General features: G+C 43.9%; 3 protein-coding genes across 3 annotated transcripts in view; 2 read left to right on the top strand and 1 right to left on the bottom strand.

The window, feature by feature from the left end:
• Positions 1–6,925: 6,925 nt before the first annotated feature.
• On the top strand, positions 6,926–58,206 carry lcp1 (lymphocyte cytosolic protein 1 (L-plastin)). Its single transcript, XM_084314907.1, has 16 exons — positions 6,926–7,051; positions 16,921–17,014; positions 17,464–17,612; positions 21,158–21,281; positions 28,844–28,976; positions 30,767–30,848; positions 32,088–32,253; positions 32,718–32,860; positions 34,390–34,485; positions 38,212–38,407; positions 42,226–42,304; positions 46,614–46,728; positions 48,068–48,201; positions 48,630–48,753; positions 51,684–51,808; positions 56,476–58,206. Exons 2-16 carry the CDS (start codon positions 16,948–16,950, stop codon positions 56,606–56,608), a joined length of 1,866 nt encoding a protein of 621 aa, XP_084171033.1. The 5' UTR covers positions 6,926–7,051; positions 16,921–16,947; the 3' UTR covers positions 56,609–58,206.
• Positions 58,207–101,820: 43,614 nt separating this feature from the next.
• Positions 101,821–119,946, top strand: LOC311228947 (GDP-Man:Man(3)GlcNAc(2)-PP-Dol alpha-1,2-mannosyltransferase-like). Its single transcript, XM_084314908.1, has 6 exons — positions 101,821–101,913; positions 104,697–104,918; positions 106,893–107,095; positions 114,574–114,742; positions 115,614–116,248; positions 117,566–119,946. Exons 1-6 carry the CDS (start codon positions 101,849–101,851, stop codon positions 117,847–117,849), a joined length of 1,578 nt encoding a protein of 525 aa, XP_084171034.1. The 5' UTR covers positions 101,821–101,848; the 3' UTR covers positions 117,850–119,946.
• Positions 119,947–120,099: 153 nt separating this feature from the next.
• The window catches only part of LOC311229250 (serine/threonine-protein kinase Nek5), a gene marked incomplete at its 5' end in the record, with an annotated part of 74,843 nt that continues 73,046 nt past the window's right edge, over positions 120,100–121,896 (bottom strand). Inside the window, 2 exons of the mRNA XM_084315317.1 lie at positions 120,100–120,805; positions 121,057–121,531. Coding sequence (XP_084171443.1) covers positions 120,613–120,805; positions 121,057–121,531 — 668 coding nt within the window. The 3' untranslated portion in view covers positions 120,100–120,612. The remainder of the gene's footprint in view (positions 120,806–121,056; positions 121,532–121,896) is intronic.

The following is a 121,896-nucleotide window of genomic DNA, read 5'->3' as shown; positions in this document are numbered from 1 at the left end:
GACGAAAGTCTTTCTCTGGTCTGCATCCGCTTAACAATTGTGTGTATTGAGCCATACTGTATTGTACCTATTCTGCAATCTGTTAAATAAAGTTTTCATTCATTCATTCATTCATTCATTCATTCATTCATTCATTCATTGTCCTTGTGTTACATAAAACCCACCTGTGGCCTCGCAGAGGAAGGTGGTAAATACATGTTGGATATTCCAATGTACAGTTTTGCATACCATTGACTGTTTTATTGAAATCGTCACAGCAGTATAGTTTGTTTATACTTCAGAAGTATGATATTTAAACATGGTCCCCAAAATGAATGGAAGCGAATGAGGAGCCTGACACCTGGGAGGAATGGGGGTGTTGCAGCGTTGGGGATGTTTAAAAAATATAATTTAATATATAATATAATAATTTGTGCTTCACCTAAAAATTTGGTCAGCAGCCTCCACTGCCCTATACCCACAGCATTTTTAAGCGAATATTGGAGAGTATTGCAAGTCATGTCCTAAATATTATAAATACATCACTTCTGACAGGCATTTTTCCAGACACATTCGAAACAGCCGTCGTCTAAAGAAACCCAAACTAGACAGTAATGTACTAACAAACTATATGTTGATATCCAACCTCCCATTCATCAGCAAGATACTTGAAAAAATTGTCAAATAAACTCCTTTCTCAAAGAAAACAACATCAATTTAGGAATTTCAATCAGGCTTCAGAATGCACCATAGCACTGAAACTGCTCGTACTAAAATAATTAGTGACCTCAGAATGAACTCGGATGCAAACAAAGTCTCAATTCTCGTCCTATTAGATCTAAGCGCGTGTTTGACACGATCGACCATGATATCCTAATAGATAGTCTAGAAAAGTTAGTTGGTCTTTCTGACAATTTTTTTAACTGGTTCAGAACATAATATCAAAGGGAGAAAATATTACGTCAGGCTTGGAGATCATTCTTCTGAGAAACATGACACCTACTTCGGAGTTCCACAGGGGAGCTGCCTTGGTCCATTATTATTCTCATACATGCTGCCACTTGGAGACATCATTAGAAAACACAATGTATGTTTCCATAGTTACGCAGATGACACACAATTGTACATCTCCGCTGAAACAAATGATCACACAGCTATAAACTCCATTTCCGCCTGTCTCTTAGCAATAAACAAATGGATGACGAACAACTTCCTAAAATTAAATGAGGATAAAACTGAAATCCTACTAGTCGGTCCTATAATAAAAATAAATATTACAGAGCAATATGGGGCAACTTACTCCTTGGAACAAACCCGAAGTTACAAGTCTTGGTGTTATAATAGACTCAGACCTAAGCTTTAAATCACACATCAACAAGGTGACAAAAACATCATTCTTCCACCTTAGTAACATAGCTAAGGTACGGCTGTTTATAAATCAAAAAGATGCTAAAAAACTAATCCATGCCTTTATCTCAAGTCGACTTGACTACTGTAATGCACTCCTCACAGCCTCCCAAAAAAAAAACACAGAACGACTAACTCATTAAAAACTCAGCAGCTAGGCTACTAACTAGATCCAAGAGGAGAGACCACATCAGTCCAGTATTAGCTAACCTACACTGGCTTCCGGTAACATTTAGAATCTATTTCAAGGTCCTCCTCCTTATATACAAAGCACTAAATGGAACAAGACCAAGGTACATTGCAAATTCTCTAGTCAACTACCGGTATGTGCCTTCTAGATTATTGCGATCATCTATACTGGTCTATTGGAGGTTCCAAACCACAGCCTAAAGAGAATCGGGGACGCAGCCTTTGCAAACTATGCACCAACGTTATGGAACACACTACCTATGGACATTAGGGAAGCTACATACCGGTATATATATATTTTTAAATAAGCTAAAAACGTACCTCTTCACCATAGCCTTTTAATACACTCCACTGCTGATTGTACTGTAGATTGCACAATTTTACTCTGTCCATTCTATTTGACTCTTTTATTACAGGTTCTAAACTGTCAGGTATAGGGAGGTGTAGTCTGACGTCACTGGTTGTTCCACCCGTATAGGGATTTATCATTGGGAAAGTGGATTATCGGCTATTGTAACAATTCTGTCGCATTTTTGCACAGAATGAGTTTCCTTTTATCACTAACATTATTGTTTAAGCATTTTTGGTTGAAATAAAATGTAGCGTTTTTTTTTTTATGATTAATTACGAATATTTTCATGTTGAGCTATAGATTGTGGATGAATAAGCACAGAACACCATGCAAATGTTAATGCTTTATTTGTTTTAAACGAGATGATTTAGAAATGGGCAATGGGGAAATACATTGCGTTGGACAGAGGGTGGAACACGAAAAACAGCAATGATGTAACCACTACACCTCCCTATTGAACTGTGTGGGTATCAAGCAGGAAGAAAGACTGTCAGGTTTTAAAACTGTGGGGGACCCAGGCCTGAACTGCACCCTGAGAGAGGGAACTGAGCCCTGAGAAGGAGGTTTGCCCTGAGAGGGAGGTTTTAAGGGTCAACGTGGGTGTCAAACAGGAAGGAAGACTGTCAGGTTTTAAACTGTGGATACCAAACAGGGAAGGTAAAGACGACTGTTAAACTGTTAAACAGTAATCTAGAACTATTTTATTGCACTGCACTGTTGCATAATTTTACTGTCTATTCTATTTTACTCTTTTTATTAGTGTCTATTTTAAAAACTGAATCAAACCATAAACAAGGTGGCCTATTGGGATGTTAGTTAACTATTTTATATGTCTGCACTTGATGTGCTCATTTTATGCCTGTCTTTTTTCTGTTGTGAAGCACTTCATTCATTTGGTCGTCCTCAGAGACGAGCTTGACAACAGAGTCTCCTGTTTTCTCAGTCATCCATACATACAGCAGAATTCTCCACTCCTGCATCTCTCCTCGGCACGTCCACGTATGTCGGCGTGGGACGTCCTCGTGATCGACGCCCGTGTGATGGATCCCACAGCACCATCCTGCTGGCTGGAAGCTCTCTATGTCTGTGGCAATGGCCGGCAAGTTTCATCCTCCTGGCCGCCACCCTCTCACTCAGCCTTGGCAGCCCCAAGATACAGCTGCTTGTTGGTAACATGCTTTGAGCTGCAATTTTTGTATGAAAGGTGCTATACAAATAACGTTTATTATTATTATTATTATTATTATTATTATTATTATTATTATTATTATTATCCATCTGACTCAGTTATCCATCTGACTCAGTTATCCCTCTGACTCAGTTGTCTCTCTGACTCAGTTATCCATCTGACCCAGTTATCCCTCTGACTCAGTTATCCCTCTGACTCAGTTATCCATCTGACTCGGTTATCCATCTGACTCGGTTATCCATCTGACTCAGTTGTCTCTCTGACTCAGTTATCCATCTGACTCAGTTGTCCATCTGACTCAGTTATCCATCTAACTCAGTTATCCATCTGACTCAGTTATCCATCTGACTCAGTTATCCATCTGACTCAGTTATCCATGTGACTCAGTTATCCATCTAACTCAGTTATCCATCTGACTCAGTTATCCCTCTGACTCAGTTATCCATCTGACTCAGTTATCCATCTGACTCAGTTATCCATGTGACTCAGTTATCCATCTGACTCAGTTATCCATCTGACTCAGTTATCCATGTGACTCAGTTATCCATCTAACTCAGTTATCCATCTGACTCAGTTATCCCTCTAACTCAGTTATCCATCTGACTCAGTTATCCATCTGACTCAGTTATCCATGTGACTCAGTTATCCATGTGACTCAGTTATCCATCTGACTCAGTTATCCATCTGACTCAGTTATCCATCTGACTCAGTTGTCTCTCTGACTCAGTTATCCATCTGACTCAGTTGTCCATCTGACTCAGTTATCCATCTAACTCAGTTATCCATCTGACTCAGTTATCCATCTGACTCAGTTATCCATGTGACTCAGTTATCCATCTAACTCAGTTATCCATCTAACTCAGTTATCCATCTGACTCAGTTATCCATCTGACTCAGTTGTCCATCTGACTCAGTTATCCATCTAACTCAGTTATCCATCTGACTCAGTTATCCATGTGACTCAGTTATCCATCTGACTCAGTTATCCATCTGACTCAGTTATCCATCTGACTCAGTTATCCATGTGACTCAGTTATCCATCTGACTCAGTTGTCCATCTGACTCAGTTATCCATCTAACTCAGTTATCCATCTGACTCAGTTATCCATCTGACTCAGTTATCCCTGTGACTCAGTTATCCATCTGACTCAGTTGTCCATCTGACTCAGTTATCCATCTAACTCAGTTATCCATCTAACTCAGTTATCCATCTGACTCAGTTATCCATCTAACTCAGTTATCCATCTGACTCAGTTATCCATCTGACTCAGTTATCCATCTAACTCAGTTATCCATCTGACTCAGTTATCCATGTGACTCAGTTATCCATCTGACTCAGTTATCCATCTGACTCAGTTATCCATCTAACTCAGCTGACAGGAAGGAAAGACCCCAACGGGGCTGTCATGGACTAGCTATCCATGATGGCAGGCTCCGTCGCTTAATTAAGTGCACAAAAGCCACCCCTCATTGCTACGAAAAGTCTAAAGAGAAAAACACCCCTAGAGTCTGCGAGAGCGGGGGCGGAAGATGACTCATCGGCTGACCACCCGGTAACTGACCCTGGAACGACGACGAACCAGATAATCGGCACATCAACTGAAGGACAGGACCACAGAGTATGTAGCTGTGGCTGGTCCAAGGTAACATCCATCAGAGGCCTACGAATACATCAAGGCCGAATGAAGTGCTTGAAGAAAGTGAGGCCGGGATCTCGCATTGACCATTATCTTCTGAGAGAAAGGTCAAGTCAGGCGAGTGAAGCTCAGCGGCAGGATTTAACCCACAGTCCACCGAGCATCAGTACCCTGGCTGAAAGTAATTCAAGCACATCAGAGAACTTGGAACCAAGTCACTTGCAACCTTCTTTGGAGCTGCAAAATGACCATCGAGGGGTAAAAGCAGAGGGGGGCACACCTGGGACGCCAGGTGTTGCCGTTGAGCCCTTCGGAGGTGTCGTGGGCCTGTCAACGAAACACCAATGAAGGAGGGTGCCCACCTGAAGACCCCAGTGAAGCTTTTACCACTACCCCATTCAAAAAAGTGCTGATTATCTAAGGGATTGTAATATCTAGTCCTATAAGCTCAACAGTTATCCATCTGACTCAGTTATCCATCTGACTCAGTTATCCATCTAACTCAGTTATCCATGTGACTCAGTTATCCATCTGACTCAGTTATCCCTCTGACTCAGTTATCCATCTGACTCAGTTATCCATCTAACTCAGTTATCCATCTGACTCAGTTATCCATCTGACTCAGTTATCCATGTGACTCAGTTATCCATCTGACTCAGTTATCCATCTGACTCAGTTATCCATGTGACTCAGTTATCCATCTGACTCAGTTATCCATCTGACTCAGTTATCCATGTGACTCAGTTATCCATCTGACTCAGTTATCCATCTGACTCAGTTATCCATCTGACTCAGTTATCCATGTGACTCAGTTATCCATCTGACTCAGTTATCCATCTGACTCAGTTATCCATCTGACTCAGTTATCCATCTGACTCAGTTATCCATGTGACTCAGTTATCCATCTGACTCAGTTATCCCTGTGACTCAGTTATCCATCTGACTCAGTTATCCATCTGACTCAGTTATCCATCTAACTCAGTTATCCATCTGACTCAGTTATCCATCTAACTCAGTTATCCATCTGACTCAGTTATCCATCTAACTCAGTTATCCATCTGACTCAGTTATCCATCTGACTCAGTTGTCCCTCTGACTCAGTTGTCCAGCTCAGTTTGTACAGTGTTAGTGTGTATTTTCCTAGCTGCTGTTCTGTATCCTTGTATCTGTCCCATCAGCATGTTTTCTGCTGCGCCACAGAAGATCATCCTGCCTGCCTCAACCCTGAGGTAGACCTGGCTTCTAATTTGAGACTGGTCTTTATTTGTCAAAATGTGTAGCCAACACCCGGCCAGGGTTTAAAAGTAGTGCAATCATAATGTAATGTTAATAATGTAATGTAATCCAAATATATGGACAGAAATGACCCCCTGCCACACAACTGATACAAACATGACTCATAGGTATTCAAAATACTTTCAGCAGAGTCCTTGGCAACAGCCATAGCAACAAGTCAAGTCTGTGTGTGTGTGCGTGTGTGTGTGTGTGTGTGCGTGCGCGCGTGTGTAGGATAGAGATTAGAATGCTTCTGTGTGTAGACTGATCACTTTGTGATAGCATTGCATGAATGAAGTTTAATGTCATGATCTAGATTTTACATAGTAGAAACTAAATAGTAGTATAGACATAGTACTACAATCTATACTACTATTTACGATGTACTATGTTGCTATGTCTATATACTATCTACTACGTACTATGCTACTATGTCTATACTACTTCCTACTATGCTACTACCTAATATGCTAATATGTCTATACTACTATGCTACTATGTCTATACTACTACCTACTATTCTAATGTCTATACTACTATGTCGTACTCTGCTAATATGTCTATACTTTTCGATAAATTGCTACAACCAAGTTGCTTTCAAATTTGAGCATCACATCACATGTGAACGTGTCATATATATTTAGATGCCATAAATAAGCACTAGGTCTATCTGATTATCTTCAATCTATTGACAAATAAGGTTCATTTTATTCACAAAACAGCATTGAAACCAGTGAATGACACTCCCGTCCATCTGCTTGTCTGATTCACCTTGCTACAGTGTGCATGGCCATATAAAGACAAAACGTGGTCCGTTCCTGTTTTTGAAGTGTAACATGTCACTTCCTTCCTTGTAGATTTGAATAAATGCGTTGTCGCCCTGCTTTTGGTGAGAGCTTTTTGCTGAGTGAGTGAGTGCACTGCCTGTCAAGCAGTGATAGACAGACAGAGGAGGAAAGAGTGAGTTGGAGCCAGACAGACGACACACGCCCAGAGCTCAGCCATCTCCTCAGCTCCCCTCAGGTAAGGAATGACTGTGGATAGTTAACGAGACCAGGTCTGATCTGTGCACTGGATGCCAGAGACATCACTGCTGGATGGAAAAAGTCCAGCAGATTTTGTCCAGCTTGTGAGTTTGAGAGCCTATGAGAGAAAATCTTGAGTGTATGTAAATCTGCCCATGAAGAAAAAAAAAAGTACACTCAAGTTGTGTTCAAATGTAAACCACTTAAGTTGTACTTAATAATAATAATAATAATAATAATAATAATAATAATAATAATAATAATAATGATAATGATAATGATAATGATAATGATAATGATAATGATAATAATAATATCTTAAATTTATATAGCGCCTTAAAGGAGACCCAAGGCGCTTAACAGCTAAGGGAGGGGGACAGGGAACAACGTAACAACAAAATAATAATCAAAAGGAAAGAAAGAAAGAAAACGAGAAAAAAAGGGGGGAAATCAGGCAGATTAATTTACAAATTCGGTGAAAAGGTGGGTTTTGAGTTGGGATTTGAAGGAGTGCAGGGATGTGTGTTAAATGTTGTACTTCAGATGTACATGTTAGTTGTGTGTACCAAAATAATTCACTTTGAATATGTTACTAAAGTGTTTTATTTTAAAATTACAGCATATTAATGTTGTAACACACTTAATATACTAAAAATATACTTTCAGTATGGAAGAAATATACTCATTCTTGCCTTTGGTGTGATTGCACTGATGGTTGACAGTGCAGGAGGGCAGGCAGTGTCTTTTTTTCTTTCTAAACCAGTGGAGGTGGATGTTGATAATGGTGCTCGTTGCAGCCTAGCAGCTGTTCGTTAGCTGTTAGCTAGCTATGTGTTCTTGAAAGTTACAAACTCATACAGTGCACACAGAATGGCACACAGTCACCAAAGCTTCAAAGTCTCGATCTCCATCGATGGTAAGTTTGAGGGATCTCACTGGTCCTCTTGTATGTGGACTACAGCAGTCTGTTGCACCAGCTGTGTGTTAAGCTCAAACTTAGCCTAGTTATAATATAACATCAATTCTTGTGATTATTACTAAAAATAGAAGTGGTCGCATCACGGATATAAGTTACAACATAACTCTAAGCGAGTTACTTAAGGGGCACAAATGCTGATTTATTTTGCACGTGATCTCACATACATCCAAAAACTCTAAAGTTGTGCACACATTAATTTAGTTTGACAGTTATTGAGTAAACAAGTTTGAATAAGGCCACCGCCAGTGATGTCATCAGGGACATTGAATCCTTGTGTTGTGTTAACAACTCAATGAAATGATGTAGATGAAAAGATAGCAACAACTTATCTTATAGGGACTGATACCTTATAATTGAATTGAGCCGTAATTAACACAACACAAGGATCCAATGTCCGCAATGACATGGCCACTCATTTACCCTCAATAACTGTCAAACTGAATGAATGTGTGCGAAACCATTTAGAGTGTTTGGATGTACATGAGATCATGTGCAAAATAAATCAGCATTGTTTTTTGGTGAAGTTTCCCTTTCACTAAATAGTTATACATGCCCTAGAGTTAGTCTGGGTGGGTGTAAATCATACAGTGTCAGAGAATTATTCTCACTAACGGTGAAACAGCCTTTTCTCTGCCACATTCTGTTCTCATTAATTACACGCCATTTTGTAACATAGTAATCTGGTAGAGACCTCAAATTTTACCGATATTTTGATATTCATATATTGGTATTTCGATATTGATCTTATCTTATTACAATGTGCTACGATGTCAAGTTCTCATTAATTACACGCCATTTTGTAACATAGTAATCCAGTAGAGACCTCAAATTTGACCGATATTTTGATATTCATATATTGGTATTTCGATATTGATCTTATCTTATTACAATGTGCTACGATGCCAAGTGGCTCATGTTGGCCAGCAAGCTAATGTGCATGGCGTGCACACACGGTAACCATGACTATGGCAATTTATCTCTGATGATTGATTGGCCATTCATCTCAGAAATTACTTTACGTCCAAACTAGGCATGTTGGTCATGGTGCACCCATTAGTAGCTGGTTTAGTTACAAACGAACTAGTAGTTACTGAGCTTGTCGACTTCACACCCTAACTTGTCGACTTCACAGCCTAACCTAGATGAGCACTTACTCACAGCGTGGGCAGCCCAGTGCAGGATGCATGCCAACTGTAAGCAGAACAGGGCCTTGCAGAGCAGAAGTTTAAAAGCCGCCACAAGCTGAAACAGGAAGCTTGTGGGCAGCTCCAGTTCAACCGCTTTCTGAGTGGTAACTGAAACTCGTAGACATAAGCATTTTACACAGTTTGTGACATGTATGCGTTTGTCATCCACACACGCTGTTCTTCAATGTGAGGACTGAGAGCGCTTGTGATTGTACGAATGATAAAAGCACGCTGCGAGATCAGCATGCTGATTAGGACGACACATGCAAACTGAAATCATGACCTCATTTTGGTCTCAAAGTAAAGCGGCAGCCATCTTGATTATCTAGGACAATGCTGCTCTGTTCACACAGCTCAACATCAGAAGCAACGAAACCAGATAAATATCTCACCTATTGATGTGCAGTGAACTGCAAAATTATCTACATTATGTATCATCCTCATTTTATAATTACACAGTTATGTCATTTAGTTGTAATTTGTCAATTATATTAGATTAGATTCAAGTGATTAAATGTGATATACCGTATATAATAAGCTACTGAGTAATATGCCAAACTGATGTACTATGTAATTATGTACAGTGATACAGGTATAAATATAATATGGTAGTACTAGTAAGCCATACAGGCCAGTGGTGTAATTATTAGGAGTAGGTATGGAATTAATACAGATATATATAATATATACAGGTATGTGAACAGCAATATATGCAGATATATCCAACAGTTGTAGATACATATATATGTTATCTACAGTATAATAGTATCATTGTACATGGCTATCATACAGGTATGTAAACCGTAATATATGGGTAGACTATGGGTTGATGTAGGTAGTTATGATTACAGTGTAGGATAGTTGTAGACAGTGAAGGCAGTAGATATGAATAAATAGAGTATAGGCAACAGAGTTCAGAGTTTGTACGGTATGGGCAACAGTCCTGTTCCACCCCACGGGGTCGGTACCAACCCAAAAAATGACATCTGGTCATAAATCCATATATTTTTTAATATTGCATATAAGTTGCGATTTTTTTGTCAAACGTTTTCAAGTATTAACATCACTAACGTGTCACAAAAGCATGTAGAATGTATATTATCATCAATACGTTAGTTTAGCAATAGGTTAAAAGTGCCATTAGATAGTTTTAAGTTTTCGATTTTATGAAGTCTATTCCAAGACGGAAACGGAAATGGACATTTTTAACCATGGGAATTGTAGTCTTTTTGCGGCCATTTTGTAGAGGACATGCATAGCTGTCGACCAGCGTTGGAATTTCTCCGAACTACACTTCCTGTCAGATACTGTGGGGGTTCAAAGTTCAGCGTTCTGAATGAATCATATCAATAACTTATGATTTGCGATAATAAGCCACAAAAGGTAACGTTTTTGACAAATATTGAAATACAGTTAGTTTCTCCTCCCTATTGTTAGCATGTAGGAACAATTCGATCTGAAATTAGTTTCAAAACGGTTGCACTGTGGGGAAAATTTTAAAGTACACTAGATTACAGTAGATTTCATTATCTGTTCTTATGCACGCCTGGTGATACTAAATCCAAATTGAACTCGGTCATTTGAAAGATAATATATGTATATATATATATATAAATGTGCGAATTGGCTATAATAAGGTAATGTATAAGCATCATATTCTATATTCTATAATAATATTTCAAATTGCATTGGTCCGGATAGGAGAATTCAGTACTATATCTACAGAACCTTCGGTTTAATCATCTTCCCTTTATTAATTTCCTTCGGTTTTTTGTACACATGATCTCAAGAGGGTACTGAACAGTTTTTTTTAAGTTTGGTCATTATTATCATGGTGTTATTCACTGTCAAAGATGCAAAAAAAAATCATAATTCATATTCTCCTTTGTTTCATCACAATTTAAGCAAGCCTAGTAATAGACACAATATTTCTGACACTGTGAATACATTCCCTGAGGTCCATAGATGTACCTAGATACCAAGAATATGCAAATAGCCCTTGTAGAAGTGGAGCAATATTCCATTTACCTAGGTATATATTTTAGGCGGATTTTCACATTGTGTGGAACAGGTTAATAATAATGAAATGACTGATGCTGAAGTTGATAATATTCTGGTTCATTCTTGTTCATGATCCCTATCAATCATATCATTCTGAAAATCAAATCAAAGCGTGAATATCTGGTTTGATTTCCCGCTGCGAATAAGCCATCTGTTGTTGTTTTTGACCATGGCCATTCATAAAGTTTCCATAAAGGTTTTTGTTTTAGTGGCTCAACAGTTAATCCTTGACCACCTGGACCAACAGATAACCATTGTTCAAACAAACTTGGGCTGTAGGTAACCGATTTGGTTTGTAAAAGACAAAAAAAGAAGATTAATGTTCTCAAAAATGTAATGCCGTCAGGAATTTCTTAGGCTCATTGCTTTGTCATTCATTTTGTGATGTTGAACACTGGAATGACTCAAATGGTTAAAAGGGTGATTTTAGGTGGTGCTGGTGCTGGAGGTGGTGTTAAAGGAGCACTTCACCAAAAAACAATGCTGATTTATTTTGCACATAATCTCACACGCATCCAAAAATTCCAAACAGTTTTGCACACATTCATTTAGTTTGACAGTTTGACAAATGTATTTGAATATGGCCACCAGTGATGTCATCTGGGACATTGAATCCTTGTGTTGTGTTAACAGCTCAATGAAATGATGTAGATGAAAAACAGCAATACCTTGTCTTATAGGGACTGCTGCGTTATCATTTCACACAACACAAGGATTCAATCCCCAATGACATCACTGGTGGCCATATTCAAACTCATTTACTCTCAATAACTGTCAAACTAAATGAACTAAAGGGCTGATCCTTAAATGGCCATGTTTCACTTCTGCTTCTGACCATAATCTGGCAGTGAGAGAAAGATGGCAGAATGTATTTGTTCTAATTTTGACCACTCACGGGTAACTATAGGAAAATTACTGGACTATTATTAATAGCCTACATAGCTCCTAGCCTCGTCTGTGGTTCATGCAGCTATGGTCTTGTGAACAAAGCCTCCTAATATGATAAGATAAGTTAAGATGAGATTAAATGAGATACGGTATTCCTTTATTGATCTCCATGGGGAAATTTGGGTGTCATAGCACCACAGGGGGCGGGGGGGGGTACAGGTATGGGCAGGGTAATAGTAGAAAAGTATAGTAAATTATAGTAAAACTAGACTTCAAAAGGAAAAGATAAGGCAGGGGATTTAGAATTTTAAGCGGCAGTTTAAAAGCCAATCATCAGCCAAAACTAGCTCAGCATTGCAGATCAGGTCACTTGACGTCACCAGTGTCAGTGAATTCTCTGCAACATCCAGTCATTTAGGATTAGTTACTGTAGCAATTTAGCTTTTAAACATTAACAAAACATAAAATATTTTGGTGACACAAGAAAGGAAAATACTTTTAAGGATTCAATTCAGAATTCTTTTTTGCGGTCGTCACTATAAATTGACTGACATGTTCTTTTCATGTTATTAGCTGGTCTCAAATCAAGTTACGTCTTTGTTTTTAAGTCTAGTTTTGCAACAAACTAAAAAACAGAATGAAGAAGTTGCTGTACTCTTTTTCAAACGTCACACCTTGGGCTTACAAGACACATAAACAATAAGTATATAATAGTATACTTGACAAATTACTTGACAAATTATGACATATAGACCAAGATGGCCACAAAAAAATAAAATACAATAAAACGTAATATAACACAAGCTGTAAGCAATGTATGTAAACAAAGAAACAAGAGGAATTCATATACAATTATATAGGATATAGTGTGTTTTGTCTCAAGTGCCATGCTTTCTCCAAAAATCCTGCAAAACTGAAGATGTCCTCCACAAAAAAACAACTCAACATACAACTCTCAGACTGCCGAAACAAATCCGGATTTACAATTTGAATTTTCTCAAATAAAGCCTAAAGCTTGTCACCATGCCTTCACTTTTAGCTCAGAGGGTGTAGTGGTTACGTCATTGCTGTTTCCGGCCAGTCCACCTCGCAAAATTGCAACATTTTTCCCATTGCCCATTTCTAAATTGTTTAGTTTAAAACAAATAAAGCATGAACATTTGCATGGTGTACCTTTCTGTGCTTATTCATCCACAATCTATAGCTCAACATGAAAATATTCGCAATTAATCGTTAAAAATAATTGCCGAATTTTATTTCAACCAAAAATACTTAAACAATAATGTTAGTGATAGAAGGGAACTCATTTTGTGCAAAAATGGAAAGCTTTCCCATGTTCATGCGGCAGAATTGTTACAATAGCCGATAATCCATTTTCCCAATGATAAATCCCTATACGGGTGGACCTCGCGGGCGGTCCAAAGTGATGTCAGACTACACCTCCCTATAGCGATCTCTGAGGGCAGACACACACACACGCACATGCACACACACACACACACACACACACACACACACACACACACACACACACACACACACACACACACACACACACACTCACTCACTGACTCACCACGTCATTTGACTTCACCTTCTCTGAAGTGTTGCTTCATGTATTTTGTCACTGCAGCCTTTTCCCCTCAAACTTCCTTCACACTGTATTTCATCGCTTGGTGACATTCTATGAAAAAAGATCACTAATTTAAACTAAGACTGATGCCTGATGTATATACACTCCTTTTCTGGACACTTTTGTATCACAAACAGTACTGTATTTGCAAATCTGATATGTCATAAATGTATAGATGTAGCAGTACTGTCTATCTGTATGTCATGTATGTCATATATGTTATGATGAATTGAAAATGGGGGACCCTGGTGGAAACAAGACGAAAGTCTTTCTCTGGTCTGCATCCCCTTAACAATTGTATGTATTGAGATGTACTGTACTGTACCCATTCTGCAATCTGTTAATAAACTTTTCAATCAATCAATCAAAGCCTTGTTTACATGTAGACAGTAGACTGCAAACCTGATATCAGTATTGGCACCTTGCATGGTGAGTGAATGTGTGAGTGAATGAGTGAGTGAATCTGTGAGTGAATGTGTGAGTGAATGTGTGACTGTGTGAGTGACTGTGTGAGTGAATGTGTGAGTGACTGTGTGAGTGACTGTGTGAGTGACTGTGTGAGTGACTGTGTGAGTGAATGTGTGAGTGACTGTGTGAGTGAATGTGTGACTGTGTGAGTGACTGTGTGAGTGACTGTGTGAGTGAATGTGTGAGTGAATGTGTGAGTGACTGTGTGAGTGAATGTGTGAGTGAATGTGTGAGTGACTGTGTGAGTGACTGTGTGAGTGAATGTGTGAGTGAATGTGTGAGTGACTGTTTGAGTGAATGTGTGAGTGAATGTGTGAGTGACTGTGTGAGTGAATGTGTGAGTGACTGTGTGAGTGACTGTGTGAGTGACTGTGTGAGTGACTGTGTGAGTGACTGTGTGAGTGACTGTGTGAGTGACTGTGTGAGTGAATGTGTGAGTGAATGTGTGAGTGAATGTGTGAGTGACTGTTTGAGTGACTGTGTGAGTGAATGTGTGAGTGAATGTGTGAGTGACTGTTTGAGTGAATGTGTGAGTGAATGTGTGAGTGACTGTGTGAGTGACTGTGTGAGTGACTGTGTGAGTGAATGTGTGAGTGACTGTGTGAGTGAATGTGTGAGTGACTGTTTGAGTGACTGTGTGAGTGACTGTGTGAGTGACTGTTTGAGTGACTGTTTGAGTGACTGTGTGAGTGAATGTTTGAGTGACTGTGTGAGTGACTGTGTGAGTGACTGTGTGAGTGACTGTGTGAGTGACTGTGTGAGTGACTGTGTGAGTGACTGTGTGAGTGAATGTGTGAGTGAATGTTTGAGTGACTGTTTGAGTGACTGTTTGAGTGACTGTGTGAGTGACTGTGTGAGTGACTGTTTGAGTGACTGTTTGAGTGACTGTGTGAGTGACTGTTTGAGTGAATGTGTGAGTGACTGTTTGAGTGACTGTGTGAGTGAATGTGTGAGTGACTGTTTGAGTGACTGTTTGAGTGACTGTTTGAGTGACTGTGTGAGTGACTGTGTGAGTGACTGTGTGAGTGACTGTTTGAGTGACTGTGTGAGTGAATGTGTGAGTGACTGTGTGAGTGAATGTGTGAGTGACTGTTTGAGTGACTGTTTGAGTGACTGTTTGAGTGAATGTTTGAGTGACTGTTTGAGTGTACAACAAAGTAAGAGCTTTTTCTGAGATGCTATTTGCTGGAATATGTTTATTATTAGCAACAACAAGCGTAAGGACTGCAAACCCCTCATCTTTTAATGTAGAAAATACAATGTGAAGCAGCATGTTTCTGACTGATACCAGAAACATCTCCACTCTTAATTAGAGTCTCAATCGTCACCATCTAAACACAGCACACCGTAGAGTCTAAAAGCCCCACTAGTGCCCTAGAGCAGGGGTTCCCAAAGTTTTCAGGCCGCGACCCCCGAAATAACAGTGTCAGAGAGCCGCCACCCCCACTATTATAGGAGGCATAAATTTTTTTTTTAAATGTTTAATGTAAATTATTTATATTTCTTATTTTTTTTATAAATGGAAATGTGTGGTTGAAACATGCAAACGTTCAAACGCACATACACTAATACGCATTGGAGGCTTTTAACCAGGTCCGGACTGGGGAAATCATTCAGGCCAGGAAATATAGTGCGAAATATAGCCCCAATCAGGCCACTTTTTAAGCGGGGGGTCTGTGGGTCCCCCACCAGGACATTTTGTGTTACAAAGACTTCATTTCCTGCATTCTGGTGCAGGAATTGTTTTATTTGTACCCTTTAAATGCCAGTGTTTGTGATGACATGACTGCATATATATAAAAAATATATAAAAAATTATTTGGAAATCTTTAAAAAAATAAAATAAAAAAATTGGGAAATCATCTGTTTCAAAATAGGGCCTTTTTCTTCCTGTCAATGTCACCTTGTAGGCAAAGGATTGTCCCTGGAAAACTTCCAAAACATCATCATTGTTTACAAACGCTAAAAGAGTTAATAGTATTTTAGAATTAAACTATATTCAACAGCATACCGTCTGATTGCGGTCACCAGGTTTGTGATGAAACCATCTTATTCCAGAGAGCTCACAAGACATCTGCATAATTACAACATCAAAACCCAAACTACGACTAACCCAAACAAGGAAGCAACTCTGTCACAGGCAGGAAGTGAGCCGGACGTTCACAGGCAGGACGTTCTAGAATGATACAACTCAGGAGCCATGCTGTTGCACAGTTTGAGTAATTAGCATTATGACACTAAGAATTAAGCTTTTAAAGTTCCCAGTCACTGCAATACTGTCACTCCATCCATCCACCCATCCGTCCATCCATCCGTTATTCCATCCATCAATTATTCCATCCATCCATCCATCCAACCATCAATTATTCCATCCATCCAACCATCAATTATTCCTTCCATCCATCCATCAATTCCTCCATCAATTATTCCATCCATCCATCCAACCATCAACTATTCCATCCATCCATCCATCCAGCCCTCTAACATACATCTTTTAGTTATTCAATCAATCAATCAATCAATCAATCAATCAATCAGTGTTCCATTAAAACGTATCCTTACATGTGTTTTTTGATGTGTCTTATTATTGCCATGGTTACTGTCTTCTCTGCAGTCATGTGTTGACAATTGTCATGTTGTGCTTCCAACAGGTTCCACTGCTGTTTCAGTTTGACAAGATGGCCGCTCCCGCACAGATCTCCCCAGAGGAGTTGGAGGAACTGAAAGAGGCCTTTGCTAAGATCGGTGAGCGACACTGACCTATAAGATACATAAGAAGAACCGATTACTACAGAGTCCACATTTAAAGGGGACATTATTGTTTATTTTCTCAACAACTTCCTTGAATCTGTGGAACGTGTTTGTTGCAAAGAAACTAGTCTAAATCTAATTGTAATTATCTATTGTCCAGCACCTCTTTATGCCCTTGTATTGAACACAGTGTTTTTGGTGGTTGTAGCAACACAATACATTTAAATGTATTATTTAATTCCCTGCCTGGCTACACCACACCCAAGAGTAAAAAAAAAAAAAAAAAAAAAAAAAATTACAAACTGGGCAGTACATTAGGTAGGCAGTGTTCCTAGTTTGTGATTCATCCTCCTATGACATCACAAACTGCGTTGAAAAGTAAAACAACACAAGTCAGACCTGCCCTTCTCTCTCACATATGACCTCCTTCCATCCCACTCCAGATATAGACAACACCGGTTTCATCAGCAAAGATGAACTCAATGAACTCTTCAAAGCCGCCAGCCTGCCGTTGCCAGGATACCGCGTCCGAGAGATCACCAAGGAGCTCACCAAGACAGGAGGCCAGCTCACGTTCCAGGAATTTACTAGCGTAAATATACAGCTCAATATTACAGTCACTCACACTGGTTACATCAAACACCTCTCCCTGTTATGTCACTGTAGCTTGTGGGCTCAAATGCTCAACAACACGGGAGGCAGAATACTGTTTAATCCCATAGGGCGTTTATTACTGTGTAGAGTGGGGGGGGGGGGGGGGGAACGGGTACGGTGAGCCTGGCTGTTTTAGCCTGGCGGGCTGGCGGTAGTGGCTGGCGGGGGTCGCTGGAGGTAGTGGGCTGTGGAGGACACGGGTCTTCACGATAAAAACGTACACGGGGAAATACAACGTAAAAAAAATCATGAGAGAATTGTATACGGGAAAATACTTTGTCAAGAATCATGAGAGAATTGTATACGGGAAAATACTTTGTCAAGAATCATGAGAGAATTGTATACGATGTCAAGAATCATGAGAGAATTGTATACGGGAAAATACGATGTCAAATGATATGAACACACATCTGACAGACAGCATATTGTGTAAAACGTAGAGGATACTTGCCGGGCCATTCTTAGGGAAGATCTGACGCTGAATGAATGGAGAACCGTGCTTCTTGTAGGCAGAGGGGCAGAGGGGCAGAGTGGCAGAGGGGCAGAGTGGGAGCAGGTGTGGAGTCTCCCTCCATCGGCACAACTCGTTTCAGCTGTGCCTAGTATGGGCACATAGTGCAGGGGGTGTGTGAGACAGGTGTGGAGGGTTGATCTGAAGTGCAGGGGGGTGTGAGACAGGTGTGGAGGGTTGATCTGAAGTGCAGGGGGGTGTGAGACAGGTGTGGAGGGTTGATCTGAAGTGCAGGGGGGTGTGAGACAGGTGTGGAGGGTTGATCTGAAGTGCAGGGGGGTGTGAGACAGGTGTGGAGGGTTGATCTGAAGTGCAGGGGGTGTGAGACAGGTGTGGAGGGTTGATCTGAAGTGCAGGGGGTGTGAGACAGGTGTGGAGGGTTGATCTGAAGTGCAGGGGGTGTGAGACAGGTGTGGAGGGTTGATCTGAAGTGCAGGGGGTGTGAGACAGGTGTGGAGGGTTGATCTGAAGTGCAGGGGGGTGTGAGACAGGTGTGGAGGGTTGATCTGAAGTGCAGGGGGGTGTGAGACAGGTGTGGAGGGTTGATCTGAAGTGCAGGGGGTGTGAGACAGGTGTGGAGGGTTGATCTGAAGTGCAGGGGGGTGTGAGACAGGTGTGGAGGGTTGATCTGAAGTGCAGGGGGGTGTGAGACAGGTGTGGAGGGTTGATCTGAAGTGCAGGGGGGGTGTGAGACAGGTGTGGAGGGTTGATCTGAAGTGCAGGGGGTGTGAGACAGGTGTGGAGGGTTGATCTGAAGTGCAGGGGGGGTGTGAGACAGGTGTGGAGGGTTGAGCTGAAGTGCAGGGGGGGTGTGAGACAGGTATGGAGGGTTGATCTGAAGTGCAGGGGGGGTGAGACAGGTATGGAGGGTTGATCTGAAGTGCAGGGGGGGTGAGACAGGTGTGGAGGGTTGATCTGAAGTGCAGGGGGGGTGTGAGACAGGTGTGGAGGGTTGGGGAGGTGAAGCCGTATCACTCCCAGAGTTTTAAGCTATAGGCTAGTGGTCCGTACCCGCTTCCATTCATTTGTGCTAAGCTAAGCTTGCAGCCGGATTGCTTTCTACCAAACACACAGAGAGGATATCTGCGCGAGCGCCCTCTAGGTGGTGCGTGACATGAAATGGTTAATGGTATCTGCGCGAGCGCCCTCTAGGTGGTGCGTGACATGAAATGGTTAATGGTGGTAAATAAAATTAAATTTTATATTTTTTTTTTACAATAAAATGTCATACAAATCTTAGTCAAACCTTTAGTATTATGGATATTAAACATGCTGGCAGAGTACATGCATCCATGTTGTCGTGAACATTTTAATTAAATCAAGAAATTCCCTATCCATAGTCGCCGTGGGAAGAGATAAAATAAAAAATAAAATCTGTGCACGGAGACCAGCAACAATTTTTTCTAACAGAAACCCATTGGGGGGTGCGTGAGCTAGGTCGGGAGGTGACAGGGGGTGCACGGCCAAAACAGTTTGGGAACCGCTGAACTAGAGAATGACAGCATGTTGTCTAGTGTTAGTCCTTGTATCCAGAGCTCAGTCAGTCAACTAGAGAATGACAACATGTTGTCTAGTGTTAGTCCTTGTATCTAGAGCTCAGTCAACTAGAGAATGACAACATGTTGTCTTGTGTTAGTCCTTGTATCTAGAGCTCAGTCAGTCAACTAGAGAATGACAACATGTTGTCTAGTGTTAGTCCTTGTATCTAGAGCTCAGTCAGTCAACTAGAGAATGACAGCATGTTGTCTAGTGTTAGTCCTTGTATCTAGAGCTCAGTCAGTCAACTAGAGAATGACAGCATGTTGTCTAGTGTTAGTCCTTGTATCTAGAGCTCAGTCAGTCAACTAGAGAATGACAGCATGTTGTCAAGTGTTAGTCCTTGTATCTAGAGCTCAGTCAACTAGAGAATGACAACATGTTGTCTAGTGTTAGTCCTTGTATCTAGAGCTCAGTCAACTAGAGAATGACAGCATGTTGTCTAGTGTTAGTCCTTGTATCTAGAGCTCAGTCAACTAGAGAATGACAACATGTTGTCTAGTGTTAGTCCTTGTATCAAGAGCTCAGTCAACTAGAGAATGACAACATGTTGTCTAGTGTTAGTCCTTGTATCTAGAGCTCAGTCAACTAGAGAATGACAGCATGTTGTCTAGTGTTAGTCCTTGTATCTAGAGCTCAGTCAACTAGAGAATGACAACATGTTGTCTAGTGTTAGTCCTTGTATCAAGAGCTCAGTCAACTAGAGAATGACAACATGTTGTCTAGTGTTAGTCCTTGTATCTAGAGCTCAGTCAACTAGAGAATGACAGCATGTTGTCTAGTGTTAGTCCTTGTATCTAGAGCTCAGTCAACTAGAGAATGACAACATGTTGTCTAGTGTTAGTCCTTGTATCAAGAGCTCAGTCAACTAGAGAATGACAGCATGTTATCTAGTGTTAGTCCTTGTATCTAGAGCTCAGTCAGTCAACTAGAGAATGACAACATGTTGTCTAGTGTTAGTCCTTGTATCTAGAGCTCAGTCAATCAACTAGAGAATTATGTATATGTATAATTATTATTATGATGAATTGAAAATGGGGGACCCTGATGTAAACAAGACGAAAGTCTTTCTCTGGTCTGCATCCCCTTAACGATTGTATGTATTGAGCCGTACTGTATTGTACCCATTCTGCAATCTGTTAATAAAGTGTTCATTCAATCAATCAAAGAATGACAGCATGTTGTCTGTCTAGTGTTAGTCCTTGTATCTAGAGCTCAGTCAGTCAACCAGATAATTAAAACATGTCTCCACTGCTACTCATTTGTTTACATTTGGATCACCGATTGGGCTTTTAAGATCAATGGAGAATTGATTGAAATTAGAATGAAGAGAAACTCACTGAAAGTCACAATGCCCATTTGAACTGGGGCCTAATAGAGATGGCAGCAGACCTTTTATCTGTTGCTTCAACCCCTTCTCCTGCCCTCCTCTCCAGATCGCCCACGGACTGAAGAGCACGGAGACGGCCAAGACCTTCAGGAAGGCCATCAACAAGAAGGAGGGGATCTGTGCCGTGGCAGGGACCTCCGAGCAGTCTGGGACACAGCACTCCTACTCAGGTCAGAGCTCCGAGCAGTCTGGGACACAGCACTCCTACTCAGGTCAGAGCTCCGAGCAGTCTGGGACACAGCACTCCTACTCAGGTCAGAGCTCCGAGCAGTCTGGGACACAGCACTCCTACTCAGGTCAGAGCTCCGAGCAGTCTGGGACACAGCACTCCTACTCAGGTCAGAGCTCAGGTTAAAGTGAAACAACGCTCCTACTCAGGTCAGAGGGGTTTTCGTTAAAGAGAATTGAAGAATTCACACCTTATTTCTACGGTCTAAGACAGTGGTACTTTCATGATACATTCATTCTTATACATTCTCTCAATATCACTGAGAGAAAGATGGTAAAGATGACACTGTCTTCGTCAAGGACGCCACAGCGTTAGCGATCTGTTGTGCATGTTTTTCCATTGGGTTTATCTTATCGGGGGGGAAACCCTTGCGAGCACGGGGAGAACATGCAAACTCCACACAGAAAAGCCTGGGAGATCCCCCACCTGGGTACCTGGCATCACAGGAATCGAACCCTGGACCTTCTTGCTGTTAGGCGACAGTGTTAACCACTACACCACCGTGCCGCCTAGATAGTATAGATGACACTGAGAGAAAGATGGTATAGATGACACTGAGAGAAAGATGGTATCGATGAGAGAAAGATGGTATAGATGACACTGAGAGAAAGATGGTATAGATGACACTGAGATAAAAATGGTATAGATGACACAGAGAAAAAGATGGTATAGATCAGTGTTTCTCAACTGTTGGGTCGCGACCCAAAAGTGGGCCGCAGGGCCATTTTGAGTGTGTAAAAAAAAAAAAAAAAAAAAAAAGTAAAAATTTATTTTCTTTTTTTTTAACTACCTATCTTTGTGAAAGTGGCTTCTCAGCTCTGGTCCAGCTGAAGACAAAGCAGAAGAACAGATTGGACATTGAGCATGACCTCAGAGTTGCTTTGTCTACCATCACCCCAGACTTTGAGACTCTTGTCAGGAGCAAACAACATCCCCAGTTATCCCATTAGTTCCCTGGGATGTTAAGCTAAGGTCGCTTTCACATATACCGTACTTCTCGGACTATAAGCCGCGGCTTTTTTCCCCATTTTTCGACCCTGCGGCTTATATAACGGTGCGGCTTATATGTGGACCAAACCCGAAAATATTGTTTTTTTTACTGCATTGAAATGTTATTTATCTGTTCCCTTATTTGCTAAACTTAATACAACTTGTAAATGAGTTGATTCTTGTTATTTGTCTGACAGTTTTGTGACAATCCCCTCTGTGCACGAACCCTTACATATGGTAATTAAACATTAAAACACCTGCGGCTTATAGTCCAGTGCGGCTTATATATGTACACATCATTCAATTTAGCTGCTGCGGCTTATAGTCAGGTGCGGCTTATAGTGCGAAAAGTACGGTAGTTTTGGTGGACTCGGTGCGGTTCTGGTGGTGAAGTTGCAACATTGTTGCATTCTTCATTTGGTTTGCCTGCGTTCACATAGCAATCTGTCAGGCGCACCAAACTATCTGAACAATGTCACGCGGTCGAAAAGGGCGCTCGTCTATTGGACAGTGGAAATGTGTGTGTGGCTGCGAGCCTGTGTGTGCGCGCGCGCGCGTGTGTGTGTGTGTGTCTGTGTGTGGACTGCGAGCCCTCCAGATCAGCGGAGGGAGGCGAGTTGTTCTATTGAAGCCGATTACCACCATCCTCTCGCTAAACAACTTGTACACCACGTTGTTATATATATATAATAATAACAATATAATAAGCTGCGTTTTTTCTTCCTTCTTCCCAATATGCACAGTTAGATATATAGATAGATAGATAGATAGATAGAGAGATAGATGCAGTGTGCTTGTTTTGCATTGAATGCTGCGAGCAGTGGTAATAATAGCACTTCCTATATTTGGTTCGTGTTTGGTCCGCTGAAGCGAACCGAGACCTACGCTTTCAGGCGGACCAGAGTTCGCCTGTTTGGTCCGCGAACCGAGTTCGACGCGCATTCACACAAACCCGAAAAACCGGACTATCGAATTCTGGTCCGAAAGTCCGGACCAAACAGCCCCTGTGTGAAAGCGACCTAAGAGGTCTGCTAAGAAGGATATATTATTTATTATTATAATTATTTTATTTCATTGTGTTTTTAGCCCTAGTTCTACTTTTGTTGCAACCCCACTAGTTATCCCATTAGTTCACCCAAACTTACTGTAGGTCTGTTATGTTAAGCTAAGAAGTCTGCTAAGAAGCATAATTATTTATTATTATTATTATTATTATTATTATTATTATTTATTATTATTATTATTATTATTATTATTATTATTATTATTATTATTATTATTATTATTATTATTATTATTATTATTATTATTATTATTATTATTATTATTATTATTATTATTATTATTTTATTTCATTGGGTTTTTAGCCCTAGTTGCACTTTTGTTGCAACCCCAGTTATCCCATTAGTTCCCCCAAATTTAGGTATGTTATGTTAAGCTAAGAAATCTGCTAAGAAGCATATATTATTTATTATTATTTTATTTAATTGGGTTTTTAGCCGTAGTTGCACTTTTGTTGGACTTTTTTGTGTTTATTTCATGTTTTTAACAGTGCATGAAAGATTGTGTATTACTGCAATTTTTTTTTTTTATAAATCATAGTGGTTCAAAAATTTGGGTCGCGACTTAATGACTAAGGAAAATGTTGGGTCCCGAGGCTAGACCAGTTGAGAACCACTGGTATAGATGACACTGAGAGAAAGATGGTATAGATGACACTGAGAGAAAGATGGTATAGATGACACTGAGAGAAAGATGGTAAAGATGACACTGAGAGAAAGATGGTATAGATGACACTGAGAGAAAGATGGTATAGATGACACTGAGAGAAAGATGGTATAGATGACACTGAGAGAAAGATGGTATAGATGACACTGAGAGAAAGATGGTATAGATGACACTGAGAGAAAGATGGTATAGATGACACTGAGAGAAAGATGGTATAGATGACACTGAGATAAAGATAGTATTCAGCGGTTCTCAACAGGGGTGCCCTAGGGTGCCTCAAGAGAGCTGCCAGGGGTGCCTTGAGATTAAAAAAAAATTTAAAAAAATTATTATTCTTTTTGGATTACAGAAAATCATCACTAAAGTGCTATATGTTGCAGCTGCACTGTTTTCCATGAAAATACCATATTTGGATAAGTTTGACCATTTCTCAAAATCTGAAAATCATTATTTAATAAAACACAGAAAAGGATCACCAAGTTACTCTGGATAAAAAAAAACTTTACATTGAGACAAAGCTTCCTGACACATCTCCATCCAAACTCTTGGAAGAACTAATTGAAATCTCATCTGATACCACCTGGAGAGCTAGTTTCAGAGTGTGGTGCTGAGTACCAAGTATCTCATGATGCAGCAGTTAAGGTGTTGATACCATTCAGCACCACATATCTGTGTGAAGCTGGCTTTTCATCCATGACAGCTCTGAAGACAAAATATAGGGCCAAGTTGAGCCTTGAGGATGACATGCGTGTTGCCTTGTCAGAGATCTCCCCACATATTGACCGTATTATTAGCCAGCAGCAGCAGACCTCGCATTGAGCTAGAAATGTCCACTGAGTGAACGAGTGCTTATTTTCTGTATTTATTTATATTTTTTGAGAAATGGTAACTTGGTGATCCTTTTCTGTATTTAAAAAAAATACATGATTTTCTGTTTTTGAGAAATGGTCACACTTATCCAAATATGCTATTTTGATGGAGAACAGTGCAGCTGCAACAGATAGCACTTTAGTGATAATTTTCTGTAATTTTATTTAAAGAAATATGCTATTTGATTTACTACTACAAGCAGTGTAATGTCAACAGTACTACGCCATTTAGACCTGAAACACCTGTTAATAATGCATTATATAGCCTGCATATACACACATGTGTTTCCCGGTTTCTTAAATAAACATTATTTTGAAAGCAAGCACTTTTGTCATCATTGTAGCAAAAAAGACAGGACCGGAAAAGTCTTTATCGTATGTAGGGGTGCCCTGGAATATTTTATTGAACACAGGGGAGCCTTGGCAGCAGAAAGGTTGAGAACCCCTGGGACACTGAGAGCACCCAGGGGAGTTCATAGATACATTTTCTGTATTTTCCGTATTTCAGAAAAGAAGTGTAAAAGAAAATTAAATAAAGGAAGGTCTTCCAGGGGAGCATGCCTCTGTCCCTAGTTGTGTCCCTGGGCCCCCTAGTGGCCTAATCTGGCCATGCGTGTCACTAACAACTACCATAACTGTGTCACGTGTATAATGGTGTGTGTGTGTGTGTGTTTTTTCTTCTTCTTTTTTTCCTAGTGGATCCCCATTAGTCTACACCAAAGTGAGACTACTCTTCCTGGGGTCCAAACATAAAAAATACAAACACACAAAAGAAAAAAGTTAAATAAAAATATAAAACCACAACCATTGAAGTACTCACAAGAAAACATCACAACGAACAAAACAGTGAATCAAAGCTCAATCAATATTCATAAGTCAGATATCACAATTCTCCAACAAAAAAAATACAAATTACATAGTCAGTCCTTAAGAACAAAACAGATAAAAAATAATTTATATGATTCTAACTCATAATATAGCATAACTTTTCTCAAGTGACCGATCACCTTTATATTTCCATACTAATTTCCATAATAAGTCAATGACCAAAATGTAACTCATTATTCATGAGCGCAATTTTTTACTTTTTTTTAAACATAAATTTGTTCCTTACCATAGTTATATTTCTCTGTATTTTATTCCAATAAGCAACTGCTCTATACATTACCGTCTTTTTCAGAGCATTTGTTTTTGGTAGAGGTAAAGTAAAGCATGAATCTAATGCTTGCCTTGTGTTATATCCATGTTTCATATTAGTTGGGTACAGTTGTGAGTGCAAACCCTCCGGTTTCCCAGTATTACAGATATTAAACAAAAAAGTTACCAGGCTACATGCCATCCTCTGTTCCACTGTCATCCAGGTCAGCGCGGCATGCATCCCTCCAACACCACTCCTCACAGAGCAGCGCAGAGCGAGGCGTGCCGCCCTGTTCTGAGCCAGCTGGAGTTTGTTCAGATCAAGCCTGTGTGTGTGTGTGTGTGTGTGTGTGTGTGTGTGTGTGTGTGTGTGTGTGTGTGTGTGTGAGTGTGAGTGTGTGTGTGATAGTGAGTGTGTGCGCACATGTGTGTATCCATCCGTGTGTTTGTGTGACAGTGTGTGGGCTATCTCTCATATGGTTCAGGAAGCACCCATTATTCAAATCATGAATCAGTCATCATGTGCAGCAGAACTATCCGTTACAGCATCTTACAGCTTCCTGTCTGCTCGTATGACTCTTATTGGCTCAGTTATGAATATACACTTTGGATAGATTATTCATAATATACTGTACGGTGCTGTGTCAGGTACAGCTCAACGGGCAGAGTGGTTCTAACTCAGGGGTGGGCAACCTCTTTGGGCACGAGTTCTACTCTGCCATTTCCCCAAGCTGGAGAGATTGCCTGCCAAGCAGCCTGAGAGACAATGGCCATTGCTTTTAGGTGTTATTATAGGCTGCTAATCAGAATAATGCAAACATACGAGTCAATTATTTAATATTAATCGTAAGAAATTGAAATACATTCTGACTATATGGGGAGAAAGATAATAATAATAACAAATAATAATACTGGGCGGCTGGGTGGCGCAGCGGACATTGCGTTCGTCACCAACGCAAGAGACACCAGGTTCGAATCCGGCTGTCGGCGTTGCCTCCGGCTTGGACCGGCCGTCATACTAACTCAATTGGCAGAGTTAGCGGGTGGGAAGTCGAAGGGTGGTAGTCTGGTCGTTATGAACAGCGACTCCTACAGGTCGGTTGGGGCGCCTGCACACCAAAGTCAGGAAAATGGCGGGGGTAGTGTGAGCCTCCCACACGTTACTCCTCGCCAAATGAGAGTCCGCGCTGGCAGGTGAAAAGATGTGACAGGCTGCCTCCACATGTATCGGAGGGGACATGTGATGCAAGGCTTCTATCCTCCCTACAACCGGCCAGTGGGGGGCATATGCAAGCAACGATCAGGACAGGGGAGGGAGAATTGGCACAAGAGGTAAATTGGGATAGGGAGAAAAATCACAGAAAAAGGAGGAGAAAAAGTAGATAAACATTTTTTTTTAAATAATAATACAAATATAACCTTCATCTTCACCTTTAACCCATTCTCTGCCGGGCTTATATCCATCCTAAACCATCCTCCGCCAGCGCTATTTGTCTTTGGAGATGTTCACCTTCTTTGCAGGGCTATAACTTTTTAAATTGTATTGCTAAATTGACATTACTATGGCCCATTCAACATCAATTATCTATCGTTCAGGATGTAGGAATGTTTTACTTTTTCATTCACACATTCATACTAAAATACCGTCTAGAGTATAAATATGTTTTTATCGTTTTCTGCAGTATTTCATAGAACGTGAGATATAGGCCTAAATGCATATATTAGATGATCAAATGCAGTTTGATACGATCAACGTTATATAAAAAATGTCAACTGTACATGGTCCTAAACGTCATGACTGGTCATCTGTGGGTGAACGGAGGGGGGGGGGAGGGGGGGTCGTTTATAATTCAATGACCGACGTTAAATGATTCATGTAGTATGGGTGATATATTGATCAGAGCAGTTTGTATCGAAAATGGTAAAGAAAAACGCTGAAACTCACCCCAGTCTCCTCGTAGCGTTGGGTGATGAGAGTGGAGCAAAAATATCGCTATTATGGGATGTTGATCGATGCGATCCATTTCCGGTTTGTATATTACTAATACAAGTCCAAATCATGTTGATTATTGAGTTATGGCAAATATTCATATCGACGGTGTCTATATTGAGCCCCGGGACGATCACCGAGTGGCCGGACGAAAATAGGGGACGGACCACTTCCGGTTTGGGCAACTTCCTGTTTGGCAACTCGCCGATCGGCCACCAGGTGGCGGTATTGAAGCGTTGCAGAGTTGTGCCGAGTCCCACAGCATCACCCAAGACTCCGTGGGTGAAATATGAATACCATATGTCCTTACGGCGTCATTGGCAGATTACGCATGGCGGAGAATGACGTGTTAACACGTCATCGGCGGAGAATGGGTTAATCTTCATCTTCACCCTCATCTTCACCTTTAACCTTCATCTTCACCTTTAACCTTCACCTTTAACCCTCATCTTCATCTTCATCTTCACCTTTAACCTTCACCTTTAACCCTCATCTTCACCTTTAACCTTCACATTTAACCTTCATCTTCACCTTTAACCTTCACCTTTAACCCTCACCTTTAACCTTCACCCTCATCTTCACCTTTAACCTCATCTTCACCCTCATCTTCACCTTTAACCTCATCTTCACCTTCACCCTCATCTTCACCTTTAACCTCACCATCACCCTCACCTTGACCTTTAACCTCACCCTCACCCTGACTAGGAGAACATCAGCTCCCTGACATGGTGAATCCCAAAAGGTGCCGACAGGAGCTCTACTAATGACAGCATGTTGTGTTTCTTACAGAGGAGGAGAAGGTGGCGTTTGTGAACTGGGTGAACAAGGCGCTGGAGAGAGACCCTGACTGTCAACATGTCCTTCCAATGGACCCCGACAGTGACGACCTGTTCACCGCCATGGGAGACGGCATCATTCTCTGGTACCTGTTGAATACTAGCATGTTAGGAGGTCCTGGTACCTGTTGAATACTAGCATGTTAGGAGGTCCTGGTACCTGTTGAATACTAGCATGTTAGGAGGTCCTGGTACCTGTTGAATACTAGCATGTTAGGAGGTCCTGGTACCTGTTGAATACTAGCATGTTAGGAGGTCCTGGTACCTGTTGAATACTAGCATGTTAGGAGGTCCTGGTACCTGTTGAATACTAGCATGTTAGGAGGTCCTGGTACCTGTTGAATACTAGCATGTTAGGAGGTCCTGGTACCTGTTGAATACTAGCATGTTAGGAGGTCCTGGTACCTGTTGAATACTAGCATGTTAGCGTCCTGGTACCTGTTGAATACTAGCATGTTAGTAGGCCTCCTGGTACCTGTTGAATACTAGCATGTTAGCGTCCTGGTACCTGTTGAATACTAGCATGTTAGGAGGTCCTGGTACCTGTTGAATACTAGCATGTTAGCGTCCTGGTACCTGTTGAATACTAGCATGTTAGCGTCCTGGTACCTGTTGAATACTAGCATGTTAGCATCCTGGTACCTGTTGAATACTAACATGTTAGCATCATGGTACCTGTTGAATACTAGCATGTTAGTAGGCCTCCTGGTACCTATTGAATACTAGCATGTTAGCATCCTGGTACCTGTTGAATACTAGCATGTTAGCATCCTGGTACCTGTTGAATACTAGCATGTCAGCATCATGGTACCTGTTGAATACTAGCATGTTAGCATCCTGGTACCTGTTGAATACTAGCATGTTAGCGTCCTGGTACCTGTTGAATACTAGCATGTTAGCGTCCTGGTACCTGTTGAATACTAGCATGTTAGCGTCCTGGTACCTGTTGAATACTAGCATGTTAGCGTCCTGGTACCTGTTGAATACTAGCATGTTAGCGTCCTGGTACCTGTTGAATACTAGCATGTTAGCGTCCTGGTACCTGTTGAATACTAGCATGTTGGGATCCTGGAACCTGTTGAATACTAGCATGTTAGCGTCCTGGTACCTGTTGAATACTAGCATGTTAGTAGGCATCCTGTGTTGAATACTAGCATGTTAGTAGGCATCCTGTGTTGAATACTAGCATGTTAGGATCCTGGAACCTGTTGAATACTAGCATGTTAGGATCCTGGAACCTGTTGAATACTAGCATGTTAGGATCCTGGAACCTGTTGAATACTAGCATGTTAGGAGGTCCTGGAACCTGTTGAATACTAGCATGTTAGGATCCTGGAACCTGTTGAATACTAGCATGTTAGGAGGCATCATGGCCGCTTCCCACATTAGCGGTCAACTGATATGGGTTTTTCAGTGGCCAATACCTATATTTACAGAGCAAGATCATGATCAAAATCTACTATTTGATATTAACAAAAACAAGGCCTTATTTTCTTTAGTATATCTGCACTTTGCATACTATTTTAAATAAACAAATGTATCAAACTAAATATATTGATTGAAAAAATTAAATCTATACGGACCACTAGCCTAGCTGTGGGCCAAACACACCTCTCCCAGAGTTCTGAGCTAGGCTAGTGGTCCGTATCCACTTCCATTCATTTGTGTTAAGCTAAGCTAGCTTGCAGTTGGATAACTTTCTACTACACACACAGAGAGGAAATTGGTATCTACCTTCTTGTCCGACTCTGGAGAAGACAGTAAACCCTTAATGTTGGCGTAATGTTCCTTTAAAATATATAATATATATACAATTATATATAAAATATTATTTCCAGACATGTCAACCTGGACTTTTCTCTTTTGACCTGTTTAGCAAAATGATCAACCTGTCCGTCACAGACACCATCGACGAGAGGACCATCAACAAGAAGAAGCTCACGACCTTCACCATCCAGGTACATGTAGCCTACATGGTGCAGGACATGGAATATACTGCACAGTGCAAATAAATACATGAATAGATAAATAGTTAATACAGTTTCCTAGTTATTCTGTATAAGCCCACACTCGAGGGAAACGTATTGAAAACACTGAGACAGTACCATTCGTGGCCAGCAGGTACAATTACATGAACAGTTGATCAGCTGTCCGTTGGATCATGACCAACCTTTCCACAAACTCTGTGAAGTCATTAGGAAGGTATGTGTCTTATTGTGATAGGCTGCTCCCATTGTCACGCACCCCTTTAGCCAATACATAATAATAATAATAATAATTCATTACATTTATATAGCGCTTTTCTCAGACTCAAAGCGCATTACAGCGTAGGGTTAGGGTGCCTCCTTCACCACCACTGCCCTGGTAGCACCCAACCTTGGGCTACGCAGGCCACGCCCCTTTCGGGGGAAAACAACTCAGGGAGAAAACAGGGATTAGGTGGTGTTTGTTCATGAATTACAACTTTAAGACAAAACACACTGATATAAATCACACTGAAGACCATCGTTGTGACATTCACAGTGAAGTGAATGTGAGGAACAAATTGTAAAGCACTTTGGATAAAAGTGCTATATAAATGCAGCCATTTACCATTTACACACACACACACACACACACACACACACACACACACACACACACACACACACACACACACACACACACACACACACACACACACACACACACACACACACACACACACACACACACACACACACACTTGAGGGTGAGGAATTTTGTGGACCAACTGACTGACAGAGTGACCTATAGAGCTGCTGGTCACAACTAAAAATATAATGTCAATTAATGTACAAATGTGCCGTTTGTTCTGTATATTAATGCTGTATAATATTAATGCTGTATATTGATGCTGTATATTAATGCTGTATATTGATGCTGTATATTGATGCTGTATATTGATGCTGTCTTGTCTTGTATATTGATGCTGTATATTGATGCTGTATATTGATGCTGTATATTGATGCTGTATATTGATGCTGTCTTGTCTTGTATATTGATGCTGTATATTGATGCTGTATATTGATGCTGTATATTGATGCTGTATATTGATGCTGTCTTGTCTTGTATATTGATGCTGTATATTGATGCTGTATATTGATGCTGTATATTGATGCTGTATATTGATGCTGTATATTGATGCTGTCTTGTCTCGTCTGCTCGTGTCGTTCCAGGAGAACTTGAACTTGGCTCTGAACTCGGCCTCGGCCATCGGCTGCCATGTGGTGAACATCGGGGCGGAGGACCTGAAGGAGGGACGGCAGCACCTGGTCCTGGGTCTGCTCTGGCAAGTGATCAAGATCGGCCTGTTCGCCGATATAGAGATCAGCAGGAACGAAGGTGTGCTTTGTCTCTGTGTGTCCAATCTATTTGTATGGTTGTGTGTGTGTGTGTGTCTGTGATAGTGAGTGTGTGCGCACGTACACATGTGTGTATCCATGTGTGTGTGTGTGTGTGTGTGTGTGTGTGTGTGTGTGTGTGTGTGTGTGTGTGTGTGTGTGTGTGTGTGTGTGTGTGTGTGTGTGTGTGTGTGTGTGTGTGTGTGTGTGTGTGTGTGTGTGTGTGTGTGTGTGTGTGTGTGTGTGTGTGTGTGTGTGTGCGTGCACCAATCCATGTGTATTAATTTGCAGTGTTGGGCAGTTACGTGTTAGTGTTACAGTAATAATATTACTCTAAGTATATTGTGCTTAGAGTCATATTATTACTCTAATATTAATATTATTACAAATTACTACCTCAGTTTCAGTCATAATAATACAGTTATCGTTTAAAAAAAACATGTTACTCCATTACTTTGTGTGCAGCTCTAATCGCTCTGCTGAGGGACGGTGAGAGCCTGGAGGACCTGATGAAGTTGTCCCCTGAGGAGCTCCTACTGCGCTGGGCCAACTATCACCTGGAGAATGCCGGATGCCCAAAGATCAACAACTTTAGCTCTGACATCAAGGTAAGATCAACAACTTTAGCTCTGACATCAAGGTAACACTTTAAAGATCAACAACGTTAGCTCTGACATCAAGGTAACACTTTAAAGATCAACAACTTTAGCTCTGACATCAAGGTAACACTTTAAAGATCAACAACTTTAGCTCTGACATCAAGGTAACACTTTAAAGATCAACAACTTTAGCTCTGACATCAAGGTAACACTTTAAAGATCAACAACTTTAGCTCTGACATCAAGGTAACACTTTAAAGATCAACAATGTTAGCTCTGACATCAAGGTAACACTTTAAAGATCAACAACTTTAGCTCTGACATCAAGGTAACACTTTAAAGATCAACAACTTTAGCTCTGACATCAAGGTAACACTTTAAAGATCAACAACTTTAGCTCTGACATCAAGGTAACACTTTAAAGATCGACAACTTTAGCTCTGACATCAAGGTAACACTTTAAAGATCAACAACTTTAGCTCTGACATCAAGGTAACACTTTAAAGATCAACAACTTTAGCTCTGACATCAAGGTAACACTTTAAAGATCAACAACTTTAGCTCTGACATCAAGGTAACACTTTAAAGATCAACAACTTTAGCTCTGACATCAAGGTAACACTTTAAAGATCAACAACGTTAGCTCTGACATCAAGGTAACACTTTAAAGATCAACAACTTTAGCTCTGACATCAAGGTAACACTTTAAAGATCAACAACTTTAGCTCTGACATCAAGGTAACACTTTAAAGATCAACAACTTTAGCTCTGACATCAAGGTAACACTTTAAAGATCAACAACTTTAGCTCTGACATCAAGGTAACACTTTAAAGATCAACAACTTTAGCTCTGACATCAAGGTAACACTTTAAAGATCAACAACTTTAGCTCTGACATCAAGGTAACACTTTAAAGATCAACAACTTTAGCTCTGACATCAAGGTAACACTTTAAAGATCAACAACTTTAGCTCTGACATCAAGGTAACACTTTAAAGATCAACAACTTTAGCTCTGACATCAAGGTAACACTTTAAAGATCAACAACTTTAGCTCTGACATCAAGGTAACACTTTAAAGATCAACAACTTTAGCTCTGACATCAAGGTAACACTTTAAAGATCAACAACGTTAGCTCTGACATCAAGGTAACACTTTAAAGATCAACAATGTTAGCTCTGACATCAAGGTAACACTTTAAAGATCAACAACGTTAGCTCTGACATCAAGGTAACACTTTAAAGATCAACAATGTTAGCTCTGACATCAAGGTAACACTTTAAAGATCAACAACGTTAGCTCTGACATCAAGGTAACACTTTAAAGATCAACAACGTTAGCTCCCACATTCAATCATACAGCATGTCTACTAAATCTAGTGCTTGCAGGAAAGAACGACTAATGGACTAACAAAGTCTTGGTCACCTCCCCTTACAAAAACGAATCACTCACACACACACATGTACATATAACACATTATAGCACACGTGTGCATGATGTTTCTATGATAAGAGGCATATTGTTTCCCCTCCTCCCAGGACTCCAAGGCGTACTACAACATTCTGCAGCAGGTGGCCCCTAAGGGAGATGAGGAGGGAGTTCCTGCCACCATCATCGACATGACAGGACTCAGGGTACGTGACAAAAACAACTAACAAACAATGTGCTTAACACATTGACCGCCCGCACCAGGGGGCGCTGATACCCCATTCATCGCCAGGTCTTTATTCAATGGATATAGTTTTAGACTGTGACATTTGCGAGTGCTTAAAATATATCTTATATTATATCTATGAGTCTAATAACGCCGTCGGGTCTCAGTGAGTTGCTTCTAGTCAACATGCCCAAGACAGATTGTTTTTTTCATCTGTACATTTCCGTTTTGAATAGAGTATGGTTTGGGTGTTTTTCAGTAATTCCAGGAAAAAGGCGAGAAAAGGTTGTTTTACTGTAATCCAGTCATCACGTTGTAATTTTTCGGCTGATTATCTAATCATCCTGAAATCAACGCTAGATTATCATTAGTATGTCTCCTCGTCCATACATGAAATGACCGTCGAACTGGGCGCTCCCCCCCCACCCCCACCGCAGCCAACAGTAAACAGCCATACACGGTCCACACATATAGCTGTGATCGCGGTAGAAATAAATGTCAGATCAACGATAAAATTTATATATAATCTTCTTACCTTGTATCTGATGTAATACAAAAGAGACAATCCAAATATCTGATCGCAATTCCAAATAATGCTTGTGGAGGTCCGCACCACACTACCGACCGGTTCACAATGACGGGCGGGCGGAGTTACTGCTCGATGCCACCGTTGTATAGAACTGGTTCGCCCGAGTATTTAAACCCCACCCGCCCGGCTCAGACCGCCTCTTAAAACACACCAACCCATTTTCAATGAGATGCAATAGCTCTGCCTGGCAGTAGAGGGCGGTGTTGACCGTCTGCCAGCTCAGACAGGCTCTGAAGAGGATACCAGAGGCTGCAGCTATGAATTATGAATAGATATAGCGAATAAATGAAATAACGATCCCAAAAACGAGTTAACTAGTTTCTGGCGCTCAACGCATGGCGGCCAATAACGAGTTAACTCGAATGTGTTAATGTTCAGTATTCAATACAAAACAAAGTGTAATACAAAACAAATAGTGTCATAGATGCGACCTGGAGCTAGACCATCTCACAGACCTGGAGCTAGACCATCTCACAGGCTAGACCATCTCACAGACCTGGGGCTAGACCATCTCACAGACCTGGAGCTAGACCATCTCACAGACCTGGAGCTAGACCATCTCACAGACCTGGAGCTAGACCATCTCACAGACCTGGGGCTAGACCATCTCACAGACCTGGGGCTAGACCATCTCACAGACCTGGAGCTAGACCATCATAGACCTGGAGCTAGACCATCTCACAGACCTGGAGCTAGACCATCTCACAGACCTGGGGCTAGACCATCTCACAGACCTGGAGCTAGACCATCTCACAGACCTGGAGCTAGACCATCTCACAGACCTGGAGCTAGACCATCTCACAGACCTGGAGCTAGACCATCATAGACCTGGAGCTAGACCATCTCACAGACCTGGGGCTAGACCATCTCACAGACCTGGGGCTAGACCATCTCACAGACCTGGAGCTAGACCATCTCACAGGCCTGGAGCTAGACCATCTCACAGACCTGGGGCTAGACCATCTCACAGACCTGGAGCTAGACCATCTCACAGGCTAGACCATCTCACAGACCTGGAGCTAGACCATCTCACAGACCTGGAGCTAGACCATCTCACAGACCTGGAGCTAGACCATCTCACAGTCCTGGAGCTAGACCATCATAGACCTGGAGCTAGACCATCTCACAGGCCTGGAGCTAGACCATCTCACAGACCTGGAGCTAGACCATCTCATAGACCTGGAGCTAGACCATCTCACAGACCTGGGGCTAGACCATCTCACAGACCTGGAGCTAGACCATCTCACAGGCCTGGAGCTAGACCATCTCACAGACCTGGAGCTAGACCATCTCACAGACCTGGGGCTAGACCATCTCACAGACCTGGGGCTAGACCATCTCACAGACCTGGGGCTAGACCATCTCACAGACCTGGAGCTAGACCATCTCATAGACCTGGAGCTAGACCATCTCATAGAGACCTGGAGCTAGACCATCTCACAGACCTGGAGCTAGACCATCTCACAGACCTGGGGCTAGACCATCTCACAGACCTGGAGCTAGACCATCTCACAGACCTGGAGCTAGACCATCTCACAGACCTGGAGCTAGACCATCTCATAGAGACCTGGAGCTAGACCATCTCACAGACCTGGAGCTAGACCATCTCATAGAGACCTGGAGCTAGACCATCTCACAGACCTGGAGCTAGACCATCTCATAGAGACCTGGAGCTAGACCATCTCACAGACCTGGAGCTAGACCATCATAGACCTGGAGCTAGACCATCTCACAGACCTGGAGCTAGACCATCTCACAGACCTGGAGCTAGACCATCTCACAGACCTGGAGCTAGACCATCTCACAGACCTGGAGCTAGACCATCTCACAGACCTGGAGCTAGACCATCATAGTCCTGGAGCTAGACCATCTCATAGACCTGGAGCTAGACCATCTCACAGACCTGGGGCTAGACCATCTCATAGACCTGGAGCTAGACCATCTCACAGACCTGGAGCTAGACCATCTCACAGACCTGGGGCTAGACCATCTCACAGACCTGGAGCTAGACCATCTCACAGACCTGGGGCTAGACCATCTCACAGACTAGACCATCTCACAGACCTGGGGCTAGACCATCTCACAGACTAGACCATCTCACAGACCTGGGGCTAGACCATCTCACAGACCTGGGGCTAGACCATCTCACAGACCTGGAGCTAGACCATCTCACAGACCTGGAGCTAGACCATCTCACAGACCTGGGGCTAGACCATCTCACAGACCTGGAGCTAGACCATCTCACAGACCTTTTTTAGATTTTTTTTATTTTCATGGCAGCAACTATTTTGTAACAGTTGGTGGCACGTTTTTGCAAACCGTAGATAATCTAATTTCAAAACAAATCTGTTCTGCTAAATACACTTTAACCACTGAGTGTATGTTCCCTTTTTAATGCAAATGTCTGTCTTGAAATGCATATATATATATATAATAATATTAATAATAATAATTGATGATACAATATAGTTTATATAAAATTCACTATAATTTACTATCTAACTAACTGAAATATACAGGAAGGACGAATGGTCGCTGGTATGAAATCTAAATTGTCGTGTTGCTGTCTCGCCCTCCCAAACCCCCCCCCCCCCCCCCAAGCCCCCGCCCCCCACCCCGTGATATGCATACGTTTGTCTCAAGGCTAGTCCTGCATGTATTAACAATGCGCATGTCGGTGAATTTATGTGTGCCATTATTACTATCTAAATGTAATAATTGTGGAATATTACTATAATGAGCTGTATGTGTATGAACCAAGCATCCTATGTGAAGCACTTTGGTTGACATAGGTGTCATGTTTAAATGTGCTATATAAATAAATATGATTGATTGATTGATTGATATATATATAATAGATTAACTATATTGCATCATTATTATTATGAATAATAATAATAATAATAATAATAATAATAATAATAATAATAATAATAATAATAATAATAATAATAATAATAATAATAATAATGATAATGATAATAATAATAATAATAATAATGATAATGATAATAATGATAATGATAATGATAATGATAATGATAATGATAATGATAATAATGATCAGGATCATGACAATAATAACAATAATAATAATACTGTTATTACATTATGTAGGAAACAGAAGACTTGAAGCGAGCTGAGTGCATGCTGGAGCAGGCCGAGCTGCTGGGATGCAGACAGTTCGTCACGGCAACAGATGTTGTCCGCGGCAACCCCAAGCTGAACATGGCGTACATCGCCAACTTATTCAACAAGTATCCTGCGCTGAAGAAACCGGAGAACCAGGATATTGACTGGAGCTCTATTGAGGGTAATGATAATTAACATGACAATATTTGTATCATTAATAATTACGTTTTGCATTTATAGTCTTGACTCAATGAGGCATTGTGAGCATTATACACACACTGCAAACGAAATAAATAAGAACTAAACCGAGATATAGGTACTGTATAGTGGAATACTGTATTAATATGCCATATACTGTCTTCTTCTCTATGATATTATTTATTGTTGGTTTGATGTATTTCTATTGCTAAACAAAATAAATGCATCGAGAAACAGCTTAGTGAGGCAGCCTCAACGCACAGCACACACACGCACATACTGTATATGTGCAGAATTAATCGTAGGGAGAGTAGGCTTCTATTATTCTAATGACTTGTTTTATTAGGTATTATAGTAGTAAGTCATACTGTAGAACATGACATATTAGCATGACATCTCATTTAGTAATGACAATACTGAACGACTGCGCGATTGGCTCTTGACAAGTGTGCTACCTGTTGAATGGATCAGCATGGTGCAGTGCAATGCCGAACCTCTGCTGTTTTGCATATGGCCCTCGTCGTTTTTCCCACGCCTCATTCGCCTTATAAGGAGCTGGCAGGGTGTGTCTGTATGCAAATTCAATGAACGACAACGTTCATTTCAGTTTAAGAATTAGTGACGTATTTCATTCATGGGAACCCAGCTGCCAAGATTTTGGCCAGTTACGGAGACCGTTTCACTCGTTCAGGAATCCGGAGGATTTTCGTAATATATCGCATGATAATGTATTATGTTTTTAAATGTTACAATTTCAACATTTTCTGGCCATCCGTAAATATGATCAAACTCCTCTGACCTCGTCTGGTCTTTTCAAAGACCCAAGAGATGGGACAGTAATATTATTCTTTGTGGAAAAGGCTACCTCTTGTCTTATACTAAACATGTAAAGGTACCGAAATTTGATACCAATTGATCTAGCGTGAATCGGTATTCGGTACCGATGTAACTCGATCGGTTTAAAAGTACAGAGTTTGGTACCCAACCCTAACGTTCAGACCTTCAGCTGATACATCACATTCACACTCCAGGTGATATGGACTGACTGCAGACATTACATAAACATCCAAAAATGCTCAAAAGTGATTCATGTGGGGCGGCCGGGTAGCGCAGCGGACTAAGCGTCTGTCTACCACCACAGAGCCAGTGGGATCGAATCCGGCTGTGGTGCCTCTGGCTTGGCAGACCGTCCATACTAACACAATTGGCAGTGTTAGCGGGTGGGAAGCCGGCGTGGGTGGGTCCTGGTCGTTGTAAACAGCGACTCCTACAGTTCGGTCGGGGCGCCTGCACAGCAAGGGAAGGATCTGGGGGAGGTAGTGTGACCTCCCACACGTTACACTCTCCCAGTGAGAGTCCGCGCTGCCAGGTGAAAAGAAGCGGTGGGCTGGCTACACATGTGTCGGAGGAAGCATGTGATAGTCTCCGCCCTCCCAGACCGACGGTAGGGGGTAGAGTGCGCAACGACCAGGAAGGGGGATAACGAAAAATCCGAAAAAGAAGGAGGAAAAAAGATTATATTAAAAAAAAAAAAAAAAAAAAAAGATTCATGTGGTTCTTCGTTTGAAGGGTTAAATTCTTTCAAGATGGGCGGCTAAGTGGCGCAGTGGGCAAGGCGCTCGCCACTAACGCAGGAGATGCTGGGTTCGAGCCCAGCTCTCTGCGTTGCTTCCGGCTTGGCTGGTCGTTCATACTAATACAATTGGCAGTATTAGGGGGTGGGAAAGCCGGTGGGTGGGGATCGGACGTTGTGGACAGCGACTCCTACAGGTCGGTCGGTGCGCCTGTACAGCAGAATCAGGAAGCAACGGGGGCAGCGTGAGCCTCCCACACGTTACTCCTCGCCGCTGAGAGATCGCGCTGTGCAGGTGAAAAGTTGCGACGGCTGCCTCCTCGTGTACCGGAGGGGACACGTGATGCAAGGCTTCGTCCTCACTGCAGCCGACCAGTGGGAGGCATGGTCTAACAACGTTCGAGACAGGGGAGGGTAGAATTGGATAATACGAAATTGGGATGGGAGAAAAAATTTAAAATGGGGAGAAAAAGTAGATACAAAAAAATTAAACAATCTTTCAAGATCAAGAAAACATGCCTGGAGAGACTTAAAGGAACATGCCATATAGCAGATACGGACCACTAGCCTAGCTTAAAACTTCGGGAGAGGTGTTTTTTCAGCTAAGCTAGCTGGTCCGTATCCACTTCTATTAATTTGTGCATAGTCCCCTCCATACTCCTAGCCAAGCTCAGGGACCTGGGCTTGAACTATGACCTCTGCCAGTGGGTCTTGGACTTCCTGACTGGCAGACCCCAGGTGGTGAGAGCAGGCAACTGCACCTCCTCATCCATCACCCTCAACATAGGGGCCCCCCAGGGCTGTGTTCTGAGTCCCCTCCTCTACTCCCTGTACACACACGACTGTGTGGCTCAGCGGAGTAGCAATACAATCATCAAATTTGCTGACGACACAGTGGTGGTGGGCCTGATCTCTGCCAACGACGAGAGGGCATACCTGGAAGAGGTCAAGGTCCTGGCGGGATGGTGCCAGGAAAACAGCCTCTCCCTGAACGTCAGCAAAACAAAGGAGATGATTGTGGACTTCAGGAGGTCGGGGGTCAAGGACTACAGCCCCCTCAGCATCGACGGGGCACCGGTTGAGAGAGTCAACAGCTTTAAGTACCTCGGAGCCTACATATCCGAGGACTTGACATGGACCACACACATTGACAGTGTTGTGAAGAAGGCACGACAACGCCTCTACTTCCTCAGGCGCCTAAGGAAGTTCCAAGTCAGTCAGAAGATCCTTAAGAACTTCTACTCATGTACAATAGAGAGCATCTTGACCGGCAACATCACCTCCTGGTTTGGGAATAGCACTGCACAAGACCGAAGCAGACTACAAAGAGTGACACGTTCAGCCGAACGCACAATTGGAGGGGGGCTCCCCACCCTCCAGAACATTTACAACAAGCGTTGCAAGGGCAAGGCTAAGAGAATCATTAAAGACTCCAGTCACCCGAACAACTGCCTCTTTGAACTGCTGCGGTCAGGCAAGTGATACCGGAGTCTCAAGGCGAGCACAGAAAGACTCAGAAGAAGCTTCTATCCCCAGGCCATCAGGCTGCTAAACGAACAATGAATGAACACTACACAACAACAACCACCAAACGCACATAGCACACACATCCACACGCACACACTCACTTTAAACAAACACACTGTAGCACCCACTCCACACACTTTATAGCACACACCCACTTTAAACAAACACACTGTAGCACCCACTCCCCACACTTTATATTTATTGATGAAGGATTGCACTACAACTCGTACACCTTATTGTAAATTGTACCTAAATTGCACCTCATCCCATTTCTGCTTTGCACTAGATAGTACTGTACATTAGTACACTGCATAGTATTGTATATTATATGGTAACTCGGAACATTGTACATATGTCTATACCGAACACTGTGACCTCATTTTCTTCTTCTAAATTACATGCTATATTATGTTATTTGATACTATCTTGTCTAGCACAGTCTCTGGAGCGTAACAGTAAGAAGCATTTTGTATGAAAGTATTCTGTACTTCTGTATGACAACTATTAAAGAAACTAAACTACACTAGGCTAGCTTGCAGCCAGATAGCTTTTAATTGGTATCCATCTTCTTGTCTGACTCTGGAGAAGACATTAACTGAATTCCCCATAATGTTGGTGTGTTCCTTTGAGCTTCCCTTTGATAATAGTAATGTTGGAGGTGGATATAACTCCATTCTTGTTGTTGTTGTTTTTTCTCCAAGGTGAAACTAGGGAGGAGCGTACCTTCAGGAACTGGATGAATTCTCTGGGGGTTAATCCACGTGTCAATCACCTCTACGTGTAAGTGAAGCATGTGGCGGCTGTGTGCCTCAAAGTCAAACCAACAGTGTAATCCAAGCCATTAGCTTACTTATCCCGAGTCCTGCGGTCGGAATTCTGACAGGGTTCCGAGCGAACTGAGAGGCTTCAGACAGGTCAGCACATGGGGTCTCGAAAAGGTTAAAATCCACACCAAAAACCTGCAGACAAAGGTTTTAACCATCAACCACAGAAAACAGAGGTCCTGGCGCAATTCAGATGCTTGATTTTTCTGGGCTAGTTTGGACATCATGTCAGTCTGAAGCATAGGAAACACTGGGGCTAGTTCCAACACATCATGTCAGTCTGAAGTAGGGCTGGGCGATATGGAAAAAAATCATATCGCGATAACGATATGATAATGTTATCATATTTCTCTATATCGATAATTATCGAATTGTTTTAAGTATTTAAGTATTAATTTTTTTTTTTTGTTTTTTTTTGTTTTTTTAAACAACAGATGTAGCCTATGTTTATTTTGCAGCAATTCTTTGTCATTGAGTGTTACATCCCCTCACACTCCAGTTCTCAGGCTGCAGCTGGTTTAAAAGCGAAAGTAAACCGACTTCTCTGCTGGCTGTGGCTCCAGAGGAGTTGAACAGTTCTGGCTCTGCTAGTTTATTTTCGATCTTTTGGCGCTTTTTTGGTGGACAAACCACCGCACATGTGCACCGTGACTCGTGGCTGGAGTCTAGCTCTGCTAGCACACATGTGTACAGACGGTTTCAAACTGTATTTTAAATTAGAAAGCAAACAAAATAAATGGACAAGAGAAAAATATATCTCAATTTGGTCAGTATTGTCATTTGGACAAGCAAAGCCATTACTTTAAGTTGCAGGCAAGAAAGACAAGTCTGTCCACTGTCTCTGGTTTTAAAACTGCCCTGTTGCAGGTCAAAAAAAAAAATCGTTTTTTTATTTTATTTCTATATTTGATATCGATTATTAAAATATATCGCGATAGTTATCGTTATATCGCCCAGCCCTAGTCTGAAGCATATAAACACTGGGGCTAGTTCCAACACATGTCAGTCTGAAGCATAGGAAACACTGGGGCTAGTTCCAATACATCATGTCAGTCTGAAGCGTAGGAAACACTGGGGCTAGTTCCAATACATCATGTTGTCTGAAGCGTAGGAAACACTGGGGCTAGTTCCAATACATCATGTTGTCTGAAGCATATGTAGCAGGGTGGATTATCCCTGCTTCGTGGGAACGGTTGCTGGCAGTCAGGAGGTAGCTGGACACAGTAGAACTCTGTCTGACTGCACCCTCGTCTTTGGGCCTGGGGCGTCGACTGGAGGCTGGTAGTGTGAGTGGATGGGGCCCGGGATTTACCAACCTGGTCTGGTACTCTGGTCTTCCTTCCCTGTCGCAGGGCGGTCAGCAGTACTCCCCAACACGCTCCCACTCCTCTCAGTGGCTCCTTAGACCCTTCCACACCTCGTGACTGAATTGTAATCAAATACTCTGAGTTCCCCCCGCAAGCAGTACCCTCCCTCAATGACCCTAGAAACCTTACAATGAAAAGGGGAGAATTGGGTAGGAAGGGGTTAACCATATATATACGTTACCCACACCAAAAGAGTTAATGCTGGGCACAGGAATGGACACGCACACAGAACCCCATTCAAGTTTTTATATTAATTATACTGTCAGTTACAATTATTTAATAGGAGTGGTCTACTGGACCGAAGTCCTACTATAGCTCCTGTGTGTAACTCAATACCTCATAAACACGTATATTATACACCCACCTCTAGGTTAATATCAGGGATAATATACTTCACTGTGTTTGACTCATCACCCACGTCTGGGTCTTCACCCTGTATAATACCTCAACAGGCTTTAATTATACGGCCAGGATAATACCTCAAAAGGCTTTAATTATAATGCACCAGGTCTGTAACTTCCCCACAGGGAAGGGTGAATTGAATGGGAAAAGATTAATAAACACACATGTTATCACGCTCAAAGAAAAGGAAATAAAACCAAAAGTGTGGGCCCACTAATACCTTGCAAAAGTCCTATGCTAATACCGGTATATATTGTCTGGGGTTCCCCTTATGAACTGGTTGTTAGTGTTCACTTCGCCCGCAGGCCGCACCACACTGTGAAACGTGCAATAGATCTTGGGCACCGAAGCCCTAATGTTACTCTACCAAAATGGCGGCCGCGCCGCGCCACTGTTGTCCGTGAGGCAAGATGGCGTCGAACGCTCTCGGCGCGTACACCAGCAGGCGGAGCTGTAGCAGAGAGGCAGTGCTGGCTGAGCTGGTGCTGGGCGATGACGACCTCTGCTGGTGGTAAAGAACTCCCGGGTCCTGCAGGCAGCCAGGAGCAGGTCTGTTGTAGCACTCCGGTGCAGACAGCTATTGACGCCCGGGGCAGAATGCTTGTAGGTCCCGCACGTCTCTGGCACGCAGACTATACCGGCACAGTAACTGCTATAACCCGACTACTGTGAACTCAGATTTATCATTAGCCGCACGCTATCTATACCGCACACTGTAACTATTATAACTCGACTGTTAGTGCCTGGCTCTGCACTTATTGTTCATATAATACCACTGGTACTGCTAGGATATCGTATCCACTAGCCAGTACTTCCTATCACCCGTTGTCCTCTCCCGGGGCACTCCGGCATAACGTCAGCAACAGGGCTATCCAGAGCTCCCGTTAGCTGTGTCTTCTCGTTGTCAAGTTCACTGCCGAAGAGAGCGACTTCCGCTGGACTCCTCCCTTTATCATCTCTCAACTCTCCGCGCCACTCTCTGCCTGCTACTGCCCCCTGCAGGTCCCGCCTGCCAGTCACACGGGAAGACGCATTGTAGAATATGAATCAGTACTGTCATTTATAATCCGTATTCCAATGCTCTTCGGAAGGGGACGTTTGTGTCATTGCTCGTGTGAATCAATGACACTAGTTAGAATGTCTGTGTATAAAAGGGATATAAAACACAGTCAGCAGTTCTGAATAATATACCATATTTTCCAGACTGCTACACATAGGAAACACTGGGGCTAGTTCCAACACATCATGTTGTCTGAAGCATAGGAAACACTGGGGCTAGTTCCAACACATCATGTTGTCTGAAGCATAGGAAACACTGGGGCTAGTTCCAATACATCATGTTGTCTGAAGCATAGGAAACACTGGGGCTAGTTCCAACACATCATGTCTGTCTGAAGCATAGGAAACACTGGGGCTAGTTCCAATACATCATGTTGTCTGAAGCATAGGAAACACTAGGGCTAGTTCCAACACATCATGTCTGTCTGAAGCATAGGAAACACTGGGGCTAGTTCCAATACATCATGTTGTCTGAAGCATAGGAAACACTGGGGCTAGTTCCAATACATCATGTCAGTCTGAAGCATAGGTAACACTGGGGCTAGTTCCAATACATCATGTCTGTCTGAAGCATAGGAAACACTGGGGCTAGTTCCAATACATCATGTCAGTCTGAAGCATAGGAAACACTGGGGCTAGTTCCAATACATCATGTCTGTCTGAAGCATAGGAAACACTGGGGCTAGTTCCAATACATCATGTTGTCTGAAGCATAGGAAACACTGGGGCTAGTTCCAACACATCATGTTGTCTGAAGCGTAGGAAACACTGGGGCTAGTTCCAATACATCATGTTGTCTGAAGCATAGGTAACACTGGGGCTAGTTCCAACACATCATGTCAGTCTGAAGCATAGGTAACACTGGGGCTAGTTCCAACACATCATGTTGTCTGAAGCATAGGAAACACTGGGGCTAGTTCCAACACATCATGTTGTCTGAAGCATAGGAAACACTGGGGCTAGTTCCAATACATCATGTTGTCTGAAGCATAGGAAATGGGCAAGGACCTGTTGTTGATGGTTAAAACCTTTATGTTGAGGTGTGGATTCAAAGATTTTAGTTTTGAGACACTGTTGCTGCCAGCTTCATGGTTTGCTCAGAAACTGGCCAAAACTCCGACCACAGGACTCTGTGAGTAAGCTAAGGGTTATGCGTTGATTCGACTACTGGCAAGTAATTTAATACTATTTAATGTCAAAATATCCAAACTATCCCTTCATTGTGTGTGTGTGTGTGTGTGCGTGCGTGCGTGTGTGTGTGTGTGTGTGTGTGTGTGTGTGTGTGTGTGTGTGTGTGTGTGTGTGTGTGTGTGTGTGTGTGTGTGTGTGTGTGTGTGTGTGTGTGTGTGTGTGTGTGTGTGTGTGTGTGTGTGTGTGTGTGTGTGTGTGTGTGTGTGTGTGTGTGTGTGTGTGTGTGTGTGTGTGTGTGTGTTCCAGCGACATTGATGATGCCCTGGTCATCTTCCAGTTGTATGAGAAGATCAAGGTACCAGTTGACTGGGACAAAGTCAACACGCCTCCCTACTCCAAGCTGGGCAGCAACATGAAGAAGGTAGAAACTAACATCTAATCTGCTCACAACACGACACCCTTCAAACGTAACAATGATGTGGCAGAACGAGCGCATGTACTGTCGGCCCTCGTAGGACAAGATACTAACTAAACAGCCAGTTCTGAAAGTGTCACAGGTGGGGTGGTGGAATAGGACCCAAGTGCAGACAAAACCAGGCAGATGGGTGTTTAATGACCGAAAAATTAACAGTGCACAGAAAAATATACAAAAAACAGAAATCACAGTCACGCACCACTGGAGAGCAAAAAGGCAAAAATGAAAGACGAGACTTCTCACTAGTAACCTGAAGGCATGACACGTAAAACACTGGGAGACACTGAACATGGACAATGGACCAACACAGGAGCCTTTCACACCGGCTGGAGCCGGTTCCCGAACGTAATCTCGAGCCGGCCGGCGCGTTCACACCGGGAATAATAGGTTCAGAACATGACAGAGGCTTTAGTTTGGCCCTCTAAGAAAACACTGAGCACCGATTTTTCATGTTCCGAACCAATTATTCCCGGTGTGAACGTGCCGGCCGGTTCAAGATTACGTTCGGGAACCGGCTCCGGCCGGTGTGAAAGGCCTAACAGAGAACAGGAAACAAGGAACAAATGACAAACGAGAAACACCTGGGATGATTACAACTGGAGACACATGGGAGAGGAAACAGACTGACAAAGAACTACAGTACAGGAAACTAAACCAGGAACTACAACTATGGAAAACAAGACCCGAAATAAAACACTGGGGCAAAAGAAGAATACAACAAAGAGAGAACATGATACATGAAAATACTAAACTCTAAACTAATAGGGGGACACGAGAGAGAGAGAGAGAGAGAGAGATTCAAATGTGATATCGGAAAATATCGGTACCGGTTTTCATTTTTTTTTTTATAATTATTATAATTTTTTTTACATTTCTATAACCTTTATTTACCCAGGCAAGCAAGTAAGAACACATTCTGATTTTATTTATTGTCAAAAGTATGCATAATGTTGTGTTCATTCCACAACAAGAGATATGTAATGTTAATTACCTGAAATTATTCCGTTTTTGGGGGGGGGGGGACCCTGCATATATCGGTATCGGTTGATATCGGTATCGGAAATTAAGAGTTGGACTATATCGGTATCGGTAAAAAAGCCAATATCGAGCATCCCTAATTACTACATAGTTCACAGTCTTTTCACAGTTTTCTGCTACTATTTTCCAACATGCATAATGTGTTTAGAAACAAATCTCTGAATTCCCTCCCTTCCTCTTTCTCTATTCTTTGTTTCATCCTCTGCCGTCCTGTCCTGTCCTGGCTGGTTGGGTTCATGGACACCAGTTGGAGAACTGTAACTACGCCATGAAGCTTGGGAAGAATGAGGCCAAGTTCTCTCTGGTGGGCATCGCTGGTCAGGACCTGAACGAGGGGAACAGCAAGCTGACCCTGGCCCTGCTTTGGCAGCTGATGAGAAGGTACAGTATCAGTGGAACAGAAAATATCTCCAGAAGTCCACAGGGCTAGGGTAGGGCTCTGGGCTCGCGATCGGACGGTCGTGGGTTCGAGCTCCGGCCAGGGTGATGTCGTAAAGTGTCGTTGTTGCGCATGCACTCACACATTCACACACCGACGGCAGAGGCAACGATGCAAGGTGCCAACCTGCTCATCGGGAGCAGTTAGGGGTTCAGTGTCTTGCTCAAGGACACTTCGACCCCGCTGCCCGGGAGGTGCGGGAATCGAACCGGTAACCTCTGGATTACCAGACGACTGCTCTACCTCACGAGCCACTGTCGCCCCCCCCCCCAAATGCACCACATTTACCATGAGACTCATACTGTTGCCAGTGTTTTCATTTGTAGTGAGGAAAAGACTGACTTGTGTGCTGTGTCTGTCCTCCCCTCAGGTACACGCTGAACATCCTGGAGGAGCTGGGGGGCGATGGGCAGAAGGTGACTGACGACACCATCGTCTCCTGGGTCAACGACATGCTCACGCAGGCTGGCAAGCCCACCATATCTGGCTTCAAGGTAATAGGCTCGCTGCCACCTCCACAATGCTGTCAAACTCATCTTCTGATATCACACACACACACACACACACACACACACACACACACTCACACACTCACACACATACACATATATACACATACACATTTATACACACACACACACACACACACACACACACACACACACACACACACACTCACATACACATATATACACATACACATTTATACACACACACACACACACACACACACACTCACACACTCACACACATACACATATATACACATACACATTTATACACACACACACACACACACACACACACACACACACACACACACACACACACACACACACACACACACACACACACACACACACACACACTCACATACACATATATACACATACACACACACACACACATTCATTATTACTTTTATTTTATTATACTATATAATTATATTATATTATAATTCTATAATTTTTCTTAAATCTTATTTGAGATTAGAGTGATCTCTGCCAAGAGGCTGGAATCGCACAATTAGGACTCTTTCAAGATACGTGTTTGTTACACGTTCAGCCAGGAACACCCATCATAATCATTACACCATTTATAGTAACAGATGATTTCTGCTTCAGTAGAAATGATCAGCGAATAACCAAAGCGTGGTCCCTCATTCTGCCCACGCACTGAAAGTCCATGAGAGCGGGTATGGGGTAGATAGGTTATCCAAGAATATTCATAAATGTCCTTGTCTGAGAAGAACTGATTCACTAAATTAATGTTATAATATTATTTCTATAAATTATGTCTTATGTAGGCTATCTTTGGAGAGGTAAAATGGAAATGTTTAGACCCCCCCCCCAAAAAGCATGTTGATTAACATGGCAGCGATTGAAGCATCAAAGTAGTCAGGTATTGCACTCTGTTTACATTTCTAGTTTTGGTCTGATGTGTGTGGGTTGGTTAGGGGAGGGTTTGCTATTACTGTCCACACCTCAGGCTCTGCCAAGTATAGACCTGGGGAGTTACGTTATCGTTTGTTTTGCTCGTGGTCTTTTACCATAGGAGTTTCTCAAGGTAGAGGGTTTATATGGTTCCACTTATTCAATTGGTCTGATATTTGACGGGAGCAGAGTTGAGCATAATTAAATTAGATCTACGTTTTTACATTTGACAAAAACAAGAAAAAGGTCATGGGTACAAGACTGTATACCTTGTGCTATCTGATTTCTACTTGTTTCCATGGTAACTACTACAGTAACCATGTGCCTCGGCATCTGAAGACCAGTCGCAGGAGAACGCTGCAGCGTTGAGAGGACCATGTTACCAAACCAAAATAATCAAAACAACAGACACTATTGGAATTATATACTCATGATTACCTGACTTGTTTGTTTTTAAACACCGTAGTTTTCATGTTTTGAATGTTTTATTCATTGCTATATGAATGCTGCGAAAACAAACAAGAATGACCCGGAATGACACAAACATCAATCAATTACTTGTGCTCTTGTGATTGGTCAAAGATTGCTGAGGCATACTGTATGGTTAGTACTAGTAGTAGTAATATAATAGTTACCATGGAAACAAGTAAAGATTATGATATAAAACACATTTTCTCAAAGATTAAGTTAAAACATTTACTTGTATTGGTTGTAACAGTATAATAATTAAATAATATTCAAATGTAATACTCTGTCAAATATTATGAACCTACACATTACGGTTTGACTGTAATACTTGTGTAATGTAATATCTTCAATGGGGGGAAATCACAGGTGGAACCTCACTCCCCAAGTCTATATATAAGCTATATATGTATATATGTGTATATATATAGTAACTTATTATATTGTGAATTTCTCAGGACCTCTCTTGTGTGTGACTAGCAAAAGCAAACCCTCCCTTATTCCACCAACTCAGCTCTGACCCACACATCAGGCCAAAACAAAAACATTTAAACAAAGTGCAATACTAAGAACATTTAAACAAAGTGCAATACTAAGAACATTTAAACAAAGTGCAATACTAAGAACATTTAAACAAAGTGCAATACTAAGAACATTTAAACAAAGTGCAATACTAAGAACATTTAAACAAAGTACAATACTAAGAACATTTAAACAAAGTGCAATACTAAGAACATTTAAACAAAGTACAATACTAAGAACATTTAAACAAAGTGCAATACTAAGAACATTTAAACAAAGTGCAATACTAAGAACATTTAAACAAAGTGCAATACTAAGAACAAATAAAGTAAGAGGGACACTTGCCTAGAGGTCGCTGTTTGATGTCGTTACAAATTCTAGCCTTTAACCCTTTCACTGCCACACTACAGAAGGTTAACCCTTTACTATCGCACTACAGACGGTTTGTCGCGTGGAAGTGAAAGGGTTAACCATTTGGTAGTGCGGCAGTGAAAGGGTTAAAAACTGGAGCTGTAGAACTAGAAGCAGTGTTTCAGTGCATCCTGCACGCTAGCATCACAACAACTCTTACCTCATGCAATGCCACACAGCATGGGCTTTTGTTTTGTATTTTGTGGGGTCTGAAAATACATGTTCACACACAACACAAAACTAGACAGGCTGTCGAGGCTCATACAGGAAACGGGTTACTAGGGTCATAGTCAGTTATAGGTGAATGTAAAGGGTAGCCATGTGCTGTGGTGACGGTGAGGTTTAACCCTTTCACCATCACACTACAGAAGGTTAACCTTTCACTACCACACTACAGACAGTTAACCGTCTGTAGTGTGGTAGTGAAAGGGTTAACCGTCTGTAGTGTGGTAGTGAAAGGGTTAACCTTCTGTAGTGTGGTAGTGAAAGGGTTAACCTTCTGTAGTGTGGTTGTGAAAGGGTTAACCCTTTGGTAGTGTGGTAGTGAAAGGGTTAAAGGATGAATGAAAGTCAATGTGTATGATTGTACGCAGGACGGCTCAATCCGCAGCAGCATGCCTGTTCTGGACCTGATCGATGCCATACAGCCGGGATCCATCCGCTACGACCTGCTGAAGACAGAGGAGCTGACTGAAGAGGAGAAGCTCAATAATGCAAAGTATGTTTGATTTCTACAAGACTATTCTCCACTTGCACAATGTGGGGGCGTCATATCCGGTTACGTCTCCAGCCCCGCAGACTTCTTCCGGTCCCATCACGATACATTGAGTTTAGCAACTGTTTCTCCCGTCAATTAAACAACTTTATCGTCACTTTTTCAACTTTCCAGAATATCAAACGTGGGTCTAACAGATGCCACATCGATACTAATTTAGTTATGTCTCATTTCATGCCCCATATCTAACAGATAATTTGTACATGAAATACAGCCCAAAAACCTTTTAAAGGGTGTTTAATTGACGGGAGAAAAGTTGCTAATGTATTGTGATGGGACTGGAAGAAGTCTGCGGGGCTAGAGACGTAACCGGACAATTTACCAGCGTCTGGAGGAGATAGAAGAATTCTATTTCAATTCTCACGGTTAGAATTTTCGATGCATCACGATCTAGGCAATTCAACTAGATTCTAGATTGTTATTAACCTTTGTGTTACAAAGTGAGTCTATTTTGTTACATCTTTTGCGCTTGGCTAATCTTTGCAATTTGTAGGATGTCTTGTTGTGTTGTTTCCATGTCTTTTTTGAGGAGGAATTTGAGATTCATCTTTGATACATCCAAAAGTTATCATCATCATCAAAGTCTAAAATGTATAAACATGCAGTTGAAAGCAGTGAAATCCTATCCAGAGTCAGACAAGGAGATAGATACCAATTTCCTCTGTGCGTTCAGTAGAAAGATTTCCGGCTTCAAGCTAGCCTAGCTGTTGGCTAAAACACCTCTCCCGGAGCTTTAAGATAGGCTAGAGGTTGGTATCCGCTTCCATTTATTTATGCTAAGCGAGGCTAGCTTGCAGCCGGATAGCTTTCTACTGAACGCAAACAGAGGAAACTGGTATCAATCTTCTTTTCTGACTCTGGAGAATGCGGTAAGTGCACATCCCATAATGTTGGCGTAATGTTCCTTTAAGGACTGGAGGGAGGGGGGGGGGGGGGGAACCATCTCTGGTAACAATATGAATGACAGCAAGTTTCAAGTTTCAAGTTTCTTTAATAGTTGTCATACAGAAGTACAGAATACTTTCATACAAAATGCTTCTTACTGTTACGCTCCAGAGACTGTGCTAGACAAGATAGTATCAAATAACATAGTATAGCATGTAATTTAGAAGAAGAAAAAGAAAAAAATGAGGTCACAGTGTTCAGTATAGACATATGTACAATGTTCTGAGTTACCATATAATATACAATACTATGCAGTGTACTAATGTACAGTACTATATAGTGCAAAGCAGAAATGGGATGAGGTACAATTTAGGTACAATTTACAGTAAGGTGTACGAGTTGTAGTGCAATCCTTCATCATAAATATAAAGTGTGGGGAGTGGGTGCTACAGTGTGTTTGTTTAAAGTGGGTGTGTGCTATAAAGTGTGGGGAGTCGGTGCTACAGTGTGTTTGTTTAAAGTGGGTGTGTGCTATAAAGTGTGGGGAGTCGGTGCTACAGTGTGTTTGTTTAAAGTGAGTGTGTGCGTGTGGATGTGTGTGCTATGTGCGTTTGGTGGTTGTTGTTGTGTAGTGTTCATTGTTCGTTTAGCAGCCTGATGATAGAAGCTTCTTCTGAGTCTTTCTGTGCTCGCCTTGAGACTCCGGTATCGCTTGCCTGACCGCAGCAGTTCAAAGAGGCAGTTGTTCGGGTGACTGGAGTCTTTAATGATTCTCTTAGCCTTGCCCTTGCAATGCTTGTTGTAAATGTTCTGGAGGGTGGGGAGCCCCCCTCCAATTGTGCGTTCGGCTGAACGTGTCACTCTTTGTAGTCTGCTTCGGTCTTGTGCAGTGCTATTCCCAAACCAGGAGGTGATGTTGCCGGTCAAGATGCTCTCTATTGTACATGAGTAGAAGTTCTTAAGGATCTTCTGACTGACTTGGAACTTCCTTAGGCGCCTGAGGAAGTAGAGGCGTTGTCGTGCCTTCTTCACAACACTGTCAATGTGTGTGGTCCATGTCAAGTCCTCGGATATGTAGGCTCCGAGGTACTTAAAGCTGTTGACTCTCTCAACCGGTGCCCCGTCGATGCTGAGGGGGCTGTAGTCCTTGACCCCCGACCTCCTGAAGTCCACAATCATCTCCTTTGTTTTGCTGACGTTCAGGGAGAGGCTGTTTTCCTGGCACCATCCCGCCAGGACCTTGACCTCTTCCAGGTAGGCCCTCTCGTCGTTGGCAGAGATCAGGCCCACCACCACTGTGTCGTCAGCAAATTTGATGATTGTATTGCTACTCCGCTGAGCCACACAGTCGTGTGTGTACAGGGAGTAGAGGAGGGGACTCAGAACACAGCCCTGGGGGGCCCCTATGTTGAGGGTGATGGATGAGGAGGTGCAGTTGCCTGCTCTCACCACCTGGGGTCTGCCAGTCAGGAAGTCCAAGACCCTCTCCTTGTTGTCATTGTGTGGATAGGTACGCCATCTCCATGGTAACAATATGAATGACAGCATCTCCTTGTTGTCATTGGGTCTCATTCTCGAACGAAGTTACGACAAAATATTTCGTCTTAGCCAGATTTCGGCCTATTTAAGACATATTAGGGCTGGGAGTGGGAGTCTTCAAATTTTCCTCAGATCTTATTTGAGAGCAGATCTAAGAGTGCTGAGGAGCACACTTAAATATGCTCTCAGCCCACGATCAAATCTCATGATTGATTGACTAATTTAAAATGTTATTATAACTTGACAGACTGTGTTCTCATAGTGATTCCTTCACGTCAACGCTACAGGCCTCCTTGGAATTAATTACTTAATCATAATTAAAATAAATATGACAATATTTGTACGATAAGAAATTACGAATTTGATGTCGGAAAAATAAATAATATGGATTAATCTGATCACAGGGCAGCTGGATTAACCATATCTGAACCAGCTATTTTGGACAAATAATTACTCAGATATTCAAACACAATTATGCAATTATTGTGAAATGATTGAAAATAATAATAATTTAATGCCTTCTGTGGAATTTGTATTTCTTATTTGTTACACGTCTGTTTTAATGATTAATTATATACATTTGAAAGAATGCAGGTCAACATGCAATGTATCCCATTGATTGAATGAATGAATGAATGAATGAATGAATGAATGAATGAATGAATGAATGAACACTTTATTTAACAGATTGCAGAATGGGTACAATACAGTACGGCTCAATACATACAATTGTTAAGGGGATGCAGACCTGAGAAAGACGTTTGTCTTGTTTCCATCAGGGTCCCCCATTTTCAATTCATATAGATTGGTATACAATGGGACAGACCTTTGTTTGATTGATTGATTGAAAACTTTATTAACCGATTGCAGAATGGGTACAGTACAGTACAGCTCAATTACATAAGGGGATGCAGACCAGAGAAAGAATTTCGTCTTGTTTACATCAGGGTCCCCCATTTTCAATTCATCATAACATATATGACACACATGACACAGATAGACAGTACTGCTACATCTATACATTTATGACATACCAGATTTGCAAATACAGTACTGTTTGTGATACAAAAAGAGTCTAGAAAAGAGAGTACATTTGACGTAGAAACTGTTGGAGGAGGTTGGGTAGGGATGGGTGGGGGATAGACTTACACTGTACAAGCAAAACTGTACATTGGATATTGACAAAACCATACTTGGTAATTTACTGTACATTGGAGGGGGTTGATATAGCTATAAACCTGCATTCCTTCGAATATATCATTAATCAATTAAACTTATATTGAAATACACTATATAGCCTATACACCAACACTGAAATGACAGTGGATAAATAAATAAGAACTAAAGCTAATCAGTGGAAATAGACTGCATTAATATTCCATAACAAGTCTTGTATGCGCCTACGAATGAACAGTAGCCTATAGGCTTATGGAATAATAAGCCATACTGTGTTCATTCATTACGCCCGCCGTAGGCTATATATATTATATGTCATTCATTCATTCATATACAGTACTGCGCGCGCGCATGTGTGTGTGTGTGCGCACGCGCTGCGGCAGGTGTGTACCGCGAGCTGTATATGATGCCAATACATTAATCTAATCTAGTTTTGATGGGCGCAAGCGTGATTACGAAACCTAGCCGCATTTCTCGGAGACGCTCTCTGATTGGCACTGACTGACGCTAGGTTTCGTAATCACGCGGCTCACAAAGCACTTCCGCCATTCCATTTCACACAGCTGCGTCACCAGTTGCCTTATAAGGAACTATGGAGGCGGTGTTTTGTATGCAAATGAGCTGAACGGGAACGCGCTTTGGAGTTTACGACAGAATGCCATTCTCCAAGCAGATATCAGATCATATAATTTCCTCGACCGTTTCAGCCACTTAAGACATATCTCCAGCACGTTCAGGACTCAGAGTGTACTTGTCATAGATTATGTCTCAGTGGTTCCAAGATAAGTCTTCCAGAATATATATTTGGAAAATTTTCGGGAATACGCCATCTCCATGGTAACAATATGAATGACAGCATCTTCTTGTTGTCATTGTGTGGCTAGGTACGCCATCTCCATGGTAACAATATGAATGACAGCATCTTCTTGTTGTCATTGTGTGGCTAGGTACGCCATCTCCATGGTAACAATATGAATGACAGCATCTCCTTGTTGTCATTGTGTGGCTAGGTACGCCATCTCCATGGCGAGGAAGATTGGCGCGCGGGTGTATGCCCTGCCGGAGGACCTGGTGGAGGTGAAGCCTAAGCTGGTGATGACGGTGTTTGCCTGCCTCATGGCGCGAGGCATGAAGAGGGCGTAGAGGAAGTGACATCAACAGGGTCCTACAGAGACCTCTGATCTCCACAAAAATCTTTTAAATTATCAATTCATTAATCAATCATTATTTTGGGGCAAATGCTTTTATTCTGCACCTTTCTAAAAACTCTGTGGATGTATTATTATTTTCTCTCTGCATAACATTTTTACCTATAGCACCTTTAATAACTGGTATATTAAAAAGGTGGAGTTCATAGGGTTCTGCAGGACACCAATGACAGGTACAGCTATGGTACATAACTTGGGGTGGAGGCAGCAGCTAATCTTAAAAAAGTGTTGACCGGAAACAAAACCCAAGAGACATTCAAAAGTAACCGCATGGGAACAAACTGTTTTGTTATCATGTTATTGCCATCTTCAGCTTTTTTTGTCTTATTCTACATATTGGTATACACAGGGGTTTAAGGTGCTATGTGTAATATCTAATAATTTGGAGACCATGTATATGAAAACATCTTCTTTCCAATCATACCTCCATCTTGATTCTAGCTGTAAAACTGAGCCTGTTGCAACCTCTGCCAGTGATGTCGGCCGGACCACTGTTTCCTTGTCTGTTATGGTTTTACAGTCTGGCGGAGAGGAGTAATTATCTAGCTATCTAGGTATGGTATGTTTCAGAGGTTGTAGCTAGCTAGGTATGGTATGTTTCAGAGGTTGTAGCTAGCTAGGTATGGTATGTTTCAGAGGTTGTAGCTAGCTAGGTATGGTATGTTTCAGAGGTCGTACCTAGCTAGGTATGGTATGTTTCAGAGGTCGTACCTAGCTAGGTATGGTATGTTTCAGAGGTTGTAGCTAGAATAGAATAGATAGGATAGAATAGACTTTATTGGCATTACTTTCGTATGAGATTAGGGACTTGTGCTGGTTCACACAAGTAAAAAAAGAAAAAAAGAAACATAATAGCTAGCTAGGTATGGTATGTTTCAGAGGCCGTAGCTAGATAGATATGGTACGTTTCAGAAGCCATAGCAGGCTCACTGGAAATAAGACACCTTGAAAATGTCATAGGCACCAGCCATTTCACGCTAGCTTATTGACAAAGGATGAAATTGCATTTGCAATTCCACATTATGTATATGTGGTCAAGTGTACAGTACATGGTCTTCTTTCTACATTTTAAAATATTATACATAGCACCTTTAAATAGAAGTGGAGTTTTGGCACCGGTTTGAAGTGCCTCATTCAAAAGTATCTAGATTACAATTAAGCCTCTAAAATTGCAGACTGGTTTGCATTTTTTGGGATTGTGATAAACCCAACACACATAAAAGCAGGAAGTAATTTGGACAGAGGCAGAACTGGAAGTCCCTTTAGAGATGGTTGTGTCCAAACATTTAAGTAAAATGAATGGAAATAAGTTTAAAGTTTTGTTTCCCCAATTAGCTGTCTAATCTCGAACCCTGGTATAATTCAGGACGGTGGGGACATTAACAAGGGACTTGTCTGGGTAAAATGTGTTGTTTCATATCACTGTCATTGGAGAATATTTTTATATTTCTTCTAATTGATTCCTACAAGTTTCAAATAAAAAAGATACATTATGCCAACTATATTCAAGAAATAAAATTATTTTATATTAAATCCTTTGGTGTGTTGTGAATTCATATGCACATATGAATGAACTGGCGTGATGCTATGAACAGTTATTTCTGAGAAAACATCCCTAGAACAAACATGTTTTGAAAATGGAAAGCAAGTGTTCCTGTTGTACTGTACACTCCCAAGTACACACACACGAACAGAGGGGATGAAAGCACAAGCGAACTACACCCAAGGCTCATTTGAAGACTTTGTTTAATGAATCAAAACTTGTCAAACACCAGTCTCCTACTGAAAAGTTCCTTACAGTATTGATAAAAAATCTCAAATGTGAATATGATTTTGGAGGGGGTGGGGCGCTATTAGGCAGGCCTGTTTGGCTTTCTCCCCTTGTCAAGGCGCTGTTATTTAGCAGCTCGAGTCACTGTTAAGAAAGTTCACGGTCAAGAGCTTTGCTTCCGGTTCACTAGAGAGTACTTTTCCGGTTCTAGTCACTTCGCGCCAGAGCGCTCAACCTAAGAGGTACGTTATTGATTAACGTGTAGCACTTTGTGGATTCATATGTTGTAAATATTCAGACACGAATTCTATGTTAGTAATTGAGTAATGTTGACTCAGTATTGTTGTTACAAATGTTTTGGGTAATTTCTATGCACAATTGGATGTTTTGGTCAGTGAAATTTGCCGTCAAATACAGTTAGTCATTCATGGTTCTTTGTCGAGAGATTTGACTGTCAGGACTGGAAACGAATGTAATGCCATTCTTTTGTGGTACTTTTGCCATTCATTGTGTGCAGGTATGTGTATTCTAAATTGTTTCTTTCATGTTTATGTATTCACTTTAGACTTTACACACTTTATGTCATGTGTATGACAGCATTATGTCAGCCTTATGACGGAGGGTTAAAGTAAAGTGTTACCAAACATTTCAACACAGCTTCAACTGATATAAAAAGATGACTGTGGAGGGGTGGGGGCAGTGTTGAGTAGCTGGTCGATGGCTGAAAATAATATTCTAGAGTTTCCAGCATTCTCTGTGATAATCTTAGAAAAGTTGTTGTATTTCTTTGTTATAGGCAGTCATGGCTTCTTTATATATATCGCAGGGGACTGTGAGCTTGGTTTTCCTCCATTTTTGTTCAGCAGCTCTACAGATGATCTTTGTCTGACCAACACTGCTATTATTTAACCATGGGGAGATTTTGTCACTTAATTTGTTTTCTTTTTACCTTTAATGTAGCGACAGCATCCAGTGTATATGATAGGGTGTTGTTGAGATTTTCAACCATGTAGTTTAAAATGGGAGTCAACCTGTTCATTTCTGCAACTACGTGGAAGGTGTGACACTTTTATTCCACACGCTTAATAGTGATAAAAAAAAAAGAAAAACATGGATTATTGTAATGTGACTCAAAGATGTGATACTGAGCTACTTTCCTGGCATATACATAAAATATAGCCAACGCTATCCACAAACACGTTAGGGTTACAAAGGCTATTTGACCAGAATTGCGACAAGGGTGACTGGAGGGTTAAAAGAAAAGAAACTTCTCTTTTTCTTTTTGATCTACCTTTTCTCCTCCCTTTTTTCTATATTTTTCTCCCATCCCAATTTAGTCGTTATGCCAATTCCCCCCCACCCCTTCCTGGTCATTGCGCGCATTTGCCCCCCACTGGCCGGTCGTAGGGAGGGTAGAAGCCCATCACATGTCCCCTCCGATACATGTGGAGGCAGCCAGCCACTTCTTTTCACCTGACAGCGAGGACTCTCATTGGGTGATTGTAACGCGTGGGAGGCTCACACTACCTCACCCAGATCCCTTCCTCGCTGAGCAGGCACCCCGACCGACCTGTAGGAGTCGCTGTTTACAACGACCAGGACCCACCCCACCGGCTTCCCACCCGTTGACACTGTCAATTGTGTTAGTATGGACGACCGACCAAGCCGGAGGTACCGCTGACAGCTGGATTCGATCCCACTGTCTCTGCGGTGGTAGGCAGACGCTTAGTCCGCTGCGCTACCCGGCCGCCCTCAATAAACACCTCTTTTAAAGTACTATAGAATACAGAGCTCCCTAAGCTGGCAGGCGTAGTCGTCTGCCTCGCTACATATGCATTTAACACTGTGTCACTGAGTCCTTTATGAGAAGGTTGGTTGGTTGGTCCTCTCTGATGGATCATCACTGAGTCCTTTATGAGAAGGTTGGTTGGTCCTCTCTGATGGATCATCACTGAGTCCTTTATGAGAAGGTTGGTTGGTCCTCTCTGATGGATCATCACTGAGTCCTTTATGAGAAGGTTGGTTGGTCCTCTCTGATGGATCATCACTGAGTCCTTTATGAGAAGGTTGGTTGGTCCTCTCTGATGGATCATCACTGAGTCCTTTATGAGAAGGTTGGTTGGTCCTCACTGATGGAGAGGCACAACAAACACTGGTATTTGTAAATTTTTAAGGACCTCACTGTTAACCTCTTAATGTGCACCGGGACATATATGTCCCTGCGTGCCCTGCGCACTTTGCGAGCGTCTAGCGCAGGGGTCGGCAATAGGCGGGCCGAAATTGGCCCGCCAGCAATCATTTCTGGCCCGTCAGTTTATTTTGAGAATATGATATTTATTTTATTTTCATCATATTATTTTTATTATATGCATACTTTATGTTTTATCCATGTTGAGAGTGAATAACAGGTATAGGCAGTGAGGTGCAATGTACTGCGTATATAGGCTTGCTCAAAGTGAGGTGGACAGCACTTGGTGCTGAAATGGGAAACATCCATGAAATAAAAACACCAGTTCAGTAAGTCAATGTCTATCTATGTCTGTCACTATAGCCAATTGAAATGCTAGAAATGCTCACATGGACTCGGAGAACCAATGGAAAATTCGTATAGTTTCTCAATAGTACAGTGAGTGTAGTGATCCCCCACCGGGCCGCGTTAGCTAAACTAACGTTAGCTAAACTTAGTTAAAAAACAACTCTTTGGATCGCTTCTTTGCAAAGGGGAGGAGCCAACTGAGGAGCCAGAAGAGGAAACTACCACCTCCAAGACACATAAACAAAACCAGGAGTCATACTTAAAATACGGGTTTATGGCAACAGGTGACTCTCACGTGTTGACGTCCTCTCTGCATAACATGTGGAGACACGCTAGCAAACGAGGCAATGAAGCAACTGTGTTCAAGTTGGCAGAAGATAAAGTAGCTGCATTCAATGCGAGTGGACATTTGACATGTTTCAAACATTAGCAGGGATTTTGGAGGACCGAAACAGAAACAATAAGCCCAGGGCAGGGCTGCGTTATGGTGAGTTGTGTTTTTCATGCATTCTGTTCTGTTCATGTGTTATAATAATAATAATAATAATAATAATACATTCGATTTATAATGCAATAGCACCCGCCGTGGTGCTGCATGAAAATCAAATGCCCATCCTACTGATCTGTTATGCACCGAGAGGCACTTTATAATAGAAAAAAGACAAAGGTATAATGTTCAGTGCAAACATGTATATGTCGTTTACAGTTTATTATGCCACCTATGCAGCTCGTTTATTTTGACAGAGTTAAAAAATGTTCACTATCATTATATTAAATTAGCCATTGTTTTTGGTTCTGGCCCGCCATACAATGGCTTGGGGAAAAATTGGCCCGCGGCCAAACCTAATTGCCGACCCCTGGTCTAGCGGCTCAGGGATGCATTTCACGCCAAACATATAAATTACCGTTTGAAAGATCTATGTGTTGCCGTTCGAACGCCACCTCAATCGACCAAATCCGTGCCTCGGTTCTCGAGTTACATGATGATACGTCAGACGAGCGTCTTTTTATACGCCGCGCGTCAGATGACCACCCCGGACCCCCGATGCTCCAGAACCGCCATTCATCCGCTGATGGGGAAAATGATTGGTCAGCGTTGTAGCCAATGACTGTACCTTTCCAATGATCCCCCACGTGGGGGGGGTGCGAATAAGGGATCTAGGTGAAAGTTGACGAGCGAAAACCAGAAGTGACTCACACTTCAGAATGAACGGCCATGGATGAGGAAATGGATTTGTGAGATTTTTCTGGTGCACAGTTTACCCGGATCTCTCTCAAAAACCCATTTCTGAACGGATTTCTATAAAATTTGGACCTGTACTACATAAGACTTCAGGCTATGGATCCGCTGTGTTTTCCAGCTTATACCTATATATTTTTTTTAATATATATTATTTGATATTGCAACCACTACAGAAACATTTTAGTACACAAGTTCAAGTTCAACTCAAGTTCAGACCTCTGCTACAGTACCTCCTTATACTACTGTACATCATTATTGGTAAGCTACCTCCTTATACTACATCATTATTGGAATGGAATTTTGGAACCGTTTTTGGAAGTAGGAGTTTTCTCGGAACAGGGTGAATCTGCATTTTGCAATGATGCCCCTCTAGCTCATGGAATGAACTCCAACAGTCCCTAAAGCTTGAGATTCTCCCCTCTGCTGCAGAGTTTAAAATCTTCAACCTTTGTCAATCAAGTTGTACATGTTTTAATTGATTGTTATCCTTACTTGTGATTTTATATGCTGTGATTTTATATGCCTTTTTTGCTAATTAAACTTTCAAAAATGGGCCTCATTCAACAATACTCTCTTATTATTTTTCTTATATTCTTGCTTACCTGTCTGTTAAGAGAACAATAAGAAAAGCCACCGCCACATTCATCAAGCCGTTCTCGTCCAAATCTGTTCTACCCAGGTCGGTTGCACTCATTCTACTCAAATGCGCGTTCACGCTCACTTCATTTGCATAGAGACACGCCCGCATGCTCCTTATAAGGCAGATGAGGTGTATGCAAAACAGCTTGAGAGTTTCTGGTATTGCATGCTGATCCATTCAACAGGAAGCGGTTTGCGAGTTGCGAGTGCGACTGATCTCAAAATGAGATTAGATTCAAATGTATTGTTATTATACAGCACAAGTACAATACATCATCCAACCAGAGAGGATAAATGCATAAATGCTCCAGAAATAAATAAATAAATAATAAATAAATAAATAAATAAATAAATAAATAAATAAATAAATAAATAAATAAACAGCTTAGCGAGCCACACACACACACACACATGCAATAAGTTATAATAATAATAATTATTATTGACAATTTCTGGGATTTTAAAGTCGTATTTTGGAGCAATTGACCAATGGTAGGCTTTTTTTCTTCTTTTTTTTGGGGGTAAGAATTTCTTATTTCGGTAAGAGTGCTCTCGACCACTCTTATCATTTGTTCTTGCCTGAGAAAAAAGCAACAATATAATATAATAAGAAAACGTTGCTGAATCCCAGGTAAGAACAAAGTAAGAGGAAATGCTAGTTAAGAACAAAATCTGTTCTTATATCGCTTCATGCATGAGGCCCATGTATTGGTTGATCGGCGCCGGAGCCGGCAGACGAGCGCAAAGTGCCGCGACGTGCGTGAGGTTAAGAACAACAAGTCAGCAATACAATCTCAAACATGTTGTACAAGTCAAAACCCACAACTTGGCTTACGAAGAATGGTCTTCAACTGTCTCAGTTCCCGCCCCATCTGGCTTTTGATCAGGCCCCAGCCTGGGCACCTCACACCTCTCACACGGCCCCAGCCTGGGCACCTCACACCTCTCACACGGCCCCAGCCTGGGCACCTCACACCTCTCACACGGCCCCAGCCTGGGCACCTCACACCTCTCACACGGCCCCAGCCTGGGCACCTCACACCTCTCACACGGCCCCAGCCTGGGCACCTCACACCTCTCACACGGCCCCAGCCTGGGCACCTCACACCTCTCACACGGCCCCAGCCTGGGCACCTCACACCTCACACGGCCCCAGCCTGGGCACCTCACACCTCTCACACGGCCCCAGCCTGGGCACCTCACACCTCTCACACGGCCCCAGCCTGGGCACCTCACACCTCTCACACGGCCCCAGCCTGGGCACCTCACCTCTCACACGGCCCCAGCCTGGGCACCTCACACGGCCCCAGCCTGGGCACCTCACACGGCCCCAGCCTGGGCACCTCACACGGCCCCAGCCTGGGCACCTCACACGGCCCCAGCCTGGGCACCTCACACCTCACACGGCCCCAGCCTGGGCACCTCACACGGCCCGAGCCTGGGCACCTCACACGGCCCCAGCCTGGGCACCTCACACCTCACACGGCACCAGCCTGGGCACCTCACACGGCCCGAGCCTGGGCACCTCACACCTCACACGGCACCAGCCTGGGCACCTCACACCTCACACGGCCCGAGCCTGGGCACCTCACACCTCACACGGCCCCAGCCTGGGCACCTCACACCTCACACGGCCCGAGCCTGGGCACCTCACACGGCCCCAGCCCGGGCACCTCACACGGCCCCAGCCCGGGCACCTCACACGGCCCCAGCCCGGGCACCTCACACGGCCCCAGCCTGGGCACCTCACACGGCACCAGCCTGGGCACCTCACACCTCACACGGCCCCAGCCTGGGCACCTCACACCTCACACGGCCCCAGCCTGGGCACCTCACACCTCACACGGCCCCAGCCTGGGCACCTCACACCTCACACGGCCCCAGCCTGGGCACCTCACACGGCCCCAGCCTGGGCACCTCACACGGCCCCAGCCTGGGCACCTCACACGGCACCAGCCAATGATAACCAGCTCCCAATGTTGACAGGGGTGTGGTGCAAGCAGGCATGCGTTCTTCATGGGACGGGGGTGCACTACGTGCAACCCCAGATAAGTACTCGCTATTTGCATATCAATAGCGCCGGTCGTCAGGTGTGTTAAATACGTTCTCAGATACATTCACACCTAACTTGTTGTGAATGACATGTGTTACATTCCATTCGTAGAGGCAATTAGGCACTGTCTTTAGTCTGTGCTCAAGCGAGGGGACATTAAATGCGCATTCGCGGGAGCGCGCGTGCACGTGGCGCCATTAGGTGCGTGCAATCCCAGTTGATTTCAATAACGCACCACTGGGTGCAAGAGAGAGAAATTAAGAGAAAGAGAGTGACAGAGAGAGTGAGTAAGATGGAAAGATAGTTTGAGGGAGACAGGGGGCTGTGAAAGAAACATGCGAGAGAGAGAGAGAATGGTGGTGAAAGAGCGATGGAAAAATAGAGAGAGGGTGAGGGAGAGAGAGAGAGAGACGCGGTGTGCACTGTTGGCGGAGATAAGGAATGATTAAAGAGGTCGAGAGAGAAGCTGAGGCGTCGGTGCTGATCCAGTTCTGTATCGTATAGCTCTCGCTCGGCGTCACTCTCTGCACTGTCCTCGCACACGTGCATGCGCACTGAATAAAGACCACAATGTACCTTTAATCCCAATATTTGTCTGACCACACCCCTATCAGCTTACCCATATAAGCAGGGGTGGGGCCACCCACTCGCCTCCTTCTCGCTTTCACCACAAGGAAGTGCCTCGGTAGATCCCCACTTGAAGTGATGTGATGGTAGGAGAAGAGTTGGAAAACAAGGATACGTTGACATCATATCTTTATTTTCTCTCTCACTATTTTCGAGAAAATACGGCGATATTGTCTTCGTACTGGAGTGTCTGGAAGATGATGATCATTCTAAAAATCCTCCACCGGTTTTCGTATTGGGAGTTCGCGCCGCTACATGCCTTTCCAACTGCAGTCCTTGCTGTGTGCTGGTTGCGGTAAAGACACAGCTGGGCTGTAGGATGCGCCGCTGTTGTGACAAGCGGTGGGTTCCAGGTTTGGTGAGTTATGTTTTGCTGGCAAGCTCCACTTGTCTGTTAGTGCTATGGGGGCTAGTTGACAATGTTTATGAAAACCGGCCCCAGACTAGGGTCCTTTGTTCAGCCTCCTAGGCGACAGAAGACCTTGGTCTGAAGCCCATTATAGTTTAACTAGTGGGCCACGACCATTAACACTGGTGATCCCTGTGTTTTCTGGACGAGTGGATGTCTCTCTGTCACCGTGTTAGGCCCCATCTTTCATATCCAAATGAGAGTATTCCCTCACGAGGAGATATGGGCATAGATGTTCATTAGCGGAAGATCTGTGTTCAAAGTCAGCTACACAGGCCAGTTGGGTATTGTGCTGGCTCCGTCGGGTGTTGGTAAAATCACCGTTGTAAAACTGTGTTGACATCTTGTTTCTCTTTTCTCTTAAAAAGTGAGGAGGGTTTCAGAACGGCGGCCTGTCTGGGTGAGTGTTATATCATTGTGTACAAGTTCAGGTGATAGCTGCTTAGCTTGCGTGCTAGTGGTGGCCTACTGTTAGCCAGTCAGCTGTTAGTTGCGGCGCTAGCCTGCTGTGATCACTAGGTGGCATACCTGGCTAGGCTAGGAAACGTTAGCTTGCTGCTGTCGCTGCTTAGCTTACGTGCTAGTGGTGGCCTACTGTTAGCCAGTCAGCTGTTAGCTGCGGCGCTAGCCTGCTGTGATCACTAGGTGGCCTACCTGGCTAGGCTAGGAAACGTTAGCTTGCTGCTATCGGCCGAGGCCCAGCGCGGGGTGGCCCCGGCCCCTCGCGCGCCGCCGCGGTTCCCAACTCCCCTCTCCCTCACGGGGAGAGGCGGGGGGATTCGAAGCTCCCCTCTGGTCGCGTGCGCCGTTCGCTCGGCGTCTCGCGGGCAGGGGCGATAGCGACCGACGGTTGGAGCGGCCGTTAGCTTAATGCTACTCTGTTGAACGTGCTTTGATTATAACATGTTTTAAACACTCTTGACTACGACGTCATCTTTGACAGAGGATGTTCGTCGAACCTGCCCTGGGCCAGGACGGCAAGGATGCGTCAACAAGGGACCGTAGCGACGGGTTGGAGCAGCGACGCTGCCCAGATCGACAACACAGGACGGCTGTGTTTACTACGGTGCCTTGAGACTGCACTTCGCTTGATCTACGCTCCGGGTAGGCATGGTTTGGCCAGACCTTGTACACTTCTTCTGGCTTTCCCTTCTAAATGTTTTGTAAATAACGATGTTTTCCAAAACGAGTGTTGCTGCACTACATTTAGGATATGATGCGAGTTATGTGTGAATTGTCTTGTCACTGGTATTTAGCTCCATGCAAATCGGGTTGTTGTTACAGATGTGAAAATGATCTGGTTTGTTGTGTTGAGAAACATCGTGTGTGTTTATATGTACCGTGTACTCACAACTAAGGGGGTTAACTAACCTATAAAGCTATGCTTAGTGAAAAATGAGTAAAGAATGATTCTTTTCTCAGCCTGTAATGACAATGAACAGTGTGTTCACATATTAACAGGTTTTCCTGTTTTAACTGGCCGTATTAAGGGTAAAGTAGGAGGATTGTGTTTCCCCCCGGTTCCCTGGGGACTTCTTCATCCTCCTATCAGACATGTTGTTGCACTACATTGTGTCACTGTGTGGTAGGGATACGATGTAACTCTTAGCTTGATTGCTGAGGTTGTGCTAAAACTGCTGGAGAAACTTTATTTTCCTAAAAGAAAAGATTGTTTGGTCGCTTTCGTGTGTGCTTAGCAAGGCCTGTGGCCGATACTAATCGAGAATTATGTATTCTCTCATTATGAAAAACGGCGTTCCTCTGTAGAGTGTTTTTGCCATATTTTGTAGGTGATGATGGGTTGTGTGTGTCATGTGACCTACAACTGGGTTGGACTGGCCACAGAAGCACATGTGTAAGTTTGGTACCGGGGCTCTTGGAGAGCCCTCTCTATTCTGTGTTTTTTCCTTAGTAAAAATCAGATAGCAGGTTAGCTCATGCGCTGTGTGAAGCTGTCAGACGCTTCATGGAGCTGACTATGACTGTGTCATACTCTCTTTTTGTCATTACATCGTATCATGGGTGTGGGGTCGTAAAGGGGTGAACTGGTAACCTTTCCTCCCTCCTTTTTTCTGTTGGTCAGGGGTAAACCCCCTGTCCTTCAAGGTTCCTGTCACGTTGCGGTTCGGCACGTTACAGGGTGAGGGGGGGAGGGAGTTTCCTGGTCCCACGGCCTGGAATATTGGGCGTGTGCACCGCAGAAATTCCCCCGCCATAGAGTACGTCACCGTGCGCGTCTCTGTTGGTAGGACTTCCGTGTGCTGTTCAGGTCCATGTGATGGATCTGTTTTGGGGGGGTGGTCAGGGCTCCTCCTCACCAAGCTCCTATTCGGGCCTTCTGTGAGTTGGGACTCCTCCTTCCATGTGAGGGAGCCTCCTTCAGAGTACAGAGCCTCCTCCTCAGATTGTCAAGGTGAGTGGACCCTCAAGAAGGAGTCCTACTCTATTGTGTATGTATTCGATTCAATTCGATTATTGAGTGTGTATGGGTTCAGTGCCTCCTCCCCGGAGAGCCCTAAAACCAATTTTTTACATGGCTCAAGGTGCAATATATTCTTTTCAATCTGTACAGCTCGCGTGGGAAGTCTCTCTGGGGATTCCCGTCTCCTTCCTATGGGAGGGTGGTGGGATGTAAAAATGTGAAAAAATTTTACCCCCGGCTGTGTAGACTGGGATAGATACTGTTGGTGCTTCCTGCTTTTCTATTAAAAAGAGTTGGAGTTAGGAAGTGTCACACCTAGGCCTGCCACGATAACACATTTTGCTGGGCGATTAATTGCCCCCGAAAATATCGCGATAAGCGATATTATTGCGACCGGTTAGAGAATTTTTTTTTTGGAGACATTTTTTTCCCAAAACTTTTATTTTGAAGCCCACCGCTCCGTCTTTTCCGGTGTTTAAGACTTTTATTTTGAAGCCCACCGACCGGACCGGAAGTATTGTTGTGGTTATCAGGTACTTTTTGGGTACCAGAAAAGTCACGTGAAACACTGCAGACCACTGAATAGAGACGCGTCTCTAGGATTTCATAATCATTATGTTTGCAGCAGGCACAAGTGCAATAAACAAAGGATACAGTCACTGTGTATTCTGCCTCATTTATTGATTAAACAAAACCGACATCAACACAATTTGCCACCGAGCGGAGAGTTTAGTCTCGCAAAAAGATCGCTGACTTGTTAAGGCTTGTTGTTAGGTTAGGTGCTAATGTTGTGCTAGCGTTTTAGCATGGCTATCGTACATAGCGTGATCAATATAACTCGCTATTGATTGTTTGTATGAGTAACGTTAATGCTAGTAGAATAGACACAACGTGAGGTAATCACCATCCATTTTAAACCGGTTATTACCTAATGCTAACGTTAGCAAATAGACGCGACTGGTAACGTTACAGCTTGTTAGCCTAATGCTCGTTAACGTTAGCATAGACAGCCTAGCTAACGTTAACGCTTGTAGAATAGACACAATGAGAGGTAACGTTAGCGTTAGCAGAATAGACACAACGAGGGTCTCGTTAATGTTGTTATTGATTGATTGATTGAAAACTGTGTTTACTCTGTTTGTATGAGTAACGTTAATGCTCAAGTTCAAGTTCAAGTTCTCAAGTTCTTTAATAGTTGTCATACAGAAGTACAGAATACTTTCATACAAAATGCTTCTTACTGTTACGCTCCAGAGACTGTGCTAGACAAGATAGTATCAAATAACATAATAACATAATATAGCATGAATTTAGAAGAAGAATGAGGTCACAGTTGTTCGGTATAGACATATGTACAATGTTCTGAGTTACCATATAATATACAATACACAATACTATGCAGTGTACTAATGTACAGTACTATCTAGTGCAAAGCAGAAGTGGGATGAGGTACAATTTTAGGTACAATTTACAGTAAGGTGTACGAGTTGTAGTGCAATCCTTCATCCATAAATATAAAGTGTGGGGAGTGGGTGCTACAGTGTGTTTGTTTAAAGTGGGTGTGTGCTATAAAGTGTGTGTAGTGGGTGCTACAGTGTGTTTGTTTAAAGTGAGTGTGTGCGTGTGGATGTGTGTGCTATGTGTGTTTGGTGGTTGTTGTTGTGTAGTGTTCATTCATTGTTCGTTTAGCAGCCTGATGGCCTGGGGATAGAAGCTACTTCTGAGTCTTTCTGTGCTCGCCTTGAGACTCCTGTGTCGCTTGCCTGACGGCAGCAGTTCAAAGAGGCAGTTGTTCGGGTGGCTCGAGTCCTTAATAATTCTCTTAGCCTTCCCCTTGCAACGCTTGTTGTAAATGTTCTGGAGAGTGGGGAGCCCCCCTCCAATTGTGCGTTCGGCTGAACGTGTCACTCTTTGTAGTCTGCTTTGGTCTTTTGCAGTGCTATTCCCAAACCAGGAGGTGATGTTGCCGGTCAAGATGCTCTCTATTGTACATGAGTAGAAGTTCTTAAGGATCTTCTGGCTGACTTGGAACTTCCTTAGGCGCCTGAGGAAGTAGAGGCGTTGTCGTGCCTTCTTCACCACACTGTTAATGTGTATGGTCCATTTCAAGTCCTCGGATATGTGGGCTCCGAGGTACTTGAAGCTGTTGACTCTCTCAACCGGTGCCCCGTCGATGCTGAGGGGGCTGTAGTCCTTGACCCCCGACCTCCTGAAGTCCACAATCATCTCTTTTGTTTTGCTGACGTTCAGGGAGAGGCTGTTTTCCTGGCACCATCCCGCCAGGACCTTGACCTCTTCCAGGTAGGCCCTCTCGTCGTTGGCAGAGATCAGGCCCACCACCACTGTGTCGTCAGCAAATTTGACGATTGTATTGCTACTCCGCTGAGCCACACAGTCGTGTGTGTACAGGGAGTAGAGGAGGGGACTCAGAACACAGCCCTGGGGGGCCCCTATGTTGAGGGTGATGGATGAGGAGGTGCAGTTGCCTGCTCTCACCACCTGGGGTCTGCCAGTCAGGAAGTCCAAGACCCACTGGCAGAGGTCATAGCCCAAGCCCAGGTCCCTGAGCTTGGCTATGAGTATGGAGGGGACTATGGTATTGAATGCCGAGCTGTAGTCGATGAATAGCATTCTCACATAGTTCCCCTGCCTCTTGTCCAGGTGTGATGCTGCTGTGTGCAGCACATGGGATATGGCGTCCTCCGTGGACCTGTTGGGGCGGTATGCAAATTGCAGGGGGTCCATGTTGATGGGGAGGGAGGAGCAGATGTAGCCCTTTACTAGCTTCTCAAAGCACTTCATGGCTATGGAGGTGAGAGCTACAGGGCGGTAGTCGTTGAGGCAAGCAGGCTTGGATTTTTTGGGTACAGGGATAATAGTGGACTTCTTCAGGCAGGTGGGGATGACAGCCTGTTCTAAGGACAGGTTAAATATGTCAGTGAATACTGGGGCCAGTTGGTCGGCACAGACTTTTAGGACGCGGCCGGGGATGCCGTCCGGACCTGCTGCCTTCCTGATATTCACTTTTTTAAAGGTCCGCCTCACCTCATGCTCTGTTACCCTGAACACTGCGCCTCCATCAGCAGCCGACCCCCCCCCCCCCATTGCCGAGGCTTGTGAGCTGGTGTTGTTATTACCAGCATCAAACCTCGCATAGAAGGTATTGAGGTCGTTTGCTAAGGAGATGTCATTGTTCAGTTTGAGGGAGGCGCCTTTGTAGTCTGTCATCGTTTTGAGCCCCTGCCACATAGCTCTAGAGTCAGCTTGTTCAAACTGGAGTTCAATTTTATCCCTGTAGCGCCGTTTGGCCTCTGACACTGTCCTCCTTACGTTGTGTTGTGCCACCTTGTGGTCATTCATGTTGCCTGCCACTAGGCCGTCATTGTATGCTTTGGTGCGCTCTCTCAGAGCTTCACGGACGGATTTGTCTACCCAGGGTTTTTGATTTGGGTAAACTTTCATTTTGGTAGTGGGGATTGTTTCTTTCACCCTAGTACAGACATAGTCCAGCACTGTCTCCGTGTAGGCATTAATGTTATCTGTGTCGCGGAATACAATCCAGTCTGTGTTGTGGAACACTGACCGGATCGTGTCCTCTGACGTCACATCCCATTTCTGCACCTCTCGCGAGACTACGGGAGTACTTTTAATTCTTTGTCTGTACTTTGGTGTAAGGAAAATGGATGCGTGATCTGACTTGCCAAAGCCACTATCAGAATGAGCCTTGTAGCCACCTTTAAATTGCGTGTAACAGTGATCTAGGATGTTACCGCCTCTGGTGTTGCAAGTCACATGCTGGTAGAAATCAGGCAATACCTTTCTCAGATTGGCGCTATTGAAATCTCCCAGTACTAAAATGGCGGCGTTAACGTTCGTCGCTTGTATATTATTTACCTCGTCGTGGAGTCTGGAGAGCGCGGCGTTGTTGTTGGCTTGCGGTGGAATATACACTCCGACCAGGACGATCGCCGTTAACTCCCTCGGGAGGAAGAAAGGACGACACTTGATGGTTATATATTCCAGTTCTGGGGAGCAGTAGTTGGATAATTCCTTCACATTCGTTGGATCACTCCAATTTTTGTTAAACATGAAGGCAATACCTCCACCACGTTGTTTACCGGACTCTGATTGTGTCCGATCCTTCCTATGGATAAAGAAATGATCCGTTGGTTGAATCGCGTGATCTGGAACCTCCGGTGTTAGCCAAGTTTCGGTGAAGCAAAGGACATTGCAGTCCCTAACGTCTCTTTGATATTGAATCCTTGCTCGGATGTCATCCAGCTAGTAGAATAGACACAATGAGGGGTAACGTTAGCCCCACGGAGCTCCTGTGCTGTGCTCTGTAGTAAAGCCAGCGGCCCGCCTCCCAACACGGACAGTGACTGACAAGGGGCACTGGGTCCGCCTCATTAAAACAAACGCGCAAATAGCAATTAATCGCGCCCGTCAAAATCATTGCATTCATTTTAATTATCGCGGCAATTAATCGATTTATTGCTTATCGCGGCAGGCCTAGTCACACCCCTCTTGTCGTTCCCCTGGGCGCCTTGGGGATTCAATGACAGGTCTAAATAGCCTGTTCATTGATGTAGGTGTGTCCCGACGCACGTATAGTGCTAGCTCGGGGTGTTCTGTAAACAGGCGACTGACTGGCACGCCTTGGTTGCTTGAGGTTAAAACGGCGTTTTTATAAAGCAACTGGGATGGGGGTTTTTCCTCTTCCGACGACCAAATCCGAGACCTGGTTTGGTTATCGACGGATTCTCGTTCATATCTGGGGGATGATGACGGAATGGATCTGAACATATGTAGAGGGGTCTCACGCCCTGGGGGTGGGCCACCGGGCGCGGTTCGCCCGAACGTCTGGGTGGCGCCTTCTTTTCATGTTTAAGATCAACACGCATATCTGCCCCTTCTCCTGGAGTAGGCATGTCGGCGTGGTTAGGGCACGGGACTGGTTCTGGTCACGCTGGTCCGGATCAGTTGAACCCGTTGTCCGCCGGGGATGCAGATCTGCTGTTCTGGTACCCTGAGGGACTTGGGCTTTTTTCAGGGGGAAAAATGCCAGGTCGGTCCGGGTGTCACAGGGTTAATCGCTATGGAGACCCTGGTTGGGTAAATTTTTTACTCAGCACTGTCGTAATGGCTTACGGCCATGCCAACCTGTACACGCTCGATCTCGTCGGATCTCGGCCGCTACACAGGTTAGTCCTGGTTAGTACTTGGTTGGGAGACCGCCTGGGAATACCAAGTACGGTGTGCTTAGGGGCTGGTTCTCCATTATTTTTCGCTCCTCTCTCACGCATGGCGAAGAGGGGCCTGTTGGGGTGGTCTTTGACCTCCTCTGGTGACCCTGTGCTTCCCGTATCGCCGGGCCCGGTCCGAAGTCATGTTTCGTCGACCCGTAGGCCTGGGTTAACCCTTTTTTGAAAACTGAAACACTTGTACTGCGGTATAACCGGTGTATACCCGCAGGTGTGTTTTGGAGTTTTTTCTTGAGGGGTTATAGGAACAACCACCGCATTGGGTAACACCAAGGTGGTTGATTCCCTGGTGTGTTGGAGCAGTGTCAACTCCCGGGTTACCCGGTTGAGGGTGCCCCTGCACGTTCATGACGTCTGCCAATCGTGTCAGCCTTCTCTGCCTCAACCCCTCTGGGTGGGGGTTTTTAAATGGAGGCTTGGTCATGCAACAACGCCAGCATACGCCCCTTCCGCCGGGGCGGCTGTGTTCAGCTGTCCCCTCTGGCGCCTGTCTCGTCCGCAGTCTCCAGGCTAGGGTTAACAGCCTGTTGCCTGGTGTTTCCCCGGTGCGCTGCCTGCTTCCGTTGGTTAACCTTTTTTGTGTGCTTGCGGCCATGCTGACTGCCTGTTCTGCAGGGTCAGTGTGCCAGGTGGTGTACTATTGGGGGGACAGGGCCCGCTCGGCTGAGGGGCCTTTGTCCGAATACGCTGGCGATGTGGGGGGCGGGGTCACTAAGTGCCCACCTGGTGGGGTCTTGATGCTGGCATCATGGACTTCTCCGGGCCCCCGTTCCAGGGGGTCCAGTCCCTTTGGTGGGTCTGGGTCTTCCTTCACGCTCCGCTGCTACGGCCTTGCCACGGGGTTGGGTTTACCCTTGACCCCGTTATTCTGGGGGCAGTAACGAGGTTGTTCCCTCCGTTCCCGGGTGGCATGCGGGTTGTGCGTGTGTGTAGTCATGGGGTCAAGCCACGGTCTGCTCACCCTGTGCGCTGAGTTGCTTGAGTGCCTCTTCGCACGGTCGGGTCCGTCGCCCTCCCGTGAAGCCCCCAATAGGGGGGGTGCCCTCCATTAGGGTGGGTCGGGGGGGCTCGGCCCTCCCTGTTCTGATGGTTGTGGGGGGCTTTCAGCGGGGTGTATTTGTCGGCCGATGGCTCTCGCTCGGCCTCCCTTGTGCAGAGAGTGACGCAGAGCGAGAGCTATACGATACAGAACGTTAGGTTATGACTATAACCAAGTTCTGTTAGTATAGCGACGCTCGGCGTCCGACGCCGCTGCAGCCCTTGATCTCGCCTTGTGGTGAAAGCTTGGGAAGGAGGCGAGTGGGTGGCCCCACCCCTGCTTATATGGGTAAACTGATAGGGGTGTGGTCAGACAAATATTGGGATTAAAGGTACATTGTGGTCTTTATTCAGTGCGCATGCACGTGTGCGAGGACAGTGCAGAGAGTGACGCCGAGCGTCGCTATACTAACAGAACTTGGTTATAGTCATAACCTAACGTTAACTAGTCAGTCATCAGTCTCCTAATGGCCGACGTGGAGGGGAAGAGCAGGGGGGGCGGCCATTGTTTCTGCACAGTTACCCAGATGTTACTGTTTGGAATGACCCTTCTCTCTCCCTCCCTTCCTCCCTCATCCATCCCCCTCTCCTCTGACTCTCTGCCTCCTTCCTCTCCCTTATTAACACTTTCAGTGCCAGCCATTAACGTTGATTAATGTCCTTAGATGCCAGCATCCACTTCAATGATAGCGTTAAAAACGCATAATCTATGTTTTAAATTATGGCTATGTGTCTAATCTGCCCGTCGCTTATCAATGACTTGTTTGCAGTCAACATTGTCGAAACGGATTGTTTTTTAATCGGTTCATATCCTTTTTATAGCATTTCGAAAAGCTATAGTTTTCTTGAAAATGTCAGGAAAATAGAAAGATTCCGTCATAAACGGCATTTATTGGAATATTCTCGAATACACTAGACACGTTGTCATTTATCTGCCTATTTATGAACACACACACACAGTGTGCAGGTTAGTTACAGTAGGAGATGGGCTTCTATCATATTATCTTCTATCATTCTATAATTCATTCTTCTCTTTTATTTTCATTTCAGGTAGTACCTTAAGATAATTGAAGGCTGGCATCTGTAAATGCAGATATAAGTACTTTATTCTTATTTTATTATCATTATCATTATTTTCTTTCCAATGAAATGAAATCAGAAAATAAGTGGTATGATGGAAAATATGAAAGTCAATGCTTGAAAGAAAATGGACTTCGGAAATCAGTTTTTTATTTACTGTTCTGTAAAAGTCTTGTCGAATGTAATGTTTTATGTTTTGTGTGGACCCCAGGAACACTAGTTGTTGTCATGCAACAGCTAATGGGGATCCTAATAAACTCAAACTCTAATGGGCTTCGATCTACCAGGTAGATAGCTAGTCAACCACACACACCAGTGGCGGCTACTGACCAAATTTTTTGGTGAAGCACAAATTATTATATTATATTATATATTAAATTATATTTTTAAAACATCCCCCACTGTGTGTGTCAGTGGTCAGTGGACACAGATGAAAACATATTAGCATTAGGTGACGACGCACCTGACCAGACACAGATGCAAAATTACATATTTGGTGATGGCGCACCTGACCAGACACGGATGCAAAGAATTACATATTCGGTGATGGAACACCTGACCAGACAGATGAAAACATATTAGGTGACGCGTGACGGCACACCTAACAAGACACAGATCAAAACATATTAGGTGACAGCGCACCTGACCAGATCAAAACATATTAGGTGACAGCGCACCTGACCAGATCAAAACATATTAGGTGACAGCGCACCTGACCAGATCAAAACATATTAGGTGACAGCGCACCTGACCAGATCAAAACATATTAGGTGACAGCGCACCTGACCAGATCAAAACATATTAGGTGACAGCGCACCTGACCAGATCAAAACATATTAGGTGAAGGTGACAAGGAAAAGGAAAGACGAAATTACCTACCTGGGTTCCATCCTATAGAGGCAAATCTTTCCTGTGACAAAATGCGATCCAATGTAATAAAACTAAGTCAACCAACTAACTAGATTCCTGTACCAGATCTCCTCTCTGGTAAACAAGAATACCTTGAAGACTCTAACAGGAGCACTCATTCAAGGGTACAACGACTATGCTTGCACCTCATGGTACCAAAGCACCTCAAAGGCACTAAAAACAAGATTACAAACATCACAAAACAAACTGGTCAGACTACTACTTGACCTTACCCCTAGAACCCACCTCACCCCTGCCCATTTTGACAACCTAGGATGGCTTAGAGTAGACGACAGAGTACAGCAACTTGCAATGGGCCTGGTCTACAAGATACACTACACCACTAAGATCAGTGGTGCGTTATTGAAATCATCTGGGGTGACACGCACCACGTGCACGCGCGCTCCCTGCGCGTGCGCGCGCTCCCGCGAATGCGCATTTAATGTCCCCTCGCTTGGGCACAGACTAAAGACAGTGCCTAATTGCCTCTACGAATGGAATGTAACACGTCTTCACAACAAGGTTAGGTGTGAATGTGTCTGAGAACGTATTTAACACACCTGACGACCGGAGCTATTGATATGCAAATAGCGAGTGAGGTCCCACACCGTGGGCCCCCGTCCCATGAACAACGCATGCCTGACTAAGATACCCATGTGCATGTCGAAATACTTCCCAAAGGTCAGTGAATACCACAACCACAACACCAGAGGGAGCTCCACAAATCATGTTCAACCCAGATAAAATCATTTAAAAAGTAAAAGAAATAAAAAAGAAAAGAAACACTTATCTTAGAAATGAGATTGCATAGGTCTATGAATCGATATCGCGATTTTGTTTCGATTAATTGCCCAGCCCTACTGTGTACAGTAAGTTAGCTTGGTGATCATCATTGTGATGTAATATAAGCTAAGCTAAAGGTAGCTAACAAATTGGCTAGCTAGTGCTACTGTTAGCATACAAGCTTTTACAAACACTGTACTTAATTTTTCATCCTCAACTTTTTTTCTGATCCAGATGCATAAGTCCTCTCCATGTGTTCTGATTTATTCTTCGGTCCTTTGGTGCAAAGTTTCATTTAGCCTACAGTGCTACTGCCTACCAGTGATGGGAGTAACGGCGTTATAAAGAACAGCGTTAGTTTTTTCAGTAACGAGTAATCTAACGGATTACTCTTCCAATCTTAATAACGCTGTTACCGTTACTACCAAAAAATGCGGCGTGTTACTGTCTATGATTGAAGCTTTTTTTTTTCAGCAGAAATATCTCTGCGCCGAGAGGCATACTGTTCTTCTCAGCCAACCTCAGCGCGCGATTGGCTGAGGTTGAGTAAAATGTCATGGTAAGCGAATCAAAGGTAGAGGTGGGCGGGTGCCTCCAGAGTCTGACACAGCCACAGCACAAGAAGTCAATGTGAGACCGCGGTCCGTGTACGTTTTGACAGTTTGTTTGGCAGCCAAATAATCCAAAACGAATCCAACGAACAACACAAGCGAGCAGTCAATGACAGACCGCAGGTCCATGAGCGTTTTTTGTTCACTCGTGTTGCAGCGCAGGGCACTGCAGTAGTGGAGGCTCTACTCTGCTGACATAGTTGTTTGGTGTTCGCTATCAAGTATGACACTGATGGTATTCAGTTGAGTACTTTATTGAACACTCGCATCAAGTCCAGCTACTAGCATACAATGCATATCCTTCAGTCTCCTTCTACTGCCTCTACATATGACTCGCCTCTCTCAGGTGGAGAGCGCCCTCTCCTGGCCTGGTGGAGGTATCGTAACATCTCTCTTTACATAACAAATTGAAAGCATAAATGTGTCTTTTAGACTACCCACATCTGTGTCACTTAGATTAACTCAAAAAGTGTACTACTGGGTTATGATAACTTCATATGCCCTTAACCTTAAACTTATACATCACTAACATTTTGATGAAAACTCTTAACATTGTAATAACATTGTTCAACACTCTCGCCTCTTGTCTTTGTTCTCTCTTTATGTTACATAGTCTTTTGAGTATCTCACAGGTCTCTGAATGTTGGATCTGGTTCTTGTGTGTTTTGGGGTTTGGGTGTCTTGGTGATATTCTGACTCCCCCCTTGCGACCTGTGGTTCTCTATTCTCTGGTGTGTCTGTATCAGTCTCTGTATCCCCGTCGATTAGTTCTTCCCCAGGGGATATAGGGATATTTTCTGTCACTGGCCGGATGTCCTTTCGGTTCCGGCGGTATTTCCTTCCCTTTACCAGAACGATGTAAGAGCGGTCACTGTGTTGATCGATGCATGTTCCGAGTGACCATCTACTGTCTGGGTCTTTGGGGTGAAGCAGGACTCTCACAGTTTGTCCTTGGATGATCACAGGCATGTCCCGTGCTTGTGTGTCATATTGGCGTTTCATTGTCACTGTTTTGGCTTGCTTCCGTTCAATGACATTCCTCACCACGGTGGGCTTCATCTGCGTGTCCCTGGTGGGCAGGAGTGTCCGTGTCCTCCTGGACATGAGTCTCTGCACTGGAGAGCTCCCTAGACCCTCTGTTGGAGTGTTCCTCCATGCCAGGATGGCTTTCCATGGGTCTTCTCCATCCAGGATGGTCTTCTTCAGCAGAGTCTTTGCTATTTTCACTGCCGCCTCTGCTTTGCCGTTGCTCTGACTGTGGTAGGGTGATAATGTCTTGTGGCTGAAATCCCATTCCTGCGCAAAACATTGAAAGTCTATTCCTGAAAACGGAGGCCCATTGTCCGTGAACACAATGTGAGGGATTCCATGTCTGCTGAAGTGCTTTTTGCAGCATTCCATAACGGTAGATGATGTGTAGTCTGCCAGCTCGTCTAGTTCCCAGTAATCTGAGTAGTAATCCACCATGATGAGGTATGTGGACTTGTTGACTGTGAGCAAGTCCATTCCCACCTTTGACCATGGGATGTGAGGGATTGGTTGGGGAATCAGTGTTTCCCTTTGTTGTCTTCGTTGGACTGCATTGCATGTGGAGCAGTCATTGACAAAGTTCTTTACGTCGTTCGTTATGCCTGGCCAGAAGACGGTCTCTCTGGCTTTCCTGAGGCTGGCTTCTACGCCTGAGTGGCCTGTGTGAATCTTTGATAAGAACATGGGGTGTAACACTGTAGGAATGAGTACTCTGTCCCCTTTAAAAATAAGTCCATTTTCGACCGTGAGTTCCTCTTTGTAGGTCCAGAATGGATGTAGTAAGTGGCCTACGTCCTGTTTGTACTCTGGCCATCCCTTGATGACTCTCGCTTGTAGTGTTTGAAACACTGGGTCTTGTGCTGACTGAGTTCTGATGGTTTTCAGCGTCTGTGTGGAGATGTTGATGTTACTTGCGTGCTCTACGTGTTCTATTTCCTTCGTAGTGAGGCCCATGGCGTAGATCGTGGTTGGTGTCTGCATCTCTGTGTGCACCGTGTTGGGTAGTGGCGCCCTGGATAGGAAGTCGGCCACATGTAGGTCTTTGCCTTGTTTGTATATCACCTGTAGTTGGTATCTCTGTAGTCTGAGCAGCATCCTCTGTAGCCTCTTGGGTGCTGAAAGTAAAGACTTTTTAAAGATAATTTCCAGTGGTTTGTGATCAGTGTGTATTGTGATATAGTCTCTGCCATGTATGTACTGGTCGAACTTGTCGCACGCGAACACAATGGCTAGGCATTCCTTCTCTATCTGTGCATACCTTTGTTCTGTGGGCGTCAGCGTCCTGGAGGTGAATGCTACAGGTTGTCCATGTTGTAGGAGGACTGCTCCTAGGCCTGTCTCGCTGGCGTCACACTGGAGGGTGACCTCTTCCTTGAGATCGTAGTATTTGAGTACTGGGTGGTGTGTGACCAAGTGTTTTATGTTCTCTAGTGCTGCGTCATGTTTCGGTAACCATGTCCATTCTATGTCTTTATCGGTCAGTCGTCGCAGTGGTTCGCATACGTCTGATAGACTAGGTAGGAACCTTGACAGATAGTTAATAAACCCCAATAGCCGTTGGAGTGACTTGACATCTGTCGGCGTCTGCATGTTCTGGATGGCAGTGATTTTCTCCGGATCTGGACACAAACCTTCTGCCGTGAGACGATGACCCATGTATGTCACGCTGGGAAGCTTCAGCCTGAGTTTCTTCTTGTTGAGTTTCAAGTTGGACTCTCTGGCTCTCTGCAGCAGGGCTCTGAGATTTCCGTCGTGGTCAGCCATCGCTTCTTCATTGGTGTTTCCACATCCGTACACCAAAATGTCATCTGCTATCACACTCACCCCCTTTAGGCCCACCAATATTTCATGCTGCCTCCTTTGATATTCTTCTGCTGCTGGTTTTATACCAAAAGGCATCCTCAGCCATCTGTATCGTCCTTCGGGAGTCCAGAATGTGGTTAGATGACTGCTTGCTTCATCTAACTTCACCTGCCAGTATCCATCTTTGGCGTCCAGCACTGAAAATATTTTTGCATTTGCTATGTCTGGTAACACTTCTTCTACCGTGGGCATCTGGTAATGTGACCTCAACAAAGCCTTGTTTAGTGCACCTGGGTCAAGGCATATGCGTAGTTTGTCCTTCTTCTCTGTGACTACCATGTTGCTGATCCATGGCGTCGGCTCTGTGACCTTGGTTATGATGGCTCCCTGTTCCATTGCTCTTATGGCTTTGATTACCCTCTCTCGTATTGGAATAGGCGTCCGTCGTGGCAGTTGTTGTACTGGCTGCACTTTGGGGTCTATTTCCAGGTGTAACTCTCCTGGTAGACAGCCAAGCCCCTCAAAGACATCTTCATATTTAGAAATAATCTCTTCTGCTGTCTGGGGATTATCTGTGTTCGGCTGGCTCTGGATGTCAACACTGTGAATTACATGTTTATGATTCACATTGATCAGGTTCAGTCTCATGCAGGTTTCCGCTGAGAGCAGTGGGGTCTGCTCTGTATCCATTATCTGAAATCTGAGGTTGTATATCGTCCCTTCGTGATCCGCTTTGAGTTCATATTCTCCTCTGGGCTTTATCAGTGTGCCATCATATAGCTTCAGTGTGGCTTCGCTGTGTAGTAGGTTCGGGTTCCCGTCCTGTAGGATGCGTTGTAGGTCAGTGAAGCCCATTACATTGACTGTAGACCCTGTGTCAAGCTGACACTTCAGAGTCTCGCTGGGATCATAACTCAATGGTTTATCCATCTGTGCTGTTAGTTTGAGATTAATGAACAATTTGTTTGTAGCGTTTTCCAGTGAGTTCACTTGAGAGATATACCACATTTCCTCTGATTGTTCATCCGAGTCTCCCTCTTTGTCTATCATGTGTAGTTGAGGTTTGTGTTGGTCCTTCTTACACACTCGGGCAAAGTGATTCCGTTTGCCACATGCTTTACAGGTGACCCCATATGCTGGGCATTTGGCCTTCTCATGCATTGATCCACAGTAGTGGCAGAGAGAGTCTTTTTGTGGTCAGTGTTTGGTGTCACTGTAAGTATTGGGTTGCCTATACGTCTTCTGGGTACGTGGTTCTGACTGACGTCCTCGTGAGGTATAGCTTGATTCAAAGCTGCGTCCCCGGGAAGCGTAATGTACAGCCTCCTGTTCTCCTCCTATTTTCTTAATTTGGATTTGTGTCTGTTCACTGGATCTACATGTGTCTATTGCTTTCATTAGTGTGAGTTTTGGTTCTCTCAGCATTCGTGCTTGTGCACTGGAATCTTTGGTGCCCATGACTATCCTGTCTCGAATGAGCTCTTCTTTTAGTGCATTAAATTCACATGTGTCTGCTAGCTTCCTCAATTTGGCTACATATTGGTCTGACGTTTCACATTGGCTTTGTTTACAGTCATTAAACAGAAATCGTTCATATATTACATTCCTGTTTGGTTCAAAATGTGCCTGTAATGCCTGTAGTATTTTCACTACGTCAGCCCTGTCTTCATCTTGCATGTGCAGGTGTCGTTGTAGCTGATTCTTTCATTCTTTACCCATAATAGTTAGTAGAGTAGCCACTCGTATCTTCATTTCCTTTTTATCTCGTCCCGTGGCTATTTCATAGTTTTCCCATTGTGCGCGAAAAAACGTCCAGTTATTGTAGACGTCTCCTTTCATGTCCATTGGTTCTGGAACTGGGATGTTGTACGTCGTCATGTTAGCCACTTAGCTGTCCGTGTCGTTACCTTAGCAAGTTAGCTGTTCGTGCGGCTACTGGTTAGGTTATCGTTCAACGTATTTTTAATTTCTTTTTTTCATCTTTATCCTTGTCTTACTTGTCCTCTTGGCATGGTTCTGGCTTCTGACACCATGTTTGGTGTTCGCTATCAAGTATGACACTGATGGTATTCAGTTGAGTACTTTATTGAACACTCGCATCAAGTCCAGCTACTAGCATACAATGCATATCCTTCAGTCTCCTTCTACTGCCTCTACATATGACTCGCCTCTCTCAGGTGGAGAGCGCCCTCTCCTGGCCTGGTGGAGGTATCGTAACAATAGTGTTGCACTTCCTGGTTTAATAGCACAGTCTTCAGGTGCTCAGAGTCAGAGATATATATATCTGTATATGTCATGCATGTCTTAAATGTCATGATTAGATTTGTTTAGATGATTAGATTAGATTCTTATATCTGTATGTTGTGTATGTCATAAATGTCATGAATTGAAAATGGGGGACCCTGATCAGTAGCGGCTCGTGGATGCTTCGCCACTAGGGGCGCTATACCAAACATTTTGCAAACATGTACAAGGCACGCATTGGCGAATATTATCACCATTGCCATCGATCAATATCACAGTCAGTCAAATGCAACCACGTTTCCAATAGCCCAACACAAACACGCACGCACTCTCTCTCTCTCTCTCTCTCTCTCTCTCTCTCTCTCTCTCTCTCCTCTCTCTCTCTCTCTCTCTCTCTCAGATGATGTCAGATCCATTCAATAATAATCACATTTGTATATCTCGTCATTTTAAACAAGTTACCATTCATTGTCTGAGTGGTTATGCCCCACACGCGGCGAAATTAGAGAGAGAGAGAGAGAGAGAGAGCGAGAGAGAGAGCGAGAGAGAGAGAGAGAGAGAGAGCGAGAGAGAGAGAGAGAGAGAGAGAGACCACGGCGGGTGCAGCATAACAGAAGAGAGAGAGAGAGAGAGAGAGAGAGAGAGAGAGAGAGAGAGAGCGTTAGTTAAGCATTAGCTGAGTGGCTAAGAGAGAGAGAGAGAGAGAATTAACTCACTTTGTTTAATTGAAACGTGGTCCAAAAAGTGTATGTCCACTGACTGTCCCCCAGACTGTTGTCGATGTATATCCATTCCACTCACTGCCCACTGTCCAGACTCCAGACTGAATCACAAGTTCACAACACACAGCTTCGAACATGTTGCAAACTGTGGCTAAGGAAAAAACTGGCATCGCCGCGTCGGCCAATCAGAGAGCGTCTCCGCGAAATGCGGCTATGGAAATTCTAGACGGAAATTTTAAACGCTTGACTAGACCGTTTCAAATCGCGCCCGGATTCCAACATAATAGTCATATTTCAACGCACAACGCGTTACGCACTGATTGGCTGTGACGGATACAGCGATCGAACAGTGACGCGCACTCAGAGCGATATCGCGTCTAGCCCGGGCCGAGAAATACAAACAAATAAAAAAATAAAAAAAGTGAGTCACTTCCTGTTCCTGAAAACGAGTATTTTTTTATTTTATATAGTAACGTTATATTGTGCATTGGAAACACAAACATACTTAAAATGAGTAAATATTATTCATTTTAAACATGTTTATATTATTTATAGGGCTATAAAACAAAAAACAAAAAGATACTTTTTCTTGTTCTACTCTCATATAACCAGGGGCCTGAAGGGGGGGCGGCGCCCGTGCGCCCCTAGTGGCAGAGCCGCCACTGACCCTGATGTAAACAAGACGAAAGTCTTTCTCTGGTCTGCATCCCCTTAACAATTGTGTGTATTGAGCTGTACTGTACTGTACCCATTCTGCAATCTGTTAATTAAAATGTTCAATCAATCAGTATATATTTGTTATTTATTTTTGGTATAGTGCTTAACAAGCATAATTTAATGTTGCCCAGTTGTGGCCTTTTGAGGGGCAATCCATGATATCAAAAGTTCCAAAACATCTATTGTATTTGTATGATCCACTATATAAACATAGTAATTATAATATCTACATACATGGCATTTGATTGGAGGCTAGTCTCACTTTGTCCCACAGCTACATTAAAATAGTTTAGATTTGTGTATGTTGTTTATGTAAAAAAAAAATACTTGAAAGTAACGCAATAGTTACTTTCTGAAGTAACTAGTTACTTTTATAATTTGTAACTGAGTAAGTAATTTAGTAACTTTTTGGAAGAAGTAACTAGTAACTGTAACTAGTTACTTTTTAAAAGTAACTTGCCCAACACTGCTGCCTACACAGTAATGTTACTGACTGGGTTCTCCAAGCCCTCTCAAAGCATGGGATAAGAAATGGTGTTCTCTGATTGGTGTAAAATAAAAAGTGTCAGAACTGTCAATCATTCAAGCCCCATTCAAATGAATGAGTAACTGTCGGCCTCCCTGGGCACGCACTTAGACCAGTTACTGTCCAATCAAAGGTGCTATTTCGCTGCCATTCTCTTACATTAGCTAGTGAAGCCACAAAGGAATGTTGCCTCACTAGCCAATGTAAGTGATTGGGAGCTGTGTATCACTTGAAAAAAAAAAAAATGCACTGGAATTTCTAATAAAAATAAAAAATAAAAAAATTATATATTTGTTTGTTTCTTTTGTGATGTTTTTTTTTTATACTTTTGAGTCATCTACATTAACTTACTTTAGGATAATAATAAAACCATATTAATCAAATGATAATAATAGTGTTTGTTCCTCACATAGTCATATAGTTTTGTTTTTTTAATTAGTGACTGATGATTTTATTTAAAAAAATGTATTCTATTTTATTTGGTTTCACTGTTTTTAACTACTGTCTGTTGTTTTTGTTGTCATTTATTTCTGATTTTTGTTTTTGTTTTTATATACTAGCTGTAGTGTAAAGCATCCTGTGCTGTGAAGGGTGCTGTATAAATAAAAGTCATTCATTCATTCATTCAAGCATGTATGTAAACCTTTTTTTTCTGGTGATTTGTGTTCACAGGGGAATTGAGCACCTGTCACGGTCGGGGCTCGGGCCTTCCTCTGCCCTCATCCTGCCGCGCCCATATGTGGGCAGCTTCCTGCTGGAGCGTTCCCACTAGAGTTGTTCCGATACCGATACCAGTATCGGAAATGCCGCCGATACTGCCTAAAATGCTGGTATCGGTATCGGCGAGTACACGTAAATTCTAGCCTCCGATCCCATGATGTAATTTATCTCCTGCCGAGTCCTGCGGAGAGTGAGGATTATAAAATGAACATGTTTTAAAGTGTGATGCTGTGTCATTTTAACAGCAGATACACTTTCTTAAATTCCATTGTCCCCGACAGTGCGGTGTGACGGGGAGCTCGGACGGGATGTGTTTTGCTGGTGTTATGATAGCATTAGCTGGAAAGATAGCTAGTTGGAACAACAGCCGCTTTAACGTTACATCAAATCAGATGATCGCCTGTCCTTTCTCCAGGACCTAACACTGTCCGTGACCGTCTATCAACAATAATGCACCCACGGTGAATTGTATTTAAGTTAAGTAGCTACTGACTAGCGTTAGCTGACTATTACTAACGTTATCAAATGTCAATGCGGGAAGACGAGCTAGGTCAGTTAGCTTAGCTTGATAACGTTACCGTGTCTAAAGTTGGTGCTATTTATAATCCAGCAATAATGGCTGCAGACCTGCAAGCAAAGTACAGCAAGTGCCAAAGGATAAGAGTCTGAGGCGGAGTTTCAAAAGAGAATGTTGAATATTTATTTTGCATCAAAAATCACAACATGAACGTTCTATCTGCCACTAGCTTACAGACTGAATAGGGTATATCTGCAGAGCCACGGAGTAGCGAGTGCAACACTGTTTAATGTCCGTGTGGATCATTGGAGTAGGGTATATCTGCAGTGCTGCAGCCCATACTCATTGATTAATGATACTAATACAAATCTATACAATCACCTGTTGTTGAATAAATACCATTACTTTCCAGTTATTACTAAAAACAGTATAACAGTATCTGTAAAAAAAAAAAAAAAAAAAAAAAAGTATTTATATAATTTTTAATTTTTTTTTGTATGCACTGGTATCGGATAAATATCGGTATCGGCCGATACCCAAAGCTTAGGTATCGGAATCGGATCGGAAAGGGAAAAATGGTATCGGAACATCTCTAGTTCCCACGCTGCCAGATGAACTTCAATCAGCGCGGCTGTGAGGGATTCCATCATCAGGCAGCTTCTATATCACCTGGCGGATCCTGTTGTCCCTCGTCGCAGTGTTAAACTGCCTACCTAGGTATTCACATTATCTCACATTATTATTCCCTGTTCTAACCTACCTTCTCTTGTGCCCAAGGACCTCCGTTCCAGCGAGCCCGTCTGGACCCCCCTGGAGCTTGTCTACGGAGTTCCTGCTCTCACCCCCGACACAGCCGGTGTCTACATTCTCCCGTACGGAGTTCCTGCTCTCACCCCCGACACAGCCGGTGTCTACATTCTCCCGTACGGAGTTTCTGCTCTCACCCCTGACACAGCCGGTGTCTACATTATCCCATACTGCACAAGGAGTGCACCTGATAGAAAGAACATTCTCCCGTACTGCACAAGGAGTGCACCTGTACTAACCCCAAGAACATTCATACCTGTCTGTCATACATTTTCTGTATGTAATTTCTGTCTGCTTGGGAAGAACAATTAAAGCACCCTAAACCGCTCCATTCTCTCTCCTCCTGTGTTTTGCTATTGGGCTCCGCAAGAACCCCACCCTCACAGAACACTGCGACCATGACGTCGGACCCAGCAACACAGGAAGTCGGGGAATGGAGCAACAACATCCAGGCCGCCGTCAACAAACACGGCATTCTGGTAAATCAACACTCACAGATACTGAACGAAACCATTGCCCAACTCAGCGCTCTCAGCGAGACAGACAATTTGAGCGCTTCGATGCGTATGTCAGGGGCGTTTTTAGGGTTAGAAAACATTGGGGGCTTCAGCCCAGGGGGGTGGAGGGGGGGGGGGGGGGGGGGGGGGTTAAACCCCCCCCCCCCCCTTTTTTTTCCTTCTTTTTTTAAGCACAGAAATACGCAATTTTAGAGTAATTAGAGATGAATACTGAATAACTAGAATCATTAGAGGTTCTCAAAGTGAGGTCCAGGTCCATGAGAGGGATCTGGGCAGTCCCCATAGAAAATTCAAAGTTAACAGGACCAAATCATCAGTTTCTTATTTATTTATTTAGCCAGATAAAACATTGATCTGGTCCAAGAAGCCCCAACAGGAGTACAAATATACATATATATATATATATATATATATATATATATACTGTACATACATACACATATACACCAATAACAAAATAAAAACACAGTTAAGAATCATACACATAAGCAAATAAACAAACAAACAAATATGCACAGCCTATGTACAAAATAAATAAACAGTTCATCTCTAGTCTTTACAGTTTTCTTCAATTACATAAACACTCAAATCAAAAGTATTACACAATTATCAAAACTTTACACTCAAGGAGCAAAATATAGGCCCAGATTTGCACCCCTACAATGTCAGCCTCACTTTTTGCAAAACAATACACACAGTGATTTGCAAAACACTAAACACACTTGCATTACATTAGACACAGAATGTCAAATTACCACACATATGAGCCAATTGGTTAAACACAGCCATCAGATGCACAAACACACCGTTGCTTAATTGTAGATACACAATCAGGTTTAAGCACTATAAAAATGCAGCAGGTGAGTTCACCTGTCTTCAACCAAAATGGAAGGAGAGTGAAGTACTGTACACAGAGAACGTGAAAATATACAATACATTCACCAAACACTACACAAGACAACCAATGATGCAGACTGATGAAAATATACATTTTCTCCCATTTTCCCAAATCAGTCAACATGTCAACATGGAGAATCACAACAAAAAATTATCTTGCCAGATCTATATATATTTGGCATAAACTTTCATTTTTACGCTGATGACACCCAATTATATATACCTATTAAGCCAAATGATTCCTCCCAACTACAAAACCTTGAGGCCTGCTTGCTTGCCGTCAAAAAATGGATGTCGCAAAACTTTCTACTCCTTAATGCAGATAAAACTGAGATGTTAATTGTTGGCCCCCCAAACCACAGAGGCCTGTTTCAGGACATCTCCCTCAACTTTGATACCCGTCATGTATCCCAGAGCTCCACCATAAAAAACCTCGGAGTCATTTTTGATTCCTCCCTCTCATTTAATGCACATATAAAAAATGTCACCAAAATTGCATTCTTCCATCTTCGTAATATCGCAAAAATACGCCCCATTTTAACTCTGGCTGATGCTGAAACCCTGATTCATGCTTTTGTCTCATCACGTCTGGACTACTGTAATGCACTTTTTTCAGGCTTACCTAATTCAAGCATCAAAAATCTTCAACTCGTGCAAAATGCGGCTGCACGGATACTAACTAGAACTAGAAAATTTGATCACATCACACCAGTTCTGTCCGCCCTACATTGGCTTCCTATCCAAGCCCGCTCTGACTTTAAAGTGCTACTCCTCACCTACAAAATTTTAAATGGGCTTGCACCGCTCTATCTATCTGATCTCATCTCCCGATACTCGCCCGCTCGTGCTCTGCGCTCACAAAATGCGGGGCTTCTATCGACCCCTAGGGTTAAAAAGAAATCCGCCGGCCACAGAGCCTTTGTCTACCGCGCTCCCTACCTGTGGAACAAATTACCTGCCGTCATCAGGGGCGCCTGCTCTGTCGAAGCTTTTAAATCCCTGCTTAAGACTCATCTTTTCTCTCTCTCCTTCAACCTACCTTGATCTCACCTGGTCGGGGACTGACCTTTAGATTAATCTGTGTAGTTTAGTTATGGTACAGGGTACTACATGGTACCACTGGGTAGTTTACTATAGGGTAGTTTAGTTAGGGTACAGGGTACTACATGGTACCACAGAGTACTACTTGGTACTGCATGGCATTACAGGGTACTACATGGCTTACATAGCTCTACATGGCACCACAGGGTACTACATGGCACTACAGGGTACTACAGGATACTACGGGGTACTACATGGCACTATGGGGTACTATAGGGTACTACATGGCACTACGGGGTACTACATGGCACTACAGGGTACTACATGTCTGCTCCTTTGCAGCACCACAAACATGGGAACTCTCTAACTCTTCCCCCCCCCCCTCTCCCCCCCCCCCCCCCCCTCCCTCCCCCTTCTCTCTGAGTACCCGTCTCCTGGCGCTGACCAAGGTGATGGATGCCTCGGGGTCCTGGCCAAGCTTGTAGTGACTGCTCTACATGCACCTCCGAGGCATTGGATCAGTTATTCACCGCCGTCTGTCCGTGGTCCTGTCAACTGATTAACAGACTGTTAACAGATTAACAGTCAACGCGGTTTCATTGCTGGGTTAAGTACTTCTATTCTATTCACATAATACGCTTACTTCATATATCTACTCCATTCACATATATGCCTACCACTTGTATCTATTGCTATGTCCGCCTACTACAATCTCATGAGCTGTCTAACGCCTGTCCCGTCTCCCTGTCTTCCTATGACTTGCTGTCCTGGAGTGTTGACCGGAGTGTTGGACGTCCCGTGACGAAGGCCGGGAGATTGCGACCCCCTCTGCGTGCCCCCCTGTCTTCGGAGGTCTCGTAGTGGTGACCGGAGTGCCGGATGTCCCGCGATGATGTCGGGAGTTCGCGACCCTCTCTGCGCCGCCCCCCTTCCCCCTGTCTCCGGCTGTCCCTGAGCAACGACCGGAGTGTTGAATGTCCCGTGACTAAGACGGGGAGGACGTGACCCTCTTGCGCCGCCCCTGTGCCTCAAATAGATCCGCTATCAACTCTATCTTTAATCTTTCAAAATGTTCAGTTGCTATCGCTATTAGCTCTATCTTTAATTTTTCAAAATGTACAGTTGCTATTGCATGCACTCATCTGTGTCTCACCACACACATGAGTGCATGCTTACCAACTGTCCGTCTGCAACACTACTATCACCGACATCTAAGAAGGGAGATCCCCCCTTGAACGGCCCTTCTAAGGTTTCTCTCCTCCACATTGCCTGTGGAGCTTTTTTTCCCCTATTGTTAGGTTTTAGTGAGTTTTTCCTTACCTTCGCGTGGGGTATGTCTGGGAGTGCTTGCATTCTTTCATTTATTTGCATTCATCTAAAAAATGTTTGGACCCTATGGTGTTCTTGTTCTGTTCTTGACTTATTGTTATGTTGTCTTCTTGACTTGTTTAAAGAAGACCTGTACGGCCCATGGGGACATTAACGTGTGTTGTCGGGCCCTATAAATAAATTTGATTTGATTTGATTTGATCTAGCTAGGCAAAGAGATAATGTCTAGTATTTTCTGTTTAAATTTTTTCAAAAAAAAATTTTGTTACTGTAATTTTAACCTGTACTGGATACAGTATTTTATGTTTGTCTGATATTTGCTGAGCTTACAGTGTTATGCACATAGTAGCATGAAAACTGGGACATGTATTGTTGTGATTCTCCATGTTGGAATGTTGACTGATTTGGTTATATGGAGAGAACATTTATATTTTCATCAGTCTGCATCATTGATTTGGGTATATGTAGATAAATAAATTATATTTTCATCAGTCTACAGCATTGGTCTTGTGTAGTGTTTGGTGAATTTATTGTATATTTGCACATTCTCTGCGTACTTCACTTACAGTACTCTAATCACTGAGAAGTAGAATTGCTAAATGTGTTTTAGGTTAAGCACAGCAGTGTGTGTAACTGGTTCAAACAGAATTAAGTCATTATGTAACGTGTGTTTCATATGGTAACAAAATTAGTGTATGGTTTTGACAAGTGTTTAATTTAGCAAAGGATCTGAGGTGTTCTGATAATTGTGTGTGTGGTTGTGCTAATTGTGTGTTTTGAAACACCGGGCCCCGTTTTCAAAATCATGCTTAGGCAATCGAAAAAAAACTATTGTGTGTTTCATTATATACATATGTTTCAGTCTTCTCATAAAAAAAATATTCGATTTTTGGGTATTTTCCTGCCTTTGGTCCGCTTTGCATTCACATCTCAAATGAACCGCAGCAGGGTTCACTTGCAAGAGTGAATGAGCTTTCACACCACCCCAAACCAACCGGACTATCCGAGGTTCGATTAAAGCTTATTATAGGACACTGGACATGGGTAGGGTATGGATGGCTCCAGGTGCTGCTGTGTTAAAGTGCACATCTTCAATATCTGTACTATTTAAAAGCACAGTGCAGGACACACTCAAAGGTTATCGCACCTCAGAGATGGCAGTGGACATGTATGACAGGACAAAGGCCATATGTAATGGCCTTTGGATTGAGGAACATACTACCAGCCAAAGGAGGAAGCAGAAAAGGATGGACGAGTATGTAGTTGAGTCATCTTGTGGCACAAGCTCAGACCTCAGCTCAGGAGATCAGCTGAGACAGAGACTGTTCTATCCAGTCGTCGACAGAATGCTGCAAGAGCTTGAGAGCAGGTTCTCATGAGTTGGATAACAACTTATGAGAGGCATACAGGCATGTTATCCAGCCTCAGACCAGTTTCTCTCAGTGGAATTGCTGCAACCCCTCGCCACACATTACAATATCCAACTATTGCCAGAGGAGATCACAGTTGCAAAGTGTTTCCTGGTCAGGACAGGCAGAGATGCAGTCCCTACTATCCAAAGTGTATTTTCCCTCCTGGATGATGATGATAATAATAATAATAATAATAATAATAATAATAATAATAATAATAATAATAATAATAATAATAATAATAATAATAATAATAATAATAATAATAATAATAATAATAATAATAATAATAATAATAATAATAATAATAATAATAATAATAATAATAATAATAATAATAATAATAATAATAATAATAATAATAATAATAATAATAATAATAATAATAATGCATTTGATTTATAAGGCGCCTTTCAGGACACTAAAAAAAAGTCCACAAATCGGTGAATGAAAGAATTATAGGATCAAATGAAAACTACTTACTAAAAATGTTTAAAAGTACTAAAAACCAACAAAAAATACCAAATACTAACAAACATTCAGCACAGACAATGGGGATGCTGACATAAAAAAAATAAAAAATTTAAACGGGGCTAACGACGCCACTGCTGCCCAGCTAGACGTTCCACCTGTTGTCTCCCCACCCGTGGTATCCCCACCTGTTGTACCCTAGTACAGCGAGCCCCATGTACCCGCGCCAGAACGTTATGACGGAAACGTCTCTAGGTGTCGTGCTTTTCTGTTCCAATGTTCATTAGTATTCGGGCAACAGCCACAAACCTTCCAGAGCGAAAGGTCCAAAGTCTCCTACCTGTCTGGGTTGCTCACGGGTCCCGCGCTAGAATGGGCAATGGGCGTGATCCTCCTGCACTATGAGAAGTGGCCATGGGGGTGTGATCCTCCTGCACTATGAGAAGTGGCCATGGGGGCGTGATCCTCCTGCACTATGAGAAGTGGCCATGGGGGTGTGATCCTCCTGCACTATGAGAAGTGGCCATGGGGGCGTGATCCTCCTGCACTATGGGGGCGTGATCCTCATGCACCATGGGGGCGTGATCCTCCTGCACTATGAGAAGTGGCCATGGGGGTGTGATCCTCCTGCACTATGAGAAGTGGCCATGGGGGTGTGATCCTCCTGCACTATGAGAAGTGGCCATGGGGGTGTGATCCTCCTGCACCATGGGGGTGTGATCCTCCTGCACCATGGGGGTGTGGTCCTCCTGCACCATGGGGGTGTGATCCTCCTGCACCATGGGGGTGTGATCCTCCTGCACCATGGGGGTGTGATCCTCCTGCACTAGGAGCACTGCCGGCAGAATCGTCAGCAAGCAAAAGCTGTCCTCCATGGCCTTACAGCGCGAACACCTGGCCCTAAGGAAGCAAGCCATGGATAGGGACAGAGAGGACAGAGAGGACAGAGAGGGATATCAGGGATACAGAGTGGGATGTTGCTCTGTTTGCCTTGTTGAACACGCTCACCTGCGTTTGAGTGCACAGACTGGAGCGTGTTCCGCGACACAGATAACATTAATGTCTACACGGAGACAGTGCTGGACTATGTTCGTACTTTGGTGAAAGAAACAATCCCCACTACCACAATTAGAATTTACCCAAATCAAAAACCCTAGGTAGACAAATCCGTCCGTGAAGCTCTGAAAGCGCGCACCAAAGCATACAACGACGGCCTGGTGGCAGGCAACATGAATGACCACAAGGTGGCGCGATACAACGTAAGGAGGACAGTGACAGAGGCCAAACGGCGCTACAGGGATAAAATTGAACTCCAGTTTGAACAGGCTGACTCCAGAGCTATGTGGCAGGGGCTCAAAACGATGACAGACTACAAAGGCACCTCCCTCAAACTGAACAGTGACATCTCCTTAGCAAATGACCTCAATACCTTCTATGCGAGGTTTGATGCTGGTAATAACAACACCAGCCCACAAGTTACGGCAATGGGGGGGGGGGTCTGCTGCTGATGGAGACTCAGTGTTCAGGGTAACAGAGCATGAGGTGAGGCGGACCTTTAAAAAAGTGAATATCAGGAAGGCAGCAGGACCGGACGGCATCCCCGGCCGCGTCCTAAAAGTCTGTGCCGACCAACTGGCCCCGGTATTCACTGACATATTTAACCTGTCCTTAGAACAGGCTGTCATCCCCACCTGCCTGAAGAAGTCCACTATTATCCCTGTACCCAAAAAATCCAAGCTTGCTTGCCTCAACGACTACCGCCCTGTAGCTCTCACCTCCATAGCCATGAAATGCTTTGAGAAGCTAGTAAAGGGCTACATCTGCTCCTCCCTCCCCATCAACATGGACCCCCTGCAATTTGCATACCGCCCCAACAGGTCCACGGAGGACGCCATAGCCCATGTGCTGCACACAGCAGCATCACACCTGGACAAGAGGCAGGGGAACTATGTGAGAATGCTGTTCATCGACTACAGCTCAGCATTCAATACCATAGTCCCCTCCAAACTCATAGCCAAGCTCAGGGACCTGGGCTTGAACTATGACCTCTGCCAGTGGGTCTTGGACTTCCTGACGGGCAGACCCCAGGTGGTAAGAGCCGGCAACTGCACCTCCTCATCCATCACCCTCAACATAGGGGCCCCCCAGGGCTGTGTTCTGAGTCCCCTCCTCTACTCCCTGTACACACATGACTGCGTGGCTCAGCGGAGTAGCAACACAATCATCAAATTTGCTGATGACACAGTAGTGGTGGGCCTGATCTCTGCCAACGACGAAAGGGCCTACCTGGAAGAGGTAGAGAACCTGTCACAGTGGTGTCAGGAGAACTGCCTCTCCCTGAACGTCAGCAAAACAAAAGAGATGATTGTGGACTTCAGGAGGTCGGGGGTCAAGGACTACAGCCCCCTCAGCATCGACGGGGCACCGGTTGAGAGAGTGAACAGTTTCAAGTACCTCGGAGCCCACATATCCGAGGACTTGACATGGACCACACACATTGACAGTGTTGTGAAGAAGGCACGACAACGCCTCTACTTCCTCAGGCGCCTAAGGAAGTTCCATGTCAGTCAGAAGATCCTTAGGAACTTCTACTCATGTACAATAGAGAGCATCCTGACCGGCAACATCACCTCCTGGTTTGGGAATAGCACTGCACAAGACCGTAGCAGACTACAAAGAGTGACACGTTCAGCCGAACGCACAATTGGAGGGGGGCTTCCCACCCTCCAGAACATTTACAACAAGCGGTGCAAGGGGAAGGCTAAGAGAATTATTAAGGACTCGAGCCACCCGAACAACTGCCTCTTTGAACTGCTGCGGTCAGGCAAGCGATACCGGAGTCTTAAGGCGAGCACAGAAAGACTCAGAAGAAGCTTCTATCCCCAGGCCATCAGGCTGCTAAACGAACAATAATCACTATGCAACAACCATCAAATGCACACAGCACACACACCCACACGCACACACTCACTCAAACAAACAACACACTGCAGCACCCACTCTCCACACTTTAGATCACACAAACACACTTACACTTTATATTTATTGATAAAGGATTTGCACTACAACTCGTACACCTACTGTGAACTGAATTGTACCTAAATTGCACCTCGTCCCATTTCTCCATTTCTGCCTTGCACTATATAGTATTGTATATTAGTACACTGCACAGTATTGTATATTGTATGGTAACTACGTCTATTCTGCATCGAACACTGTACATATGTCTAAACTGAACACTGTGACCTCATTTTTTTTACTTCTAATTTTACTATGTTATTTTATTTCATACTTATCTTGTCTTGCACAGTCTCTGGAGCGCAACAGTAAGAAGCATTTTGTATAAAAGTATTCTGTACTTCTGTATGACAACTATTAAAGAAACTTGAAACTTGAAACTTGAGACTACAAAGAGTGACACGTTCAGCCGAACGCACAATTGGAGGGGGGCTTCCCACCATCCAGAACATTTACAACAAGCGGTGCAGGGGGAAGGCTAAGAGAATTATTAAGGACTCGAGCCACCCGAACAACTGCCTCTTTGAACTGCTGCGGTCAGGCAAGCGATACCGGAGTCTTAAGGCGAGCACAGAAAGACTCAGAAGAAGCTTCTATCCCCAGGCCATCAGGCTGCTAAACGAACAATAAACACTATGCAACAACCATCAAATGCACATAGCACACACATCCACACGCACACACTCACTTTAAACAAACACACTGTAGCACCCACTCCCCACACTTTAGATCACACAAACACACTTTATATTTATTGATAAAGGATTTGCACTACAACTCGTACACCTACTGTAAATTGTACCTAAATTGCACCTCATCCCATTTCTGCCTTGCACTATATAGTATTGTATATTAGTACACTGCACAGTATTGTATATTATATGGTAACTCAGTTACGTCTATTCTGCATCGAACATTGTACATATGTCTATACTGAACACTGTGACCTCATTTTTTTACTTCTAATTTACATGCTATACTATGTTATTTTATTTCATACTTATCTTGTCTTGCACAGTCTCTGGAGCGTAACAGTAAGAAGCATTTTGTATAAAAGTATTCTGTACTTCTGTATGACAACTATTAAAGAAACTTGATAAGCTCGAATGTGCCGATGGCAGTAGCCGATAAATATCCATCAATTTGTGTAGCGTCAAGACAAAAAAAAGTTCACTCGCGACCTGCACAATGCCATCCCCAGCCCCCCCCCCCACACACACACACACACACACACAAGCTACTGCATCAAAGTTACTACTTATGATTAACAAGGCATTCGTTTTGTGGCATTAACGTTATATAGTTAGTGTTACACGTTCAATAACATCAGCATATTATTTACCCGAACGTAGCAAGCTAGCTCAGTTCCTTCCGTTGCTCACAGAGCCCTGAGTTTTACCCATTCTGCAATCTGTTAATAACGTTTTCAATCAGACACATGTATAGAAAGGCTTTGTTTTATTATAACATTAGTTGCAGTAAAATCATTATGCCTCATTTAAGTCATCCTGCGGAGCTAAAAGCTAAACGTCAGCCGCGTCCTCTGAGATGTGGACCCCCAGGTACTTAAAGCTGCTCACCCTGTCCACGGTAGCCCCGTTTATCATCAGTGGTGTGTGTGTCTCCTGCTGTCCTCTCCTATAATCCACGATCAGCTCCTTGGTTTTACCAATGTTCAGGAGCAGGCTGTTGTCCTGGCACCAGCGTTCCAGTACCTCAACCTCCTCCCGGTAGGCCTTCTCGTCATTGTCCGAGATCAGCCCCACCACCACCGTGTCGTCTGCGAACTTCACTATGGAGTTGGAGCTGAACTTGGCCACACAATCGTGTGTGTAGAGTGAGTACAGTTTTGTTTTCGTTCATGTAGTACAGTAGGTACAGGAGATGAGGTATATCTCAATATGGCGAGGAGCGGGACGTGATTGCCAGTACGAGTATATAACTGTTTTTCTCTACAATGAAACTCTGGTATTGCAGATTAAGTTTTGATTTTCCTATGTTGGCTTATGTTCTTTTCAGGAACGGTTTTTGTTGATTGTTGATTTTTTGTTTGTTTTATCTTGCAAACTTTAACTTTTTTTGTTCTTTTCGGGATCGGTTTTTGTTGATTTTTGATTGTTGATTTTTGTTTGTTTGTTTGTTATATTTTGAAAACTAACTTTTTGAATTTGTTTTTGAATTAGGGGTAGGTTGCTCTATAAATTCGGCTTCAAACCTATCCTTTTCGTTTGTTTATTTGTAAAAGAAAATTGAAAAATTATTTGTTTATGTTTATTTATTTGTATTTGTAAACATTCAAAATTAAATAATTCATTCATTCATTCATTCATTCATTCATTCATAGAATGAATGCCGGTGGAAGTAAGTGCCACCGGGTATATCGTTCGGGGGGAACCAAAGTTCCCAACAACAGTTCTGTGTGAATTATGTACAATCACTACAATACTCTCTTTTTAGACTATTTTTGTATCACAAACAGTACTGTACATTTGTAGATCTGGTATGTCATAAATGTATAGATAGATGAATAGAATAGAATAGAAATACTTTTATTATCCCGTGGGAAATTAGACACTGCAAATCGCTCAACATTTAAACATTTAGACAGGACAGGTCACAAATTAGAATAATAACACAAATCAAATCAAGTTGCCTAGGATAAGAGTAGAGTAAAATAAAATAGGATAAAATTAAATGAAATAAAATATACAGAAATAAATACAGTAAGAATATACTGAGCATACTGAGCATGGGGTAAACAATTTGGTCAATATAATTATAATTTAAATCTAACTAAATGAAATATGAAATATATATTCCAGTATTCAGTGTCACAAGGTGCAGTATGCTTTAGGTAGTGTATTGTCCTCCTTGGGTTCCAATAAGACCTAGATCAATGTCTGGCAGCCGTCGCTGCCCCCTGTTGTGGAGCCTGGAGGCCGCTAGTCGCTGCCCTCTGTTGTGGAGCCTGGAGGCTGCTAGTCGCTGCCCCCTGTTGTGGAGCCTGGAGGCCGCTAGTCGCTGCCCTCTGTTGTGGAGCCTGGAGGCTGCTAGTCGCTGCCCCCTGTTGTGGAGCCTGGAGGCCGCTAGTCGCTGCCCTCTGTTGTGGAGCCTGGAGGCTGCTAGTCGCTGCCCCCTGTTGTGGAGCCTGGAGGCTGCTAGTCGCTGCCCCCTGTTGTGGAGCCTGGAGGCCGCTAGTCGCTGCCCTCTGTTGTGGAGCCTGGAGGCTGCTAGTCGCTGCCCCCTGTTGTGGAGCCTGGAGGCCGCTAGTCGCTGCCCCCTGTTGTGGAGCCTGGAGGCTGCTAGTCGCTGCCCCCTGTTGTGGAGCCTGGAGGCTGCTAGTCGCTGCCCCCTGTTGTGGAGCCTGGAGGCTGCTAGTCTCTGCCCCCTGTTGTGGAGCCTGGAGGCCGCTAGTCGCTGCCCTCTGTTGTGGAGCCTGGAGGCTGCTAGTCGCTGCCCCCTGTTGTGGAGCCTGGAGGCCGCTAGTCGCTGCCCCCTGTTGTGGAGCCTGGAGGCCGCTAGTCGCTGCCCCCTGTTGTGGAGCCTGGAGGCCGCTAGTCGCGTCCTCCTGCCACTAATGAGCTGCCGCTCTGTGCTCAGTGATGCAGTGAGGCACAGTGATGCATTATATAGTCTGATGGCTGTTGGAATGAAGGACTTCCTGTGCCGTTCAGTGCTGCATTTGGGTAGTGTGAGCCTAGCACTGAACATGCTCCTCCTGTCAGCCAAGTCTGTGTATAGTGGGTGGGTGGGGTTTTCCCTGATGGCCTGGAGCTTAGCGAGGCTCCTCCTCTCCGCCACCCTCGCTAGAGAGTCCAGCTCCACCCCAACCACGCTGCTGGCCTTCCTGACCAGCTTATCCAGCCTGGTTGTGTCCACTGCTCTCAGTCCGCTGCCCCAGCAGGTCACAGCGTACAAGAAGGCGCCCGCCACCACCGACTCATAGAACATCCTCAACATCCTTGTACAGACATTGAAGGATCTCAGCCTTCTGAGGAAGTAGAGTCGGCTCTGGCCCTTCTTGTATAGTGCTTCTGCATGTTTTGACCCGTTCAGTTTGTTGTCGATGTGTACACCGAGGTATTTGTACACCTCAACCATGTCCACATCAACTCCCCTGATGGAAACGGGGGTCACAGGTGCACTCCTCCTCCTCCCCAGCTCCACAACCAGTTCCTTGGTCTTCGTCACATTTAGCTGCAGGTGGTTTTTATCGCACCATGTGACAAAGTCCACTACCAGTTCCCGGTATTCCCTCTCGTCACCGTCCTTTATACATCCCACTATCGCAGAGTCATCAGAAAACTTCTGAAGGTGGCAGGACTCTGACCGATAGTGGAAGTCGTTGGTGTAGACGGTGAAGAGGAAGGGAGAGAGGACTGTCCCCTGCGGGGCCCCGGTGTTGCTGACCAGTCTGTCTGACACACAGCTCCGTAGGCGCACGTACTGTGGTCTTCCCGTCAGATAGTCCACAACCCAGGACACCAGGGGGGCCTCTACTTGCATCGCCTCCAACTTCTCACCCAGTAGCCCAGGCCTTATGGTATCGAAAGCACTGGAGAAGTCAAAGAACATGATTCTCACAGTGCTCCCCGGCTTGTCTAGATGTAGCAGTATTGTCTATCTGTATGTCATGTATGTCATAAATGTTATGATACATTTAAAATGGGGGACCCCCTTAACAATTGTGTGTATTGAGCTGTACTGTATTGTACCCATTCTTCAATCTGTTAATGCAAATTTCAATCAATCAATCAATCAATCAATCAATCAATCAATCAATCATTCTGTGACAAAATGGCATCCAAGGTAATAAAAAAAAGTCAACCAACGAACTAGATTCTTGTACCGGATCTCCTCTCTGGTAAACAAGAACACCCTGAAGACTCTAACAGGAGCACTGGGTACTACGACTATGCTTGCACCTCATGGTACCAAAGCACCTCAAAGGCGCTAAAAACAAAATTACAAACATCTCAAAACAAACTGGTCAGACTACTGCTTGACCTTACTCCTAGAACCCACCTCACCCCTGCCCACTTTGACAACCTAGGATGGCTTAGAGTAGAAGCCAGAGTACAGGAACTTGCAATGGGCCTGGTCTACAAGATACACTACACGACTAAGGTACCCATGTACATGTCAAAATACTTCCCAAAGGTCAGTGAATACCACGATCACAACACCAGAGGGAGCTCCACAAATCATGTTAAACCCAGATTCGGCTCAAACAAGGAACTAAACACGTTTCGCAATTATGCCACATCAATGTGGAACGCCCTACCCAAAGCTGTAAAGGAATGTGAATCACTACCCACTTTCAAAACCACTCTCAAAGAACACCTACGGGAGACTGCAATTCGAAACTGGCCCCTGTAAATGTCCTAACCCAACCCCCTCCAATGTACAGTAAATTACCAAGTATGGTTTTGTCAATATTCCAATGTACAGTTTTGCTTGTACAGCTGTACAGTGTCCCCCACCCAACCCCTCCTACCCAACCCCCCCACCCACCCAACCACCTCCAATGTACAGTCCCCCCCCCCCCACCCAACCCCCCCCCCCCCCCCCCACCCCACCTATGGTACCCAACCTCCTCCAATGTACAGTTTCTACGTCAAATGTATATTCTCTCTTTTCTAGACTATTTTTGTATCACAAACAGTACTGTATTTGCAAATCTGGTATGTCATAAATGTATAGATGTAGCAGTATTGTCTATCTGTATGTCGTGTATGTCATAAATGTTATGATGAATTGAAAATGGTAAACAAGACGAAAGTCTTTCTCTGGTCTGCATCCCCTTAACAATTGTGTGTATTGAGCTGTACTGTTTGTACCCATTCTGCAATCTGTTAATAAAATGTCAATCAATCAATCAATGGATAACTGTGTGGGGGCGTGTCGTTGATGACGTCGCCGATGTAAACAGTAAAACAGCGCATGCGTCAGAGAAGCGCCCCTCAAGTCAGCTGTCAAGCACTTCCGGAAACATTGGCTGGAGTTGTTTGTTGTCAAGATGGCAGCAGGACATGAACACCACCACCACCACCTGTCTTCTATGTGCTTCTGCGATGTCATCAGGTAACGTTATATACGTGTATGTTTTTAATATAACCCTCTGGTTAGTTCCCTACAAAGCTGTTCAAATGGAAATGCACGTATTTAGCTCGAATCAGACAAATAATAACGTCACGTTAAGTAACTCAGCTAGCTACTGTGTAGGTAGTGGTACTTTAACATCCAAGTATCATAGCTGAGGTCATCGTAGCCACAACTATCATCTCTAGAAACTACTCATAGTAAACCAATATGGTGCAATGTATGTCCTGATCATCACCTGGTATTTCATTACAATCACCTGTTTGCTCAACGCTACTAGCTACTGGAGCTAAGATGTCTGCGGTGGAATCATATTATTGCAACCATAGGCCTATTTCTTACTTTCCAGTGATGATGTTGAATGAATGAAAACTGTATTAACAGATTGCAGAATGGGTACAATACAGTACGGCTCAATACACACAATTGTTAAGCGGAGGCAGAGCAGAGAAAGACGTTCGTCTTGTTTACATCAGGGTCCCCCATTTTCAATTCATTATATGACACACACGACATACAGATAAACAGTACTGTTACATCTATACATTTATGACATACCAGATTTACAAATACAGTACTGTTTGTGATACAAAAAGAGTCCAGAAAAGAGATTATATACATTTGACGTAGAAACTGTACATTGGAGGTGGTTGGGTAGGTTGGGTGGGGGGGGGGGACTGTACATTGGAGGTGGTTGGGTGGGTGGGGTGGGTAGGAGGGGTGGGGGACACAGGTGAACTGTACATTGGAGGAGGTTGGGTGATGTTGATGATCGGTAGAATCCTTTCTCAGCACAACCCATGCTGTTCCTCACACTAGCCACAAAGTAACCAATGCCAATGTGTATAATTATATTTACTGTTAGGATCTCTCTCTGTTAACAGTACTGTATATTTGCATATCTTGTATGTCACAAATGTAACAGTACTGTATATCTGTATCATCACCTAACGTTATGTATGTCATGGTTAGATTAGATTAGATGACTAGATTCGATTTTTATATCTATGTTGTGTGTATGTCATAAATGTCATTATGAATTGAAAATGGGGGATCCTGATGTAAAACAAGACGAACGTCTTTCTCTGGTCTGCATCCCCTTAACAATTGTATGTATTGAGTTGTACTGTAATGTACCCATTCTGCATTCTGTTAAAGTTTTCAATCAATTAATTCAATGCAATGGGGTCGAGCTTCTGTCTGTAAGCTGACTGAGGCTCACTGAAATTTACTCCACAGTTAACACAAAGTAGATTTGATTGATTGATTGAAAACTTTATTAACAGATTGCAGAATGGGTACAGTACAGTACAGCTCAATACATACAATTGTTAAGGGGATGCAGACCAGAGAAAGACTTTCGTCTTGTTTACATCAGGGTCCCCCATTTTCAATTCATCATAACATATATGACATACAGATAGACAGTACTGCTACATCTATACATTTGACATACCAGATTTGCAAATACAGTACTGTTTGTGATACAAAAAGAGTCCAGAAAAGAGAGTATATACATTTGAAATTGTACATTGGAGGAGGTTGGGTAGGTGGGGTGGGGTTGGGGGGGACTGTACATTGGAGGTGGTTGGGTGGGTGGGGGGGGGGGGGGGGGTTGGGTAGGAGGGGTGGGTGGGTAGGGGACACTGTACAACTGTACATTGGAATATTGACAACCATACTTGGTCATTTACTGTACATTGGAGGGGGTTGGGTTAGGACATTTACAGGGGCCAGTTTCGAATTGCAGTCTCCTGTAGGTGTTCTTTGAGTGTTTTTGAAAGTGGGTAGTGATTCACATTCCTTTACAGCTGTGGGTAGGGCGTTCCACATTGATGTGGCATAATTGCGAAACGTGTTTAGTCCCTTGTTTGAGCCGAATCTGGGTTTAACATGATTTGTGGAGCTCCCTCTGGTGTTATGATCGTGGTATTCACTGACCTTTGGGAAGTATTTTGACATGTACATGGGTACCTTAGTCGTATAGTGTATCTTGTAGACCAGGCCCATTGCAAGTTGCTGTACTGTCGTCTACTCTAAGCCATCCTAGGTTGTCAAAGTGGGCAGGGGTGAGGTGGGTTCTAGGAGTAAGGTCAAGCAGTAGTCTGACCAGTTTGTTTTGAGATGTTTGTAATTTTGTTTTTAGCGCCTTTGAGGTGCTTTGGTACCATGAGGTGCAAGCATAGTCGTAGTACCCTTGAATGCGTGCTCCTGCCAGAGTCTTCAAGTTCAAGTTCAAGTTTCTTTATTAGTTGACATGCAAAGATACAGAATACCTTCACATGGAATGCTTTTTTCTGTTATGCTCCTATCGCAAGCTAACCTGAGCTTGGTCTTGACTCTTCTCCTCGTCAACAGGTTGCTCTGGTCCTGCCAGGTGTTTACCTGAGCTTGGTCTTGACTCTTCTCCTCATCAACAGGTTGCTCTGGTCCCTGGTCCTGCCAGGTGTTTACCTGAGCTTGGTCTTGACTCTTCTCCTCATCAACAGGTTGCTCTGGTCCCTGGTCCTGCCAGGTGTGTACCTGAGCTTGGTCTTGACCCTTCTCCTCATCAACAGGTTGCTCTGGTCCCTGGTCCTGCCAGGTGTGTACCTGAGCTTGGTCTTGACCCTTCTCCTCATCAACAGGTTGCTCTGGTCCCTGGTCCTGCCAGGTGTGTACCTGAGCTTGGTCTTGACCCTTCTCCTCATCAACAGGTTGCTCTGGTCCCTGGTCCTGCCATGTGTGTACCTGAGCTTGGTCTTGACTCTTCTCCTCATCAACAGGTTGCTCTGGTCCCTGGTCCTGCCATGTGTGTACCTGAGCTTGGTCTTGACCCTTCTCCTTGTCCTCATGGTCCTGGGGGTCCGAATGTGGCTCCATGGGCGTCGCAAAGCCCGACTGGCCCGGGACGGCTCCCCGACTGTAGCCTTCTTCCACCCATATTGCAATGCCGGTGGGGGTGGGGAACGGGTGCTCTGGTGTGCTCTCAGAGCCCTCCAGAACAGGTGAGTGTCCAGAGTATTGATCAGACAGGTGAATGTCCAGAGTATTGATCAGACGGGTGAGTGTCCAGAGTATTGATCAGACAGGTGAATGGAACAGGAGAGTGTCCAGAGTATTGATCATTTACATTTAGTCATTTAGCTGATGCTTTTATCCAAAGCGACTTACAAGTTCTGTACGACAAGAAGGGTACAACTCTTTCAGATGAGTAACAATGTTCATCAAAGTGTTGAAACTTGAGTGCTGCAGTGAATCAGACAGGTGATTAGAACAGGTGAATGTCCAGAGTATTGATCAGACAGGGGAATAGAACAGGTGAATGTCCAGAGTATTGATCAGACAGGGGAATAGAACAGGTGAATGTCCAGAGTATTGATCAGACAGGGGAATAGAACGGGTGAATGTCCAGAATATTGATCAGACAGATATATGAAAGGGATCAAGAGTGTTTCTTGGACAGGTGCATCGTAGGGGAGTTAAGTATCGCATGAAAAGAGTTGCACACATTGGCCTTGGTCCTACAATCTACAGTATATGACTTCCTGTTCCGCTATGCATAGGGGGTCTTTTCAAATGTTTATTCAGACACCTGATGAAGGCCGGATGAGCGAAACGCACATATTAAGTACATTTGATAAAGCTGATTGTAAGTGATACTGATACTGTGTGTGACTCTACTTGAGGCAATTTACCCTTATGAAAACCACCAGGTCTATATTTTGTGGTTTTCATAAACAACTCAAATATAGACCTAGTGGTTTTCATAAGGGTGAATTACCCATGACTAACAGCTAAAATATAGACCTAGTGGTTTTCATAAGGGTGAATTACCCATGACTAACAGCTAAAATATAGACCTAGTGGTTTTCATAAGGGTGAATTACCCATGACTAACAGCTAAAATATAGACCTAGTGGTTTTCATAAGAGTGAATTACCCATGACTAACAGCTAAAATATAGACCTAGTGGTTTTCATAAGGGTGAATTACCCATGACTAACAGCTAAAATATAGACCTAGTGGTTTTCATAAGGGTGAATTACCCATGACTAACAGCTAAAATATAGACCTAGTGGTTTTCATAAGGGTGAATTGTCCTACTGTATAACTACAGTATCTTCCACCCCTTTTAAATATCAATGGCAGGAGAAGTCAGAATTAGACTGGTATGGTCCTTTAACAGTAGACATCCCATGCCCCATAGTTAAATATCAGAGCTACCAGTACCGCTGAACCCCCCCCCCAGGTACTAGGGATGTCCTGATCACGTTTTTTTGCTCCCGATCCGATCCCGATCATGTGATTTTGAGTATCTACCGATACCGATATTTCCCGATCTGATCAAAAAAAAAATAATGTATTCAACAAACATGACCATGTTCACGTCTTAAACTCATACTGAGGCCTTAGTTTTGGTTTTAAATTGCATATCATCATTCATTTATTTATTGTCACAGAGCAGAAGAATTTTGCCAAAACAAACCAATAGTATCCAGCTGCAGAACGGCAGACCAGCCACACTCTCAGACCCAAACGCATTTCCTTTGATTTAATTATACATCAAATGATTTATGTCAAGGATTGCAATGCCTCGCTTGAATGAAGTTAACTTTTCACCTGGATAACGTCAACATTCAGGGTGAATGTAATGTGAGAAATTGGGATAAAAAAATAAAAAATGTATTTGGGTCTGAGAGTGTGGCTGGTCTGCCGTTCTGCAGCTGGATAATATTGGTTTGTTTTGGCAAAATTCTTCTGCTCTGTGTGACAATAAATAAATGAATGATGATATGCAATTTAAAACCAAAACTAAGGCCTCAGTATGAGTTTAGGACGTGAACATGGTCATGTTTGTTAAAAAAAAAAAAAAAAAAAATTTGCCGATCCCGATCTTCGGAAAGTCACGTGATCGGATCGGGACATCCCTACCAGGTACCATATCAGAGCTACCAGTACCGCTGAACCCCCCCCCCCAGGTACCCCAGGCTGAACTTTGCTGTGTACACCGGTGACCAAGGAGTAACCGGAGAGCAGATTCTGGAGCGAGCACGGCTGTGCTTCAACATCACGCTGCCGAGGCCCGTCACCTTCGTCTTCCTCAGTCGCCGCGTCCTGGTGGAGGCCGGCTCCTTCCCCCACTTCACCCTGCTGGGGCAGAGCGTGGGCTCCATGCTTCTAGGTAGGGATGTGGCTCCTTCCCCCACTTCACCCTGCTGGGGCAGAGCGTGGGCTCCATGCTTCTAGGTAGGGGTGTGGCTCCTTCCCCCACTTCACCCTGCTGGGGCAGAGCGTGGGCTCCATGCTTCTAGGTAGGGATGTGGCTCCTTCCCCCACTTCACCCTGCTGGGGCAGAGCGTGGGCTCCATGCTTCTAGGTAGGGATGTGGCTCCTCCCCCCACTTCACCCTGCTGGGGCAGAGCGTGGGCTCCATGCTTCTAGGTAGGGATGTACTTCACCCTGCTGGGGCAGAGCCTGGGCTCCATGCTTCTAGGTAGGGATGTGGCTCCTGCCCCCACTTCACCCTGCTGGGGCAGAGCCTGGGCTCCATGCTTCTAGGTAGGGATGTGGCTCCTGCCCCCACTTCACCCTGCTGGGGCAGAGCCTGGGCTCCATGCTTCTAGGTAGGGATGTGGCTCCTGCCCCCACTTCACCCTGCTGGGGCAGAGCGTGGGCTCCATGCTTCTAGGTAGGGATGTACTTCACCCTGCTGGGGCAGAGCGTGGGCTCCATGCTTCTAGGTAGGGATGTACTTCACCCTGCTGGGGCAGAGCCTGGGCTCCATGCTTCTAGGTAGGGATGTACTTCACCCTGCTGGGGCAGAGCGTGGGCTCCATGCTTCTAGGTAGGGATGTACTTCACCCTGCTGGGGCAGAGCGTGGGCTCCATGCTTCTAGGTAGGGATGTACTTCACCCTGCTGGGGCAGAGCCTGGGCTCCATGCTTCTAGGTAGGGATGTACTTCACCCTGCTGGGGCAGAGCGTGGGCTCCATGCTTCTAGGTAGGGATGTACTTCACCCTGCTGGGGCAGAGCGTGGGCTCCATGCTTCTAGGTAGGGATGTACTTCACCCTGCTGGGGCAGAGCGTGGGCTCCATGCTTCTAGGTAGGGATGTGGCTCCTTCCCCCACTTCACCCTGCTGGGGCAGAGCGTGGGCTCCATGCTTCTAGGTAGGGATGTACTTCACCCTGCTGGGGCAGAGCCTGGGCTCCATGCTTCTAGGTAGGGGTGTGGGCCCAAACCTAACGGGTCGCTTTTAGGGAGGTCCGATATTGGCATTAAAATGTAATATCGGAAATTTACATTTATTTACCCAGGCAAGCAATTAAGAACAAATTCTTATTTTATTTATTGTCAAAAGTATGCATAATGGGAGCGGCTGGGTGGCGCAGCGGACATTGCGCTTGTCACCAACGCAAGAGACACCGGGTTCGACTCCGGCTGTCGGCGTTGCCTCCGGCTTGGGCCGGCCGTCATACTGGCTCAATTGGCAGAGTTAGCGGGTGGAAGTCGATGGGTGGTAATCTGGACGTTGTGGACAGCGACTCCTACAGGTCGGTCAGGGCGCCTGCACAGCAGAGACAGGAAGCAGCGGGGGGTAGTGTGAGCCTCCCACACGTTACACCTCGCCAATGAGAGTCCACGCTGGCAGGTGAAAAGATGTGACAGGCTGCCTCCTCGTGTATCGGAGGGGACACGTGATGCAAGGCTTCTATCCTCCCTACAACCGGCCAGTGGGGGGCATATGCGAGCAACGTTCAAGACAGGGGAGGGGAGAATTGGCACTGTGGAATTGGGATGGGAGAAAAAATAGGAGAAAAAAAAAAGTATGCATAATGTTGTGTTAATTCCACGACAAGAGATATGTAATGTTAATTACCTGAAATGCTTCGGTTTTTTTGGGGGGGGGGGGGACCCTGAATATATCGGTATCGGTTGATATCGGTATTGGAAATTAAGAGTTGGACAATATCGGTATATTGGATATTGGTAAAACCACACTACAGAAGGTTAACCCTTTCACTACCACACTATAGGCCAGACCTGGGCATTGTACGGCCCGCGGGATGATTCTGACCGGCCCGCGAAAGATTACATGATAATAAAAAAAAATAAAAAAAAGGCTACAAAACTGGGACCATTTTCTTTACACAGTTCAGTGACATGTCTTGTTTATTTTTGCTATAAGATGATGTGATGTCTTTAGAAAGCTAAGAAAATCCTTGTTTCAATAGTATATGAAACTCAAAATGCCCTTTGTTATTAATGTTTCACATTTTGTTTATCATTTTGGAAATAAATTCTATTTGAATAAATTATATTTTTGAAAGCTAACCTCACCTTTTAATTGCCAAATAATAACATACACTCTTACCATGGGTCAAAACAATGCCATTTACTGCTTTTTATATAGAAATAAAATGTATATTATGCATAATTGAGTTTGGAATTTTGGCCCGGCCCCCCAACATATTTTCAGTTGCTCATTCGGCCCCCTGGGAAAAATAATTGCCCACCCCTGCTGTTACGAAGGATCAGATTAAACCGAATATATATATTTATTGATTGATATATATTGCATAATATTTGTATATCGTTTGATATCTCTTGTATATTCCTTGTACATATACACGGAATATCCCTTTAACCTAGTACAGACCATAATATTTCGTTCTCCTATTGGACAGCGGTCCCCTAGGCGCCATCGCCATACCCCCAAGGTCTGGTTCAAAGTCACCGCCAAAGACTTGCCTGGACATGAACGGCTCTGCGCAAGGATACGAGACAGGAATAGGGCTGGTACTAGTTTGTTCACCTAACGTATAAATACGGCGCAGGTGAATACAGAAGTTAAGTTACCCAATAAGTTGAAGCCTCACCCACGATACAACGTGCGGTGAAGTATGGCCTGTTTGGCCCCAAATAGAGCATTGAGACCGCGTGCGAATTAATAACTGAAGTATCAGAGTTTAACGCTGTACCGTCGAGTTCGACCTATTCTATTAATTCAGTAATAGTCTATTTATGTATAGTGTATCGTGCGGCTACCGTTCTACAGTGACCAGCATCACCAACGTTTCCTCGTACCAGCTAGTGTGCTTATCCAGGCTGGGCTGCTTACCCTGGCGCTTTCACCCGAGGAGACCTAGACGAAGACCGTGTGGACATGTACACTGGATAATCTACCCGACGACTACATAGCCCTTTTCGGCTGGATTATATTTGCTTTGGTCCTGTAATTGATGGAGCGGAGAATCGCCTACACCCACAATTGTGTGGGATTTACCCTGTGAGGAACAACGTCGAGCCCGCCTCTCAGAAGCCTGAGGCTGGCTAGCTTTCTTCCATGCGGAGCTGCATGCTACGGAGAACAGCTGTTATTCGTCTGCGGATCAAGAGCTTATTGCACCGTCTCCTGTACTTGGAGTCTCTCTATTCATCGTTGACCCAGACTCTACTACCGACAAATCCTCTCCCCTTGCTGGCCTACAACCGGAGGGTTGGTGGTTCGAATCCCGCTCAAGCCCATGTCCATCCCACTGCCGTTGTGTCCTTGGGCAAGACACTTAACCTACTTGCCTCGTATGAATGTGTATGCATGTGAATGAATGTTGGTGGTGGTCGGAGGGGCCGTAGGCGTTGATTATTCGCCACGCTTCCGTGAGTCTGCCTCAGGGCAGCTCTGGCTGCAATTGTAGCTTACCACCACCGGTATGACTGTGTATGAATGAATAATGGACTCTGTGAAGCGCTCTGGGTCAGTGAAGAGCGCTATATAAATCCAAGTCATTATTATTATTATTACCAGTATCTCCCGCTACCTTACTAGAGTACCATAGATATAATTCGTAAGATTCAGGTTGTATTATTATCTCCTGCGTAATATGAGAATGGACATACGTTATTGATTTGCTTACGCACATTCCTTTGCCTTATAAGCGCAACCTAAGTAAAGTATATTATGTACTATCATTGCTGCTAATAAATATTCTTAAACCCAGTTTTGTGTGGAACCGAGTCATTGTGGGAAGTGTTCATCATAAGATACCTGTGTACTGTATGGCCAGTAGTAATGTACATAAGACAGTAGTGGTTTAATGATACCATACTTATTTAATAGAGTCAGGGAATTGTACCCCTCAGTTACACCTGCTATAGGCGGTTAACAGTCTGTAGTGTGGTAGTGAAAGGGTTAAAGGTGCGTCTGAGACAACTTGGAACCAGTGGTCGACCGATATTATGGGTTTTTCAATGGCTGATGCCGAGTTTAACCCTTTCACTACCAACCGGTTAACCCTTTCACTGCGACAATACACAGAAGGTTAACCCTTTCACTGCCACACAACATCGGGTTAACCCTTTCACTGCCACACAACATCAGGTTAACCCTTTACTATCACACTACCGACGGTTAGCCGAGCACAGACTACAGACAGTGCCTAATTGCCTCTACGAATGGAATGTAACACATATCATTCACAACAAGTTAGGTGTGAATGTAGCTGAGAACGTATTTAACACACCTGACGACCGGTGCTATTGATATGCAAAGTAGCCCTGGTGGGTACTTATAGCGAGTTGGCGAGTGCAGCGCATTCCTGTGTGCGTGCACGCGCTTTGGCTCAAATCTTACCCTGCACGGAGTGCAACCCCGTCCCAAGAGCAACGCATGCCTGATTACATGGCTTTGTGTAAGAGACAGCTTCACAGTTGCCAGTCAGTCCACATAGTCCAGATATAATCCTTGTACAGAGTACCATCAAGCCACCAAGAGGCCCTTCAGTTGATGCCTTTAGAGCAGTGGTCGGCAACCTGCGGCCTCGAGGCCGCATGCGGCTCTTTAGCCAATCCGCTGCGGCTCCCTGCCCCCAAAAAAAAAAAAAAAAAAATTGGATATCGATGTCATACTGTGACACTGAAATGAAAAAATATTTCATCAACTAAGATATTAAGTCAACAAAAGGCTTACCTGTATGCCTGATATGTGGTGCGAAATTTTGCGAACAACGAAAAATGTACTTTTTATTTTATAGATTTTCCACAAATAAGGGAAGGACTCTAATAGAGCTGCATAGTTCAGGGTTTTATTTCAAAGTAGGTTTACAGATGCAAGTGTTTTTTCTCCTTTTCTGTGTTTTATTTCAAAGTAGGTCTACAGTACACATGGTAGTCTTTTTTCAAATTGGACTACTTTTATTTTATAAATGTTCCACAAATAAGGGAAGGACTCAAATATACCTGAATAGTTCAGGGTTTTAGTCGGTCTACAGACACCAGTGTTTTGTCTCTTCTGTTTTTTATTAAAAAATAGGTCTACACAGCCAGTATTTTTTCTCCACTTCATAAGAGTTTGAGGTTTTCCTTTGTTATAACAGGTAAAAACAGCAATTAAAAAGTCAATTTTTCTTTTTGTTGCTTTATAATCCCATTAATGCAACAAACTGTGTGCTATAAGTATAAAGTATAATAAATCGCAAATTACTTTGGGTATGCAATTGTCAGGCGTTTTATGCTAAATGTGGGGTATGCTTGGGGATATATAAAATGTTATACACCGTGTTATCTTCATTTTAAGGGTAAATAGGTTGTGCGGCTCCCTGAGCATTTTATTTTGTGGGACGGGGGAAAAGTGGCTCTTTTGATAGTAAAGGTTGCTGACCCCTGCTTTAGAGCAAGGAGCCGAGGGAAGAAACACCACAGAACAGACACACAGCAAAAACAGACAAAAACAGATTTTACATTCTAATCAAGATGTCAGCCCCCAGAATTCCTAGTCAACTAAAGGCATATGACTTTGTCGACTAATTGATTAGTTGATTTCATTGACAAATCTATAAAATTGTATTTCCCACATACAATCATGCAGAATGAAGGGCTTGCCAGAGATGTTCTCATTATTCTGGGAATTTATTTGTGGGGAAAAACACAGGGAGCACTTGATTTGTCTGAGTAAATGATTGATGAAAAAACTGTGTGTGGCAAAATAAACTAATTGAATCTGAACTGGATCAGAATTCATAGTGCTATATATCTTTCTGACCGAAGAATAATTGCCAACTTATACTGGAGGCAGAAGGCTAATGTTAGAATAGGAAAGGAGAAATCAAGAGACTTCCCGGTGGAGAAGGGTGTAAGACAAGGATGCATCTTGTCCCCTGTACTCTTTAATATGTACAGTGAATCACTGATGAAAAAAGGTCTGAGAGGAGGGAAAGGAGTAAAACTTGGCGAAGAGAACATCACCAATATAAGATACGCGGATGACACTGCTATAGTCTGTAACTGTCAAGAAGATCTACAGGACATGATGAATAAGCTGAATGTCGAATGCAAAAACTATGGAATGTCGCTAAACACAGAAAACTAAAGTAATGATCATTGAAAAAACACCAGGAACTGTTTGTAAAATACAGGTGGATAGAGAAAAACTTGAACAAGTGAAGGAGTACATGTACCTTGGAAGCTGGATCAGTGAAGGTGGAAGAGCTAACATGGACATTAAGAGAAGAACCGGAATTGCAAAGGGCGCATTCTGGAACCATAAAGAATTATTGAGAAGAAACATAAGTTGGAAAACGAAGACCAGGATTTTGGAAACGTATGTTATGTCAGTCTTTTCATACGGAGCAGAAGCATGAACGCTGAATGAAGAGGCAAAGAGGATGATAGACTCTTTTGAAATGTGGACACTGAGGAAGATGCTGAAGATAACATGGAAGGATAAGATCAAGAATGAGGAGGTACTGAGAAGAGCGGATATGCAAGGGGGACAGCTGCTGGAGAGGTTGAAAAAGAGAAAGATGGAGTTGTGCGGGCATGTTCTGAGAGGATCCAGCGGGGAGATGTTCAAGAAGGTGGTGATGGGGAAGGTGGATGGAAAGAGAGGAGGTGGAAGACCAAGAAGAGGCTGGGTAGACGACGTCTGTGATTGGAGTGGAGTGAGAGGCGGAGTCACGGAGTTGGAGAGAAGAAGTGGGGACAGAATGGGTTGGAGAGTGATAGGCAACCTTCGGAACGAAGAAGCCACCTAATGATGATGATATAAGTGGATCTCAACCTTTTCAGTCTCCAGGACTCCAAAGTCCATACATCTGTAGCTGAGATAAGAGTGGAGAAAGTGTTTTTCCGGGGATCCCTGGAAGTCCCCCAATGATCGCTGGTTGAGGGTAGGGATGCACCGAATGCTCGGACTTTTTCAGTCCCGATACTGATACCGATACCTGGGCTTTGGGTATCGGCCGATACCGAGTACCGATCCGATACCCATTGTTCAATTAATAAACTGTATGCCTCACTGTGTGGAAGAGACTGGGGTCATTCTTTTGTGCAAGGCAACATCAGGCTTGACTTAAAACATTACTTTCCCAACTTAGTGAAACAAAATGTAACAAATTAACATAGATATAAATGTACTGAATTGTTATTTATAATTTTATTATAGATTTTTTTAATTCGATATATATATAGATTTTTTTTATACCCAATCCAGCTATTTTAGTCACACCGGGGCCGATATCCGATATCAATATATGATCGGTGCATCCCTAGTTGAGAGCCACAGCTGTAAGTAGCACTGTAGAAAGCTGCACATGTCACTGACTGGAGATAATTATCCAAAATAATAAACACTAATATTATCTGTATTGCTGTGTCCTACAGGGTGGGAGGCGCTCACAGCGTTTGTACCAGATCTCTACGTGGACTCTATGGGTTATGCCTTCAGCCTGCCTGTGTTCCGCTACCTGGGAGGCTGCAAGGTGGCCAGCTATGTCCACTACCCCACCGTCAGCACTGACATGCTGTCTGTGGTCAGAGAGAGGAACCCTAGGTACGAGTCAACCTGTCAACCTCATTTAACCCTTTCACTGTCACACTACAGAAGGTTAACCCTTTACTATCACACTACCGAAGCCGTTAGAGCATGCCGAATAAGTACGTAAATCGAGAATGAGATTAAGTAGAGGGGGGTGGGGGGCCATAGCCCCTGGCCTCTCACTTAGGCGTGAACTAAGCTATTGTTGGCGGCTAGGTGGTGTAGTGGGCAAGGCGCTCGCCACCAACACTGGAGACGCTGGTTTTGAGCCCAGCTCTCGGCGTTGCTATCAGCTTGGCTGGTCGTTCACACTAACACAATTGGCAGTGTTAGGGGTGGAAAGCTGATGGGTGGGTCCTGGGCGTTGTGGACAGCGACCCCTACAGTTCGGTCGGGGCGCCTGCACAGCGAGGGTAGGATCTGGAGAAAGGTAGTGTGACCTTCCACACGTTACACTCTCCCGGTGAGAATCTGCGCTGCCAGGCTGGCTGCCGGCTGGCTGCACATGTGTCGGAGGAAAGCATGTGACAGTCTCCGGCCTCCCGGACCAACAGTAGGGGGGGGGGGGGGGTGCGCAACAACCAGGAAGGGGGTTGGGAATTGGCATAACGACTAACAGTGGGATGGGAGAAAAATCGGAAAAAGGAGGGGGGGGAAAAGATAAAAAAATTAAAAATAAACTAAGCTATTGTTTGGGGCAACCAAAAGGATTCCTCGGCAATAGCAACCGCCTGTGTCCTGTTACTCAGAAAGTCTAAAATCCCTACTGAACTACCTTTTAATTCCCACGGAAAGTTTCCACCTTTTGAATATTCCCAAACTTTTGCAACCATACTCTTGTTCTATATTGTTTCTACCCACCTCTCATTCCCCTCGTCATCCCCAGGTTCAACAACGCAGACTACATCTCTGCCAACCCGGTGCTGAGCGCCATCAAGGTCCTGTACTACTGCTGCTTCTCCCTGCTGTACGGCCTGGCAGGCTCCTGCAGCGACGTGGTCATGGTCAACTCCACCTGGACCCTGGGCCACATCCTGGCCCTGTGGCGCGCCCCCGGCCGGACCAGCGTGGTCTACCCTCCCTGCGACGTCAGAGCCTTCCTGGACGTCCCCCTGGACGAGGACGTGGCGGACGTGGAGGACGGGTGGGAGGAGCTCGGACAGGAACTAGGAAGTGGAGAAGAAGGAGGAGGACGAGAAAGGAAGTGTCACTCCATCGTGTCGGTGGGGCAGTTCAGGCCGGAAAAAGACCACCGCTTGCAGATCAGGGCGTTCCGGAATCTGCTGGACAGGAAAGGGGCGGGGCCTGGGGGGCGCGAGTCGCTGCGGCTGGTGCTGATTGGCGGATGCAGGAACCAGGAGGATGAGGATAGGGTGCTGGTGCTGAGGGGGCTGTGCCAGGAGCTGGGCGTGGCCGACAGGGTGGAGTTTAAACTTAATGTGCCCTTTGAGGAGCTGAAGAGAGAGCTGGCGGACGCCACCATCGGTCTGCACACCATGTGGAACGAGCACTTTGGGATAGGTAAGGAACAAAAACGAGTTTGCTAGGCAACAGTAATACTTTGTGATTAAAAAAACATTGTAGGTATAAAAGGTGTCCAGCCTGGTATCGCACACTGGTATCGTTCTATGCGCACTGCCAGCCAGCCTTTAGATAATCTCCAGATTCAGATACAATTTAACACAAACAGTTCCAAAGATATTTAATGTTTGTCAGCATATTTTCACACCGCCAACAAAGTACTGGGTCCGTTGGCTCTTCTTCAGATTTTCTGTCACTACTACATTATTTTACTTTTCAGTTGCTGCTGAGATATTGTTTATCGCCACCTACTGGCCCAGAATGCTTGTTGGAGCAATTTATATGCGTTTCTGCATTTACGTCTGGACAGAAGTATTTTTAAAAACCCTGCCGTGTGGACAAGGATTTATTTTAAACGATGAGTGAAAGTTTTTAAAAATATCCATATACGTGTAGTCAGGGCCTTATACTCTGTAGATCTGAATGGTCAGGGCCTTATACTCTGTAGATCTGAATGGTCAGGGCCTTATACTCTGTAGATCTGAATGGTCAGGGCCTTATACTCTGTAGATCTGAATGGTCAGGGCCTTATACTCTGTAGATCTGAATAGTCAGGAGATTTAGCCTCTATATCTGAATAGTCAGGAGATTTAGCATTTGTAGATCTGAATAGTCCGGAGATCTAGGCTCTGTAGATCTGAATAGTCAGGAGATTTAGCCTCTATATCTGAATAGTCCGGAGATCTAGGCTCTGTAGATCTGAATAGTCAGGAGATTTAGCCTCTATATCTGAATAGTCAGGAGATTTAGCATTTGTAGATCTGAATAGTCAGGAAATCTAGCCTCTGTAGATCTGAATAGTCATGCGATTTAGATTCTGTAGATCTGAATAGTCTCTTACTCCAATATGTGTTTATTTCTATTTCCTATCATATATCATGACACTGCATGCAGACGCCTAAACTAGACACACTGGCACTATTATAATCTGTTGTTTCAACCGTTACATTATTATAATTATTATTTGACTATCATCCTTTTTTGGTGATATGAAATGCCATATTGCCCATTCAAGGTATTTAAGCTATATTTAAACAATGTTAAAATATCAATATATATCTTCGATATCAACCCAAGGCATGCAAATATCAATATCTGACGGTATTTACAGCGCTGTGTTAGCTCATTTAGTAAAGCAACTTTCCTATATACAATACATACAAGAGACCTCAATCCCTCCCTCCCTCTCCCCCTCCCCCCCTCTCCCTCTCCCCCTCCCTCCCTCCCTCTCCCCCTCCCTCCCCCTCCCTCCCTCAGGCGTGGTGGAGTGCATGGCTGCGGGGACCATCATCCTGGCCCACAAGTCCGGCGGGCCCAAGCTGGACATCGTGGTGCCGCACAACGGCGGGCAGACGGGCTTCCTGGCGGACAGCGAGGACGGCTACGCCGCCGCCATGGAGAAGATCCTGGCGCTGTCGCCCGCGGCGCGGCTGGAGATCCAGCGCAGTGCCCGGCTCTCTGTGGCCCGCTTCTCCGACCAGGAGTTCCACGCCTGCTTCCTGGCGGCCATGGAGCCCCTGATGGAGACACTGGCGCGATGAGGGACGGCACCCTGACGGATAATAACCTCTCTTCTTCCTTATTGTAATCCACGGTGATGTTGATGTTGTTGACCAAAACCCACGGTTGGCTGGTTTACTTTTTGTTGGTTGGTTATTTAGTTGCACCTTAACCCTTTCACTACCACACTACAGAAGGTTAACCCTTTACTATCACACTACAGACGGTTAACCGTCTGTAGTGTGATAGTAAAGGGTTAACCTTCTGTAGTGTGGTAGTGAAAGGGTTAACCCTTTGTCACGTGGCAGTGAAAGGGTTAACCTGCTCTATCGTCACAGTGAAAGGGTTAACCGTTTGGTAGTGCGGCAGTGAAAGGGTTAAAGGAAAGCGGGGTGCAGAGCCTGTGTGTGAAATGGGAACATGGTTTGGGAGATGATGACCTCCCAAGGGGGGGGGCCACGTGACATGAGGCGGCACTTCTCACCTGCATGCTAACCAACCAAAACAATACTAGTACTAGCAGATAGTCAACACTCCCGAGTTCCTATATTCATCATTATTCCTGTGAGTCGTATATGAATATTAGTCATGAAGCTAAGATACTTCTGTTCACCGACACCTTCGACAGGGGCTGGGAATACTGAATGTATGGTAGGAGGAGTAGAGTAGAGGGAGGAGGGGAAGAGGAGGAGGATTTCACTATTCCGAGATTGCAAGAATAAATGCAAATTCAACCAAACCCCACAATATTTGTGACAGCTTATGAAAAAAAGTTGGTGAAAGAGAGAGAGAGAGGCGGGGACAGTGTGTGTGTGTGTGTGTGAGGTACTACAGGTAGACAGAGGGGGTTAGAGACATGCCAGCTTGTGTGCGTACCCTACAAATAATTATTAAGAAGAAATCATTCCTCAATCATAAAAATATATAACCCCCCCAAAAAGTATGTAATTCTTGAGAAAGGCCACCGGAAAATCTAGCATTTTGTGTTGCGATATTCTTGTCAAAATAACCTGTGTGTCCGAGTAACGCTGGCTGCTGTGGCTGAATAATCCAGATTGAACAGGAATCTATGACACTGGTTAAATTAAGGTATTTTCAATATGTTTTTGTTCTAGGTTTACATGCAAGAAGCACTTAAACCATATTTTACGAGACCAATCGCATCATTGCATACGGTTAATCGCTTTCCTCTTTACTCTGTGTGAAAGAGACCATGCATGGAAATGTTACTTGAATAATGTGTAAAATATTAAAGAATCTTCAAATACTGTATTGGCCAGAATATAAAAATAGAGTAGAGACTGAGGTGTTGCAGGACAGGCCACTGCTGCTACGGCCTCCAAATGACTCGCATTAAAGGGGCACTTCACCAAAAAACAATGCCGATTTATTTTGCACATCATTTCACACACACACACACACTCAAACACACAATTTTGCACACATTGATTTAGTTTGACAGCTATTGAGAGTAAATTAGTTTGAATATGGCCACCAGTGATGTCATTGGGGATTGAATCCTTGTGTTGCGTGTTCATTACAGCTCAATGAAATGATAAGATAGCAGTCCCTATAAGAAGGTATTGCTATTTTTTTCATCTATTCATCATTTCCTGGAGCTGCGATTAACACAACACAAGGATTCAATGTCCCTGATGGCATCACTAGTGGTGTAACTAAATTAATGTGTGCAAAACTGATTTGTGTGTGAGATTATATGCAAAATAAGTCAGCCTTGTTTCTCTGTGAAGTGCCCCTTTAATGTCTGATGATTATCCAACAACTGAGTCATAATTCCAATTTTAAGATCATGGTGATCAATGAGGCCGTGTCTAATTGAAATATAACCTATGGTTCTATGTTTCACTTTGAGATGGTCCAATTATATTCTCAATACTAGTAGGCTACAGTATATTTTTTATTTTATTCAATAAATACATTTAAAGAAAAGTTTCATTCTGAAATCTTAAACAATTTAATTTGACAGATTTAACAGCCTATTTTGTTTTATTCAATGTGTATTAGTAGTGCATTCTGATCAGATGTAATTGTATTCTTTAATAATACAAGAAAAGGCTTGGGGGTGATGGCTTATATTCGGGCCAATATGGTAGTTAAAAATATGTATTAAGTTGTCCTTGATGTTGTAGAGATTATTTTTCCGTTTCACTAAGAAACTGAAATTCGTACCGAAAACAACTGCAATTGTCCGATACTTCGTGTTCTTGTGTATTCTGTACTGCCAGGACTGTGGCAAGAAAATGGAGGCGGCGCAGAGAAAGTCCAGAATCTAAGAGAATCCAAAATCGAAACTTTATTGATCCCCTTGGGGACATCCAGTCCACTGCATACGTTCCAGAAGATGGGCTTCTCGGCTGCAGCACAATAGTGGAAAATTACAATCCAGGGCTGGAGTTCCATCAAACCGGCATTGAGATTATTCAATGACAAGTAAATAAGTACGCCACATTCCTAACGGGATTACTCGATCAATAGAGTTAGTAGCAGAAGTCATATAGACTGTCAACTGGAACCCATTAGCGCACATTGCAACAGGAAATTAACTTGGGTCTGTTTAAAATGTCAAGATGAAACCGTCCATATTACTGAGCACGTCGGAGGTTCTTCCTCGCTGAACTAGAGAACTCCACTGAGGAAGGCAGGTTTGATTGAACTTGAGTCCATCCAGGCTACAGTCCTATATATCAATCCTAGACAACTATCAAGACCCTTTACAGTGGTCCATTTCACAACTCACAATAAAGAATTTCATATTCATGAAGTGTTCAAGTCATTACATAATGTCATCGTCTTCCGTCTGGGCCCTCAGCCAGGGGCTCGTTCTCCCGGGAGGCTTCAGGCTCTTCCTCACCCAAAGGCTCCACCTCTGTGTGTCCCTCCAGACCTCCAGCACTCTGTCCATCTTCCACCATGAAGAGGTTCCTCATGGAATCGGCCACTTCCTCTCTCAGCTCATCTTCAGACTCTTCAAAATTCCTGCAGAGAGAGAGAGCGTCTCTGAGAGTGAGGACTGTTGCTGCAGATTAAACGCACCACTAAAGAAATCTTGATTCCAAAAGGTTCATATTTCAATAATACCGGGTGACCCCATTCAGTAGGTCCTAAGATGGCTAGAAATGTATGCAGCATAATATCTCATTTTCAAATCTCATTTTACTCATCAATCTTACTTACAGATATACCTGTTTGTGTATTTAAATTGAAAGTTCCTTTAAACGTGAACTCACGTGTCGTCATCGTCCGACCTGGGCTCCAAACGCTCCTCATCCACTTCCACGTCGGAGTCATCCTCTTCCTCCTTCTCTTCTGTCCTGGAGTCATCCTCTTCCTCCTTCTCTTCTGTCCTGGAGTCATCCTCTTCCTCCTTCTCTTCTGTCCTGGAGTCATCCTCCCTCTCTTCTGTTCTGGAGTCGTCCTCCTTCTCTTCTGTCCTGGATTCATCCTCTTCCTCCTTCCTCTCTCTTCCAGAGTCGTCCTCTTCCTCCTTCCCCTCTTCTGTCCTGGAGTCATCCTCTTCCACCTTCCTCTCTCCTCTTCCAGAGTCATCCTCTTCCACAGTCCTCTCTCCTCTTCCAGAGTCATCCTCTTCCTCCTTCATCTCTCCTCTTCTGGAGTCATCCTCTTCCTCCTTCATCTCTCCTCTTCTGGAGTCATCCTCTTCCTCCTTCCTCCCTCCTGTTCTGTTGTTCTCCATCAGTGGTCCTAAATGAGAGAGAGACCAGAGGAGAGTTTAGTCTGTTCACTCTGCTGCCATCTCGATGTCCGGGACTAACAAGACCTGACCCGTATCTCTTTGAAGGGAACAAGACCTGACCCGTATCTCTTTGAAGGGAACAAGACCTGACCCGTATCTCTTTGAAGGGAACAATACCTGACCCGTATCTCTTTGAAGGGAACAAGACCTGACCCGTATCTCTTTGAAGGGAACAAGACCTGACCCGTATCTCTTTGAAGGGAACAATACCTGACCCGTATCTCTTTGAAGGGAACAAGACCTGACCCGTATCTCTTTGAAGGGAACAAGACCTGACCCGTATCTCTTTGAAGGGAACAAGACCTGACCCGTA

Source organism: Notolepis coatsorum, assembly GCF_963971535.1.
Source record: "Notolepis coatsorum genome assembly, chromosome: 5".
Taxonomy (NCBI): Eukaryota; Metazoa; Chordata; class Actinopteri; order Aulopiformes; family Paralepididae; genus Notolepis; species Notolepis coatsorum.
The sequence above is the reverse complement of the archived record's forward strand: the minus strand, read 5'-3'. Positions and strand labels throughout refer to the sequence as shown.

Coding starts and splice junctions, on each gene's coding strand:
- lcp1 (XM_084314907.1), top strand. CDS start 16,948: ATGGCCGCTCCCGCACAGATCTCCCCAGAGGAGTTGGAGGAACTGAAA. Junction 17,613..21,157: donor CGTTCCAGGAATTTACTAGC/GTAAATATACAG, acceptor CCTCCTCTCCAG/ATCGCCCACGGACTGAAGAG. Junction 38,408..42,225: donor TGACTGGAGCTCTATTGAGG/GTAATGATAATT, acceptor TTTTTCTCCAAG/GTGAAACTAGGGAGGAGCGT.
- LOC311228947 (XM_084314908.1), top strand. CDS start 101,849: ATGGCAGCAGGACATGAACACCACCACCACCACCTGTCTTCTATGTGC. Junction 107,096..114,573: donor CGTGGGCTCCATGCTTCTAG/GTAGGGATGTGG, acceptor TGTGTCCTACAG/GGTGGGAGGCGCTCACAGCG. Junction 116,249..117,565: donor GAACGAGCACTTTGGGATAG/GTAAGGAACAAA, acceptor TCCCTCCCTCAG/GCGTGGTGGAGTGCATGGCT.